Below are 136,327 nucleotides of genomic sequence, written 5' to 3' on the forward strand. Positions count from 1 at the left end.
TATGCAATGGAGTTTGCAAATCAAATCAGTTTAATGTTTATATATGTGCATGAAGGGGGAAAAAAAAGCAACTGAACGAAACACCATTTTTATAACAAAGTCAGCCTTTATATGTGAAAGGAACAGAGGTCTTTTCATTTGTCTTCAGATGAAGTGCTTGAGGCCCAGTGGGTGACAAGCGGAGGCCATAAATCATGGTGTCTCTTTCAGAATGCAGACCTCAAACTTTACATCATGCCAAGGATGTAAAGCACCAAACTAAATGCCTCCATATGTAAGGTTATTTTTTCTGAGAATATTTAAATTGCACCTTCTTAGCTTTATGATTGAAATGATTTCATCTACATACCAGCCTCATCTCTTTCTCTGCCTCACACGGAGCCTCTCTCAATCTGAGACACTTTCACCTCCCAGGAGAGGAGTGAACTGACGACAACACGGCCACTTGGGACAGCCGGTCCCTGAATGCCGCGTGGGTGTGAGAGCAAAGAGAGAAGTGCTGTAAATGTGCGTGTCTTAATGGGAGCCTGTTAAACCTCAAGTGTGTCGACGCATCTGCATGTTAGCAGTGGTCTCGTTCCTGGAGAATATCTTAGGTTCAGAAGAGAAATGATCCTGGCAATTGCTCTTTGATGAAATGCACCTTGGGATTGTAATGAACCAGCAATTTCCTGTTGGTTGAATTATGCTTTTACTGGGAACTATGCATTTACCCGCTCATTTAAGATTGTATCACAGTCAAAATCCACTAACAAGGTTTTTCAGGCCATTAGACAAAGGTAGAAAGGGTGTGATTACTGATTCACAATGAGAGTATTGTAAATGAGGTGTACATTATCAGTGCCGTGGCCATGCTCACTCCTCTTGTCATCCATGTCCCTGGCTTGTCTGTGTGGGTGAGTGTGTCTTCCTGTCCTGCCATCAACCTGGGCCCAATCCACCTACACACCTGCCATCAATCAGCTTATCACTTCTCTCTGCTCTGCACACACCTGTCAGCAATCTACTCATCGACTCTACAGCGTCTCGACCCTGGCTTTCCTCCAGTCCTCCCCAGATCAGCGTCTCTTTCTGCTTTCAGAATTTACATTTATTTGCAGCGCTGGAAGCAGGGCAACAGAGGAAGACAGTAGCTATGCAATGAGATAATAAGCTAATGGAAAACAAATATTTAGAATACAAGTAGTGTATTTATGAAAAATTATTAAATTATAAAATAGCTATAACTTTGTGATTCTGTCTAGGCCAGCAGAGAAGGCTTTGCTGGCCCTGACCACTGTTTAAATCTCAAATTACCTCCACTGAAGGTTTTGGTTATGTTTATTCTATATCTTCCTTTATTGAAAAGCACTTTGTGCTGCAATTCTTGTGTGAAAAGTGCTTTAAAAATAAAGTGTATTATCATTATGATGATGATTATTATTGTTGTTGTTTCAGCTAGCAGTTTATCCTTCTGGCCTCAGTAGTTTTAGTGTTTTCCCCGCATTGCCTGGTGAATTTAACTGTTCTTTTCTCCTGTGTCTCAGAATCATCTGCCCGCTTTCCTGCTTGCACACATGCAGCCTAACCGTCTGCCATCCACAACCAAATAAACCTTCTTATCTAACCTGCCTCTTGTCAGTGTCCTGCATTTGGGTCCTCACTCACTGATCATAACATGTTTTTAATACATAATGTATTTGCAATAACAAAGACAGGAATGGCAGACTTGAGTGTATACAGAATATTTAAATAGAGAGATTAACTGTAGATGTGCATGGAGAAGAAGATGTGTGGTGAATAATTGTTGTAGGGAAGCAGCTGAGTGGACTCAGTCTGGGCATAAAAGTATTTGAGTCATTGATAATATTTGTGGCTGCAGTAGTGATAGAAACAAACAAAAGGACTGTTGATAGAAAGGAAGAAAAGTGTATGAATGAGTAAATAAATACAATTAATTAAATGAGGGGAGGGAAAATGTCAATAAATCATTCCAATAATAATATTCTCTAATTATCTTCTTAGCAGTTTCAGTGTTGTGTGTTTGTGTCTGCAGGTGTGTTTGTACTTGTATGTCTCTTAAATGTGTATATGTGTTTGCAATAGTGTGTTTGTGCATCTGGTCCTATTTGAGTATTGTTTTGTGTATTTTACCTTTCTTATGTAACCAAATATGTTTCACTTGCCAAAATACTGTCTAAGTATCAAAGAAAATAAAGGGACTATCTCTTTTATTGTTACATAATCAGACGGCGGAAAACTAGTATATTTATACACAGTCTGACTGCTTCCTTGATCTTCGTTTGAAACTATATTCTTGGCTCATGTTTTTTGATTTATCCGTTGAAACGGTATTAAAAAACATCACCGTAACCACTTCAGATTGTTTATTGTGATACACACTCACTGCACACTTGAGGCATCTCCGTCACTTCTTGTTAGGCCTTCTCTCTGTCTTTGAATATCTTCGTTCAGAACACCCGGCATGCGAATCTATAACTGTTCTGAGAGCATCTTTCAAGCTGTTTCTGCCCCGTTGCATCTGATCTCAGATTCTTACCTTTGAAATCCCAGACTTTTTTTTGTCTGGTCTTTTTTACAGTTCGAAGTTCCTTCACTCCCTAATTAGTGTCAACACCATGACTCTTGCCGCTTATTCCTCCACTCTTTTAATCTCTCTTCTGCTCGTCACATTGGTGCATCTTTTCTCTTTGAAATCTCACGAAGCAGAAATGAAAGACTGTGCGTCTGTAGAGCTGGTGCATTAAAGAACCAAGTCTACCAACTATCATCCAAACAGGAGGGGCTGTACGTCAACATGACACAGCCCACCCTCAATCACAGATCAGATTGGGTGGTCCTATCAGGGCTAACAGCCCCTCAACAGTTGATTACTGTTAGCAGGGCCAGACTGATGGCTTCACAGGGGTGATGAGGAGATTTCCCCTTTTCTCCTGCTCTGGTCTCTATAAGCATAACCATGGAACAGAAATTACTGATGCAAATTTTCACATCAAATCTCTATCAAAGTAGCCCACAGACCTGATGTCAAAGTAAGCAGTCAAGTACGTCAGGGTTATGAAGAGATTTTTGCTTTAAATGTGCTTTATGAATTGTTGGTTGATGCCTCGTACAAATCTATCACTAGAGTACATCTCGATCTGATCCCATGTAGCTGCCTTTATGTCGATTTCATGCACACACTAAGATACATATTCCAGTAAACTGTAAAACCTAAGCTACATCCACTATATCACGCATGAGAATCTGTTATGAATGTTCAAATCTGGACCACAATGATTGCAGTATGATTCAATTTAAATGTGTGATTACTCTTCATCTGTGCGTGTTAGGACATTGAAAGATTTATAGAATTGCAGTTATTTAATAGGATGCCTGTATCACATAGAAACCTTAAAATGAAACATCTGGTCTGGCCTTGTGTTGAAACTGTTATTGAAACGTTGGTCTGTTGGTCCAGAAATAGTTTAACGATTGGATGGATTGCAATGAAATCCAGAGGATGAATCCTAATGCCTTTGGTAATCCTCTGACGTTTCCTATAGTGCCAACATGAAGTTATTTGTGGTTTAGAGTGAAATATCTCAACATTGTGTGGGATGCCATGACGTTTTGGACATACATTCACATCTCCCTCAGGATGAATTTGAATGACTTTGGGGATTTAATGAGTTTTAATCTAGCGTCAGTATCAGGTCAAAATTGATATTTTCCCATATGACCAAATACATGGATTTACAAATGACATTGCCAACAGCCTCAACTGTACTTTGTATTTCGTGCAAATTAGCAAATGTCGGCGTACTTACACATTAAAACTAACATGGTGTGCATGGTCAACACAACCATTATACATCAACATGTCAACATTGTCATTGTCGGCATGTTGTCATGTTGAAGTTATCACAAAGCAGTGCTTTGCCTAAGTTACAGCCTCTTAGAGCTTTGCTGACTATTTTTGTCCTGTTAACAGTACTAGTAAAATATGGACAAATACATGTTTTTTTTAATTTTGTAAGATGTACTACACATTTCTCCCCTGATATTGATACAATGCTATTTGTTGCTGTACTAATCCACTGATACTCTGATCTACTCATACCTGCAGTCTCGCACAATCTGTACATATGTGTGCATTCAATGACTTTCGCTCTTAAAATCAAATACTTTCCCCACGTGATCTGTCAACGAGTTTAAATTTGTGTTATGGTTTAAATTAAGGTCACATCACATGTGATCTGTCCTCAATTCATGGATTTGTTCGATTCTGCTCAGCTATGCCATCATGTTTCTCTGACCATTGATCAAAATGTTGTGATAGTCATGGTGTGCTGTTTGGGGCTCATGCTCCAGGAACACAGAGATTATCAGTACTTTGCCTTGGATCACCTCCAACAAGCTAAGACTCCCAGTGCCTCGCATGTCTTCTCTTTGACGTGAACCTAAGCACCTTCATAGATCATCAAACTGTATCTGGAGTAGCTGAGGGACAGAGGAGATTGTGTTACAGGCGCACCTTTGTGTTGCGTTTGTGTCAGGCCTGGCTGGTGTGCGTGCCGCCACTGCAGCTGTTCAGACATAAATCAAAGAAGGAAACTTGATGAGGCTCTCTAGTAGAAAGCGTGTGGGCATATTTGACTAATCAGTGACCATGAATGCCCTCAAACGGGATTATGTCAAATCCACCAACTGTGCAAGTTTGTTAATGCAGTCAATGGAGGGTAAGATAGTTTACGTTCTACAAATGTTGTTTTGTGTTAAACTTGTTTTGTGTTACACTGCGTTCTCCTGAAATCCTAGAAGGTGTTTGATCTGCTGTTCTGCATGTGGCCCGGACCATTATATGTCCTTGGCATATCAAATGGTTCAACAATGGCATGCTATCCCTCTGGCCTCGACTGCCATTTGAATATCATCTGTCAGACGGTACAAGAAGAGACCTGCTCCAACTGAAAAACGCCCATAGCATCTGAAATTACACAGCAATTTATATGTCATCTGTAATCGTTCTGCATCCACACCGTATCCCGTGACAACCATTAATTATCAGTACTTTTTGTCTCTCTCCTCCTCTGCTTTAGAAATCTACCTGGATTCTCTGGGTGTTCAATCATTACCAAAGCTTTGATATTGGAGACTATGCTGATAAAGGTGGACTACATGATACTATAGGTGCTGATAAGATTTCAGAACCTCTGATTGAAAAGTGGAAAAGGCAGCTTTCTTACCCGCTTTGAGGTGCTGGGTAATAAGGTATGTGGTTGATATATTAGCTGTAATGTAATATATCTTTAAATGGAGCCTCTGCAAACTGTTAATACAATGGCTCATACAATTTTCACCTTTTTTTTTGGCCTACAGGAAACAGTCAATTTTCTTTTTCTCGGGTAAAATAAAAGATCAACACAGTATTACGTTTCTGTGGCTCTGTGCATCAGGTGCCAAACACAACAATGTAAGGCCAAAGAAGTGTCACCAAATGTGCCATGATTTAAACAAAGAACAGTCTCATTTAACATTTTAAAAACTACAACGCCACGTTGTGACTAAAGGACTTAGTCGTATGTTTAACAGGCTGCTTGCACTTAATGACTTTACGTAAAAAAAAGAGCTTTTTTTTTTTTAACCCTCTCATTCATTTTTTCATGTATGTTTTTTTATTAAAGGTAAATTTGTTTTATTCATAATTTAATAATAAGAACACATTTTCAGTCTTGTTCTAGGTACTCTAATCACCACAAATCTTCAGAGGATGTTACCTGACCTACCAGGTCACATTTTCATTATCGTTTGTCTTTACATTTACTTAACTTTACATATATTTTTCTAAGCTTACTGAGATTTCTGTGCACAAAATAAAACCCCTCCTCTGTGTGTGAGCTAAGCATATAGATGATAAGCGTTGGACAGCCAGTAATGGCAAAATACATGATTATGTAGCCTTCAATTGAATTTGAAACAACAGCTTGCCTTGATGCCCATCAGGCATACATTTATGTGGACATTGACATTTGATGCTCAGCACTGTATTTCATGTTTGCCCCATTGCTTTCACTTCAAAGACGAGTGGAAAGACCTAATGCCTTTTACCCAAGGTAAGGTTGTAAGGTAACTGTCCATCACTGGGATGGAAACAAAAACACATTTCTCAAACTACACTGCTAGTTTCTACTCAGTCTACTTCCTTTCTTCTTTCTTAGTCCCATTGTTAATTATTTTGTGCTTTGTCAGCTGTTTCAACTGTGTCTACTCACTATTTACTCTACCGTGGCTTTACTTATATTTGACAGTTTTCACTGGGAAAATGTTTTCAATGAAAACTGCTCAGTGTGGTTTGCGGTTTATGCAGAGTAACGGGGCATTGTCTCTAGAAAGACACACTGCTGTTGAGTCATTCAAATGGAACTTTTCAGTGGTTTAATCACCATCATTAGGATCCATTCAGCTCTATTACAGTTTTTGGGGATGTCAGCAGAAAACACAGATATGTAGCTGTCACTAGAGTGGAATAAGAAAATGTGTAAATTAGAGGTTCAAATGACTCAACTCTTTATGTTTTGTTCTTAGTTTTTTTTTTTTTTTTTACATTTGCATGTAAAGACACAAATAAAACAAACTGCTACAGTCTCTTTGTCCCACTGCTTTCACTTGAGTCTTATGAGAAATATGTCAACACACAAAAGATAATTGGATAAATCAGGCTGCATTTCTCCATGCAGCACTGGATAATCCTCAAGTCTGTAAAACGTATTTTTGTCATGGGATCCATTTCGCTGACGCAATAGCTTGAGACACATTAGCAGACCGGAATTGTGGGCAATTAAGCATATCTCTGTGTATCTAATCCTGTTCCAGAGACTGTCCATGGAGTTTGATGCTGAGGACTGAGCCTGCAAGAACTCACATGGCCTGGAAGTGAACTTTAAGCATGTCTGACACAACCTGTGACCTGTGGTGAAACAAAAGAAACAAAAGAGACACATGGTTATTTCCTGTAAAGGTTTACTGACGGATAAGAAGCATAACTAATGTCACAGGTTGGTAATGAGGCAAATCAAAAAATTTGCCGAAAAAGTAAAATAACTGAATTCCATATAAATAAGTCATGTATTGTCTGAAACTGTGACCAGAGCTCCAATTCATATTTTTCAAATTATTTTGTTCATATCCTTTATCTTCCTATCAAGTTAAAAAACGAAGCACCCAAATTATATCGCTGTCCCGCTGTGCACTCGCTTAACATTTCTGATTTCTCTGTAGACTGCATGCTTAATCTCCTGCGCACTTCAAATCACCACATCTGTCCAATCTCTGCTCAACATCTGACATCATGCAGCTGTTGCTATGGGGAGCCTGCACTGCCTGCACTGTACCACAGTCACAGTTTACTAATACTACAGTAACATCACAACCAGTCCTCTCTGGTATATACATGAACACACTCAAGCACACTGTCTCTCCGTCATGGCATTACGTGTCAGTGGAAATGGGAACGCAGAAACTGTCAAACACCAAGTGTAACAGTACTTTTATTTGATTTATTACATGAATTAAATGGCTAAACATCGTTATTGGGTTTATGGATCAGTACTGTTGCTTGTGTCTGAGGGGCTGAAAGCTAACATTACCAGCAAATAAACACACAACAATCTAGACATGCTCCACTTACACAAGCCAAATTATTTCTTTCAAATACATCTGTCTAATTGATTAGTCCTAAATAAGCATGAACATTAAAGAGGTACTTTGAAAAATGAAGCTGCCCAGTTAATATGCAGAAATATTGCAGTAATTAATTACAAAAATGGTTCTGACATTGAATCTATGACCCCATGGCCAGCAAACTTTTGAAAAAAGTTGTATCTCATTTGAGTAATTTGCATGCACTGTTTGTTTGTTTTTTGTACCAAAGCAGAAAACAGCATTAATCATCAAATCTCACACTGACAGAGTATGTGCAAACAGAGTAGAGATATTCCATCCAAAGTGCCTGAGAGTGCATTTATATGACAATTTTATGAAAATTCGTGGATTTATTAAAATTACAAAAGGGTTTAGACTGAATACAAAAGGTTCATATGACCCTTTTAAAATAGAATAGGCCAAGTTAATCATGTAGTAGCTTATCATGTTTGGGCACAACCAAATGAAGCACAAGCACTGAATCCATGTCAGAAATCAAACTGAGCAGAACCTATGGCAGTTTGATGGAGTCTACAGCTCCTCTCAGGTCCGTGCATCGGACAGGGGCCTCATCTGGACCACATCTGGACCTCATCAGGCATCCAGCCAGCAGAGGGGGAGGCGTGAAACAGGCCTCACACGGAGCACAAAGGTGCTCTGCAGAGGAAATTAAGGACACAAAAGTGTGACACCTGGGTGAGCCGGCCTCGCCTTAGGTCTCACTTCCTTTTCTATTTAAGTTTGTCCAGATGAGTTCAGACTCATCTCAAAGTCAAAGACGTGGCTTTGAAATAAAAGCAGTGTGGACATTAATATAAAAGGGATCTGGGGTAAATGTGAGTAAGAGCATTGTGTGATGAGACAGGACTTTTATTCAGAGCTGGTCTTCTTTGCATTTAATGGATTTAGACTCCAAAAGACTGATTCAGACCAGCCCCTATCATTTGACATCAATATATATCCATTTTGAAAAATTCCACAGATTCTTTGAGTTAGTTTCAGGTCATATAATACTTCCCGTATTTCAGAGCAAGAGTCTGGTCTCCAGAGAAAGGTAAACCAGTGCAAGATGGAGGGTGGGTATCATGATTACTGTGTATACTTAATACATATCAGCTATTTTCCTCTTTCATGTAGTGATATCGTCCATGCCACATTGCAAATGGTCTTTGGATCCAGTGACCGCTAATCCAAAAATTGCATCGTGAAACCATGATCAGAGAGTGCTGGTACATTACCTTACATAGATGTCCCATAAATACTACCATTCACTCAGTGGTGAAGTTGGGCTACAGTGTCTTATAGCCACTGGTGTACATGTTTGATCCTCATTCTGTTAGTTCACCAGTGGCATGCTATCAGATAAAAGTTTAGCTTGGAACTAAAACATTTTCTTGCAGACAGGAGGCAGTTTTATTTCAAAGACAAGCACGACACTTCCTGTGGTATTTAGCAAACTTTTCCCTGCCCAGCGGGACTCTTGACTGCCACTTGGCTGTGTCCAAGCTGTTCCTGTTTAGCGCGTTGACAGTATATTTGACACAAGTCTTACTCCAACTTCCTCTCAGCCATAACAGACCCGAGGGCAGAGCAGGATGCAACGGTACATTTTGAAGGTTAACTCCGCTAATGAAGGCAGGCTGGCCAGCAGAACCCCTCGAGTTTTTGTGGCAAAGTCATCCACATGCCACTCTGCTGGAGAGCTGGACTAAGAGGGTCCTCATGCTTGTTACCAAGCTCCTGCAGGCAGCACCACAGTCAGCCCCAGAGCAAAACCACTGCTAATGAGAAATGGGCCCACTCAGTTATTACTTCCTTGAGACTGACGGCGATCAAAATACAACAGAGGTAGTTTCAACTAAGTGACTTTTATGCCAAAAGACGATAAACTGCTGAAGAGCTCCAGTTTACACACTGCCAGTAAATGGTTCAAACAGTACAAATTAACCCTTAACTTACAGTTTTCCCTTATTAGGAAGACCCGATAAGGACAAGAATATCTGTCTTACAGACACAGTATTACTCTGTGTATCAAGTGGTGCTGCTATATGATGTTTACACTGAATGAGCTATTCCAACCCCATACTCCATGTTTTTATGGCTGCACCTTTCAGACATTGTAGATGCATTGTGTAAAATTTCCCCAAAATTCAACCCAACACATTTAGTATGTTTCAAAACTTTAATCTCAACTAAGTTAAAATAGAAATCTGTAGGTTTGAGCAACTATTTGGCAGCACAGCTTGTGTCATCCGTGTTCAGTTGCTAATCAAACACACAGAAGAGATTTGAATGTGGCAAAATGTGTTTTGGGAATAAAGAAAAACTGCTATGCTCATCTTAGACTAGATATCAGGGATGCAGATAACCACATCAGATGTGAGAAACACATGCCTCTTCTATCTCAGAGTTGAGCGTTTTATATCACGTTCTGGTCCGTTAGCATGCAAGTGAGAAAATGTGAGGGATGCTTGAACTGGAGTCAAAGGGTCAGAGCAAGAGTGGTTTTACTCCCAAAACTGGCCTCATTGAGCTACGGCTAATGTAGTGTGACTGGAAGTTTATTGTGATGAGGTGTTACGGGACAAGAGTTAATTCTGATTCAGTAACAGGACAAAGAGCTTGTTGATTATTACACCGATTATTCTTATGTACTTCATCATACGGAAATGCTTTGAAACGTGTGTGCATTTTTGGGTATTGCGGACATGTCATTGCTGCTACCATGCGGTCAGATGACTGGTTGCGTGTGCTGATTCTCTGTCATGTATGCTACATGGACAGATGGTAATGAGGTGTCTGAGATGCTGGAACTTTCCATCGGCTGGGATAATGCTCCCGCTTTGGTCCTTTCCTGTTATGATTTCCCTTGGTACAAACATCCATTTTGTTGTGTGCTTGCGTGAGGAGATGGAGAGTGGGGCCGCTCTGAGTGACTGATTTGTGTTCACATCTGGAAGAACACTCTGATGAGGAGCTCATGGCTTATACATGTACAGCTGTCTACTTAAAACACTTCCCTTATGAGAAATGTTCAGTACGTTTTAAGTCCGTCTGCACATCTAGGCAGGTGTTTGCTTGTGTGTGTTTGTTCTCTAATGTTTGCAATGTGCATCTTTAGGCATGTGCATGAACGGGTTTGTTTACCTGTGTATATACAGTGTGGGAGACAGAAAGCGCATTGATGAGAGAAGACAGGAATGTACTGCACTGTACGTAGGTGGTCTGATGAATATTGTTACCAGTTTACATGCACGCAATGAAGGCTTAGCATGAGACTGCATCTTTTCCCTGTTTATCCAACATTTCAGCACAACACTGTGATTCACAATCCATTTCAAACAATTGGATTAGAGTCTGTTTTTGGCCTGACCCGACATAATGTATGCCCTCAAAGCAAACTTTTGTCACATTGCTTTTAAACCCATGACGAAAGATTTAAAAAAAGACTTTCTGAGGATTTTACCCAACCTCATCACTCAGATACAGGAGGTGGGGGTTGGGCTGGGGCTTGAAATGGAAACTTATCCAGTGTGAAATGGGCCTTGAGGCCAATCTGTTGGACCTGTCCAAAACGAAAACACATTACACGCAGAGAAGTCTGATGTCATCAGGATCTGGGGAAGAGAACCTGACATGTTGTTCACTCAAGTGGCTGCTGACAGCACTTCAATTTATTGTCCCCTCATTATTTTTGTTCCATGATGAGGTACCAACAATCTCAATAAGGGAGTCAGAATAACAGCCGCAGCGCTCATAAATAATGCAGCTGCTTGACTGGATACAGGCTGAATGGAGACTACGGGCTACAAACGCAAAGTGAGCTCCCAAAGAGACCTCACAGAATGAGCTTAGGGAGGTTAAAAGGCCTGTCAACAATATAAACAACATCCCGAGAGAAGAAAGAGGGGCCCTCTGGTGTTTTAATCTCTCTCTTTTTCCACTTGTTCTGCTTCTTTGCAGCTTTTGCAGAAATATGTGGTCGTTTTCCATTTCCCAGCTCGCTGAAACAAAAGAGCTGTCTCCTGTTGCTGAATTCTTCTTCTACACCCGGTCCTAATCCCCATCTGAAGTGACTCTCCATAGAGCTTAAGGCATCTTGGAGGTCACAGGCAGGATTGTTCAAGCTGACACTGACACAACAACCAGAGGCCTATGCAGCTTATATCAGTGTGGTTCAAAACTAAAGTTGCTGTTGAACAATTAGAAGAAAACAACGTGAATTGCTATGTCACATCAGATGAGTTCATTTTCAGCCTGTGTACTCACAGGAGTTCTCCAAAACCTTTAATTTCCGCTGCTTTTTTGAATTCCTAAACTACAAATCAATTATTGGTGCAAGCACAGAAAAACATGTCTTCCACATACGTAGACTCTCTTGTTCATTAAATGACTTCTTTGTATGTAGAGACAGGCATTGCTGGTGTGTAGCACATCTGGATTTATTCCAGGATTAGGCCATTTATTGTTCCTCTTTTCCCACTTCATGTTCAATCTCTCCACCACTCAGTCAACCATGTCAGACTGTGCACATCTCTCAGAAGCTGCCAGCTCACCAGGTCTCTGATGTAAGGAGAGTAGAAAACTCTCCTTAAAGATCCCACTCAATAAAATTGAATAATTGATGATTGTAGCACTCATTACTGCATTCAGTGCTCGTGGTACGGCCAACCTTGAGTTGTTTATTGATTAATGGCGATCATGGTTTGTAATGGCTTTGGTTAATGCAGGTGCTTGTTTGCACAAGTGACATATTCATATTTACTATATTTACTATATGTTTGCAAGATTATAAAGATGAACATCCTTCACGGTTTTCGTGAATAACAGTTGTCAATTTACTCTGGTGACATGCTTATCAGCAACTATCAAGGTGCCCAATCACAAAACTCAATCAGTGTACGTTTAATGTTTGGATCAAACCCAAAATAAGCTTTTGTGTAAGCCATAAACCAAATACAAAGAGAACAACATTAGTGCAACTGTATTGAAAAATTCCATAATGCAATGAATGCATGATATCATATGAATGCATAGAAGTAAACAGAGAAATTGGCATTTTATATTAAACATTACCACTAATGTATTGATGAGGTCTAGATTGTGTCAGGCCAACACTTTAAAAGGATACGCTGGTGATTTAGAATTGCACTTCCATAAATTAAGGGATTTGCAAGTCACAGACGCAGCGGATGTGAATATATCCTGACTTGACTAAATATTTTTCGAAATACACATGCAAAATTGGTCACACAGGCTTTTTGTTCAAAAGTAGACACCAAGCCTGAGCTGAGGTAACTGTAATGACATCATCAGTTTTTTTTTTAATTTTTCAGATTTTTATATTTTTCTTTATGAGCATCAGAAAACATTGAATAACTGTTGTCACATGTTGGGTAGTACTCCCCATGACGAGTAAACTGATCTTGTTGTGTAGAATTGATGGAGTGCCCCTTTAAATCTCCATTTCAGAGCAACATTCAGCTTGTGTGATTGTGTGTGGGCCTATCAAGACATCACGTCTCGGTTCACATTTGGAGTGTTTTGGCAGGCAGATGGACGGCTGTCACACATCGGGGACACATTAAAGTGGACGAGGGAGGTTCCCTCAGTAGCTAGAGGGAACTCCCTGCTCGCACAGTGTCCCTTTAGTTGGGGCAGACTGTCCCCTGAGACCCTCATTAGCAGAGCAGTGATGACTGAGATTGAGTGAGAGCAGTGTGGTGGAGGTCCACTGGGGGCCCCAGAAAGGGTGACCATGCCAGTGGGTTGGGCAGTGGGGGTGGGGTGGGGGGGTCAGTGGACTTGAAAGAGCAGGGGACACAGTGGGTGCAGAGAAGCGGCCCTTTTAGTCCAGATCGGGTGTCAACGCCGCATGCCAGAGTTTATATAGCATCGGGCAACAAGTTGTGAGGAAATTTGATCCTCTTATGGGCGGCGAGTTGGCTTTCCTCACACTCAGGCAGCCCTGTGGCAAGCCACCAAGCCACGGTTGCCCTACTACTTGAGGTGTGCATTACCTCTTCAACAGTACAAACCCATCCCTCCCTCACCTCTTGCCCCCCAGTGTGAAGCCTGTCCAGCAACTCTCAGGTTTCACAGACACCGCTGGTAAATCCCTCTGACGACAGCTCTGTCGGCGGTGTATGAAGCAGAAAGAGGATCGTCTGACGTGGGCCGCTCCCTGGACCTGGTGTATGTGGAATGCCCCGGAGAAAGAGAGCAGGACATCGCCACTTCTAAGAGGAGGACACTTCTGTTGCTCATCCCTGCATGTAACACAATCTCTCCTCGTGTGCTATGGCAGTGTAGTAGGTTTCTACTCAGACTGAACTTGTATACCTCCTCTTTCTACCAGCCTTCTGACTCAATCCTGTCAATGTCTCAAAGGTCAGGGCAAGCTTGGTTTATCTCTTCAGATGAATGGGGATGAAACAACATACCTGCATTTGTGGGTGGATAAAAATGGCAGGCGAATACAATAGAAAACACTTGATCATATTGACAATCCCTGAATGATACTTTCACTCTAACTCATTTTTGACCTGTAACCCTCACTGAGGGAGAGTCAAGAAGCGTCATCTTGCAGTGGCACAAGAGGTGTCCTGAAGAGTCTTGGTATAAACAAACAGAAGAACTATCTCCACAGTGGCCTTATACAAAATAAGGTAAATGAAAAATGAAACAGAGAGATTCTTCATGTCAGGGCACATCAATCTTAGAGAAAATAAAGGAGGATTTAACAAGCAATTTATGAGAACCCTCCTCATGGGAATAAATCAGTTGTATTGGTAATGCATGTGTTATGAGTGTGATGACTTGTCTATGAAACTCATTTGTGGACCAAAGATGGAAAAGCTCTGAGTCTGGCAAGACACTCAGCCCAATCTCACACTCTGATCCTGGTTTTGTTTTGAAGTGAAGTGATATGCTTCACAGTGTATGAGCTAATTCTGGATTGCTACGAACTGTTTTGTTTTTGCTCCTCATTGAGGCATGCCCTGATGGATGACCTCTGTTTTCAGGGATGGATAAATATCTTCTCCACTTTGAGACATGACCCTAAAGGTCTCCTCTGGGAAAGTTGAAATAAGTGAAATATGGGCATTCCTTGAACTAGACTACATAAAGTGTAGTCTGACACTTTCTCTTTTAAGTCCTATCCTGTTTTATTAGGGTGCATTATGTTATCAGTTGTACCAGGCACCCAAAGGCCCACTACTTATTCTAACAAGAAGATACAGAAGATGTAATAATGTGGTCTATTAATAGTGTTATCTGAAGACAGATGCCGTATATAGCTCTGAAGAGCCTCCTCTGCTCTTGTAAACAATCTTCTCATGTATGACAGCATCTCTGACAGGAAGCCTAGTCAACACTCTTTAATCCAAAATAAACTATCCTCATTTGGAGATATAGTTCAGATGTTGTAAATATTGCTTTAAGAAGGTTTACACATGGAGGTGAGAGTTATTGGTTTATGCAATGTGAGGCTGGTGATGTGGGCCATCATACCTCACAGTCACTCTCCAGGTGATGTATTATTTAACCAAAATATTTGTTTCTGCCTCATGTGGCGACCTTCTCATTGTGTTTACTTTATATTCACATGGCTGACAGTGGACTGTGCCACCTGACTGGCCAATACAATTAAAGATCATTGTGTAAATACCTCCCTGTGATTTACCGAAGGATTTGTTTTTTCACGACTTAAACAAGCAACATTTAATGTGCTAATTGTGTTAATTAGTGCCAGTAGGTGGATTCTGTTCTCTTTGGACAGCCCTAGGATAGCTGTTTCCCCATGTTTCCAGTTTTTATGTTAAGCTAAGCTAACTGGCTGCTGGCTGTGACTTTTTATTTACTGTACAAACATGAGAGTCATTACGGATATTCTCATCTCATGTAATTCTCAGCAACAAAGTAAATAAGGCTTATTTTCCAAAATGTCAAACTATTCCTCTGAACGCTGAGAACTATGTGCCACTAAAAGAAAATAGAAAGGCAGTTACAATCCAAACAATCAACAGTAAACAAAATGGCTAAACAGATCAAAATGCTTTAGCGTGGAACAGTTTGGAGAGGTAACCATGACGGCAAATGCAAGGGCTGGTGCCAAGGTGGGTCGGATGTGTCTGAGCAGAGATGATAACCTGTAACCATAGCGTGTCGTCTCCTCTCTGGACGCTACGTCTGCGGCTGGATTCCACCCAACTCACTCGGAGATAAGAAGTCGGAGGAGATCAAAACAAAAAGCCAGATCACATCTCCCCCTTCAGTCTGTCAGCTTGGCCAGAATGGCCTCAGATAAGGCTAGTCCATCGTGCCATAAAAAGCAACAACATCACTGAGCTGTCTGTCTGCAGGAGTCTGCTTTCCCAGTTCGCCCTCCAGTAAAGCAAACAGATGAAAAGGCAGACAGCTTGGGAGCTTGAGAAAAAAAAAAACATGAACTACATGAACTACATTCACACGTTTGTTTTGTCACCACATTGCAAGCTTTCTTTAAGAGTATCACACTGAAGTTGATGAGTTTGAGGCTTCCCTCTCTAACATCCACAACAATAATAATAATCAGCATCCCGGTATGAGCAACTCTGTCAGCATGAAAGAGCCTTGCGTGAAATGAAATCTGGGTGCTCCGAATGTTATCCAGGAGATCTAACTCAAATACCCCCATTCCCTCTATGCAACAACAAAGGGATGCTCTGCTGATAATCTGTATTCCGTGCATTGACAGCGAAAGGGAGGGGGAGAAGCTAAAAGTGAGTTGAAAGCAGCAGGAGCATCTTTAGCGGCTGTTAGACAATGTTTTTTTTGTGGGGGAGTGACTTTTGTTTGAAGTGGGAGATAAGAAAGGCAGATCAGAGAGAAAAAGGACGAGAGTCCAGCAATAACCATGAAGCAAATAGCGTGCAAAGCAATGGCAAAACAATAAAATGGCAAAACAGCAATGGCATGGTCAACAGCATGAAGGTTAAATTCAGACATTAAATGAGACAAAGCCATAAGACCTTTTCACAGCAGCCATTTTGAAATGTCATAGCAGATAAAACACAAGTGCAATTGATCAAATGTATTAATATCCCATTCTATTTAGTGTCACAGCCATTCCAGTGAGCCAGGATGCAAAATACCAGGACCCTGGTCAACCTAAATGAAAACGGCCCATAATTAAAGCAATTATTTACAACTGTGTTCACCCTCCATAGACATGTCGAAATGTCTGCTGTGAAAAGGGCCTATTATCTAAGAGTAGCTGGAATAGAGTACTAAACACATTAACAATCTACTTTGTTTACTGTGAGGGAACTTAGGTCATTGATCTAATTTGAGACCATCAGATACACTCAACATTATTTTGTTAACCTCTCTTCTCAGATCCTTTCACTTCCTGCCTCTGTGTTTTACTGTAAGTTTTAAATGTCTGCCCTGCCCCAATTAGTTTCACCTGTCCCTCGTTAGCTCTGCACTCACTAGACCTGCTCACCTTTGCCCCACTTCCCAACTAGCCACTCACTAGTTATACCAGCTCAGTTCCTCTGTTCTTTGTCTCTATCTTTGGATACAGTAGGAGTTTAGTTTACCTGTATCTACCATCTCAATAAAATCAATCATCTTTATATGATAAGGGCAATCGTTCCCATCGCTGCTGTTAAAAGATGCATGACTCCTTCACTTGTGCTTCATTGTTACCGCAGTGGTTGAGTGCTTTTTTCCACTATTAAGACATGACTGCCAGTAAATGGTCTAACATCTCAAATTCAGAGACATGGGAGGTTGAAGTGTAAATTCTTGCTGTGCAGATCTCTCAACATGTTACAACTTTCATCTAATGTCTTGAGCAAAGTGGATGTGCTCCAAGTGACATTATAGTTTTCCACAATATTATCCAGATCCCCATTAAAGCTGAGCAACTGCTGCCAGAGACAAGAAAGAGCTAATGCCAAGATAGAAAAAGAGACTTTCCTAATGTTCTAAAGAGAAGGAAGGAGGACCTCAGAGGGGAAAGAGGAAGAGAGTATTGGATGCAGGGTCGTGGGAAGTTTCTGTCATCAGAGCAGATACTTTGGGACTTGATAGTTGTCATGAAAAATTGTAGCTGTGACATTGTACAGATGCAGAAACAGAAATGTTCAAGGGCTTACAGAGAAATATTATTCATCTATGAAACTTTCCCTATTCCTCTGTTTCCATGAGAAACATTTTGACTTAATTTGGAGGAACTTTTGACATATGGAATCCATATTATTTTACCCATGGCAGGGGTGCATAACTCTGACTCTTTTTTTGGTTCGTTTCCAACTTACAAGACATTTGTAAAGCTCTATATTTTATGCCGTCATTGAACGGTTTTGGTAAAACAGTAAAATCCAGCCCGGGATCCGAGGAATCCATATTGGATCCATATTTGATGATTCTGCACCTCATAATTTACGTTGAATGTTCGAATGCCAACTGAGAATTTCTTGCAGTACATCAGGGTTTTTGTACCCTCACAGACCTAAAATGAATGTGTCTTTTTATTAGCCGTAATCACAATTGTTACAAACATGAACCAGTTGGATAACCTCAACCATAATCTAACTACAGTTCATTTGTTATAACCTTGATCTTTCTCTAACCTTACAATGCATGTGTTTGCCATGCACAGGGAATCTTTAAAACATTGGCATTGGATATAAAAAACATTTATCTGGGGTTTTCCAGTAGGGTCCGATATAATGTTTTGTCTGGCAATAGGGTAGATCAGCCCTAAAATCACATCACAATTGTCACATTTTAGAAGGATATATTGTTCCTAATTCAGTAGTTTCACCATTGTGTAGTCAGCAAAGGATCAAAGAGGGAAAATAAGACAATATTTAGATTCATGGCCTGAAAAAGTTTTCATGAAAAGTACAAAGAGAAACGTTTTTGAAACAGTTTTGAAACTTTTGATACAGTGAACACATATTTATCAGCTGTTCCATCAAGATTCAGGTTTTCTTCTTCCTTCTTAGATGAAGAAGATGTCAAGGCTTACAATACTGTAAAACACAGTGCACAATGACACTAACAGTGGTGATCCCTTCTAACGGTTTGTAAAATGTATTGAAAATGTGGAAATAGCTTATCGATAGTTAGAGAGAGAGGACCCACCATCACTAGAAATAACAGAAGTGTTTCTCCGCGATTACAAATGATGCTCCACGGTTCTAGGACCCCACCCCTGATTCATAAAATCCACGTTGAATGTCCCTGGATGGAAAATTCAATTAGAGGCAGACTGTTTATCTAAATAATTAATGCATGTAATTTCTGTGTAGAGGCCTCGGCTCACTTATTCTGACTGACAGGCACCACTGCAGACAGTGATGGTATAGAGCCAATACAACACACACACACACTCAGAGGATACAAAGGATATTGTAAGGGAAGCATTGTTCATCCTTCATAAACAATAAATCATTGTGGTTGCCTTTGTAAATAGGGCACAAAGTGAAATCTGTGTCATTTTCAATATATATGAGTAATTTTACCTCTCCCTCTATGTATTTAAATAAACAGTAGTGCACAAAATAACGTTTTCTCTGCGGTCATTGTGCTGGTGTTGTTTTGTGCCATTAGGCTCTCATTCAGTTTAACAAATGGGGTCTAATACAATTGTGGCACTCGCTCAGCATTGGCCTAGTTTTGCGGCTGCACAGGCTGTATATAATACCACATGATGTGATGTCAAAACACCCTGCCATAAAATGGCCGACCACCAGTTTAGTCAGTATTGGTTGGACCTGGCCTCCATATAAAAGTGTGTTGAAACACATTTTTGTTTTTAAAAGGACAGAGGCTGGAAAGATGCTGGAGCCAAATTCAAATTTTAATTAAATTGTTAAATTGGAGTTGTTTTCTTTTACAGAAAAAAATTTCATTTTTCAGTGTGAAATGGCATTTGTTCATAATGGCTCACACAAAAGCAGAACCGTGTGTGTGTGTGTGTGTGTGTGTGTGTGTGTGTGTGTGTGTGTGTGTGTGTGTTTCTGGATCATTCTCTCACTTTGTGTCTTTGCATTGCATGCCTGGCACTCCAACTATCTGTCTGCTTTGGCTGTAGCCCGGCTGTTGTTTCTCTCCCAGCTCACGCTCTGGAGATAAGGACAGCAGAGGAATCGAGATAATGCAGAGGCCCAGACAAACCCCCCTTAATCCCCGGAGAGGCAACACTGCGATAGCCTCATTCCAACCCTGATTTAGTGACTCTGACACTACATAATTACCCCGTAAGCACAGATAATCACAATCTGTATCAATGAGCAATTAGTGTAGACATGGGTTGAAGGCTCCCCCGGGGATGCCAAGTCGGAAGCTTGCAGGGAAGTTTGGACGGATGGTGAGGGAGGACTGGTGCTCTACTGGAGCTCTGAAAGACCTTATGACAAATGGTTGAGACACAATAGAGCAACTCTGTTTCCTATAAACCTTGATTCTGATTCTTTCGTTACAGACATCTGGTGTTGGATAACATATTTGTCCCTCACATTAGAATCAGCATCCCATTGGTTTGTCTTTGGATAGCTTTCATCAAAATGTAATCCTATCTCACTGCTTTGCTGCTCAGAGTAATCCAGCTGTGTACGCCAAAACAAAAGGGAATCTGGCAGGTTCTCCAAGGCTCATGAACTGCTGTTGAATGTGCTTCTACAACAAATCCACTCGCTGTGGCGCGGGGCCTGTTTGTTCAGGGGCAGCCACGTCATCTGGAGGAGCATGCGAGTTCAATGGGGAGCAGACCCCACTCGCAAGCCCCTTTAAAAAGAGAAGTAAATACTCATCAACTCACTTGTGCAAAATATCAAACAATCACATGACATTGCTGACTGAACAGTGGCAGATTTGCCAGTGTGAAAATGTTCATTTTGTTTTTGAGTATCCTACTCCTGCCAGTTGGAAACTGTCTATAATACAAGGTCTGTTTAGTGTTTTGATGACTTCAATAGAGGGATCCATCTGTTATTCACCTCAGACGGCTGCATTTTTCTTAGTCAAAAACCCTCTCCCTCCTGCTGTTAGTACTGTCCAGTCACCTAATTCCTCAACCCTCGCCATTTCGTTAGTGGCGTCCTCAGGCTCCAAGATCCCTTTACATGTTGGTGGAACAGACATAACCCAATAAGTCTGTTTATTGCAGCGGTCAAAGGGCAGACATTTTAACAGACAAGTACACACACACACACACACACACACACACACACACAATCGGCTTCTGGAAACTGGAGATAGCTCTGAACTCTGCAAGTGAGCTTGAAGGTCACCGGTGGATCATGTGATTTTCTTGCAGATAAAAGCATTATTTCCTAGAATCGCATCAACAGTGGAGCTGTAGTTTTAAGTTACGAGTCTCTCCAAAGATTTTAAAGATTAAAAAGCTTTCACTTTCATCTTTTTGGACCAAATTTTCTATTATAAATATGTTTCTTTAAATGACAAAGTTGTGTCGTCTTACATCAATTATATCAAAATATCTCATTAACACAAGTGTTATAGAAACTGGAAAAAGGGTAATAATCCCCAAAATAATTAAGAATGTTTTACTCTTTATGGTGAAATTACTTTTAGAAAGCTGAATTCTTAGTAGAAGCCGCCTTGACCTCACCACTGCTTCAGCTTGCAAAAAATGTCAGAGCATGTATGTAATTGAGGGAACACTCAGAATCTGATCCCCGCAGCCTCTCAAGACAGCATAATTGAGTATTAAAAGACTGCACTATGATAACCATTGGCTTTATTGTTGTAATCTAATTTCCCAAATTTTATTTGCCAAGGGCATGCGTCAGGATTTTACCAGGCATTTTCCTTCCACTTACATTCTGCGAAACACTATAGTTTTGCAAAAACAATCTCATGAAGCTCCCTCAAAATTTCAAATTCTGACCCAGAGACAGCTGCAGTACATTAACATGAACACTCTTGTTTTGGTGTCATGCCTTTACAATAAGTGCAATGGTTAGAAAGGGAGCTGCAAAAGTGTTTTTCTCCTGAGGTTTAACATTGCCTCACTTCATCACCTCTTCCCCAGCATGTGTGTCCGAACAGGAAGTGGATGCTTGTTTTAAAATCAAGGGCCTTATGCAATCATACTCCAACAGGGGCAAAACAATCACAACTCAGCACGGCAGAGAGTCAAAGTTCAAGAGAGACATGTTATTCATTTTGAGAGAATACTCCAGGGTCTTCAGAGCAATGTTTTTGGATAGACTTTCTCTCAGGAATGCATGACCGGCCATCACTGATGATCAGTCGCTGTTTTTCCTCCTGCCGCCCCCAGAGAGAGGTTATCACTTCACCCAACCAATCACACATACCTGTAATTTTTGAATAGTTTGGTGACTGCATAGTTCCCAAACTTGTTCATTGTGTTATACACTACCTTCTAAAAGATGATGATATTCTGTATTTTATGTCAACAAATCCCTTTGATCCTAGTACCCTAGTACAAGTACTACCTGTGTATCCAAAGCCTAATAAATATTCCTCTGTTCCGTAGATCTCAATATTTGTCCAATAAGACCAAAATATGATGAACATGGTCACCAAAACCGCAGCTGAATAGCTCCCAATAAACACTCTAATTACTCCTTTTTGAGTAAAGTTTGCTAACGACTACAATGCCGAGCGGTTTTAGGAAATGTTTTAGCGCCATTAACAAATGGGCTTGGGTTGGAGAAAGGCCACAGGCATTGTGGGGAAGTCAGAAAGTACTGATAGATGGACTAACATTTTGTTGGTTTTGGTCTTTTCATGGGTTACAAAAATAAAGAATATTGCTATTTATCCTTTCACTTCATATTCACTAGAGGTAGATAGAGAATAATCATTGTGTTATGGGGATATATGCTGCCACATGGCCAAAAGTATGGCTCGTAATTGGCGAAAAGGTGTTGGTAGGGGTTGAGCTCAGAGCTCTCTGCAGGCCAGTCATCTTCTGTAACTTAACTCCGAAAAACATTTCTCTACGGACCTGGCTTTGTGTATGCAGGGAAGTTGAAATTGTTAAGTTGGAACAGAAAAAGTGTCTGTCCTCAAACGTATCTCAATCTTGGAAGCACAGTATCGTCTAAAATATCGGTGTGTGATATAACAGAAATATTTTCCTTAACTGGAACTAACTAGCCCAAACTATGAAGCCACCAAATTACCCAAATGTATGAATGTGGATACTTTTGGCCATATACTGTATCATGTAATCCTCCTTCAGTGAAACATTGCTCAGTGATTCCTTTGTACAATGTGAATTTGAATATCTGGCATGTCGCTGTAAACATGAACTCAGCTGTATCTGATCTTTGACCTCATGCTGCTGGATGAGCCTCTGATGACGCTGCAGCAGCTGTGGCTGCTATTCTTTCAGCTCACACTGTGTGAATGGAGCATCATGCTTGAAGCCTGAGGAGAAAGCACGGACAGTATGCTGTGGACTCTGTAATTAGAGACCCCCAGTGCGCAGGGGGAGAAGTCAGTAAAGCTGTAAACACTTCCGACGAATATCCCTCTCCTTTAGACTCCTGCCCGTGCAGAAAAAGTGCTACAGTAAACATTGCTTGCCCCTCTGGTTTCCAACATTCTTGCAATAAACTTTCAAATTTAAGTGCACACTTGATGTGTATCGCTGTCTTCGCAGTTTAATCATTTCGAATTCCTGTTTCCTACATTACACAAAAATGGGTCCCATCTACAAGGAGCTCCATCAACACTGAGTTAAAAGGTATTTGTTTGGATTTCATGCATGTGCAGATTTATGTGTGTGTGTGTGCCTGGGTCTGTGTCGCAAAGGTTGATTAATTCTGACACAGGTTGACAGTTCTCTTGCAGTGGTGATATATTTTACCACACATGTGCAGGGGATTGGAGAGCATTTAAACTGGTCACCTTTCCCCTGTGAAAATATCCTTTCAGCTTGATAGCTGTGAAGCAGGTCTGTCTCTCCTAATCTGTCAGAACGGCACTGAAACGGCTGTGATTGTGGTCTAGTCAGGAGCTTGAATAATAACAGCAATCTACGCTGAGAAACCCAGGTGGTTTTCCACTACCACAACAATATGCCTCGTGGTTATCTTAATGTCCCGCGGCTTTTGCAATTGCATAAGAGATACAGCTTTAAATGTAACATTTCAATGTACAATGATTGTGTTTAGTGAGTGGGTGGAGGGTAATAAAAGTTCCTTCTGTTGTGATTTTTATTTTGTTTTATCGTGATACAGATTTTGGTATCATCTCTATCAAGAACAAGTCAATAGAGTCAGAATATATGTATATTTTTTTAACTTTCCAAGCACACAACCTGTTAATAACCGTGTTTCTATTCCAAAGTTTTAATGCACATTTTGAGGCATCGCATTAGAAAAGCTGTCTGGCAACGGCAACATTTGATAAATCATCAGTTTTACACTCGTTTTGAAGTGTCTTTTTGTCGAAAAAGAGTAGATGCACCAAATGGGTTATTGAAACAACTTTGCCGAATAAATTCTTACGTAGCGAACGTTATCTCACATGACTAATCAGTTGTTTCTGTTGTTGGCGTCTTTTCTGATGTTCCTATAAGCCCGACAGCATGAAACATGACCAATAGTATAGCTGACACGAAAGAACAATTAAAACTAAAAAACCCAATTGAAACAAATTCCTGATGGCTTAGGTGGCCAAGGGGACTTTCCAGTTTGCAACCTCTACTTCTACTACTCTGTTTACTGGCGGATTACAGCCATGAGTAGCCTAAAGCATTGTTTATACTCACGCTTGGCACAGCGCTGGTTTATTTTCTCCTAACCAGTTGATGGAAACGGGCCAAATCTGCATTTGGTTTTTGCGTCATTCTAAAAATGTACTTAAAATTTGCTTGACAATTGAATGGAAATACAGTTAATCACACTGATTTTGTGCAGCGATTGGCTTGCAGAAAGGTTGCAGAGAGAGATCATGGAGCCAGCGTTATGCAGCTTGGAGGTGGCTTTGACTGTTGGCTTTTCACCCTGCCTTTAAACATGGCCATGCTTTCAGACGTGGTGAGGTGACATGTTGTATATATGATGTAGTATGATGTTTGTTTCAGGCATATTGAACGCTTTACATTTGAGAAATATTAATGTTTGGCAGGTCATGATTCATAATTTAATTGATGATACTGTATATAACTTAGTACAACTGTAGTCATTCAATCAGCAACTGTGTAAGAGTTTTGATTGATAAACCCAAATTTTGTGGAATTATGAGACACTGACACAAGTTAAATATCCATCCAATGAGGGCATCTGAATATTATACCTAAACATTTAAGTTATGGTTGTTGTTCTTTGAACATTATGAACTGCACTATGGGTCAGAGCTGTAGGCAAAAGTCAAAACTGCTCTGCATTGTAGGAGCGATTCAAAAGGCCAACAGATGTCAACAGCCAGCTAGTTACAAGGTCTAAACCTCCAGGTGCAGTTGGTGTGGACAGGCCATTTTGTTCTCAAAGGCACACAGGGACAAAGTCCCTATAATCCCATTATTCTTTTGTTCTGTGACACCCAGACCAAAGAGAGTAAATAGTGGAACAATGCAGTATGAGGCAGCTCATTAGGCTTTGATTGATGGTGTTACTCTCTTTGGGACCAAGGAAGAGGAGAGTAGCAGATCTACAGTGACAGCGGTTTGAATTAGTCAGAGTACTCGCTGGTAACACAGCAGCCTGAATAAGAGAGAATAGAGAAAGTTAATTATATTTCTGTAAGTCCTTATTTTTGAATGTTTCAAGTCATCATGAAAGAGACAGGTCATGCTTCCAGATATTTCCACAATTTATTAATGTCATTTAGTCACATTTGATGGTTGTGAAGTGACACTGAACATATTTTAGTATTGAATGTACAGTAAATGAACACTGACAAGCCACGGTATGCCAACACCACCTCCCTGCTCCTCTTCCCCTACCAGGCTGTGTGTTGAACGATCCAGGGGGATTATGGGATGCTAGGAGCACCAAATAAAATGCCTTCATGTTGACAGACACGTTAAGCTGTCCACATCTCCTGTGTAGCTGTAGCTAGGCATAAGTAGCACATGTGAGGCAATGATTGGTCCTCGCAGGCTGCTGTGCAGTAAAAAAGGAAAATATATCTACAAACATAAATGAAAGAAATTAAAGAAAGTATATGAAACAACAAACTACGATGACCTGTACAGTAGCTACACTGCTGCAGCTGTTAAAGATGATATAAAGTGTGAACTGTAGAATATAACACATTTATAATGTATGAACATTTCAAACAATATAAGAATTATGGGACCTTTTTTATTATTTTTAAACAGAAATAGTCTAAAGTAGTCTAACAGATGTGGATGAGTTGAGTCTTTTTCCTAAGCTGTTGATTATTCCCCTGGAGGTCTTGTGACCTTTACCTGGAGCTTCTTGTTGCAGCGCCTCAGACATTAATTACAAGCAATGCTAAACATGTCACAGAGCCGGAGTGGATCTGGGAAGGAAGAGAGTGCCGCTTAGGAAGTGGAAATCTCCTCACAGTCATCAGTAGTGAACCGTACAGTACGCACGCACCTCACGAGCTGCCTGGAGGCTGCTCAACACTCTCCAGAGCAGATGGACTTCCTTTAAGGGGCAGAGGGCAGAGAGTTTATTGAGCACGAATCCTTTGGGTATCTGACTGACTGAAAAAGAGGAAGTTCATTCTACACATACGGACACACACACACACACACAAACTATATTGAACCAAAAGGAGTACAGGGGAGATATGGTTTTTAGTTTTGTGGCCATTGCACCTGGGGTCTGTCATCCCAGTCTGGAGGCGGGCCTCCATTTCACAGATGGTGAAATGGGGCCGTGGGCTTCCTGCACAGGGTTTTTGATTACATGACCTGGTTTCAGTGCTTGAGAAAGGTGCGGAATGTGCAAAACAGTCACTGTGACAATGTGCAGCTGATTTAAAAATCAAGAAATCAATTCTATCTGACCAGTTAATTAAAACGTGTGACTGTAGTAACATAGAGCACAATTTGCACCGAGTATTATCATTCAAAATTATTTGAAGAGGTCAATCAATGAAGAGGAAATTAGCCCATTTATTAAGCATATGTTGACTGTGTGTCAGTGAATAATGACATCTTCATTGTTATCTGAAGTAAAGGATTTTTTATGTCAGAGATCCAATGTTTGTTTCTGCAAGGTCAGATCATCTAAACCGACCGCAGGGAGACGTTCAGACTTGATGGTTAACTTTCTCATCGATCCAGCGTTTTTTTTTACTTCGGAGGCCACTAGAATAACATGTGTTGCCTTATTTCATGCACTTCACTAATCCACTCCCATATGTCATTGTCGACACTTCTAGATGACAAATGCATGTCCTTGTCGGAGCATGAATACACACTTGACACAGTGATTTAGCACAAACAATTAACATAATTACTATCATTGTTTAAATGCCGTTATTATAATAAAATACTGCAGGCTAATCCCAACACCTTTACGTTTTTGTATGACATTTGACATTATTTGCATCCTTCTTTGTAGATGTCTCCAGTGACCAATCAAAAGTTTGAGGTGTTTGCTTGTTGACATGGCAGAAAGTCTTCAAGGTCATGGGAGTCCGTGAAAATCCTATTTTAGCAGCCAAACCAGCCATCTGCTTTATCTCCACTGCTAATTGGCTGCAGGTTCCTTCATTTATCCCGCCTCTCTGGACACACAGATGTATGATTCATTAGGTCTGATGTCACAAACGGAGTTCAGAAATAGTATTTACAAATCTCTTTGTGAATGATATATCTTAAAAATTCACCTTTTAGTGAAGTAACTAATGTGTACATGCAATAAAAACATTTTGGTGTATCTTTTCTTTCTCTGCATAATAACCCAAGCTGCTTCCCATCACCTGCCCTTACCTAATGACCCCCCCCCCCCCCCCCCCCCCCCCCTTGCATGTAAACACACACACACACACACACACACACACACACACACACACACACAGTATTTACATACTGAAACACACCCTGCCTCATTAGTGTGCTCGGTCTCCATGGAAACACCTAACAGGTGACAGTATTCCAAAGGGGAAGGTTTGGGGAACTGTATGTATCTTGGAATGTGTGTGTGTGTGTGTGTGTGTGTGTGTGTGTGCTTCCTGTGTTGGCTGTGAAGCGTAGGACTTTGGCTGTGATTGCGCTCAGGCTCAGCTGTGGCAGGACAGTGCGAGGTCACAGAGACAGGACGTGTCAGCTGCCTCATGCTTCAGACTCGTGCTGTAGGTAGCTCAGCTCAGTCCCTTTGCAGGACCATATCAACACACACCTCTGAATAAATTGAACACACAAGACACACAAGAACGTGGGTGCATTACCTATCATCTGGTACAGCTGTTCCCTTGATATCTCCGGAGATGCCAGGGGAGAAAGAGATTATATGGTTTGAACTATGAGCTTTTGATGATAATCCATTCAATCTGCCAGTTCGTCATTATTTTTAAGACAGTTTATTTACAGAGCACATTTAAAAATGGCAAACGTTAAAGTGATTTACAAAGACTCAATCAGATTGAAACGAAATTATGAAAATGCACAAGTAAATTAATAAAAAGCGTAAGAATCAATAATTTCGGATCTAATCATAAAAACACAACTTAGTGATGACTATCAAAAGCCTAATGGTTATGTAGATAGCTTTACTTCTTTATTTTATATGTATTTACATGACTATGTGCACTAAATTAATCAGGATTTAATGCTGTATTTGGGTCAAATTACAATAAGATTATCAAAATATCATGATAAACATGCTGACACGCACCCATGAAGTGGACTGGTGACACTAGCTAATGCCAGTGAGGGAAAGTCAAGGAAGCTAACAGCTAACAGTTGGTTTAATCAGCCAAGACGATACTCTGATGTAAAGAAATGCTTGGATGTGATGGCATGACAGGATGAATCCACAGTGGATAAGCCGACCCCTTTGTTCATAGCCCTGTTACCACAACAGATAGGATTGTTTGTGCACATAAGGAGAAACAACCGGAGGGTGGTCAGCTGGAGTGGGTGCAGGGATAACCCTAATTCAGAGCATGACCAGTTTAATATGTAGGGCAGCCGTACTGTCATGGGTTGGAGATAAAAAGGAATGCTGACGGATTTCATGTGGGGGTGCAGGGTCGGAGTTCATCATGCTGGTTGGGTTAGGAGAGACCTTCATTTGGTGGGAAAATGCTGCAAAGGAGAATGAGATGGTGCTTGAGACGCTGGGCTACCTTATAACTGTCCTGACGGGAAAAAATGACAGAATCAGTTATTTCAACATCTCAAAATTACAAGTTCAAGTGACAAAAACTCTCTAATGGATGGAGGAATTATGACTCTTGTCCATCTGGAGGAGGAAGTAAAGTGATGACAGTCCATAGGGGGAGGAGTTTGGAGTGGACGGATAAATCAACAAATGGAAAATTCCCATTTCCTATCGACAGTCATTTTGGTTTTCTTATATTAACCATGATCAGGATCGTTTTCTTACCTTAATCACATGGTTATTATTATAACCACAGCTTTAAAGATCCCTAAGCCTTAATGAAATAGCAATTTTAACCCAAAACACAATGTTTCCCTAACCTTGACTATTCTTTCTAATCCAAACGTTGTGTTGTGTTTTTGCATAAACCTTATCAAACCTTAACCATAGCCTCGTCACATCATATCATTTATCACATATGTTTGATAAATGACGTGTCGCTTTAAATGGCACCTACAAATGACTTATAATTGTTTAATTTAAAGGACTTCTTGGGTAATTTTTTTCACAGCAGACATTATGACAAGTCACAGTAGGAAAGGCACAGCTGTTAATAACATCAACATCAGGGAGCCATGAGAGCGTGTGAGCCAGCAGCATGCGCAATTTCCAGCTGAAAAGCAGCTCAATGGAATAAGTGATAAAAGCCCATAGGAAATCGTTTCTGCAGAATAATGACAAGAACTGTTTAATGTGAATCCACTTTGGAGACACGCTATCTCGGGATATGTGCAATCCCGCTGTGTCTGCAGACTCGTTGCAAGAGAGGCATCCCAGAGTGTTGTACGGTTTACATCGCCTTGGCAACAGAACTCAGTTGGGACTGGAGGGAGGAGAAAAATAGTCGGGCATGTACGGTGGATTGAGATGCCGCTACAGGTGAACACACATCACCCCACATGGGCTCCTGCTGCTCTGACATGCAGGGGCTTTTAGCTGCTGCACCGAGGGACGACATACATGCAGGGAGGGCGGAGGAGAGACTTAAAGCATCAGTGTGTCAGTAACTCTGTCTCCACGGTGGGCTGTCAGACATGAACGAGGTCTCCCTCCCTTCCTCTCGCACGCACAGTACGCTGCACTGCAGGTGAGTGTCAGGCTTGAATCTGCTGAAGCTTCATGAATAATAAAAAATGTAACCCAACAGCAGGCAGCGAGAACAGCTGTGCCCTGAGTACTGGATGTGAGAGGAAGATCTGCAAAAGACTGTGGGAGCCGGGGACAGCAAAGTGCTGGTGAAGGTGTAGAAAGGATCTTTGTGTGGAGCTATAAAGTGTCAAGACAATTACAGAACAGCTAATGGCTGACTGTTACATCTAGGACATCACTTCTTTTTTTTTTAAATGCCATGCAACAGGAAATACCCATAACTGCAGGTTTTATTGCAAGTAGATAATTCCGCCAGGTCCCTGTGGATATACAGTAAATGAGAGTCCTCCTCTCTTACCTGACTTCCTATGTTAATGAGAAGTGACACTAAAGATGTGGCTGATTTCCTACACGGCCCTGGCAGTCGCTTTGCATTAGCAGGGGTGACAGATGATTAAAAGGGGAGAGGCAGAAAGTGGTATCTCGCTGAGTGACAGTCAAATGAGGGAAATGAGTATAAGGCAACAACCTGTGAGAGGCAGGAGCTTCATTACTTGATCGCTCCCTCCCTGTGGCTGCTGTGAGTATGCAGGCTCCCCAGTCAATTTTAATGAGAAAAAGATGCAGATGCAGATAGTCAGGCCGCTTAACATTTCTATTAGCACTGGGAGGGAGGGGAATTACACATTGAATGAATTTGGCATGTATTATTATCTATGCAGCAAAGAAAGCAACACTTTACACCTCAGAGGAATCAGGAGACCATTTATAGACTTTTCTGCTGTTAGCATTTCAGTACTTGCATTTGACATTAATAAACCATGGCATGTCTTAGAAAAATGAACAATAAACTACAGTAACGCAAACCGCATGATGCCTTTGTGCAGCGTATCATTGTCGTCTAAATTGCTGATGTTGTTAGCTTTTTCCTTGAGGATACCACCACAGCTTAATCTTCCTCATTTTCTTGTATTGAATTCCCACAGTTGCCTTCCTATATATGCAAACCTTTAGATCACAGTATTGACTTAACATATACTCCTAAGTGAATGCAGTGTGAGGTTGGCTAATTTGTTGATTGGCTAGAAGCATCCCACCACCCCCCTAACGTCTTTCAGTCTGATAGTTATTGTTTGGATAATAAGGGGTTTCCTCCCCCACTCCAGAGGGGACTATAGAACTGTAGCAGCGTCTTGGTGCCTCAGTAATAGCTGGATGTGGGATTTTCCCCTACTGTTTTCAGGAAGCGATTAGTCAATTTGTTGTGATTACCACTGCATTGTCTTCAACTTCTCCTCCTCATTTCTTGTTCTACACAAAGCACCAATGTCTGCCATTCCTCAGGCATCTCAGCTCATTTGAATTGAATCCACATTATACTAATAACCTCAACTAATTAATTACCATGTTCTGCACAAATGAATACGCCTCACCCAATCTTCAAGACATTTGAAAGGAAAACGACAAAAGCACGCACGCCGCTTAACATTTCCCAGACGTGTCAGTTTACATAACATTGGTTGGGCAAGTGAGTACTAGAGAGGTGAGGGGTCGTGTCAGAGCCCAGTGACCCAGGTCCGGGCCGTCTCAGGAGGGAAGTCCCAGCATGGCGTTCTGTACTAGCTCATATTGCAAAGATGTCTAAAAGTCACAATCCTTCAGAAAAAGTAGGCTAATATCACATCAACTGCTGCACACCTCTGACCCCCTCAGTCAATTAGCCGAAGACTTCAATGCCTTTATTTTCCCTAGTGACCCAATGATGCATGCAAAAAAAATATCTTCTGTTTTTAATCAAACAAAACAACCCAGCAACCAGCTCTCCATAGTTGTAATTTGAAGAGTCATAAATTCATTGACTTGTTGGTGCTAGTGTCGGGATGTTTGAGTGATATGTTGCTGTGGCACCCGGACCTCTAAATATGTCAAACTTCTGAGTTTTGGGGATTTTTTAGTATGGCTTTGGCACACTAAAAAGATGCGCCGATATTGAGTGGAAGTTAGGCAATCATTGCTTAATTTTCCCTTCATAATGTGTTATAGTTGTATAGTTGTAGTTGTAAATTGTAAAGCTGAAAACATGTTTTACTTTACTTACTATGACAATTGTGTTGATATTATACTGTATTATTTTTCCAGCAAATAATGAAAAATCTTTCAACCATGTCGCATCATGACGCGCAGAAATAAGAAATGACCTGGAGACAATTATTAACTCTTACAGGCACAAACAGAAGTCTTGTCGAACTCCGCATGCTGACAAGCACCGAGACTACTGAATGACTGTGGTACATTAATTAAATCTGACGAGGTTGCGAGCGGTGTCTGGGGTATTCTTCGGCACACGGGCAGCAGTTTGGCATGTATGGGAAGATGGCTATGTAACATAGTCAGGTTGAGTCGAGTATACAAGTTTGTAGTGCTAAACAAGCTCCATCATGAGAACATACAGCAACAGAAGGCTCTGAGGTGTTTGGGGTTGTAATACTTCCATTTCAGTCACTGGCCGTTAGATAAAAACAGACAGGAGTTGACATTTTGACTTTGTGCTCAAAAGTGGTGCTCTCTACAGAAGCCGCTGGCCATGGAGGATGGAGAGGATGTTGTCTCATATCTGTCTTGTTGGCCTTTATAACCACGGATACATCAAGCATGACACATTGCATGCCGATCGGACTCCAGCATGGATTAAATGTGGGATACTTCATATATCTCTGTGAGTTGTCACAAATCAAAATGCCGATGAGGGTTATTAAACACTGACGCATTTTGTAGCACCCATCCTCAGCTCTGTAAATAGCCCGAATTATTTTCATCTTTTGCCAAAACTGCTTTTCAATTTTACCAGCCCCAGATTTAGATGTAATTCAAATGGACCTTGTATTACGTCAGCCAGCGTGTCAGAGATTCCTGGGAATCCTGATCTGCCGTGAGTGAAGCTAGCACAGCCTTGACTAGCATGCTTGTCAATGTGAGCCGTGCATGGCCCCAGTCCTGGGCATCATGCCACAGGTCTATTGCTGGAGACATGAACTCTTGGGAATGCTGGGATAAACAGTAGGTCACTTTATGATTACAGCGCATGTTCTTGTTCCTGTAAGACAAAAAGACAGAAAAGAGGAAGAGACTGATAAAAGGACAAAGGTAGTAGAAGTATACAGTTTGGTAAAAGCATTCAAATAAAGTATATTTCTGTCTTTATTTTTTACGATTAAACTTTTTCCTTTTTCAGCTGGACGGGGTATCAACAGGGGCCGGGGTCAATTGTCATGGTGATAATCTCTACCTATTTTCCAGATAAGGACCCCTGATATTTCTGAAAACATTAGAACTATTATCAACTCTGTGGATATATAGAAATCCTGGCCTCCTCATCTCTCCATTCTTTAAAGCTGATTTTCTCTTTTGACCTCCAATGCCTCAGCACACATATCCTGCTTCCCGTTATGAGGGCTAGTTTCACCCAAGAACACATTTGTAAGAACAGGTACTCTTTGGTATAATAGGGATTCATGTTACAGATGTGATGAGATCTTCGCCAGGTGTCTCTATGATAGCAGAGGGTTTCTAAAAGGTATATCCCCTCCTGTCTGAGTAAGGAAAGCTTTCATCGAAAAGGGCTCCATAGCTCTTTCCATTGCTACCCAAGCAGGAGCACATGTCTCTGATAGATCTGATTTAGATAACTGATTGTGTGTGGAGGCCTAATGATACCAACCTACTGTTGGACATCCCAGACCACCCTCCTCCACTGATGCACATGATTTTTGTCCGCCCATTGATACCACTCTCATCCTTTTATGCTGATATGAAGCCTGGTCGCAGTGACTTGGAGTCTCACTGCTCCTTGCCAAATAGTCCTGCACACAAGCTCCCATAAAACCACAAATTGTTGTTTTAATCATTATAGTATTAATTAGAGATGCAGGGCGAGGCTAGCTTCCAGTCTTTATGCTAATCTAAGCTAACCAGCTATTGGCGCCCACTACATTTAGAGAGCCTCGTGACGTTGAGCGCGGCTCTCCTCTGCTCCACTACCTTCTGCATCTGTTTTACATGTACCTCGGTTGCTAGTGCCAGAAATACAAAATGCATCACTTCCTGTGTGCAGAGGATGATTCACTGAGAAAACCTCCACACTAAACTGTGTGTGAGTTGAGTAAGTTATACTGTATTTTAGTAATAGAGATTACCAAAATATGCACATACGTAGTCATAGCATTTCCTCAATTTAGTGAACCTGTGGGAAGAAAACTTTAGTGTTCTGGAAGTGCGATATATGAATTATTATATCAGGTGTTCACATAAATATAGCAGTACAGGTTCAGAGAGGACTTTGAGACTGATACAGGGAATAAGTGGGAAGGAAAAGCTCTGCTGTCACCTGCCTTTTGACACAGCAGGTGTAGTTTTTCCTTCAGATTTGAGGTGGATGTGCTCGTTTGTTTCTGCGATTGGCAAGGTGAGAGGTTTGATGGAGGCTGCGGGGCACACATACGAGTCTGCTTGGACCCACTTAGTATGCTGCGGGCTCTCAAGGGGCAGAGAGGAAGGACGGGGGGCCGTCTGTCCCTGCTAATCTAGTTGGCAGATGACTGACGTCTCCCTGTCCATCAAAGTGTGACCTGGGGCTCACTTTTAATGAGATCCATTCCACATGACAGGCGCCACCTCTCCCTGGGCTGTCTGTCTGATCGTCTCCTCTGTTCCAATCAGATTGCTGACTACATGTGTTGCTGCTTTACGTACAGAGTGAGAGTGACTGTGTGTCAATGTGTCTGTGTGTGTGTGAGGATAATGTGTGTGTTAGCTGCTCAGCATGTCTGTTAGAATGTCTCAGATAAGGAAGTGATGTTGATACCTCTGACAAAAACTGAATGAACATGTCAAACTCAACGCAACTGAACTGCTAGCCACCAGCCTTTGAGTGAAATATTGTTTTCAGTAACAGCTGATTTAACTCTGAAAACTAGCCAGTCAGCTTTGTATAACAGCACATGCTCATGTCCTTCCAGTCAGTACAAAACTCACACACATACTAGAAATGCTGAGCCGTTTACATTGTGTCTCAGCAGAAAATGTGCCCTACGTTTGTGGAGGCGAGGGTATTTATTCAACAGTCGAATTTGTCAACATCGCTTTAGCGTGCATGTGCTAATGTGGAATCTATGTGCACAGGCCAACATCCATCATATGCCCAGAAGAAGACTGCTGGAGCATCCAAGCCTTGGCTGAACTAACTTGGCCTGTTGGTTTGTATCAGCAACACATCTTGCTGGGAGGTTGTGTAACCTCTGCCACACATCATTTTTTTATTTTATTTATTTATTTATTTTTTATCCTCAGATTTAGAGAGACTGAGACAGAAACAATGAAATACAACACACAGATGAGACACACATGGGATCCTGGCTCCTCCAGTATTGCCCAATTTTTTCAGTAATTATTACCCTACTTGAAAGCTGGTGTCCATGTGGTCTAAGATAATAAAATATCTGCTCTGTGTGAGTTACAAACAACAACGTGAATGAACCTCCATTCCACAAATGCATACAAACTGCACACAAACGCAATCACAGTCCACTTCATTAAAGTGGACAACAGCAGCAGGTCTGGAAACACAGACCAAAGTGTCTTTCTGTCAACTTCACACAGAGTACAAGATGAGGTTAGCTTACTTTGGCTTGCGACTGCTGGCTCAACTGGTACGGCTGGGGGCTCTTCTTCATATTGCAGAATTAGGAGCCAGATGTGCCATTTACTGGCAGCTGTTTAACAGGACACTGTCCTCAGAGATTGACCATTAAACTGTCAACATGACATTGTATTCATTTTTGACATTTTCTTTCTGTTTTGCTTTCTGTTTTTTTACATGAAAACAAAGCCATAATTCAACAACAACAACAATCCTGCAAACAGAATTTTGACAAAATGTGTGAGCTTGATCGGTAACTCGGGTGGTGAGAAGAGGGAGGGCTGATGGGCAATCAGAAGGGGATAAGACGGAGGGACTTTCTTCTGGGATTGACTGGGGAGCCAACCACAGTTGTGGCATCCCCCCTACAATATTTTCACAGTTAATTAAATTGAGAACTAAGCCTCAGAGAAAGACATAGTTTAGAATATGCGCTTGATGTGCCATACTGTCTCCAGACAACTTACTACAGGATCCTTTACAACACAACTGCTGCTGGATGTTCTGGCCACAGATGTCCAGGGAGATTTGCTCTCTCTCTCTCTGCAGAGCTGAGAAAACTTTTATTTTAGGCCATTGTTGGATTTTTCATGTTCCATAGAAAGTATTTCTTCTAACTATTGCAAGTCACTCTATCTGTTTCAACTAAGCCATACACAGTCACAGTCATGAATGCTTTTGTCTTGTGTAAACTGTCCAATTAGTCACTGCTTCCAGCTCTCCATCTGTGTTACTTTAGAGCCAGGCTTTGATTCAAGATGGATTTCATTAACTTTAATTCAATTAAGGTGTGTTCTGGCAGTCTTGGCAGAGAGAGAAATCTGAAATAACTCTGAGAGAGAACTGAAAGAAAAGTGGTAGCAGGCTCTGCAGAAATTATCAGCAAAACAACCAACTTTGTATTTTGTTATTGTTTTTTTGGCCAACCCCTCCCTTTCTCCCTCTCTCTTTCATGAACACACACGGAACATCTTTCTCTGTTTCTCTCTCTCACACGCGCACACACACACACACACACACACACACACACACACACACACACACACACACACACACACACACACACACACACACACACACACACACACACACACACACACACACAACTGTTTGGTCACCATCCCTCCCATGTCATTCTGAATTCTCGAGCCACCTGTTTCATGCATTCCAAACAAGTGATGACAGGAGGATGAGATGGGGAGCAAGGGGAAGGGTGAAGGACAAGGGACTCATAGCATAGTCCAGCTAGAGTTGTTGCAAATGGAAGGTAAATTAATGACAGGCATTTTAAGTTATATTATAAACAGTGTATAGTTGTATGAGCACACACAACCCCGTCTCTGTCAGCCGATTTAAAAAAAAGATTTGTGCAGCCATGCCAGCAGCTCTGTGAGGCTGTACTTGAGCTAAGCGCTAACATCAGCATGCTAACATGCTCACAGTGACAATGTTAACATGCTGATGCAGGTATAATTTTAACCATGTTAATCTTAGTTTATTGTGTTAACATGCTAATGTTTGCTGGTCAGCAATAAACACAATAAAGTAGAGGAAACATTTCGATTTTGATGTGACGATGACACCAGATGAAAAAAGTCAGAGATCACCAAAGTAATTCTAATTCATCGTGAGGGGGACACTCAAAACCACAAACCTCACAGTGGCACTAGAGGAAAAGTCAGGGGATCACCAAAGTTATTCGGATTTATCCTCTGGGAACCAATGTCAATCCATCCAACAGTTGTTGAGATATTTCAGTGATGGACACTGCCAGAGCCGTGCCGCCCGCTAATACCTGGTAGACCGTAGAGGCGATTACGCCAGCTTAATAGCACAAAACTTCATAATTGTTCTTGTCCTTCGTTATATTCAACATGTCTTTCCACACAAATCATAAGAATGAGATGAAGGATAAAGAAAAAAAAGAGCAGAAGAAGAAGGGAAATCTGTGATGCAGTTTTGTTTGGAACAGCAAAAGTGTTGTATTGTAAGCCAAAACTTTTTCTTCTTAGTCTTTCAGTAGCATGAAAACAAACATAATTTGGGAAAATAAGCAAGAAACTACTGAAAAGGTTTTCCCTCTCTTTAAATAATTAAAGAACTAGCCATGGCAAAAACACAAAAGTCCCATGTATTCCCCTATCAGACCACAGACGACTTTAGATTGAGCTCCACTACAAAAGCTGACCACATTTGAGTGTGTAGAACAAAAAGCACAGTCATTTCCTCTTCCTGTCTTCAGTCTCCCCCTCTTGCCAGAGACCTGCGGCTGGATGCCGCTGAAGAATGACACTGACAGACTGGACTCTCAGGAGGCCAGCGCCAACAACGCTGCATGGGAAAACTATTACACAAACCCCCCCCCCCCCCCCCCCCCCCCCCCCCTCAACCAACCCGGGGCACCTTCAACCACAAAGTCATGCTAAATATAAAGCCACTGTTATTGTTTGCAGTACAGTTTACTGTGAGGAGAAAAAAAAGACAAGGGCGAAAAAAGAGCTGGTGTAACGTAATACATGCTCTCCTCTGGTTGATACTGGTGGAGGGAATCCACCAGACATGCAGGGGACAGGATCAGACCCTGTGGAGCCTGTTAGGAAACAGCTTTAATTCATACCAAATCATCCCACCACAGCTGCCCTACTCCCTCCATTTCCCAGGCAGGAGACATGTGAGACACATACAATGAGACAAACTTGTGTCATTTTTAAAAAAAAGGCAGCTGTCCCATTTTTAGCATCGCAGAGCTCCAGCTGAGTCACAGTCAGTTTGTGTGACAAAAGACTGAGAAACAAAAAACAAGCATGAAAATGACAATCAAGCCAAGCACAGGGAGATCTGGATGAGAGAAATATGCACGAAGAAAAGAATGCCATTAATCTTAAGAGTGCAGCTCAAAAGGCATGTATGAGTACTATACTCATATGTAGTATAATGTATGCGCTAAACAGCATATATGATTGGCTGACTGCAGATTCACAAGCAAGCAATGACATTGTCCTCTACATTTATTAGCATAACAGAGTCTATTGTTTTATCTTCACAGTGTCTTCAATATTTTATTGTTAAAGTCAACATTGCCAGCATCATATCAAGCCAACATAAATAGCAAAGCTCTAGTTTGGGGTCACTCACAAACAGTATGTAGTCTGAATGGGATTCTCCAAAGTCTCTGCAGGCATGAATGAACTTGAAGACTAACATTTATTGCTGTATTTGTTGAACAAAAACATAGAATTGTGGCTCTAATGTTACAGCAACAAGACAAAATCTGTGGAACTGCTCCAACAACAAGAGACTGGCCTCAGAGTCAGCATTTCTGTTTGAGTTTTTGCATTTAATTATCTTTTGTAACGTTTAGCTTCTGGGCACATAAAGCAAACTGTCCTATAATTCCCACTAAAAAACTGTAACGTGAAATTTGATGTGGGATTTTATAGGTTTGCGGCGTAAAGATTTAGACTTGCCTTTAAAACAATAGATTTTTTTGTTGAAAAGGCATTGTCTAAAGTTAGATATATGGATGGTTGTGGTATGACGTACAAAAGCAAAGTAAAAAAAGTCGCTAGTAAGAAAATGTCTCATGTATCTAAAAACAACCAAAGTTTTCAGGGCCTGATTCAAGTTTTCTCCTCTGTCTGCCAGATTTGTGTTGGAGGTATGACTCTGCGAAGTGCGGCGTTATCTTTTTTCCATTTAAATGCTAATGAGCGTGCTGCCGTACTAGTCAAAGCGCTGCAGAAACCGTGTGAATTTTTAATATCTTATCACACCAAAAGGTAACAGCTCTCCCGGTTAGGTGGAGGGATGAGTACATGTTCCCTCATTAAATTCTACACAAACTGAGGGCCTTTCTGTGTGTCACGGCATCCTCGGCTCTGTGTGTGTTGCTAGTGTAATGTGTGTGGTCAGTTGTGTGCACTCACATCCGTCTGTGCCATTTAGATGTGTGCGCACAGCAGATGTGCGCAGCAGTGTGCTGGTGCACTTGTTTCTTCACCTCATCATTAATGAACAGCTGTTAATTGCCTCCCCATCATGTGGTGGAGGCAGCAGACAGAGGTTGAGGTTGTCACAGCCTATTCATAATTACTGTAGCTGGTGGAGTCATTGATGACAAAAGGTTAGAGGAAAATTCATTGAATGTAATGAAACTCACATGAGAGAGTGACCTCTGCTCTTATACTGCCTGGATTTGTATTCCCCACTGGCACCTGTTTCCATGAAAACCACCAGTGTCTTCCACAGTGAATGTTAATGTGGTGCATTATTTCCTCATTATAGAGTTACAGTGGATAAAGAAGTGTAAAACGCTCCTTATGAGCAACTCTCAGAGGACTCAGTGAGAGCGATAACAATAATCTATGCAGCGTTGCGTTCAAGTCCTCCAGGAAAATGACAACGCTTTTAATAAATAGATATGTACAACTTGCCGTCAAAGTTGCTTTGTGGAAACTGGCAGGTTTAGTCTGATAAAAGTGAAGCATTAGAAGTGAAGTGATGTAATATCTGAATCAAATATTATACTTCTCGAGAAAAGGAAGAATTAAGTCTCCCACCAGCAGTATTCAAACTCAGATTTACAAACCTGGCATCTCCTATGCAGAATAAAATCGCTTTAATGTCGCTTTTTTTTTTTTGCAGAATTCCTCTAAATGTGTTGCCTCTGCGGTCTGACAATCGATGGTGATCTTTGGTTTCATTGTTATCTTTCACATTGTACTCGTCAGATAGCTGCTAGAGTAAGCAATGCTGGAGGAGAAACTGGAGAGCATGAGGGACTTTCATGAAGGCGGGCTCTCCTCAAAGCCAGAATTCAATAATTGCTTTCCTCTTGTCTCACGCAAGTGACAGATGGTGAGGCCACCAAAGGCCTGAAGATGGGAATAATATTGTTGATTAAAAAGAAATATAGAAAACAACATGCAGCTGTTGGCTACAAGACTGAGACAAAAAAAAGAAAGAGTGAAAAATGGGAATAGAGCAGGGAAACAAAAAGAATATTGGTAATGACACAACTAAACATTTAGATTGGAGATTGTTTGAACTGCTGAAATGTGAAGTTTTGGGAAAGAGATTTTATTGTTTGACTGAATTATTCTTGGTGGGTGCTGAGGGGTTCCAGATATTTATGAAAGTTGTTATTCATTTGGCTCCGTACCGTCTGGTACTCAGACCACCCTTCAAACACAAACGCCCACCTGCACATGTTAAACAGTGAGTGAGAAAAAGAGTCTGATGATTTTTCAAGAACGTCCAAGATTCAGATGGACTAAAGCGAGTCAATATCTTCCACATTGTGTGCGTGAGCTCGTCAGCGTGGGGGTAATTTTTTCCCAGAGCTCTTTGCCGGTATCAGGGGAAATTTAACACTTTTAATGGCAAATGCTGATGCTGAGCTCTCTTCCTTCCTCTGCTATGAGCACCAAAGCCTGGAGTCACGCTGCTCAGCCTCTTTTGCATACAAACTAATGTAACGATTGTCTTTCTAAGACATTGTTCAAAGAACAGAAAACTCAAAGTCTCAGCCAGAGATCCGGTATCTTTTTGTTCCCATTTATCATGAAAGTACATTTTTGTAATGAACCCAATTTATTCAAGACAAAAGGTTAGAAAAAGATAGAAATTATACACATTTTTTTGACAAAGTAAATGACAAAATAAACGTGCGAAGTCCTTCATCATTAAATTATTATTTCAAATGGAGCACACAAGTAAGTTTCAGTGAAATTACCACCCAGTCAGTTTTTTTCAGTGGTGCAGGTTTTATGGTTTCTCGCTGTAACATAATCTTTCCTGTGAACTAACACAAAGGAAACAGTAAATCAGCTCCACCGCCATGATTCAATAAAAGAAAGTCATTGTATCCTCCAAATTCCTATCTGATTCTATATATTTCTGCAACAGCAGCGTCTCCAAGACATGCATGAAGCCTGCGCTACAGTATTTATCATTTATGGAATAATAAGCATGCATACTGGGCGTCAGCTGCGTTGTGCCTTGACTGGATAAGAAGCAAAATAAGCCAGTGTGATCAGGGGAGGGATCGAGTGAGATTAAAAGATTTAAGGCTCCATTTGCCCATGAATATCTGATGCCTATCTGAGGCGAGAGCCAGTGATCCTCCGTCAGGTTGTCGAGGTGTCTGAATAGATCTACCTTATCTCCATCTGGCCACTTTTCAACTGTTTCTTAAGTGAACGTGTCACCACATTCCTGTTGTTCCAAAGAGTCACGCAGAAGCTGCTCGCATCAAATGAAAATGTTTCTTCTCATCTGAAATCTTTGTCGGCTCGGTTATTCTCCTTTTGAGTCAAAATATAGTAAGTAATTCATGTCTCCTTCAAAAAGCAAACACTGTTCCATACTGTGAGACTGCCAATACCAGCAGATACTGAACAATTGTTTGGCTCAGACCTGGCATCTGAACGCTTCTCAGCACAACTCAGTGTTGGCACCAGCCAGCAAATAAAAATCAGTAGCTGGCAGTCACAGGCTGATCAAGTTGTGAAATGACTTCAGTACTATTTTGATAATCCAGCTTCTTCAGGACAATCAAAATAATTGTTAAACCTTATTGTTGCATGCAGCTTGGACATGGCTGTGAATTTGTGTCAGCAAAATATTACTTCTCTGAGGCAAAATAAAGTTTACATCACATTATCACAAGTCCCTATGTGTCCTGTATGACAGCCAGCATGTGTATTTTACATTGTGTATTCTGCAATAAGTCATTATGGAGATGTTTTAATTGAAATTGTTGTTTGAGAGCTCCACAAATATGCATGCCTTTGCTTATTTTATCTTAATGTACCTTTATCTTGATCTTAATACGTCTACCTTTGGTGACAATAGCAAATGCTAATTGTAATGAAAACAAACTGCATCATTCTATTCTACTAAAGGCTTTAGGTTTTATTACAGTAACAAATCACAAACTATAACATACTATCAGCGCAAAAGTAGCCTAAATGCTGTGTTCCCACACTTAATAGGATACAAACTGAATATGAATATGTGAGAGATGTGATATGATAATTACTGATCAGTGGGAAATGTATGACAATGAGAATGCAAGCACAAATATCTGTTGTCAAATGCTTTTAAAGTATAATTAAAACCAGATTTTAAAACTAACTCTTTCATTTTTTAAGGGAAACATATGTTTTGTTTGTAGCATAACGTTTATAATACCTGCCCCTGTGTTGAAGGGAACATCTCCACCAGCTGCCCTATATTACATGTAGGCTATAGTTTGTTCTTCGTCGTTTTAAGTGAGTTTACCTCTTCTGAGGAGTGTAAGAAGATACAGATCTGATTTGCTTTGTGCTAAATTTTGGGGCGGGACGGAGCGCGGGGACGCGAAGGTGGGTTCCCTCCCCCATGGGTGTGTCCACTGGCCGGGAGACCTCAGTGTATCCACCTGCAGAAGCCGCTTTCTTGCACTACACACTTGAGTGCCGCTGCGCGTGTTGGACGCTCCTCTCCGCCACTCTTCTCCAGGAACAACTCTTTGTTTCAAACCTCCTTCAGTGGAAAATACACAATCTGTTGATACCATTTAGAGATCACTTCAAGTTAAGGCGGCTGCGTCAAGTTCATTTGAATCCAAGCTTTGTTCGGCTCTGGGGATAATCGTGCAGGATCTGCGGCGGATACACTGATACTACTCCTGCGTGCGGACAGAGGAGCTCAAAGGATCGGGAGTGGATGGTTTTAAATGTTGACCAGCTTTAACACAATATTCACTGGACGGAACTAGAAGGTGGGTCATAATGCAAGTGATGTTTTTATACAAGTCAGATTCGTTATCTGTATTGAGACAGATGTGCTTATAAAACAGTAGGAAGCAACATTTGGTGGAGTCGAAAGGAATGATGCATGCTTCACGTGTAAGGTTATGGCTCTAATATTTAAAATCTATCTTAAAAGTTCTGTAAAAAAAAAATAGAATATTTTAAGTCAGAAAATTGAGAACAGTTTATTTTAAGCAACAGACTTCAGTTAGCCTATTTCTATGTTTGGCTGATCTTGTCTGGCGCGTGGGAGGTAGTTTTAAATGATCAATTCTACTCGCAAATACCAATTTCAAATACTGCATGAGCAAAGAGCAGTGGTGTGTGTGTGTGTGTGTGTGTGCGTGCGTGGTGCGCGTGTTATGTGGACAACGTGCAGGACGCACTGAAAGTTTTGGCTGCATGTGATGCTGTGTCTTTACAATCTGCTATATTCACAGTGATCGAATATAAGTCTAACTAGCACTCAACGTTACTTACTGTCTAAAACCCTCTTATAAATGGCACGTGGGTCATGTTCATGTCCTCATAATTCAAAGCCCAGTCACGCTTTATTTTGGTTAACGGTCTTTGGAGTTGTGCCTTTAGGGCTCAATGTGGAACTTGATCTTAAACCCTGACTAACAGTTTGACCTCAGACTCAAATCCACGTTTACGAGTAGATGAATGGATGATTACATCAAAACAACCTCACTAAAATAAATTGTTTTCTCCCAACATGGCACGGTCAATTAATTGTACAAGCCTTTTTGTATACAGCTGTGCCACCTCATCCGCACGCTGATAACTTGGAGCGTCTTTAAATCCTTTTATGGGGATATTATTAACTTCAGCTCTCTTTGTGGCTGATATCCGCATGTTCATGGTGAGCACTGCTCGTGCGCGCCGGGCTCAACGAGGCATCTCCGCCGTGAAATTCAGCTCTTTGTGGGTAACAGTGCTGTATTTCTTGACCAGGAATTTGACGGTTTCACAAACACGTTTTGTGTCCGTATGTATGAAAAGTGAGCAGGGAGGTGCACGCAGCTCCTCTTTCTCCAGCTGGAAGGTGTCTCCGGTCATCCACGCTGTTGCTCTTACAGCACACAGAAGCAGACACAGGCAAGAATAACAGCAGGGGCACATTACAATGAGAGATTCATGATAAAACCTGGTAGCAATGATGGAAAATCAATGCTGAACCAGCAGAGTATATTTCCAGACCCCTACAACTGTCAGGTTTTATGGTTGAGGTTAAGTTACTTTCTATTGCACACCCTAATATAATTACCTGAGATTTTAAGCATTTATACTCCCCCATAATATACATTCAAAGCATGGCAGCTATAGCAGGAACAGATCCAGTGTTTAGCTTTGTGTCTCAGTCCCTGCCTGGGGATCTGTGTCGTTGCATGACTTCAGTAAGCTTTATTAAAACTACACAATGTGGCTGAAATTGGTTGCTACAATTGGTTTAAAGTAGAGGCTTATTGACTGATGCTCAACCCTATCTGTCCCTCAGCTCCTGGACTCTACTTCTGCTCTGTTAACAAACAGAGGGACAATGTTGTGGGACAAACTGTGCTGGCTACTGGCCCTGCTGGCCTTATCGTCCGGGGCGCTGCCGGCCTTCATTGAGCCCCTCTCTGCTCCCAGGATCTTCCTGTCCTTCAAAGGTAAGGCACTCGCAATACTTGCAGCGTCTGTGACCCAGTTTGTTTAGTTCTGTGCTTCTCTACACAGCTATGTAGATTTGATCACCAGAGTAATGGTTGTTTCTGTCATCTGTCTTTTATTTCTTAGTCTTGTTGTGGGTAAACTATTGGCACTCGCTGAATTCAGAGCTTGGCAAGCCTGTCATCTATTCCTTTACTGCCTAACAGAGAGTTTGATTGTGTGTCGCGATGAGAGGGATGCGGAGATGTGCTGCTGATTGTCCTGACTATTCAGGACCAGAGAATATGTCTTTATTTAATCGCCTGGCTGCCATTAGTTCCTCAAACAGGCCTTTGTGCGACCTCGGCTCCCTTCTGAAATCAAGTCAGATTTAACACTTGGCTGGGCACACACTCAGGGCGCAGATCCAGCATGTTATGAATGTTTGCCAGTGCCACATGAGGCCCTGTGTGTGTGTGTGTGTGTGTGTGTGTGTGTTGAACTGCCCTGTTAAAATAGGTCTCAGCGGTGCAGTCTCCGGTGCTTTGTCATTCCAGCGCCGGCTCAGCCATCGTGTCCATTGTGTCCTTGTAAAGCTCTTGAGGTTTTATAGTAGGCCTACTTCTGAAGAAGATTTTAATAAGCATCGGTCATGAGATCGCCACACTGAAGATATAAGCTCTGTGTCGAGTTTGAACAGTTAGACACACTGAATGGGAGCTGGAGGTCTCTCTGCTCATCATGGCATTTAAATCATATACAGAAGATTTGTAGAGTTGTGTGAAAATATGTTTTTTTTAATGGCATCTACAATGTGTCATGTGTCTCTAGTCATATCTAGTCAACACTGGAATAGCAGAAATAACTCATTTGCTTGCATTTGTTTGTTGTTACTTCATGTCTTGGTCTCTTGCTGATTAAAACCTCTCTCTTGATCAGATACAATGCTTACCTGTTAGTGTTCTTTCTCACCATCTTTCTCTCTAATCAAGTTGGATTTCACCCTCCACTGGTTTCACATTTATTTGGTAAAAAAAGAGTTAATTTATTTTCTACTTCTTTTAATCGAGTTCCTTTTGGTTTTTAATCAGTTCTGGAGGTTACTTTATGCCTCACAGAGCAACTTCAGATAGCTGGAGAATAGAAATGATCCCTATGCTGTGCATTCCCTAATTGTATTGGTTTTGCACCGTACTGCTGGGAATAGCTCCGTAATGTCCTTTCATTATTTTTTTACGTGTAAGTGTACTTAACTAAATACTTGGCTTTAGGTTTCATGATAACTGTCTAGTGCTGACACACATATTTGCTATTATAAGTGCCTTCTGATAACATAAGCCAAGCTCATTTTTAACAAGCATTTCAATTGTGATGATAAAACAGATCGAGGAGATGAGCTACAAATGTAGTCTGCCAACTGCAGCAGCTAAAAGTGTTTTTTTCTTTAATTGCGTTGTTGGTTTTGCTTCTGTCTGTGACCCAGCCTCACATGTTTATCCACGAAGGTTACACAGTATCACTTTCCACCCATTATTTTCATTTTATAAAGCTCTTAGAGAAGATGTTGCTGCTTTTGGCTGAAATCCAGCTTGTCTTTGCTTTTCAATTATTTGCCCTCTATCAAGAGGGATTATATAAATAATATAGACACACACACATTTCTCGAAAGAAAAATGATAACATCTCCTATGGCAAATACAGTATACGGTATTAGTACTGCATTTCAGTGTGATCATCTGCTATAAACCCTTACCTTGAATTTCCATTCTGCCATTTAATAATCACTACTTTCCATCTGTGTTTATTTCTTACCATTTGTACAGTTTTCCTGGAACTCTTCATAACTGAAAGCCAAAGGATTTTCATGCATACGAGCCTGAACAAATCAGATGACATGTAACATCACAGTGAAACAGGAGGTTAAGTTTAAATCCTGCACTTTGGTATTTGGCTCTGGCTTATTACTTCAACCAGTAGTTATTTTTAATTTTGTATATATTTGTATTAATATGAATTGTTTAATCATTTCCCCTCATTCAATAAATAAGATGGAATATACTATAATATTTTTTGCACTGTAGTATTCATTGTTATTGTATAAGTTCCATGTCTGCAGGAACCCTCAAATGGAAAAAAAACAAACAATAAAAACAGGAACCTAAGCACATTTTCACCACCAGATTACTTAAAATGAAGGTTTACATAGTAAACAACCATAAGTAACCTAAGCAGATCATTTTGTCTTTTGAGGTTCCTAAAGTAGCTACTGAGTGTTTTTGTGCAAGCCGAGTTATTAACTGTGATAAGGACCAAGTTAGCAAACAGAGGCTTCAAAAGAGTTGCGTGCACACACACACACACACAATGCTTCTCTCAAACTAAACAACAGTGTGTTTTCCCCAAAAAATATAATAGCATGCTATATTTAGTATACATTTATTCAAAAGTGAAGTTGGGGTTATGCAAATGACATTTTCAAATAACATAGATATTAGATGTACAGATGGTATTCCTTAAAAGTCACAGTTATGTAGGTGTATTCTTCTTTCTCATAAAAGACTGAACAAGGCTGGCTTAGATCAGCTGCTTTGAGCGCCTATATTTACTTTTAAACAAGGTCTATAATCACGTGCTATTTTAGTGCGTGAGGCTCTGCGAGGTTGTGACCCTTCAAACAGAAGCCAGTCACACCCGAGGTTAACTGCCCTCAAACTGTGGGAGAATGGCACCATATTAACAAGTAATAGCTTGTTGCGCTAATCCCCGGGCCCATTTGAAAGTGTTTAACTTTGTTTTTCTCCGGCCTCTTTAGTCCTCTGTGGAACACCTGGGCGCAAGGTTAGCTCTGGGAAGAAAGACAGACAAAGCCAGGCGGTCCTGTAATTCTCAGGGACAATCTTAAGGTTACTCCAGCCTCTGCACTTTCCCATACGCTCTTTGTGTCCCACGTAATGCGTCAATGATTGTCACGCCGGAACAAAGACTTCACTATCAGCTCATCTCTCCTGACAGTTTTCAGGGTTAAGATCAGAAATGGCGAGATGTCCTCCACCTCTTTTATTTTTTGAATAATTAGGAGCTGCTACTGAGTTTGAACTTGACTGCTTGTTCTCTACAACAATAGACCTCATCTTCCACAGATTATGTTCTATAGGCAGATTTATGTGTATATATAGTACATGAGAGGGCCCCTTTGTCTTCCTAAAGTACTATGAGTGTGACATTCCTCTATGTAGGTGGTCCTGTACTGCTGATGTCCTTTTGACTCCTAAGCTGAAATAGAAAGTATTTTATTCATAATTATCCTTGTCGTGCCCTGAGATATTCCACTTCTCTCCAGATTGCAAGAACTCCTTGCACCTCACCCAGCCTCCTCACTTCTTATAGACGGTATATATTATTGTGGCACTGGAGACAGAGCAAAGTGCAATCAAGTCTCAGCAATCAATGAGCTGCTGAAAGCTTATCCTGCTAGCACATGACAGACAAGGTGCTCGCCTGCAACAATCCCACAGACTTACAAAAATAAAAATAAACGTTTCAATTTAGACACGTATCTGAGCTGCTTTGATTGTCTTGATCTGTCTCCTTCAAACAAAAGTGAACAGGCTGTAAGTAACCAGCTATTGTGATTGGCTAATCATCCGGGCAATTGCTTGTTCTCATAACCCAGAAACCCTCCTGCTGTTCAGCTCCAAAAATTGGGTCATTAATAAGCCATATTATCAGACCACCGTACACATTTCAGTGCGTTATATTACATGCATCATCAGAGATGTTAGACATAATGAGACATGTATTGCATGGTGAGACTTACTTGGCAGATTGTCACAGTGCAATCGTGTATTTATGGGTATTACACAATGATAATAATAAGCATCTACGGTGTGATGTGCTTATGGTATTGCTTTGCCTGATGAACATTCATGTGCGGTATAGACGTGAACACGCAGGTGAACATGCCCAAACGTTGACACATTGACGTGTTCTTTGTAAATGGACATACTGTTGTCAGGAAGACACAATAGCTTCAAACAATGGGGCTATGAAAGAGAAATAGTGTAACAAGTTAAAGCTTTAGGAAATAGAAAAGACCAGCAGGAGCAACGTTTCTTTTAAAATAAATTATAAGTGTGTGTTTATTTTTGAGAAAGAAGCTGAAAAACCAGCAGCAACACAGGTGTGCTAGTGTTTTCCACAAAAGCAAATACGTTTTTTTGCACTGGCTAAAGTCCATTGTGCACATACAGTGTTATCTAATTCAAATCCTCTGTGCCCCTCTCCCTACCAGCTGTGCTTGTTTACTCCTTTCCCAGCAGATAATCATCATCAGTACATGAGTGTAACAAGTTTGTCACAGCCTTTTACTGGCCCTCTCCTACGTGCCTTCAAATTCTTAGAAATTATGGATGACAGAATGCTTTTTATAAATGTATTTTGGTCACGTTGCTGCACATTCGTACATATAGTACTTGGATGCAGTTTGTGCTCTTGGCATGCATCACACATGCAACATTGTACCTGTTGGCAAAGTAGCCCAAAGCTGCCTCCCTTCCCTATTATCTCCATCAGAGGATGTCGGGTCACTGCAAAAATGTTTCCACAGAGTAATGCGTGGTGGCTGTGGCACGCAAGCCTGCAGCGATTATTACAATACTTTTCTACTTTCTCTCCAGAGATGATGCTGCTGATGGAGGAGGGGAGGGGGGGGTAGTGCATCCCAGCAACCTCTGCTCTGCAGGATGCATGCTGTCAAACTATGATTATTCAGGAGAGAAAAACAGAAGGCGACAGCTCCAGTGCTAAATATAGTGTCCTTCCTGTCTGTTTCTTTCTCTTTTTATCTCCCTCTGCCTCGTCGTCCTACTCCTCTCCCTTTACTCTACACTCACACCCTCTCTATTTGCTTGTTGATAAGAGGTTGGCAGTGTGAGGTAATGGGACGAGAGCACCCAGTATGCCGCCCACAGCAGCTGATTTAGTACACTAAAAAGGCGAAAGGGGAGATGGGGGGGTCTCTAAAGTGCCCAGACTTTCCTTGAGAGGAGGGCACATCGGTGAGAGAGCAGGGGGATGTTTAAGGGAGGAGTGGGTGGATATATGCACAGAAGGATGTTGCCTACCAGCTCAGCAAACGTGCAGTGAGTGCAGTGAGTGCAGTGCTAACTTAGATCGCAGGCTTAAAAGGAAATGATGCGTCTCCATTCACTCGTTAGTCATTTTCACTCAATGAATTGCTGGCTCCCCACTCTGTAATGGTGTCACAGAAAGAAATACACGTACAAATCGTTGCTCCCAGTGAAAAGCTCTAAATTGGAATCACTTTTCTGCGATTTGAATACTTCTTCTGAGCACTGTTTGCATTCCCATTATTTATTTATTTGACCCACAATGTTCCTCAACCAGAAGCACAGAAGTCTGGATAATATACCAAAACTAAATTTGATCAAATGACTGTTTAAATAGTTTAAACTTTGTTTCTGAGAAATCATGTTTCTTTCTTTGGTTTGATATGGCAAATGGCTCTAAATACTACAGTACCCATGAGCCATCAGTCAGCACTGCTACAGAGAAGAAGCAGCGTTATTGCAACTGGAGAATTAAGCACTTTGCCATCGTTGCTGATTACATCTGACATTGAGCCTGATCTAAACCTGATCTAAACTGCTGCATGTTTCATCAAGTTTCTACAAAACCATAATCGTTAGCTTTCGCTTGCTGTTGGTGTCGCGTGCACAGATGAGAGTTTAATGCCCATCCAAGCCTTGGAAGGGCTCCAACTGACCACAGTCACCTAATGTTGTATGCAAAAAAGATCAGGACGTTTACTTTTAAAACATTCTTTGTTAATAGTTTTTTTTTTTTGTCAGAGATCTTCTGAGTGTACATGATAGTTTACTTACGGGGGATGCTTTGGCAGGCTCGATAAATAGCCCATCCAGTTCCCTGTCTGCTGTGTAAAGGGGGGCAACGCAGGGTGTGACAGACACTATGATAAGTGTGTGTGTGTGTGTGTGTGTGTGTGTGTGTGTGTGTGTGTGTGTGTGTGTGTGTGTGTGTGTGTGTGTGTGTGTGTGTGTGTGTGTGTGTGTGTGTGTGTGTGTGTGTGTGTGTGTGTGTGTGTGTGTGTGTGTGTGTGTGTGTGTGTGTGTGTGTGTGTGTGAGAGATAGACAGACAGTGTATCCTGGTGTGCGTTTGTGTCTCTCGGTTTCCTGCTGCAGCCATTTTTTAGGATTGAAATGTGTCAAGACAGTATAAAAATAGAAGTAAGCCACAGTGGTGCATCAGACAGATGTCATTTCTTTCTCATGTTGGTGGAACTTGAGTGGCGTGTGCAGTTAAAGTGGTTAGTGCAGTCTGTGCAATTGTTTTCTGTCATCTTATAACAGAGCCCACAACTCTTGAGGTGTGATTTTAATCATTATTAGAGGCAGATTATTATGCATGCTGTGATCAACCTCAGGAGAGAGGGGAGGGGGGGGGGGGGGGGGGGGGGTTGAAGCGGACGACAGTTGTTGTGGTTGGAGACAGAATTAGGGAGCGAGTAATGGCTTTTACAAGAGGTGGTTCTCTGCAGATTTAAAGTGACAGAGAGTCTTTTTAATATTCATGTCAAGTCCTTATGGTTATGTCTGCAAGGTTTGTGTGTATGCGTGTGCTCACATGCTTGCAGAGCTTCTGTAACGCGCCCTATATGACACATGCTTTGCTTTGGTTGCCATGGCAACGTCTACCTGTCACTCCTCACAAACCGAATCGGGTTCAAATGATTCTCTCCACGGAGGAGATGCGGGATGTAATCACAGCATTGTGCTTATTTCCCCTGATGTCTGCCGTCTCTTCTTCTCTCAGGAAATCCTGAAGTAAAGCAGCGTGGAGGCTTCAAGGCTTCGTTAAGACAAACTACAGAATCAATTTACTAAAACAATAGACTGTTATAAAGCTGCGGCACAGCTCCCCAACACTTGTGAAAGTGTTGGGGAGGGTTCGAGAGTTAAATGAGAGAATAAGTGGTTTCTCTGTGTTGAGACTGGACATGCTCTCCAGATGTAGCCAAGGTGTGGGAGTCCTCTGGGGGGGGGGGGGGGGGGGCGGGGGGGGGCTGAAATTAAGGAGACAGCGGGTCAAGGGCACCTCTCCACTTATTTACTCAGACAGCTATCATTCATTATCATTTGTCTGTCAGTGTTGGGATCCTGTTACTGCAGTGCCATTGACCTCGTCATATGGTGGCGATTGTGAACACTTGGGGTGGGAAAACTACACTTAAATATACATAGACGTGTGTGTGTGTGCATCTGTGTGTGCGTGTGTGTGTGATTGTGTGTGTGTCATTTGATACTTTGTCAAATGCAACTTGCAAAGCTAATTCAGCGTTAGCTGGATTCTAATATCTGGTTCAAGGTAAAAAGTAGAATTAATTGTCATTTTTTTTTCCATATACAATATTGGTATACAGAGAATTGAATTGTGTTCCTTCAGTGTTCACAGATCAGGTTTTATTCTACTCTACCCCGATTTTTCAGCCCAGTCGCCATGAAAACATGGTGGCATTGTACGTTTCTGCAAACTATGGATATGTTGAATGTTTAGGTTTTTGCATTCGGTCAACTGTTTGCATTGTACTACATCAAGTGACGTAGTACAAGGAGCAACGCGTGGAGCAAGTGACGTAATATATCGAGTGACTGTCAGTGACTGGAGCTGTAGAATACCAATTACAAAAGACTCAAAAGTTATTGATCAGACAAAAGAAGCTAATTTAGACTTTGAAATATGTTGTACTCTTTTTATTTTATACAATGGTGAAGTCAATGATCCAAAGATGATTCGATGATGAAAGTAATCTTCAGTTGCAGCCTTGCTGGGCAGTGAGTTACTGTTGGAGGAGAGAGCTCACACTGTACAGACCACTGTTCATCAGTGTTAACAGGTGTGTCTGACGTTACATCAGAGCAGACAGGCTGGAGGAGAGTTATCTGTGGAGCTATTGCTGGTATCACCAGGGGATTTTTGGCAATCACATTAATGTTATCTGAATTGGACATGAGTGACTTGTTCTCCTCCCTATGGACATGGACTGACATGTTGAACTCGAGGAGCTCGTCTTGTTCCAACTTAGACATCATACAGGAGGAAAGGAGGAAGGGAAGGAGACAGAGAGACTCAGATAAGCAGTGCAAGAGTCAAAGTGAGGACTGTCTGATAGGGTGAGTGGAAGGAAATGTGAAGGGAGCAATAGAGCAGACTCAGACGGGGCTCTCTGAGAGTGCTAATGGACTACAGGGCATCAGTGTCAGGTTTGCTATCTCAGCCAGAGCGTGGATAGATGGAGGGATTTGAGAATGAGAAGGAGGAGAGGAGTGCGGGTGCACAAAGGCCTACTCAGAACAAATTGTGTGTCTGCTTCCCATTAGCAGTGTATAGTGTCGGTTGAGATGGTTCACCTCAGCTGGTGACTGTTCAGCTCTGTGCCAAAAGCCCCGGCAATAACCTCGCACCGCAAGGTTTGATGTTGGAGTCAATGAAAAGTGCTGACTTTACCCACACTCACATGTTGTCATACAGTTTGTCTTAGAAGAAGTGTTTTTGGCACCTGGGAATATTTGGACTAGCCCAAAGTGCGCTCTGAACCATACATTTATTCATAGACGATACGAAGTTATGTCAAGCTAAAGCACGAATATTTATTTTTGCGGAGTGTTTATACAATCGAAGTGCTGTAGCTCGCTCTGTGCCAGTTTGGCAAAGTTTTATGGGAAGTGCTTCCTTTTCGTAAATGAAAGGTCAAAGTTGTTTTTTTGGCAGAATCTGTGCAACCTCAAACACCCACAACCCCATGAATATTTTCAGGTGTGGGAGACTCGGACTAATAGTCCATCAAGCCTCTCCGTGTGAACAGTATATGTTGGATGAAGACCAAGTAGCTGTCTATGTGATTATGGGAGAAATTAGGCCTGTGGTTGAGCCTGACCATGATCCTGTTGGAGGCTGCAGTAGTGGTGTTTCACTATTTGATTTAAAAAGCCAGAACATTCCTCTTCCTCCTCCTGCTCCTGTCAGAGCTGTATTTCATTTTCAGCGCTCTTCATACATTCGCTCTACAGGATGCATAATTGGTGAAAACTGAGCACTCAGTCAGATGCTAACATCATTACAAAGCCCACCTTCAAGGTTCAAGATGTAAATGCTTGGTAAATAGCTAACCTCCCTTGTCAGATTGATCTCGTTTCAATCGGATTTGTATTCCCCACGTTCCATTAGCTGCTGTGGCTTCAGGCAAGTAATGCCTGAGCTTGAAGGTCAGACCTCTGAGTGAGATCACCCCAGTGTGGGCGGGAACCCCCCCCCCCCCCCCCCTGAACCCATGCCGTCCTGGAAGAACAAGAGAGCCAACAACCAAGCGGAGGAGGAGGAGGAAGGGCAGAATGTGGTGGAACATGAGGTTTCCAGGCCTTGTTTTCTGGGTTCATGCACTGATGGGCTTCCTGATAATGTGCTGATTGTGGAGGGGAGGAGATGGCCTCTCATCCCTGATCATTGTGGCGGTTGCATTGACGTGATGCCAAGATGGGTTTTTTTTCGTGCCCCGTTCACGCCCCTTTGCCTCCACGCTTTGTTAGTCAGCCCTGTTCTCAGGAACCCTCTCTAGGTGTCCCTAATGGTATGTTGGCAGTGTTGTCCATGGTATCTGTACCACATGTGTGTGTCTGTGTGACTGCATACATGTGTATGAATGAGAAATAGGAGCAAGGGCCTCCTATGTTGCTGTTGTTATTGTTGTTGTTGGTGTCGACGCCTCACTCATCCCCGTGAATGGACTGCTTGGTCTCAATAGAAGAGGGGCGTTTGTGTGGGCTGGGTCCATCATTCATTTACTTCATTCATGTCCCTGGGGAAGCGGAGGGGGAGTGGCACATTGGCACGGCATTCGCGCTCAAAGCATCTCTGTACGTCCTCTTCCTCCCTCTGCTTGCTCTCTCTTTATGTCTCTCAACATTCTCGTCTCTCACTTTCTCTCCTCTTGGCACAAGCGCTGAAACAGTCATCACTCAAAGCTTGGCTGTGATCCGGGGCTTTCATGTTCTGTAGGATTTCGTGTTAGATGAATTGATGTGCTCCTCTGGACCATGTGCTCCGCCGCACTACAATGATGGAAGACCACAGACGGCCCCGCAGAGAGCTTATAGGAAGCGGCACCTCCTGGCACAAACACAGAGACGCAAACTTTTTATTCCGCGGCTGACGGATCGAGTTTTAATGTGGTCGACTCGGCTGAGAATCACACAGAGGAAACAAAAAGGGTCTTTTGATATCGGGGAAGATCTCCAACCTAAATGATGCTTTGTTCAAGTGTAATCGCATTTAGAAAGTATAAAACACTTGGAATTCATTAGTCTGTGGCTTTTTATTACACCAATGTCACACGCATAAAGAGCTGGTGCACAGCGTGAAATGTACCTTTTCACCACCGTGGCCAGATTACACTGTCCTATTAAACCATCTATGCATGATTAATTAGTCACAAACCATTGTAATGCGTTTCAAGCAAATTAGACCCCAAGAAGCAGGAACCACACCACACTGTGTTCGTTGGCGTTCAACAGGATTGTTCTGTGTCACCAAAAGTCATATTGTTTCTGTCGTTGCAAAGATATTATATATGAAAGTGTGTGTGCAGTGATGAATGCTCAAGTTCTGCAGATGAATTGTACTCATGTACTCATAAAGAAGCAGCTTTTGAGATAACTTCGGATTCGGGAACACTCATCGGATTGGACCAATGTTTTGCATCATGAGATGGACTGTCCTCGACACACGGTTGGTATTACAGTAGTCCTGTTGCAGTGAGATCCAACTGGCATATTCAGTTCAAATAAAAGCCTTGTCGCCACATTTTTTTTATGTTTTATTGCGCAACGGTCAAAAGATCATTTCTCAGCACTCCCAACTCTTTCTCGTGTGAATGTTGGAAAAGATTCACTAGCTCTTAAGATGATCATAACCAGACTGCTGGAAAAGCTACAACAGAAAATATGGCAAGCTGCAAACAAACAAGCAGAAAAAAAAAAAACTTGTCTTCGGTTCAGATCTGATGAATGAAAAACAGATAGCGAAGATAGAAGAAGGGAGTGTGAGAGAGAGCGGGAGAGGGCACTCATAAAAGAAAAATGTCTCTATCTCTCTATTTCTGGTGTGGATCAGTCGGTGTTTGGTTGCCTTATCAGTGCAGAGCGGATGGCTAAGCACTGATTTATGAGAAGGTATGACAGCGTAAGATAAGAGGCGTTTTAGCCTCCATGTGTCCGTGCAATCACTGGCCTCCTTCAAGACCCGTTGTGAGAACGGATGGAGGGACTGTGACCAAGATTTCCTTCTGTCACGCATGCTGTCTCCTAACTGATTAGGACTCTTGCCTTTCTCACTGTTTTTTTTTTCTGTTTTTTATATCTTGCTATCTCTCTTTCTCCAATCAAAACAGGTACTTCCAGCTAACTTTCTTTTGTCAGAACTGTCTGAGCATCTTTCACCTGGATGTTTAAGAACAGACTTGCAACTTTTAGTAGTGTACTGTGAGCCTGAAGCCAAATAGCTACGAATGGCTGGATCCTACTGTAAAAAGTGGTTACGAGACCGTGTTGCACCATGACTTTTTAACTGTTGGAAAGGTCATTTCAACAATTATCTATCTACATTTGTGTGCATACTAAATCTCCCTGAGCAGAACTGCCAACATTAACATGCCACAGAAATTACCATTTTAGATTCGCTGGTATTTGGGTGCATAGTCACTGAACAGGGCGGTCTTATTTCATGCCTGGTGTGCAGAAATTGCAGTGTAGAATTTACGAGAACCAGAGGCCTTGATGTGATTCGTGTATGTTATCTTGTATTATTTTTTTAGGATTTAATCCATCTTTTATTTTCTTCCTGCCTCTTCTTCAAAGCTTCTCAGTTTTGCAACTTATGCCTCTTTTGTCTGCAAAACATCACCATTCAACCCCACAATTCAAGTTGGGAAACGTATCCTTATTAATGTTAATTTCCTACTAGTTGGAGGCATTCAAATATCCTCTCCCCACGGCCCCGAAGCAGCCACACTCTGCATGGCCCTTATGGTCATGGGTGAGAAGAAGGTCGCAGGGTCACGGGGTAGGATGTCCCACCTGTCCATCAAACATGAAAGCAGCCAAATCAACAGGCGCTGGTGTTTTAAATGGGAGGGGTGAGAGCGTCAGTCAGCGAAGGGAGTAAAAAGGCCGTGGATTACACAGACAGACAGTAATCTATAGGTCTGTCGGCCTGTCAGTCAGCCTGACCTTGGGTAGCTTTGCTTTAATTGCAGGCTGAGATGAGAGAGTGGGGCCCGCCTGTAGCAGACAATTCACATTATCCATTTAAGTTGTAATGGCTGCCAACATGTTTCATCTTGAATGACATTTTTTTGCTTTCAAAGCACATTTTTAACCTATTGGAATGTAAATGGATGCTTTAGCCTGTAATTATTTTCTGTGAAGCCCACTCGTTTTGTAACTAATGCAGGCCGTTCCTGCTGGGAAAGCCCATCACACGCAGCGTTCATCTGGTCACATTCTGAAGTCACTGTTTCCTTTTTGGAGGATACTTGAAAAACAAAAAAAAACATAACTCCAATGCTGATGGTGGTCGAAGCTGACTGCTGCCATGTGAGATTACTCTTCAATTCTGCACCTGTTTGCTGGTTTCTTTAACTGTGTGATGTGAGTCTTCCTTGACGCCTCTGGAAAGCCCAGCTATCACTTTGTCAAATTATCACAGAGACACTTTGACCGAGAAACAAGACAGGTGGCATATGGTGATGAATTGCAAAAGTAAAAACAACCCATGAAATGTTTGTCATCTTGCAAAAGCTTAAAGATCCATCCATCAATGCGAAACTAATTTCATATTATCTTTTTACTGCAGTCAATACAGTTTGAATATGTTCCCAAACCAAACTATTTCCATAACAATGTTCTATAACATTCCTTTCTGCCACCTCGTCCCCCACTTCAGCCCTTTGCTCCAACTCCCTCCAATTCCCTCTAACACCATCTCCCGTCATACAGCCACTCTCCCACTTAGAAAAGATGAATGCCCTTGACTGACAGTCATCATCCCCCACTTTGTCTTCTCCACTCGTCTGCCCCCATTTATGCCAAACAGACAGACAGACAACAAATGGACAAGTTAACATGAACTCATGTGTCTCACAGCACTCAGTCAGCTTATTCTCACCAGTTGGTCTCCCTTCTCTTTTTTTCTTCCCACAGCTTGTTTGATTGAATGTTTGGCTCAAATCTGTGTTTGTCTACATCGGTCCTTTTGTGTGGGTGTATTGGTATGAGGCTGTATTAAATGTCATGCTTGTAAATGTAGCAAAATAGAAAAAAAAAGAGTTACTGTTATAGGAAGCACATACAAAAGATAGTTGTAATGAAAAGAGTGTGATGCGGTCTGGTCAGAGTATCAGTTTGCAGTCAGTTCTTGCACACCATGAAACTCATCATGCCACCAAAGAATCACTAAAGGAACACCCTGGCACATACAGAAAACGCTGCTGCTTGTTCTGTGAAGGGTTCAGGGATAGAGGATACTTAGTATAAGCAGAGCCAGTGCTGGGCCCAAACCCAAAAAGTGAAACACGAGCAAAAACATCTCACATTTGTGGGGCTCAAGCTGCTCTGACCCAGGACATAAGAACAAAGCATAATATTGTCTCTTGGCTGCTCCCAAGTAATAACAGCTCAGACGTTACCTGTAATAACTAGGCAGAGAATATCTGTGTTTTTTTGTTTGAGAATATACTCAAGAATCGTCCGAGTACATTGCTGGTTAATTTATTTTTCTTAGCCAAGCTTGGAATTCAGAGCTTAAGTGACTGAAAAGGCAGAGTTTGTGATCTGAGTGTAATTACCTTCAGAATCATCTGCTGAGGTCAATGCCATATTGATCTGTTGGTTCAGCAGTGCACAGTCGGACCCTAATGGTATGGATTACTGGAAGAATGTTATGTTTGATTTATTTGCAAAGAACTTCTCCTTAGGGAGTGTTTTAAAAAATATTGACCTTCTACGTCCATGTAAGTGCCAATCAACCCAACACTTGTAGTTGCAGACTGAACTAAATATTTACATTTTATCGGATACCTGTGCAGTCCTCGTCAAAGACAGTCAGGAAGTGAGTTTAGCCAGAAATGATGTACTGTATTAAGAATAAGAAAGTCTACTGCCATGCAATCGGCTCTGTGAAGCTAACATCAGCATGCTAACATATCATTATGTTTAGCATGTATAATGTTTACCATGTACAGCAACTTAGGTTACCGGGTTAGTATTCTAACATTTGCCAATTAGCACTGAACCTCAAGTACAGCGGAGGCTGATGTGTCATTCGTTTTGCAGGTTTTAGGTCATAAAGCGAAGCAATGAACATTTTGACATGATGTCCATGCTAGAAGGAGACCAAAGTTATTACAAGTCATCCTGAAAGGAACATGAATGTCTGAATGAATTTTTGTAGCAAACCATTCAATATTTATTTTATTCAATAGGCCCTTTCACTAAAAACCACAAATATAAACCTCATGGTGGCTCTATCCCCCTTTAATCGTTAGTGTATATCCTCTGGGAACCACAAATGTCTGTACAAAATGTTGTGCCAATCCATCTCGTAGATGTTGAGTTATTTCAAAGGGTAAGTGATGCTGATGGTGGTATCAAGAAAAGTCAAGGGATCATCAGTTACTGATGAGGATTCATCCTCTCAGGACAGTGAATGTACATACCGAATTTCATGGGATTCTATCTAATTGTAGTTGAGATATTTCAGTCTTGATAAAAGTGGTGGACCCAACAACAGTGTTATGGTTATGCATGCCTGTCTCAGTCTTTGTGGCAAAACCCCCACTCGTTGTTAACTGAGCACAAAGCCTGTCAGACAAATAAGCAGTTCCTCACTGCAGGCCCGGACTCCCAACACCCCATCTGAGGACCGTGCCACGCTGCTCAACAACCAGCCGCCTGATTGTTGAGCATTATCTGGTTGTCCCCTGCCTGTCATATGGCATTAGTGCACGAGGCTCGACCCAGGATCTGTGCTGACACGTACCTGGTTGGGGGTGACCCTGCCTTTGTCTAGCAGCCTCGTTGGGTCAAGTGGATGTATGCAGCAGAAGAGCATGCAGTATTATTTCGACCGTGCAGAGGCAGATGGGCTTCTGGCGCTCGCCCATTAGCGGCTTTCTAGTATGATAACTCCACAGATGCTCACGACCCCGGTGCTCAACTAGCTGCCCTGGCTGGCCCTTTGGAACCGAGAGAACGTTTATATTCACATCACAAACGTCTAATTGACCATCTCGTTTCACTGCAAATATAGGATAAGGAACATACAAGGCATGTCCTGAGCAATGCTATGCATTTAACAAATAATACCACATTTTCCATTAGCACATTTAATTTGATTGCTCCAGTTGAGCCTATTGAGTGCATTTCTATTCAACAGTTTTAATGCATGTTTGGAAAAAAAGTATTTTTTTTTTTTTTCCTCTTGGCTAAGTTCAGAACATTTTCCCCGTCTCTCCATGTGGCCTGTTAGTTGAAGACACACATTACAAAACGTCCCCAGTTCAGCTCCAGCCAGTGGCCTTTGTTGCTTGTCATCCTGTCACTGTCTCCGGGGTAGCTGACAAAAACGCCACATGGGTGTGTATGTGTGGGAATTATCTGGGAAGCAGCGATGAAATATAATGATGTGTCAGAGTTATTGCTCCTTGGCTGAATATGTCGTTGAGTCACTTCCTTCTCAGTAATTTGCACAACACTAGTTGATGGAACTTCAAGACCACAAGCATTTTATTTCGTCAACTTTTGAGAAATTTGCCTTAAACTGAACATTTGTTGGAACTGTCTCTTAACAACTCTTGTTAACTCTTTCTTCACGTTGGAGTTAAATACTTTTAATGGGTGAATCACAAGCCTGACTTTAATAGAAAAATACATCATCACTGAACACATCATGCATGCATTTCCCCCATCACCCTGCTTCCTCCACCTGTGGCATGCCGGGTGTTAAAGAAGGAGCGCGTTATCTCAATAGGTTGGTATGCAGACAGCAGCTAATGGATGCTGGCAGGATCAGGCAAGCTGAGGAAAAGGAAAGGTCTCAGAGGATGCTAGGTGATGAGCCATTACAAAAGCATAGAGAGGGAGATTCAAGATAGATGGGGATGCTCCCATTTTTCGGAAGAGTTGCATGCATGACATGTGCAACATGTTTTTAAGAATCCGTACAATGTTCTGGATGGTGTGATGGAAGCTGGCGGAAATGCAATAATCGTGAGGAGGTTGATGCAGGACAGAAAAGTGATAAGTGATTGTTCAGATATTTGTTTCCTCATCACTCCTCACGAGGAAGCTGCATTTTGGTTATCTGATTTTGGCCATCGCGTGCTGTGAATTGAAAATCTTCCACATGAATGGTTGATTGAGAAAAGGAAGAAAATGTTTTGGCTTGTATTAATATAAGAAAGCTTTGGTCTTAACTGCAGTCACATCTCACTATCAGATGGTGTTCAGCCTTATCTGGACGAATAGCACTTGGATGATTGAACCCTTGCACATAAAAGCACAGTGGTGTCTCTACTTAATTACAGTTTCCCTGACATCAACTTTACCATGTCGGGACCATAGAGATCATCCTGATCAGCTGCATCGCTGGCTGGACAAAGAAGTGCACTGCCTCAGACCGCTACTCATTCAGAACAATACGTCTTCCAGATTAAAAGAGATCATTTGTCTATACATCGCCTTCAGAATGACACATAAGCGTTTTCTCATTGGGACATCGTTTGTGAGTGCCTTCCAAAATTCTTACAAATTACTGTTGGTGAATAACCAATAGAGCGTTCTGATCTGAGACTGCTATGGTTAAGGTTAAAGTAAGGTTTAGGCACAAAGAAGACTTGCTTAGGGAAACATCTTGGTTACAGTTAGAAAACGTTGACTGTCGACAGGAAACCAGAAGAGAACAGCATTAGTGTCAGAGTCCAACGATTTGTTGACCCATCCATCCACCTCGACTGCCTCCCTCTGTGGACTTTGTGGCTTTATAACATAAACATCTCATAGCACTCTCCTTTACTTAGTCGTAATTCCCATGGCTGGTGTTTGGGGCATTTTCTTAGAAGACATTCTACCCAGGGTGTCTACCATAAATGCTACAAAAGCATTGCACTAGTACAGCTAACACCCCTCCAACACTGCCAATGGACTGTGTTTAAAAGTGTCTAAACCAGCACAACCATCTCAGTTCCTTCCCAAAGGCCATTAGATTCCACAACACTCCCCTTAATTATCATTTGAATTATTTCTTCCCGCCTGCTAGAACACGCCACTCTGCATCTATTGCATTTACAAAAATAAAGCGCCAATAGTGTGCATCTTGTATGTCTTATAGAATAGTGCCTATTTGCTCATTGGCCTGTACATGCACGTGAAAATGTAGCACATAGCTTCATGCAGGTACAGTATGTGCCGTCTGTTTACCATGTGAATTTGTCTGTAGATACGTTACGCGAAAATCTTGCTTCCTCATTATTCTTGCCACCCTGCCAACACCCTGCCACCCTGAAAACTTCTCTCTCCTCTCTTTCCCCTCCTGCCCTCTACCTAAGCTGGCAGCTGAGATCTCAATCAGTGTTTTTGTGTATTTGGGCACACAATCAAGGTGTTTTGTCCTCCAACCCATGATTAGAATACACATTGGAGAGCCTCTCTGTGCCTTTTGTGAGCTGTGTTTTTTGCCCCTTCAGCAGCAGTAGAGGGGATCTCAGCCTCGCTGTGTGTTGGCTGCACAGAGGAGCACTCTCAGAGTTTGACTCAGAGTTTCCATGGCTCTCTCCTGTCTGCTTTGATAAATGGAAGTTCTTCGGGTTGCTGTCAAGCTCCTCATCCCTCGAGACTCCTCCCTCCATTCTCACTCCTCTACCATGCCATTTGCTGTAGTGGGTGAAAAATGACCTCGGGGAATATAGTGGATGGGTTGGATCTCCCAAAGAGGGTAGAGGTGGCTGTTATCCCCAGTGGATCCTGAGTCAACACTTGCTGCTAATGGTCTCTCTAAATTTAACTCCTAATTACCCCCCTCTTATTGCCCCCAGCTAGCAACACTGTGGCCATGACCTTGATACACGAGAAAGCAAGAGGGCATGCTTAAAATGATGCCATGTTCAGTTCTGGTTAAAATCAGCAGAACAAGAACTGATTTATCGACATCTTGGTTCAGAGACTATGCAGATTTAACTCTCCCAATCGAATCGAGGATTAGAAGAAATCCATAAATAAGAATGAACAGACTCCTCAGAAAAAGCATTGTTCATCTGGGGGTGTGTTGGTGCAGCTGACAGAGAGGGAGAGTATTTGTTCTGAGTGCCAGGTCAGAGGTCAGCCAGGGAGGGGAGGGTTTTTTACTCATTCACACCAGTGCTGTCCCATTATTCAGCCCTTTCCATAATCCCCCCCTAACCTTTGTTGTCACTGCTGACCACCGCCGCCACTCTGACCAGCTCGCTGCAAGCGACAGCACAGCTACAACAACAAACACAGCTTCATCATCATTACAGCAGCTTGCAGCGTCTGCACAGGCCCAATGGCACACACACACAAATACTAGTGCATACAACAGCCAGCCTCGGGCCCAAGCAGCACCTTGGGACAGAGCATTGTATAAACAAAGTAAGGAGCCAACCAGTGTTTTTCATGCTCTCCAAAGTCCAGAGATTAGACTAGTGTTGTAAAGGAAAAGTCAGGTCGACCTGCACACTGATTTCCTGAAAGGCACGGCTTTATAGTATTTACAGCTCAGCATGAAATGGATTTCTCTTTTTTTTCTTCTGTGAAATGTGAAGTATGAATTGTATGCCTATTGAATGTATCCAACTATATTTATTTATGTGTAAGCAAGCAGAAAAACCTGATAAACAGCTTGCTTTGTGTGAAGCGTATCTCAATTGAGCAGCAGTTACATCAGTGTGTCTTCCCCCCTCGCAGACATTTGTAAGGAGGGGCGTTTTTCCAATCTCTCCCTGCTCTCCTCAAACCATCCCATCCCCTTATCCCCAGTATCATGACCACCCTGCTCTCTCCTGTCCCAGCTTGGAGCAGGCACCCTGCCTGACCCCTCCAGAGATAATCCTGATTATGCTGAAGTGTGTAGGAGGCCAGGGATGAGCTTTCACCCCAGACCCCTTGTGTCCTTTAACCTTTCACCTGCGGTCCTGCAGCAGGGCTTTTGAGGGCAGCTGTCTGTGTCAGTGTGTGTTGAGGGACAAGCATTGGTAGTATTCATATAAGACACCTCAGGCTTTTAGTAGTCACACTCCATTGGTTTTGGCTGGGTCTTTACTGAATGTATATAAAAAGGACTATGCACAAGATATGAGTTTTTCATATATATATATATATAGATCTATATATATATATATATATATATATATATATATATATATATCTATATATATATATATATATATATATAGATAGATATATATAGATCTATATATATATCAAGAATCTTTGTTTCTTGACTGTTTTCTTGAAAATAAAGAAGATTCATTTATTATAGTCCATCATTTATAGGTGGACATTTTGAAATAACATGCCTTGTGCATCCCGTCTCTGCATGTAATCCTACTGTATCTCTTCTGATGACAACGTATACAGTATAACATGAATTTAATGAAGGTTGGGTTTGCAGACCAGACACAGTGGGATAAAGAAACTAAAATGACCTTTCCTGTCAGTTGAACCAGAGTTCCTCCTCTACTCCCTCGTGCTTTAATTAACCTTTACTGTCATCAGAAAGCGCAGAAGTAGATTTCTTTTATAATCTCTAGTTGCCACTCAGGAAGCGAACTCACTACATAAATCAATCTTTCTCTGCTCTTGATTTGTGCAGTGGGAGACAGGTGTCTCTGATTTGATGCGAGGATCAGAGAGCTCTATTTCTATGTACGCACACACATGTGTATCAGTGGCAGACGAGCGTGAAGAGCATCTGAGTGACAGCATCCGGAAGCTCGGAGATAAAACGTAATCTGCTGCCAATTATTTGTCCTTGACAGGCACAGGTAAGCAGCAATCGGCTCCTGTGACATGTGTTCTGAGTCAACAGTCCTGGCCCCAGTGGGTGGTGAGAGGCTGATTATGAGGTGCTGAGCGGAGGCAAACACAAGGCTTGGGCTGATAAGGCTCCCCAGTGCCGTTCCGCCCCTCTGATATCTGCAATGACCTCTCCCTCCTGTGCGCTTACACTTGCAAAGATACACCGGAGTCAGTCACTCAGTATGCACTTGGGATTTGCACTGAACAAACACACATTCTCTCAATCCTTGATTGTGTGCATTTACAATACAGAAACTAATCCAAATGACCTCATACCTAAACAACCGAGGAAAGGTCTGCTTGGGTTTAGACAACGCTTGGATGCAGCTGGGGGAAGATTGTGATTATGGTTAAAGTAATGCTTTGACATTTTGGGAAATATGCTTATTCACTTTCTTTCTGAGCGTTAGATGAGATACTTAATGTACAGCCATGAGAGGGAAATTGATCTTCTAATCATCCGATAATATAAAAATGGCATTACCAGCACAAACAGTAGGTCATTTTACTTGTTGTAAAAAAATAACCAATGCTGTCTTTATTCTGGTGAAGAAAGTCCTGATGTTTAAGCTATCTGTGTCCCACACTTGATAAAGAAAATCCACATTGGGACACATCCGTGCACGCTTGGCTGGAGACAAGCCGCAGCAAGGTGGGGCCACACCTCTACTTTATGAGAAGGTGAACATGAGTAGATTGGGGAATTCAGACAACATGCCAGGGATGCCTGGGCAGGTATGTGGGTTGTTCTGCTGCCTGCTTACTCAGACCTCCCCTTTCTCTTTCACCCGTAACTAACACACACACACACACACACACACACACTGACGGGAAAGATCTGCGAGGCTGATAACGGCATGAAAAGAAGTGGCAGCGGTATCCGAGTGCTGCGTCTTTCGACATATCTTTACAGATTAAAAACAGAGGTCCCTTATGTCCCTTTGAGGGTGACCCAGGAGAACCACGCCAAGGTGCAACTCTTGGCTGAAGGGCTACATACCTTGGCTGCAGAACAAAGCAAAGAGTGACACAGTTCAGAGGGATCGCATCAACAGTTGGACAGATTACAGGCCCAGTTAACCAGCAGATGTCATTCATATTCTGGGCCAGTCGTAGGAACGGATTGAGTTTTATCCAACAAAAAAGATTGTGAACAAACCAAAGACAATTCACACACACTAAAAAGAGAAACGCAATTTAGATCTGTCTGCCTGTGTGTCTGGCAGTGATTACAAAGACCTCGCTGGGAAACTTGGTGATACACACCAGATCCTGAGACAGACACTTGTACCCTATCATTGCCGAGTTTAGCAGCTGGTTATAAATTCAACCGTTTAAAACACAATGTCAAGGCTGGGTTTTGTTTTGTAACATTTTTCTTGGCTTTAGTGGCATGCTCAATTTTGGCCGAGCTGCAACACACAGGAAGTCTTCTGAGAACATGAATTTGTACTGAAAATAGAGCGTATGAGCGCTTTGAGGTGGACTGTTATCATGCCTTACTCCTTATCTCACCATGCCGCAGGCATTATTTCAAGGGAAATGTGTTTTCGCATGTCTCATCTTGCAAGGCTGTGGCATTTCTCCTGATTGCCACTTCATTTTCACAGATCAAAATGGCATGATGAATAGAGTTTATGTACAGTAGAACTCTAATAGAGTCATTGTCTTTTAGCTGAAGGGACATTTAAATGTACTTTGGAATGAGTCCCATTTACTGTAGATGCAGTCTATATATGATTGTATACTGTATGTCTCATGCATTATGATTTCCTACAATGCAATTTTATGTAGTTGAACTACGGGGCTGCATACAAAAAGGGTGCTGTGATGTTCATAGAGCGCTCATATCACCCACCGACTGATTTTATGCTTTGGCCCAACCATTGCTCTTTTAGTTATCAGGGATTTGCAGACCTCCATGTAAATATTTCTTCCTTTTCATGTAAATTTCAGCAAACATCAAAATGATTAAAAGTTGTCCAAATCACAATTGGGTGTAATTTCCTGCCATTTTTCAGAAAAAAAAGATAATTGTTTTATTTTAAAAGTGTTCAACACAGTTTATTTGAATATCATTTTTTAAATAAAATGATTGTGTTACTGCCAAGAAAGGTATTTATTTTTTTTTTTTTATCAGTAATGTCATAGCTACAAAATATTCTTCCCAAATTGAAAGTACAATATGTTTCTATGCATTCGGTTTTGATAGAGTTGAGTTTGGACCTCACTGGGTTGTTGTTTTTTCATGAAATGTGGATCATTGATGACATTAGGTCCGTTTCAAAAGTAATAGATATTGATCCAGTGATCCTGAATGGAGCTAGACTTGAGGAGAGGGAGGAAGATGAAAGGTTGTGGACACTCAAAGTCAGTAGCTGCTAACTGATAATGTGATTTGATGAATGTTTATTTGTAACATAGTAGGTTATCTGTCTGTCTGCCTGTCTAGTCTGTCTCATCTGTCTGTCTCGCCACTCTCATTGAACTTGTCGGCGACCTAACTGCTGTCGGACTTGTGACAGCCAGTCACCACCAGCAGGCTCCCATTCAGATGTCATTGAGTGTGAATCTGAGTGTAGAGGTGATGAATGTGGGATGTCAGCTGGTGATGTCTGGTGTCCCTGAAGCTCCAGTATCATTGGACGCTGGGCCTGCCAGAATAGCAAGCTGGCTGAGTGTGTGGCGGACAAGCAGTTAAGGATGGAAAATGAGACGGGGCGTTCATGGAGAAAGAATGGAGATGTGCAGTTTTAGGATGTTTTTCTGTGTGTGTGTGCTGTTTTTGCGCAATCATAGATTTGAACATATGACACCCAGGGGCTGTGATTCATCATCATGTTGCTGTCACTGCCTGCACCCGTGTCCTACTTTACTGAGCTCATGCATATGTGCTCTGATCTAGGGCAGGGTGATAGTTCAAATCATAAAAAAATTTATTTTTGTTCTGGTTGATTAGGCAACATCCTTCCTTGCTGGTGGTAAAAACATGGCGGTTTAATACTAAAGCAAAAACTAATTGAGATTGTTGTCTGTGTCCTCTATGACAAATACATTGCATTTCCTGTGAATTCTTCACAATAAAAGCAACCCGGTGTTTCACCGGTTGAATGCTTTTAATGTAAATTAGCTGCAGTAGGAAATATTTTTATTACACCGAAAACACGTCAGGCAGCGGCGAAGTGCGGCTCCGCGCCATAGTTACAGTTTCCTGCGGCATGTTCATAGTTTTCTGGTTGCATGTTGTCGTTATCCTAAACTTTAATTTAAGTGAGTGAGCTGCAAACGATGAGGTTGAGGTTGATGTTAATGCGATACCATTATAAACAGTGTTAGGAGTGGTAGGGGGTTATAGTTCTCCTTTCCCTTAACATTTTGGACTGCTTTTTGTTCAGACATCATAATGATGTGTAGTTAAGCTGTGTGTTGACAATAGGATATCACTGATAGGTGTGCGTGCTTCCACTGGAGTTATCTAGCCAATTACATAATTAGACTCAGCTGTGAGAGCAGCACAACAGGTGAGTGAGTGCTGAGTGGAGTCAGATTCTGAAAGTGCGACTCAGGATATACTACTGCTTCACACCTTTCCATCTCATGACATTTTGTGGAAGCACTGTTGTATTTCGGAGACCCATCTACCAACAACCTAAACTGAGCAGAAGTAATGTTAACAAACCAAGACGGAGCTTGCAGCTCACGGGGTCAGAGACCAGCGCCGTCGAGGTCTTGTCTGATGGACCTGCTAAACTGCTAACCCACTGACCAGCCTGCTAACTCCGTAAACTAACCCACCTAGTCTTAGGAATCAGTCCAATACATGAAATTAAGCCATCTCAAATGGATGAAGAATTAAGTTCCATTCTATTCATTCAGCAACTGGGTAGTTGGCTGACTAACATTAGCTTGTTAATTATGCTTTCATGCTAACCTTATAAAACATAAAAAGTGCCACATGAACTGCTGGGCTTGGATGCTAATTGCTATGCCCACTATTATGATTAGGGTAAGATATGAGTGCAGTGGATGGTCTATTATTGCAAAATATACAAATAACGATTCTGACTTTTGAAATAGTCTGACCAGGCGTTTCCAGTTTTGTTTGTAAGAAGTAGAATTGACAGTAAGGCTCCAGGCTTACTGTTTTTCACCCCCATCCTGAAAAATTATTTAAACCCGAAGTAAATGAAAATCCAAATGTTATCCCTTTACTTTTATTGTCATCTATAGTGGTTACTTACATACAAATGCATAATTCAAAGGGTGAGAAAAATACATAATTGTATTTAAATACTTTTATTTAAAAAATCTTGGCAATAGTCGTTTTAATTATGAATTATAAGCTGCTTAGAGCTAGTGTTAGGAAGTCAAACAGATCATAATTCCCTCTCTAATTCTTTTATATTGCTGTGAAAACGTCCGTATGAATTCAAGTTTCTGGCCAAAAACAAATTTTTACAAGACTACATTTAAACACACGTTAGCGTTGTGATTTACCTTTGCCCAATCCTGCCAAATTTTTACTGAATGCCTTGAACACCACATAATGCAAGTCAATGCAATCTCTGTTACCGTTAGCTGTACGTACAGTTACAAGAAGGAATGTGCGAGGGAGAGACCTTACTGTCTGCAGAGAAGCCTGTCCCTGCAATTACTCTGAGCAGCATGCATGGCAATAAATTACAATATAATAAGTATCTGATTAAGTTGTTTGTTCCTCCGAGACTTATTTTTGACTTGCAGTTGTGACAAATTGCATATGAAGGAGACTTATGTCTCCTTCACTCATACTGAAGAACATCCACACCGCCGACTTGTGTGTGTCTGTGACGGTACTGAGAGCTGAAACGAGTGTTAAAGCTATGTGTGTTTAGAGGCAACTTATGAGAGTTACATGGTTGACAGGCATGTCTACTCCTATTTACTACCTTATCCACCCCACTGCTTGCTGTGATGCTGCAGCGTGACTGCAGCATTTCACAGTTCCTGAAGGAGCTCAGAACGCAAGCAGCTGAGAAGCTTTCTGGCAGAGGATTCATGTCAGTATTTCAAAATGTCCTGTGCAGAGGGAGAACATCATGTTGCCTTTTATTCCCAGGAAATTAACATGACATTCTGCTTCGTCCTGGTCAATAAAGGCTGTTTTAGGGAGTCTCAGACTTTGCCGAGGAGAACAGTAGGAGCGTTTGTCTGGTCCCATTGAAGTAGAACATGAACAGGTCCTCTATCTGGTCCTCTAGTTGTTCCCCCGTAAATAGAACGGCACAAGTGGAGGCTCAACTTTCTCAAGCTTCACTTTCCCAAGCATAGCTGTGAAAGAGAGCAAGAGAAAGAGAGTCCTCCTATCAGATTCTCTTAACAGCTCGGTAGGTAATGAGAGGACCGGGAGAAAAACTGCTTTCCGTACACCAGATCTCCATTTATCTCCCAGCACACCCCGAGTGTAACTTAAACTCACGCTTACCCACCAGGGATCTGCTCAGAGCAGTATGTGAACCATTAGAGAGAAGTTTCATGTCGAAATAGTTTTAACAGTCATATGGAGGAAAAGATGTGGCAATGTGTTGTATATGATATGGTGTGAGACTACGCCTGGGAGTCGTCGGCATCTTCTCTGCTGCAGTTGAAATGGAGAATTTGCAAGAAGGGATAGTGAAAGCTATCCTCTTAACCACAGCGCCATAGAATGAAAAAAAAAAAAAAAAAAGAAGCCATAGTCAGACTGCCAGGTCCTGAACATTATCTATTTGGCTTTTTTAATGAAAGCCATGTTCTGTGATGCAACTCAGGTTACCAATAATTATGAAGCATCCTGTGTGGGGGGAAAAAACAGCACAGGCTAAAATGATTATGGTCATTTTGAGTTTTCTTGACACCTTAATGCTGTCATACATCAGAGAGTGATTTATGGTTCGTCTGTTACCATTCAGCTTTGACTCCTGTGAGATTTACTGTTTGTCTCCTTGCTTTTGTCAAACCTGCCATAACCAAATCAAGCCTGTCCATAACCTCATAATGGCAGGATGTAATTGTACGGGGGAAAAAGGAAAAATAAAAGGACTGCTTCTGTTAATTTAATTTAGGAGAGTCCGAGGGAAGATTTGGCACATCATTAGCATACTATCCTGACGTCAGCGTGTGTGTGTGTGTGTGTGTGTGTGTGTGTGTGTGGTTTAGATTTGTAAATGAAGTGGAGAGAAGATCACCTCTAACTGAAAGAATGAAATAACTTTGGCAAACCAAAGAGCGTCTTTGTGCCAAAGAAAAAAGCCTACTTCTCTTGTGGCCATGTCTGGGGCTTGTGTTTCCCAAATGTATTGTATGTTTTCTGCTACGGTATTATAGGCACAGCTTGAAGGAAAAAAACATTTATTTCTCCATTCTTTCTGTCTCTTTACAGAGTTAAAGTCTACCGGCACAGCTCATCACTTCTCCTTTTTGCTGAACTCGACTGACTATCGGATTCTTCGCATGGATGAGGACCATGACCGCATGTATGTGGGCAGCAAAGATTATATCCTCTCTCTGGACCTGCACGACATCAACAAGGAGCCGCTCATAGTAAGAAATGTCCCACACAAAGAATAATCCTGGCTTAGCTCTGCACAGGTTTATATCTAACCAGCGTGTTGATCTCTCCCTGTCAGATCCACTGGCCTGTTCCTCCCCAAAGGAAGACTGAATGTGTCCTGTCAGGAAAAGACACCAATGTAAGTATTCAAATAGTATGATGAAGTGAAGTGCTGAAACAAGTCAATGCCCCGTTTTTCAGTCCTTATTAAGCAAAAATGGCAAACATTTCCAGGTTCCTGTTTCTAAAATATATAGTTTTAATATTTTCTTGTAAATGTATTATATTTGGGATTTTTAGACTGTTGGTCAGATAAAATTAGCATTTTTTTTTATTTATTATGGATTAAACAATGAATGAACTAGCCCAAAAATAAAATAAAACTCCCATGCAGGTGACCTCCTGAATATTTTGTAGATTTTCATACAAGCCTTTCAAGCATCAACTCTTAAGACTTACAGATCCCCCCAATGTTCCTCCTACTAATAAAAGCACAGCTGTAAACCATTGTCCCTTTTGACCTGCTGCACATTTAACATCATTTTATCTGGTGATACCCTGGTGTTTAAAATCACAAGTGTGTTTTTTCGTGTTAGTGACATGCATGATTTGAATGTGACACTGGGGTCAGTGGAGGACATTTTAAAGCTCCTTTCAATGTGTGATTTGCTGTGAAGCTCTTATTTACTGTCTCTTCATCCCTGATTACTGATTGCCTACAGCTGCAACCAATTAAGCTTTTGGCAGTCTCCTTCGAGAGCTGAAAACATATTACATGCACCTCCCTACATATCTCGTACATGTTATAGACGTTTCTAATTAATGTTTTAACATGATCTAATTTTCTTTTTTGCACAGTGATTATTTTTACCCTGTGTTGTCCAGGCAGGCGGACAAAATTAAGCAGCCCCTGGAAGGTACAGGCCTCTCTGAAGTGTTAATACGATTCAGACGTTCAAACACAGCCACCGCCGGTGCAGCCCCCACATGGAAACTCATCATGGAAATTCATATACAAACCAGATCCTTTTCTTTTGATTTTATTCACACATTATGACCCCCCCCCCCCCCCCCCCCCCGAAACACTCTTCTCACACATGTTAGGCAGGAGCCTAGCTGGCAGGAGCGGCGAGCACCAACAGGGTGATGAGGCTCTGGCTAATAACCCTGCTCTTCCCTGCTGGTAGAGAGCGCAGGCGGCTGTTTATCCAACTGGAATGTCCATTTATGTGTGTTTGGTGACCCGCGCCTCTCACAGCCTCTGGCTACGTAGTATTGGCCCTGTGTGTGTGTGTGTGTGTGTGTGTGTGTGTGTGTGTGTGTGTGTGTGTGTGTGTGTGTGTGTGTGTGTGTGTGTGTGTGTGTGTTAGAGGTGGGTTTGAAATTTCATCACTAAAATAAGAAATACAATTGGCTACTGGGAGACATCGTGGCAATCCTGGCCCACTCTTTAGGGAATGACAGATGATGACAATTCAAAAGCAATTCAGAGGGGATGTCGGTTCAGGCAGGAGGTCAAAGGCAATCATCCCCACTGTGCTCTCTGTGGGGGAGCACAACTGTGCGCTGAATAATACACGCAGGCCCACATGCATAAACCCACACACAAAATAAAACATCCTCTCAAACCTCTGACTTGTGCATCTGTCGTGTTGCTAAGATCTGCCAAAATGGCTCATCCCCCATCCTGCGTAGAATCTTTTTTTTGTGCTTAGTACATCCTTTCTTTTTCGCCAGCTGTCACTAGTGGCTGACATGACGGACAAATCTAAACAGATATCATCGGCCTGTACATTTCTGTTGAGAGTTTTGATTTGGGTGGATTGAGACCAGGAAGGCAGACAGCTGGTTGGACAAATAAAGAGATTAGAAAGCTGCAGACCTCGAAACCACAGAGCTGTTTTCACCAGCAGCACCTCTTTGTCTGCAGCCTAAAAAGAAAAATGATCATCTTCTAAATTCACTTACCACTTAGATATTTAAATATGGAAATAAACCACATCAGTGGTGAGATGTTGAAAAGCTCACAACAGGAAGCGTCTCTCTTCTAAAAAAAAATTTGATTGGATTTTAAAAATCTGTTTTCTAAAAAAATACATTTTTCACACAAAAGTCTTGTTTGGTCTAACCAAAATGTTTTTCAAGTCTGACAAAACATTGAATTGCTTCTACCCTCAGTCCCCATAGCAAAAACACTTCACAGCTGAGATGCGCTGCTTTTCTTGGTGTCTGCCATACTGTTGTATGGAAACAATTTTCCCTCCGACAGTGTGGTCTGATGTGAAGCCTGGGCCAAGCCGACACACAGAGCCAGAGAAAAGAGCTGCCAAACACAAGCCATCCAACAGCGGATAAGGATAGATGTGATGGTTTTAAGCCAGGCAGAGAGGTTATTAACCATCAGTGGGACATTATGTATTATGTAACCCTTTTTTTCCCATTGCATTTTCATGATCAGAGTAATGTTTTTAACCTAAATCTCTAATCCTGTTTTTGCTCTCCAACAGGGAGAATGTGGAAACTTTATCCGTCTGATTGAGCCGTGGAACCGGACCCACCTGTATGTGTGTGGAACTGGCGCGTACAACCCCATCTGCACCTACGTGGACCGAGGACGCAGGTCACAGGTAACCGAAGACGCTGCCCAGCAGCCATGGAGACATTTTGACCTTCACTCTCAGGTTCTATCTGTCAATCAATCTCGGGTCAGAGAATCTCCTTCTGCTCTTGCTCCTCGGTTTCACGGGCTCTGCTTCTCTTCCATCATTTTCTGCTTCTTACTTTTCATCGATTTGTGCTGTTTCACGGTCTAAGAGACTCAAAGAAAGAAGCTCATGGCCAGTCCTATCTAGATCTCTATTATTGCAAAATTGCTGTTGGTGAGATACCTAAGTGCCACAGCTTAGAGATTGTTGAGAAACCAATCTTTTCTTACCGCTGGGAATAGCATGTTGACAGTATATCTGTAGCAAATAGCCTTCCGTGTAGTCCCCTCCTCACCTGTTTTAAACACAACAGAGCCTGTGGCCTGTCTTTCTATCTGGGCTGAGAGCTTCTGAAAGGCCATCATTACTGATGAAGCCTCTCATCCATCATCAGCCTTGTAGCTCACGCCTCCGACCCTCCCTCCATCCCTCCCTCGCTCCAGCACGGCGGCCATGCAGAGCTGCAGCAGCTGCCTGCCCGGCTACAGTCCATACACTTACATTCACCACTCTGCCTGTCTAGTCTCACTGTTCAACTGGTGGGTTCAGATTTCAATGTAAAGGTCAGTCCAGCCTCTTGTCATTCAGCTTCTCCCTTAAGGCCCAAATGCTATGTTACTTCACACTGTAAAGATTTTCTCCAGCAAGTGTAGATGTAAACAGAAACCAATTGTTCCAAAATTATTCCGCTTAGTACACGGAGGGCTTCACACATTTTCTGTCCTCAGTTAACTCAACTTTTCCCCTTAACTGCATCAATCTTCCTGCTTTTTATGGTGTTTAAGAGCTCCTTTTTGCAGGGTTACACATGTTGGGAAAAATCTAAACGAGACTGCTGTGATTCAGCAATGTGTCATATATATATATATATATGAATATATATATCTGTTTTTATTTGTTCTATCCTTCACTTTATATACTGCTAAATGTCATGTATTTTTTTCAGTTGTTTGTCTCAGTTCGGTGCATTTCCTTTTCTTTTTGTCGTTCCTGGCACCGCATGGTTTATGCATGGTGTTTGCAGCTGTGTTTGCTTGACACTGATTCTAATCCAACATGGTTACTAAATGATGATCGTCACCCACCAGGCTTTCGTCGCTCTACTTCGAGCACTTTATTTATTCATTTTTTTTAGTTCTTCGATTCGACTTGTTTTTTCTGGTCCTTCGTTTTTGCACTTTCCTATTTCCGTCTTTTGTTTATGTCCTGGTCATCATCAAGTTAAATACACTTTGTTCTGGGCTGTCGAATGTCGTAATGAGATGGCCCACTGTGCCATGTCTCTGTTTTTAGGGGTCCCACTACCTTCAGGCAGCCCAATCTGGAGGGAGAACAAGTCGGGCAGCAGACTACAGCACTACGTCAGAGCCTTTGGAGGCTAAGGTGGGCTGAAGGGAGTTTTGTAAAGGCTCTTAAGTTTGGTGCCCACCTGGAGTACTTTTTCAGTCTCAGTTGGAGTAGTAGAGATAGCACAGCTATCCAAAAAGTAACTGGTTGTCAGACATATTGACACCCTAAAAACATCATGCTGAATCTCCAAAAACCTTTCAAAATATGAATGTGACTAAATATTTTTTTACAAATATTTTTTTGCAAAAAATTGCTTCCCTCCACCAGTACTCGACACAAGACAATGCTTTGTAAAGTTACTATTCTCGTGCTAATGCAGTTTTTTCCATCAGATTTGTACTATGAGTGATGGGATCCAAGATGAATGCAACATTCTCTCCCCATGTCGGAACTATTTTGTTTTTTGCCATGAAATATGTATTTGTTTTTGTCTGTGCTTTTAGCAACAGTATTAAAATCTTGATGGGTTATAACATAGGGATATTTTTTCCCAAACATTGATTTTTAATGATGCTTGTTTTGCCACAACAATGAATATAACAGAAAACAATTAATATTTGGAGGCTTTAATGCTGCAGATAGTACCTACAATAAAATAACTGTTGTTGGCTGAAACCGTTGATTTGTTTTTTTTCCAAATGATGGTTTTCATCCACACACATTGTTTTTTTCTTTTATTGAAAAAATATGTCCAAGAACGGGTAAAAAAATAACCCAGCTTTGACATTATTCTGCTTTCCCTTACATATTTCCTACCTGTCAGACATCATTACCCAGCTTTAAAGTAGCTGACAAAACTCCATGTAGACACATACCCAGTGTTGACACAGATGTTCAAGATGTCCTCTTGCACTGTGGAATAATTAATTCTTGTTTGAGCCACTAACATCAGACGCATGGTGGATGAGTTTTGGATTACTCTCAGCATTTTCCTCCACCTCCCCATCTCACAGATAACTGGCTTTTTGTTCCCCTCAGCAGATCCAATATTGCAGTGAGAGTTTGTTTAAAACGGCTTTTAACATCCAAGTATACTTCAAAGTGCCTTGTAAATGCTGCATTCAAAGAATAACCTTCCCCCACAAACACACACCAATGATTCCTTAAACACAATACATCTTTTATCAAATAGGAAAGGAAAACAAGAAAATGATTTATTATGTTTTAACTAATTCTTTACTGTCTTATAGGAATATATCTTCCGACTTGAACCTGGTAAAGTGGATTCTGGGAAAGGAAAATGTCCTTATGACCCCAAACTGAACAGCGTTTCTGCTTTGATCAGTAAGTCCCTGCTTGTTTTTTTTCCCTCTCATACAACATGTACAGGCAGCTTTAAATAGTGATCCATGGAAAAAGTTCCTTAATGTGTCTTTTGTTTTAGTCTGTACGCTGTGTAAGTATTTACTTAAAGACAATCTCAGTTGGTTGTGAGCTGCCCATAAGGTAATACACTCTGATTATGGGTGAAGTTTCTGGACCAATGAACAGTTTGGGGCAGCATCTCATTTTATTATCAATTAATCTGCCCATTATTTTCTCCATCAATCATTTAATTGTTGTGTATATGAAAGGAAAATTAATTGTGTAAAAATGTTTTGAAAAAAAGCCCAGTAGTATTTGTGTTAGCCTAAGGCAAGGATTTTTTGTTTTGGCTTTTTGTCCGACCAACTGTCAAAAACCCAAAGACAGTCACTTTACAATCATATGAGAGAGAGAAAATGGGCAAATCCTCACAAAGTTGCAACCAGAGAATTTTTGGCATTTTGTGCCGATCATTTCCGCTCTAGTACAATCATAGTTTCATCAATGTGTTCACGGTCAGGCTGATGTGTGTGACCTCATGGGGGTGGGAGGTCTTTTGTTGTCAGCAGCTTACAGGTGGTCAGACATGGCAGTTTATCTGTGACCTCCTGCCCTGCTTGCGGGTGTGTGAGAGAGTGAAGGATAAAACGAGAGAGACCTCGCTATGTCAGCTTAATTCCAGCTGACCTGAACAAAACTGTAACACCAAGAAAATGAGCTACAGGCTGTCCTGCACAGCTGGCAGGGCAGAAACATACCACACTGAGGACAACAGAGGAAGCTGGAGTTCCCGTGGTTTAGGCATTTTTACACAAACTACTTTTCTTACCACCTATGACTTATCAAGTCTGATGTCACAAACATGATGAAATTGTGTAAATCCAGCTGTCCTTTGGAGTATCACTGATTGGCCCGATGAGTGTCATTGCAATATAATTGAGAGGTCAACATTTTCAATGAGAGGTGGATGACAACATGTTCGTTACTGAAACCTGAACATTTTTCATCCTTTGTGGCTTCACCTCTGCAACAACCTTCCTTCTTCCTCTGTGACTGACAGATGGAGAGCTGTATTCAGGAGTCTACATTGATTTCATGGGAACAGACTCGGCAATCTTCCGTACTCTGGGGAAGCAGACAGCCATGAGGACTGATCAGTACAACTCCAGATGGTTAAACGGTAATGTCTCAACTCGCGGCCTGTTCTGCAGCCAGCATCATTTCTTTCACTCATCTCTTTCCAGACTGTTTCTAATTTATTCCTCAGCTCTTGAAGTACACTGCTGTAATGATTCTCGCAACTTCCTGTATGTAGCTTCAACACTGCCCTACATATCGCCCTGTCCCTAGACCTATGTGGTCTAGGGATGAGATTGTTGTTCTGTTTCAGCCTGCTCCACATGAGCATTTGACTCCAAGCATGAAATGCACTACACTAATTGTTGACTGCATGCCTGCAGAGCTTTGACCACAAGGTCAGTAGTGTAGTAGCAGAGGCAGATTACTGAATGTCAATAATAATTGAGAGTAGCCTCTGCTCTCTGAACGTGATTGTCCCAGCGTTGTAAATGCTGTTAGGGAGCTTTCGGTTGATGTTGCCAAATAAATCACGCCCCCCCCCGGTGTCGCTGGCTTCCAGATTTTCCTCTGACCCTGTTGCCCTGACAACAGTCCCCTGGCAGTGGCACACTGAATCGGGACACCTGAGTCCTGCTAATCAGCCAATGCGGAATCCCTCGGATGTTTCCCCCTCCCCCAATACGCGGTTCCTGGTTATCCCCTCTCCTGGTTTTTGTTTGTCCCCATTTGGGACCCTGGTCAGTCACAGAGAGGAGGGGCACCCAGCGGTGACCCACTAAGCCAGCCAGTGGGAGCGTACTGTGATGCCATATTAAGCATTGTCACTAGGAAGAAATAAAAGGGTGGGTTCAGGACAGTTATAGTGCTATTCTTGCCTCCAGGCTACTATTATTTAGGTTACAGGAGTATTGAGGTCTGGATGAGACCTCTGCCTCATCCAGCTTCTCTGTGACATGTTTACTGTCGTCAAGTTAGTGAGGGTGTTTGGCCCAATGAAACAGGACTTAAAACCTCACTTGTTTTCATGGATATGACTTCAAGTTCTTGGCCAATGTCAACATATGTTTCTTGAGGGTCTACTGCTTTCACAGACTCTTAAAGGATTAGGTTCACATTCTTTTGTCTTTCTTAAAAGAATAGTCAATAAAACCATTTTTGTCTGGCTATAATCATTTCTCCTGTTAATGCTGGCCATCAATTTAAGTAATAGGGACCATAATGCACAGACCTAATTCTGTTTAAATATTTATATCAAAGTTTAAACCAATAAAGCTCAGATTAAGCAGGTAATATCTTACGAATTTTGTTTATTTTTTTGTTAAAAGCTCCCTGTTACAGTCCCCCTACCGTAGCACGGCAAGGAAAAACAAAGAGGGAACTTAAAACTAAACAGACTTGGAGGATGTCAATTTTATTTGTCTCACTCAGACGGCTAAAGCTTCATAATAGCGTCCGCTAAACTTAAGAATGATTTTTTGTCACTGACCAAGATCTCCCATAATTGACACTGGAAGCATGTAGATGGATCTCTTTATCGTGTACTTATGTACATGTTTAACACAGACTTCAAAAATGTGAATCTATGCTTTTTTTTTAAAGGATAAATAAAATAGGACAAAGGTGGAGGTTGATATGCACAACTTTGATTTCTTTAATTGGTTGACACTTCAAATATTGCATTCACACTAAAGCCTCACCTGGGGATCATCACATAATAGCTGGTTATTGTTTTTTTCCTTTTAAAAATTTTTTTATTCTTTCTTTTCTACAGATCCCACATTCGTCCACGCACACCTCATCCCAGACAGCGCTGAGAAGAATGATGACAAGCTGTATTTCTTCTTCCGCGAGAAATCCTCCGAAATGGGCCAGAGTCCAATGACCCAGTCCAGGATAGGGCGGATCTGCCTGGTGAGTTATCGCACCGGTCGGCAAACCTCATGTTGATCATCACAACTGAAAGGTTTATATGTCTCCGTAATGGTCAGTTATAGTCCGATGCCTGCTTCAAAGTCTCTTAGAGGCCCATAAAGACAGTTCCCCACGATCATCTGTAATTGCTGAGCACGAAACGGTAACACAAACAAAATACCAGTTAGACAATCTTTGCCGTTTGCCTCAACAGCTAAGTTTGGAAAGTATTCTTATTTATTTTTTTTCCTCTGCACGAAATGTTTGAGCGGCAGAGTTTACTTTACTCCACATCTGTACACTCATTTACATCCATAGAAAGCTAGAACTGTGTTCACTCAGCGATGTGGTGCTTTCACCCAGAGTGTTGTTTTTCACTGAGGATGGACAAATAATGACACTGTGTCCAAAACTTAGGAAGTATTGGGCAAATGTACATTTTTCACCGGATTATGGTGCCAGCTGAAAGATAAGGGAATTAAGTTTTTTTTTTTTATGATTCGTCCTTTGGGGCCTATGAATATCTGAACCAAAGAACAAAAATGTCAAGCTCATGGCGGCGCTAGAGGGAACTTCAGTGGATCACCAAAGTCAATACGAGACTTAGACTGAGAACCGTGAAAATCTGTACAACATTTGGGACCAATCTGTAAAGGAGATGAGGAGATATTTTACTGACCGAGTGAAAAGCCTGACCGGCTGGTGGCAATTTCATGCCCATCCAACCTGACAGCTGTCAAGGTATTTAACTACATTCCACATATGTCAACCTGCTGGAGGTGCTAGAAGAAAAGTCAGAGGGATCACTGAGTAGGTTTCATCCTCTGGCCACCATGTATGTGCGTACAAAATGTCATGGTAATGTCAAATGTCATGGTCTCTGGAAGATATTAAAACATGTAACCCTTTTACCACAAGAAACTTTAGGAACAGGATTCTTCCCGAACTTGATGTTATAGTAGATAGAAAAAATACACCAAATGTATTTCTTCCAGCTTTGTAAATCCTTTGGACTCCATAAGATGTGTTGAGTCCCAGCCCATCAATTTCCCAAGGCTCTGAATCTCTACCTCAGCAGTAGAAGTTGGCTGACTCCTGTGCAGATGGGCCAAGCTGAAACACAGAGCTGATCTTTATTCATACAGGTCCAATAACAACACACCCAGTGCAGTTAGTGTGGAAGGTTGTTTCAAACGGCTGTTAGTCAGACGTTGGTCAGTCTCTTTCCACCGAGGTGGCTGGATGACTTCTGTCTTTTCCCTACAGAATGATGATGGTGGACACTGCTGTCTGGTCAACAAGTGGAGCACGTTTCTGAAAGCTCGACTCATTTGCTCAGTGCCTGGACCTGACGGCGTTGAGACACACTTTGATGAACTAAGTGAGTTACTATTTTTTGTTTAAGAGTCTCCCTCCACCACTGACCCTTTCAGAGGATCTATGGTGCTTTATTTTATCTCTAGACATTTATACACCCAATCCCCTCAACAGGTGTGTCCTCTGTCCACCACCTGTTGATCATTTAGTCAACGTTTGTGATCTAAATATTAACTTCAAAGCCAAATATCGCAAATATTTTTTTAAAGATCATATTCCACAAATCAGGGAACATATGCATCTGCTTAGAGTTGGTGTGAAGCACGTAATGAATACGTGGCAGATGGAAAGTGGGAATTCTTACGTGACCGTGTAACTACAATTCGAAACGAGGGGGCTCCAGATGGACCTCTCGTTAACAGACTCGGTATCAACAACTTTCTCATTTACAGAGTTCCCTTCACATTTTACCCTCCCTTTGCTTTGCATACTTTCGCCATGATGTTACAGTTTTAAGGCCTTCAGCATTAGCGTCTACTCAGATTTTGCTACAGTGTGTGTGAAGCAACGGCTCACTGTAGTGGAAGGACTCACACCCGGCAAACTAGCGTTAACTGCAGCATGTGTCTGCTTATGTACAGCAATGCTGGGAAGAATCCCATGGAAGCTGCAGCTTTAGATTAACGTATCACTGACTCATACATGTTAAGCTTGACATGTCTATTCCTTTGAACACCGGCATGGCTCCAGTAGGTAACATCCTGAAAGGTAACATACTTACTGTAAGACTGTGATCGCACTGCTTTCGAGCACCATCCACATGTTTTGCAGAGAATTTCTATTTAAAGAAATAAAAAAAACAAAGAGATTGTAAACCAAATACACACACGCATACAGAGTAATCAAAGTAGTAAGCAGCTGGCGTCAGTCCCCCCCCCGGATCATCCCGGCCTGTCCGTCATTCACATGACTGACAGGATTAACGAGGGATTTGTAGTATGATGGTGGTATGAGCAGTAAATCTTTCACTACTTTCCACTGGTTTTTGCTCAGTTTTAGTAGAAAATGTGCTCACTACACAATATTCAATGATGGAAAGAATCATTCATTGTGATTTCAACTGCGAGCTTGAATTTACTTTGCGGCACCTCACTTTTCCTAAATCCTGCTGAAGAGATGGATTCAAGTTAAACTCTAATGGATAATGCTCAATCAAGTTTCAAGTCTTGTAAGGCAGCTTTTTAATGAAATGGCAGAAAAAGTAAGTGTTGTAAGTGCCACTGAATACATCTCATGGCCCGTAATGGCAAAAAATTTATTTGGAATGACTACAATGTAATGCACTTTTCTGAGAAATTTGTCATTAAACATTTTTGTACGAAATAGAATAACGTTTAGTCATGTATTATAATTTTGTGACGCTAAATACTAACCACTGCTACAACGTAGAGCTTGTATCATTAACCACCTTACTTTTTACAAAAAACAAACACAATTTCAAAAACAAAAGCTAAACAGAGGTAACACCTCCCAGAATATTCTTGAAATGGTGGACAAGAATCTTGTGGAATGCGCAGTGTCTTTTAACATGGTCGCGTGGTACGGCCATTCAAATCAAAGGGAAAAGGACAGATGCCACTAAGCAGCAGGCTTGTACTGAATACCAAGAAGAAAGAAAGCTCTGTCCAATCCATCGTACCCACAATTTATAATGCTTCCCTCGGGACGGCGCTTTAAACTGCCTCAAGTCGCCACAAATGTCTTCAAAAAAATCCTTTACCCAAAGCTTATCTAAATTACTATATACATAGTCAATCACACAGCTTTTGACTTAAAAGTGCACAATTTAAAATTCATAATGCACTGCTCACATACGGCAGTTACAGCTGATGACGCGGTCCATCCTGGACAGCATCGTTGCGTAAGCGTAGAGGTCGCCCTCCAGTTCCCACTCAGGTAAAGCGCTGTTAGTGCAGTCATTACTTTTGCAGTTGTTTGCACTAATAGCTGCGAGCGGCCGGCTCAGCATCTAGAGCCGTTTCGAGGCCATAGAAATGCTCCCAATCGCTTACTCAGCCCTTTAAATGTTGCCCTTGAGCACAACATTTAGATCACAGCTGACGGTCAGCAACATACACATACATGTACCCTTTTAAGAATATATTATTTTATTCCTATTTTGCCTATATATTGTGACGGTATTAAATAATTCACCCAGTAACTATGCACCCTGCACAGTTTTGAGTTAAATGTAGAGTAGCATCTCTTATTCCTGCTGGGATGAGGCTTTGCGAGTTGCAAATGTATGTTCTGCATTAAGAGCACTCGGTGTCAGTGACAGAAAAAGAGCTCCTCTGGCAGCGTTGCTGCAGTTATAGTCGTCTATCCACAGCACAGCAGGTCAGTTGTAGTTTTAGTGCAGACGAGCACTCGTGGTGAGGTCATTGTGAGTCCTGAGGTGCAGTGTAACATCCCACAGCTCTGTGGTCAGTCTTCCCACAACCACACAGACAGTCTGGTAGAAATGTATTCTGTCTCCAGTCCTGCTGGTCCTGATGGAGCCCAGCAGAGGCATCAGAGTGGTTGTATGAAGACTCGAGGGAGAGAGTGGAGTAGATTCAGATGGTGAGGCACAGTCAGGGTTAACAGAGGAGAAAGCATTCAGTGTTGTACCGAGGGAGAGGAGGAGTATAAAGACAGGGGAAAAGACACGCAGACGCTAGAGAGATGAAAATATCTGCCAGACAAAAATGAGAATACATGTGTGGGCGATAAAGTTTTATTGCCTTTTCTGAGATATAATTATGAAGGGAAACATTGTTTTTTCACTGAGTTATGTTTCACCGTAGTCCACAAATCCCAAAACCCTTTTATTATCTATATGAAGACATAGGTCCTTCCTGTTTGGGTTTCAGTTTTCTCTGTCATTTTTCTTAGTGGACATTTCACCAACATATTTTAGGAGCACATCCTAAGGGTGGGTGTCAAGGAGGTAATGATACGCTATCTGTAGTGATTTGACAGGGAATATTTACGGGATGGAAGATGAACTGAGTGCGTCATACACTTTCTCTTGTTTCTACTTAAAAAATGCAAACTTTAAAGCAACCGGAGATGTTTCTCTGCTAATGTGATGTTGAGAGCGTCTCAAAGGCTGTTTCTGATCTGACACATCAGCAACTAAAGTTGCAATGACCCAACTTGTTCTAGTTCTCTGCTGATTTATTTCTTTTCTCTTTCAATGTGCTCGTCCTGCAGCCAAGAGGTCTGTGAAACTGGCGTCGGATGGGTTATGAATTTCTTCTTTGTCTGCCAAAAGTACATTTTTGCTTTAGTGTGCAGCCATTACCTTCCATTTGCATACATTGGCATGTAAGGAGGTCTTTTTCTGAAATTATTTCAAACTCATGATCAAAAGAGTTTGATTTTGCAACTTTGCACATTCGGAAATGTTGTTTTAACTCAAGTCTTGTGAATTTAAGCTTGTTTTGTTTTGTGCACACTAGATAAAGCAAAGGCCATAAGGATCAAATCATGTGTTGTCACATTTCACCCTCAATTCTACATGCATAATTGTGGCTTAACATTTTGTTCTTTCACTTCATGCTTCTCATGTTGATTCAGGTGATATTTGAGAGATACATCTGAATGGACGGCTCTACTGACTGTGTTGTGGCAGATGAATGTCTTGCCTCTAGCTTAATGGATAACAATGAAAGAGATCTCAGCTTGTAAAACAGAGGATGGGATTTCATGCCCCTTAACTGTAATTGGTATTTTCTAAATACTTTTGACTGTAGGTTATTGTTGTCCTTCTCTTTTCAAGGCAATTTTAAACCGTTCCACTAGTTTCCAATTGATGCACAGCATTAAGTGGACTCGTGTGTTCAACTGCAGATGAAGTGTTATTCTACTCAACCTGTCTACTTTAAATGTATTCCAGTTTCCTTCTATACTGTTTTTCCTTGCACTTTTCTCTCATTAAGCCATCAAGAGGATACGCAGGGTTCACAACAGCCTCACCCCCGCAGTCGTTGGATGCATATGGCTCCTATTAAAGTCATGTTTCACCAGAGATCTCTATTTCACTTGTATTCCACGCTGAGACTCAAGAAGTGTAGTTTAAGCTTTGGAAGATTTTGGATTCAGGATCTCATTGAGGCTCTCGTAACCGCAATTCATGAGGTCTCCCTTTGCCTCCCACTCCTAGGAAGCAAAAAGTCTCCATATGTTACAATTACAATTATTTTGGGTTGGAACCAAGTGGAATCAAGCCTTGGGATGATTTGACACAAGACACAGACTCTAATATTTACTTAATTAATTTAATAAACTTGTACTTCACTACATTTCAGAGGGACATATTGTGTTTATTACTATTCTTTTGATTTTACAAACAACAACATGTGAAAAGCTTGTTTAGTACAATGCATAGTTAGAAATTAAAGCAGTTGCTCTCTTGGCTGTGGCTCCTGGCAATATGTTTCAGGCTTGTATGAGAGAGTGATTTCCCCTTTAAATGTCAGTTTCATTTGAATAATTGTTTGAGGCCCAAAAAAGGTCAAATTATCCAATATTTCACAAAAACAGCAAAGGGGCCAAAATATGTAGATGTTTTTGTAGCTGAATTTCTTTCTTTTCTTCTTCTTTTTCTCTATATTACCTGTTTTCATCTCACAACCCTTCAGATTTATCTTATGGCCTTTTGGTGGGAGACTGACCTCTGGGTCGGGAACCACTGGACTAAACCACCCCACAGTAAAGTAATTAAATGTAGCTACAAATATCTACCAACAACTGCACTGATTCATCAGTATCCACAATCTAACAATGCCAGGTATAGTAATGTGTGCATCACAGGCACAAAGAGTAGTTTTACTTTTGATACTTCAGTTCCCTTTTGCTAATAATAATTCTGTACTTTTACTTAAAGTTACAATCTTGAAGATCTCTTTGGCAGCACCTATGGCGATAAGTGTTAATTGCAAGATGAGTTTTTAGATGTCAGATCTAAGAGATCCAAACGGTGTCTTGCCGACCACCCACTGCTGGGTGATGGGAAACGCATCACAAACACCGCTTGTCGCCACAGACACCCAGTCCGTAAAATTGCAAATGCAAGGGCTTTCCCCAGTGCGCCATAGGCTCAATCACCATTGTGTTACCTCATTTGTTTATTTAAATGAGAATCTTAAAGATTATTTAAGTACAATTTTGAATGCAGGGCTTTTACTTGTAATTGATTGTTTTCTGATTGTCAATGTACTTTCACTTAAGGATCTGAGTACTTTCACCGCTGCTTTTCATGGTTTGTGACTGTGACTAATTACTATAAATGATGTCTTTATCTTTTAGGGGATGTGTATATCCAGCCAACTCAAGACACCAAAAATCCTGTCATCTATGGCGTCTTCTCAGTTTCAGGGTGAGTGGCTGACGGCTCTCTCAAACTCTCCAACTTTCATGCAGTTTGGAGGGAAAGTGTATTTTGGTTTCCTCCTGCGGTTTTTTGTTCATTTTCCGTCAGCCTGAAGTTGTCAGCGCTCCCTCTGATATTGAAATGCTGTGTTGCGTATGGCCTGTCAGATTCAGGCTACAAAGACAAAGGCTGTGAATCTGGAGCCCAGAGGGAGTCGCGCTCGTCTGAGAGACTGCGTGAGCCTAAAGTTCCTCGTAGGTCAGGCTTGATAGCAAGTTGTCATTCAACACACACAGCATTAAAATTCAAGGAAACCCAACCAGACATAAATTGAGATTCTGTCTGTGCTCAGGCAGGGAGAGGAGCGCACAGTCATAATAAACATGTCTTGATTAATGTATTTGAGAAACAAATACTGTTATTGTTCCATCCTCCCCTCAGGCATCAGGCACGTTTAAACCCAGCTGATAAAAACACATGCAGCGCTAATGATAGATCCCCATGACAGGAGTTACAAACATGGTACACCCACCACACAGCAGCAAGCAGCCTGAGCTCTGGCGATTCACTGCAGTATGTGGGTGTTTGTATGTCAGTGTGTCAGACAGCTTGACTCTAGTTGAATCGGTTTAAGTGTGTTTGTGCGTCATTATGTTTCATTTCGTTTCTGTAAGAGGCCAGAGTACGTGGGAAGGAAGTCGATTCTACCAGCCGCACAGAGCACCCCGTAGTAATTATCTCAGGGAGTGAGTTCATCTGTATCCCTCTAGCCGCTTTCTCTGTGTGTTCATCCTCTTTTCTCCTGCCTTCCTCCAGAGCTGTGTTCAAAGGCTCGGCGGTGTGCGTCTACTCCATGGCTGACATCCGTATGGTCTTCAACGGGCCTTTTGCCCACAAGGAGGGGCCCAACTACCAGTGGGTGGCGTACACTGGGAAGATCCCTTACCCACGACCTGGCACTGTGAGTTATAAACAGTAAACTATCATGAATACACATGCCTCCTCCCATTAAACACTAAATTGTGTGTCGTCCTTTTATAAGAAGTTTTTACTGCATAAGGAATTTGGTAAATTGCAGGGTTCACAGTCCTACTTTTTTTTTTCATCAACAGTGTCCTGGAGGCACTTTCACCCCCAACATGAAATCCACAAAGGATTACCCAGACGAGGTAATCAACTTCATGAGAAACCACCCCACCATGCACAATGCTGTATACCCGGTGCACAAGCGCCCCCTGGTGGTCAGAAACAACGTGGACTATGAGTTCACCACAATTGCAGTGGACCAAGTGACAGCTGCTGATGGGAGCTACGAAGTGCTCTTCCTGGGCACAGGTCGGTGATCTAAGCCCTTAATTGACATTATGTGCTGATTGTCTAGTCATCTAATAGTCAGTTTTAAGTTCAGTAACTCTAACCTTGGCTCTCTCTGGCAGGTTCACACATAAGCAGCACAAACCTGCTTTGCTTTTTAATCATAGATAGGTTCAATTTAGGGAGTTCTCAAACCAGTTTTCTCTTAAACAGACATCTGAGTAGATGGATGAAATGAGTGCAACCTAAGCTAAGGCTCAACACATCAACAGGGTTGCGGTTGAGCTTCTATCATGTTTTACAGATCGGGGGACAATCCAGAAAGTGATTGTCCTGCCCAGAGACGACTTACAGACAGAGGAGTTGGTCTTAGAGGAAGTAGAAGTCTTCAAGGTCAGTCTTCTGAACTTATTCAATTTGCTTCTTCTCTCTCCGTCCTCGGTCTCTGTCCTCTGCCATTGTTTGTTATCTGAGACATAAAAATAAGACACAAAATATTTCTTGTCTGCTCATTTAAAGCTGTCATTAACTGTGTTACTGCAGGTTCCCACGGCAATTACCACCATGAAGATTTCATCAAAACGGGTATGTTGTTTGAAGTGGCTTTGACCAAAATGAAAATTATATAATGTTGGTAAAAAATTGTCATCATTTACAACACAATGTGGTAATGCTTTACTTTACAGTTCTCATAGTTTCAGTGAATTCATAGGAAGGTTCTTGGAAAGGTCTGACATTTGGAGCTTATTATATGGAAAATGGACACAGTGTTAAAATGATTTACAGGTTACCATTTCAATTATGCTTCGGCGTAGAAGTGGCGTTGAGCGGGCGTTTTTAAGTCAGTGCACAGCTGAATGTGCGTAAAATGTGGAATTTATCTTAAGGGAAAAATACTGTACATATAACCCGGAGAGCAATGTTTCCAATGATGCACTACATTTTTCAGGAAAATCAACTACTGCTTATAAATTCAACACAAGTAACTAATGTCCTAAAACTTCTAGTTCCTTGCTTTTCCTTGCTTTTAATTTTTCTAGGAAAGCATTAAGACATTCCAAACCTGTATATTAAAGTAGTATCCAAACAGTTTATATCTGATTTTATTTTATGATCTTTACCTCTTTTTTTTAATTTAATTTTTTTAACAGCAACAACTGTATGTGGGATCGGTCTTGGGGGTGACCCACCTGGCTCTCCATCGCTGTGATGTGTACGGTGAGGTCTGCGCTGACTGCTGTCTGGCCAGAGACCCGTACTGCGCCTGGGATGGCAAATCCTGCTCCAGATACTCTTCCTCACAGAAGAGGTGAGAATTAAGACAGTATACACTGGCATGCATTGGGTACGGTACTTGTTTGTGTCTGTTTAGAAGAATTTGATTCTTACTTTAGCACGTAATGTTTTCAAAATATGTTGAAGTAAAGCTTTTTATTTTTGATTGTTGATCTGACCCCTCTAGACGGAGCCGTCGGCAGGATGTCAAGTATGGCAACCCGATCCGCCAATGCAGAGGTTATAACTCCAACAGTGAGTATTAGGACAACTGTGCATTAAGCCCAGACAGTACACACACAATTTGGGAACAAACATGAAAAATGGAAATAGTCATTTTGTTGAAATTATTATTTTACCTCTGGCTAGTTATTCTAATTCATTTCTTACCATCCATCCATCTATTTCATATAATTTCTCAGTAAATAATGCATCAAATATATTCTACATATTGTTTTATAGCCAATAAGAATACTCTGGAGACAGTTCAGTATGGGGTGGAGGGCAGCACTACGTTCCTGGAGTGCCAGGCCAGGACTCCTCATGTGTCTCTCAAGTGGCACCTGCAAAAGGAAAACAGTGACAGGAGAAGAGAGGTGAGCAAAGCTTTAACTGTAAAGCAGTTACGTTGTTTCAAATGAATGAATACTGTTTAAATTTAACTTTTAACATCTTCAAAATTACAGTTTTTGAATTGTCCTCTTAACTGCCCTTCTTTCCAGATTCGCTCAGAGGGCCGCGTCCTAAAAACAGAACAAGGTCTTTTGATCCGCTCACTACAGTCCTCTGACAGCGGCATCTACCTGTGCACATCCACAGAGAAAAACTTCAAGCACACGCTCGTCAAACTGCAGCTTGTGGTCCTTTCCAGTCGCACGGTCAACAGCGTGTTGGTGGAAACGGGCAATCCGGCCCTCCCTCCACTGCAGTCCAGTGCCTGGACTCCGAGCGCCGGTCAGTATAAAGACCTGCTGACCATCCTAAGCCAGCCGGAGATGGGCCTGATCAACCAGTACTGCCAGGATTACTGGCAGCTTGGAGACGTCAGCCCCGGGGACAACAAAGCCAAAAGCCTGAAGGAGCTGAAAGAACAGAAGAAGCCTCGCAACCGTCGGCATCATGATGAGGAAACAACTCCCGCTGAGACATGAAGAGCTGGACATACACCTCATCACACTCCCCCAGTCTACCTTTCCACACCACCTCCTAACACTGCAACCCTCCATTCAGGGGAATGACTCCAGTTAGAAAGATGAAATTATCTTAATGGACAAGACAGATACTGCAACCAAAAAAAGCAACAGCATCAAACAGTTTTTATGTAACTGTTGGAAAAAAAACACAATATTTATTGTAGGTTGTAAAAAGTAATTCTTTGTACCTACCTAGAAAACATGTTTTTTTGTGAATAGGTAAATTTGTGCAAATATTGTTGTATTATTGTTAGTGTTTATTACAATGTGTTATTATGTTGAGAATATCTTTATGTTTGGTGTTTTTGAGAAACTGCAACAATAACCGAGGACTTTGGGAGTATTCACAGATGGACATGTACTCAGAAAACTGTTACAGGCGACCATGTTGGATCACTTGACTGCTGGCAGTATTCAGTGTCTAAGCTGGAAGTCGAACGCTGGTTCAGAGAAATTCTCGAAATTCCCTAAACTTCCTCACCAGAACTCTCTACTGTATATCGGACAGTTTTGTTTCACTGCAAGATACGAGCTGTTGACAGAATGATCGCGTCATTTCTTGGGACACAGAAGAATAAAAGAAATGCCAACAGACTGCAAGCCGTGACAACATATCACCGTCAAACAGTCGCACGTTTAACGAAAGGCCCTCTGTGGCAGGTAAGACGCCTCTCCTTTAAAGTTTGTGGTCCAGCCTGGCCTCAAGTAATGATGTTACATCAACCACCCAAACTCTTCCAAAATCCGTTGCTGCCAAGTGTTTTGTTTATATGTGAATAACACATCTCAATGTTGTATCCTTAACAAACGTGATCTTTGTAATAAGCTGTGTTTTGGGGGAAAAGGGTCCTTTAACGGCACAAAAGTTGAAAATATAACATTGCCTTCTCTTTTCTCTTTTGAGATGAGAAATTCCAGCAGGCAGCTATATGTGAGTTTGTGACAGTTTGTGATTTAAAAAAAAAAAAAAAAAACATAAGACACAAAGCACCTTCTGTTGCCAAATCGGTAATCTTGATAAAACTGTAGATACTTCACATGTATCTGTGCCATATGCAGTATGTTCATATAAGGCAGAGCATGTAGTTTGTATGCTCAAAGGTTTTTTTGGCTCTCAATGAATCTAAAGGTTGCATTCCTGCCAGTTTCATGCTAAATATTGGTTTCTCTAAGTGAATAGTTATCATTAATCATGTAAATGGTCTACGCTTCTATTAACTTACAGCCACAAATGGTTCTGTATTTTCTATAGCAGCTGGTTAACAACAGTCTGCTACGTTTGTCAATCCAATGCAGTGCTATGCTGCTATCGTATGTGCCACATACGTCGTATAAAAGTTCCATACAGTGAAACAAAAGTCACAACCACGAACACGCTGATCACCACTAAACCTGAAGAGAAACATGTACCAAAATCTTCAGAAGGTGGCTTTTCATTGTGCATGGCATGTACAGTGTAATGTATATGGTATTTGTCTAAAATGCTACGTTACTGTGGATGTCAGTGAATGTCTTTCTCGTTGTGGGAATATGAAAATACTATCCGTGCAAGAAAGATGCTGAAAGTACAGAAAGGTCAGATTGTGCTTTTAGATTTCAATCTCTCTCTTTCTCTCGCTCTCTGTCTGTATGTCTCTTGTTTTCTCTTTTTTCTCAAATTTGCATTTTCAAACATGTGCATCTATTTTACTTTCTCTGTTTGGCAGACTTTGCTCTGGGTCATTGAGGTAAATTAGTGTATGATATAATGCACAGTTGGTGTTATTGTAATGTTAAAAAAAATACCATCTTTTCTTCCTCATCAATGTTGCTGACTAATAAATTAAAGCTCTATATTTTATAATAACAGAGATTCTGTTCTCTTTGCTACATAGTCTGAAGGGTTTGTTATGTAATATGTAACACACTGACTTCAGTGCTGTTTGTGTTACTGATCCACAGTGTTGGAGGAAGCAAACAGACCCTCTACTACAGTAGAAGTAGCATTACCACACTGTAAATACCCCATTACAAGTAAATGTCTTGCATTGCTACTTTATTTAAATAAAAGTATATAATTAATCAGCTAAATGTACTTGATTATCAAAGGTAAAAGTACACAATGCTGGAAAAATGGCTCATTTGAGTGATATACTATCCCATATTAGATCTTTTTTTTTTATATTACAAACTTAGCTGATTAAGATAAAGTTGTTATTAAAACTTATATTCATTGTTCTATAACATTTGATCATGTTTTATAAACTCATCTGTTTTCTATTTGTACAGTAACCTACAGCTGTCATATTGACCTGAGGAAATGTAATGGACTATAAGTATAAAGTGACATGAAATGGAAATATTCAAGAAAAGTGCTCAAGTATTTGAGTAAATGTACTTAGTTACATTCCACCACCTGCTAATGACTCAGGAAGACTAAGGAAGGGAGTGTGGTAAAGTTAAAGTGATATATTCTCAGAGCGTTTACAACAGACTAACGGTAAAGTTGCTGTAAGTGTTAGACAAACGTGCAATGCTAGCATACAGTTACTGCACACACATACATACATAATTGAAAGTGAGTAGATTAGGATCCTTAACCAGCTTCAGATTGAGGTCAATGAGATCTGTCAGGTGAAACTGCAAAGCTCTTTAAGCACTTCAGAGCTCACCCTTCAGTCTGCAGTATCTTATGAGAAATGTCAGTTTGTCTTCCTTAATTTTGGGACTGGCAGGTGAGGTCTTGGTTATTTATCTCAGTGACCCCATTTTGCTGAGTGCATTCTTCTGTTTTAACCACCCTATTTGACCTCTTTGCAAAAGTGGGAATAAGTGTGGTCTTACGTTTACTCCCACTTCTGGTTTAATTTTATTTTGGTGCTGATGTGAGATGAATCTAGTTTGAATAACTGAGTTCCCAGCCACAGGCACACTCAACGCTCAGGACCAAGTTATTTAGCTTCACATGCTTCTCTTTTAAAGGCACCCACGAACAGCATAGAGAGATAAGCACTTGAGCCGATGTTCATCTTCCGCTGAGCGCAGCAAAGTCCCCCTAAATGTTAGATCACGCCTGCACTGATGTATGTCCGCTTCTCCTCACACCTTTGGCTCTGCCCTAAAACAATCCTGTCCTTGTGCTCCATTGGCCCTCCTCAGTCAGGTGGGCAAAGGATGCCCAAAATCCTCTCCTAAGACAGGAAAATACTCAAACATTCTCCAGTGTTTGCTGCGGCGCAGTTGACGGCACCGGTCAGGAAGGAGGGCGATCAGCTAGGACTTACTTCCATTTTTCCTGACACTTGGCTTTTGAGCAGAGGGGCCCAAGCCGGGAAAGAAGTAGGATGGGGGCCGGAGCGAGCGCCGAGGAGAAACACTCCAGAGAGCTGGAGAAGAAGATGAAAGAGGATGCCGACATTGATGCGAGAACCGTCAAGCTACTGCTGCTAGGTAAAGACGGTCAAGTTGGATACAATAACGGGAAACTTGGGTAACCCCCATGGTGGCACATATTTAAGGGCCTCATAAGGCCCCATGGTGAGGCTATACTTGACCTTAAATCCAGTCTATGGGACATAATTGTAGCTGGTGCATTACTTTGTCTCTTGTAAAATATTGGTATACTCTTTATTTCTAAATTATCAACACAGACGGATCTTGTGTGACGTAACTGTGTTATGGATGGACCATTTTAATCTGAACAACCTTTAAAATGTACTTAATTTTATAGTTTAAAACCCCTTAAAAAGTTTGTTTATATTAACCGTGATGAAAACAAAAAGCATGTATGAGTAAAGTAAAGGCTTAATTACCTGTGTCATTGAATTAGACACTTTAATAATCACTCAACTCAATCCCTTGTTAATCCTGAAACAACGGGTCCTCCAACACAAAGGGCTTAACCCTGAAGGACACGGATACGCTACTGCCCAACACAACCAGGGCCTGTGGCTGTAGCATTCAGATACAATAACCTGAATAGATCACAGGCACTATGTAATTAGTCAATAGAGGGGGGAGATTAGTATGTTCTTTTAATAAAAAATAAAAAATGTTTACACCCAAATGTCTTGGTATTTTATAAAATTATCTGTTGGGTTGTTACAGATTGTTTCACACTCAGCTTAATCATCTCCCAATGACAATGTAGGTCAGGGCCAGGGAAAGTTCCACCTGACATCAGCTTTGAACAAGATTAGACCTGAAGTAAGAAGTATTATGACCTGTTGCGATCCTCTATGCCATGTGCCTGCAGTTAATATCATTAATATAACACACAACGTAAATGAAAGCACCAAAACTATAGTCATATTTTTTCGAAATCCATATAAATGTGGACCATTTTGAAATAAAGTTTGGAATAAAAGCATAGATGTATTATTTATTGCAAATAACAAGATTTAATGTTTTTCTACTTGCATATAGGCGCTGGAGAATCAGGCAAAAGCACTATTGTCAAACAGATGAAGTAAGATATTTGACTTTTGCACCAAAGCAGTGTCTCATTTCCTGTCCAACAGACAGTAAATCACATACTAATGCTGTATTTTCCCCAATCAGAATTATCCACAAAGATGGTTACTCACTTGAAGAATGCTTGGAGTTCATTGTCATCATCTACAGCAACACCCTGCAGTCCATGATGGCCATTGTGAAGGCTATGAACACATTCAATATTAACTTTGGCCACGCTGATCAGCAGGTAACAGCTGAGAAAGACTTCAATGTGTTTCGCATAATTTGATTTCAGTTTATGTGAACCTGTCCACTTGCATCTGCCCTGCAGGATGATGCCAGGAAACTCATGCATCTTGCAGACACCATTGAGGAAGGCAGCATGCCTAAAGAGTTGGCGGACATCATTGTGCGCCTGTGGAAGGACTCTGGCATACAAGTGTGCTTTGACAGGGCCTCAGAGTACCAACTCAACGATTCTGCAGGATAGTAAGAAATCACACAAGCTGAGATTCAAAATGGTCCCATTTTTGTTTGTTATTGAATGACTTTTATCTTCCCCTCAGCTACCTGAATGACTTGGAGCGACTGGTCACGCCAGGCTACGTGCCCACTGAGCAGGATGTTCTGCGATCAAGAGTGAAGACCACTGGTATCATCGAGACACAGTTTTCCTTAAAAGATCTCCATTTCAGGTCAATCAGTGCAGTATTTCTCAACAGAATGTTACCAAGTTACCAATAATTCATCATCGGTGCTGCCACTGTGCTGCCTTGCGAGATAAAATGTATGCTTCTGTTTCCGTGCAGAATGTTTGATGTGGGTGGCCAAAGGTCAGAGAGGAAGAAGTGGATCCATTGTTTTGAAGGTGTGACTTGTATCATCTTCATTGCTGCTTTGAGCGCCTACGACATGGTGCTGGTGGAGGATGATGAAGTGGTATGATAACAGTATTCTATACAATCTGTCTCTTTTCTTTTTTTGGACAGTCAATAGCAAAGAAATTGTAAAATCACAAATCCTTTCTTTCAGAATCGAATGCACGAGAGTCTGCACTTGTTCAACAGTATCTGCAACCACCGCTACTTCGCCGCCACCTCCATTGTGCTCTTCCTCAACAAGAAAGATGTGTTCGTTGAGAAGATCAAGAAGGCTCATCTCAGCATGTGCTTCCCTGAATACGATGGTGAGGTTCATCAAAACACATACTGTAATTTGTCCTCACATTTGAGGACTTTAAAAAAACGGTTTAATGTACCTCTTCATCTTGATTTCTTTCGCAAAGGCCCGAATACTTATGAGGACGCTGGTATCTATATCAAAATGCAGTTCTTGGACCTGAACTTGCGCCGAGACATCAAAGAAATCTACTCTCACATGACCTGTGCCACAGACACAGAGAACGTCAAGTTTGTGTTTGACGCCGTAACAGATATCATCATCAAAGAAAACCTGAAAGACTGCGGTCTTTTCTAAGAGCAGTGATGAGAAACCCAACGAAGGTGAGTAAAGTTTGCACTGTATTGTAATGATGATTCAGATTAAAACTTATAAAGTTTATAAAACCAGTTTATGAACCTTTCTTTTTATTTTACAGGGTGATGTTGTAGCCCTGTCACATTCCACAAATCCCCTCTCAATTCAAACTGAGGACCGAAGATGAAAACTATCCCCTCAAACCAACGAACACAAAAAAAAAATTAAAAAAAACTGAGACCAGAAGACACCTCTTCAGTCAGAAAATCCTGTGCAGATTTCAGAGGAGTTGAGTGTTAGTCAAGCTACCTTTTCTCATGAGTCTCTTGAACTCATCTTTTGGAGGGCTATGCAATCTGTAGTTAAGACATCAAACGCTTCAGGTGAGGAGTGATTTCTTCTCACATGGACTAATGTGAATAGATGTCAGGCTAATGCATCTTTGCTCAACTAACTGGTCAGTATACAGCCAAAAAGCAAACGAGAGGACCTCACCACCTGCAGATGCACTTAAACCTGTTAGAGATTTTAAAGAAATTGTCACTAGAAATGGCTTTTATGTACAGAAACTCTGCAGCGCAATTTGAGACACAATTCAAACAGTTAAGAAACGGAATTTTTAAGATTTAGAAAATGTCACTTTTTGCCATAGTTGAAAAGGTCCAGTGTAAATAATTAAACTGTTTTCTATTGGACAGTTCCTGAAGTGTGGCGATACCCTGTGGATCTGTAACACGGTAGAGTGATAGATGAACTTTAACTAAAGGCATTTGAGCCAACTATCCTGTACAGAAACAAATATTTGTAAACCTTGACTAAACATATTAAAGCTTCTGTAGAAAACTGAGTACTTTCCCATTTTTCACCAATAAAAAAAACAACACAGCAATATCTTGTTCATAATCAGTTATTTAATATTTCTGGTTCTTTTTTTAGCATTATAAAACCACTCATGTTTAGAAGTAAACAGCTGTTACCTTAAATTTCTGACAGATTAAAGGCATAATTTGACATTTTGGGAAATACACGTATTTGCTTTCTTGCCCAAAGCCATGTGAGAAGATTGATACTTATTTCATGTGTAAGGTAAATTTTAAGCTACAGCCACCATCTCTTTACAGCTGTAGCTTAGCTTAGCACAAACATTGGAAACAGAGGTAAACAGATAGCCTGGCTCTCTCCACCAAAATCTGCTTGCTATCATCTTAGAAGCTCACTGAATAACACGTTCTTGTTCATTTCCTCTTCATTTTTTTAAGGTAGCCCTTTCCTCGTTTCCCGTTTTTGTGCTAAACTAACCTAGCCAGCTGCTGAGAGTGGATTACCATACAGGGAACCATTTCACCAAATTTGCGATAAGAGATAAATTCCTATCCACTTAGTTTTGATTAGTACAACAAACATTAACACCAAACTGCTGACAATTGCATGAGCAGAGTCTTTATCTGCGTATTTATCTGCAATTTCTTGAACAAACATTTGCGTCCCAAAATGGCTCAAAACTCTTCTAAAGTGAATAAGCGTAATCCCCAAAATGTCACACTATTTCTTTGCGGATAATCTGAGACAAAGCGGTTGGGGTGATCATTCCTGTGGCCTGGAGCAGTTTAGACAAAACTTGAGACTATGAACAGCTGTCTCCCAAAGCCAAAGAAGATGCCGATGCTGTGATGTAATCGAGCCATGCGGCCTGAAGCTCTGCTGAGCTTTATAGACACTCAGGTTGTTTGGTAAAATATGAACCAGCCCAGAGGAGATACGTCAAGTAGAGCTGTACACAAATCAAACATCACAGTTAAAGGAGACATCACACAAGGTTTCTGTCTGTTTGGAACAATAATGAATATTCACAGTACAACTGTACTTCAGTTCAGTGCGGTTATTCTTTGACCTCAAACAACCAAGTTGGAAGATTTGCAATATAAATACCTAAGGCATTGTACGCAACAACATTTCGAGAAAGTATGTTTTATGAAAGCATTCATTGATTTCACTTTTTCCTTTTTAACCCTGAGTTCTAACCACATGGCAATTAATGGGTATGATGGTGTGCAATTATGCGACAGAGAAACAGCAAATGGAAACCTCCATCTACTCTAAACAAGAATAAACTATGCAGGAGAGTCTGTGTACCAGTACATCCGACAGAAAAATGATGGAAAACAAACACGTTTCCGCTCATTAACATTAAAAAAAAAAAAAAAAATACGTTTTATGGCTTGTTTCGTCGTGTCTAAAAAGAAAGGAGCTTAATGTCATAATCAGTGTAAAACAGTACATACACATGGAATGACATCTATTGTGCAATATCGACAATGGCTTCAAAAAATAAAATGTTCTCCAGAAATAATATGCGCCGTTCCGCATCCAGAAAGTTCAAGAAGAATTGAAGGCACTTTAAAACAGCGAGTCGTCCTGAGCCTTTTTCTCACCGTCATTGTTTGTTAATGTGCAGCCCTTATTTAAAAGCACTGATATGGTCAAATGAATCAACTGCGAAGAGGCACTAATCATCATGTTGCGAGAGATATTTTGTTTTTATAGGCTATACATTGTACGTGTGGCTATATGGCACTGTTGCCAGTAACACATTATGATTCACAGCTCACCTGTACAAATATCCACACACACACACACACACACACACACACACACACACACACACACACACACACACACACACACACACACACACACACACACACACACACACACACACACACACACACACACACACACACACACACAGGTAATTCTAAAATCCACTTGCACAATCTCAATTCATCACGAAGCAAACGGTAACGAACTATGACTCCTCATTTTCCAGCACCTTTGTGGACCACATGCTCACCCACCGAAGAGCAAAGCACGCGCACAGACTTAAGTAATACAGCAAGTGATCAAGCTTCTTTCTCAGGTTTCCTTTTGTGTCAGTTTCCTGTCTGGATCCGGAGCAGCGGAACAGATGGGACGAGGATTTTGACCAATAGTGAATCCTTTTTAACCTCACTGCAGCCACACCTGGGGGGGGGGGGGGAAGGCCTTTCCATGCGTCGTCTCACTCAGAAAAGTCCCACCATGTGATCGATCTGCCTCATGTAGACACTCTTCAATGGCAGAGTGTACCGTCGCTCCTCTGGGATCCTGTTGCACTGTTAGAGAGAGAAAAGTAAGACAGAATGCATTTGATGGTGAGAGGTACATAATATGAGATTGGGAGCATTTCGATTGCCTCTCAACATGGCGGCGCCGTAGCCAGCAGCTCATAGCCAACGGTGCTAACATTACAAACTAAGGCAAACGTGCTGACAGCGCTAACAGTGTTTACCTGAGGGGAGGGGGGGGGGGGAGTGGAGAGGGGTACTACGCTTCAGCGACCACACTGTCCATGGGGTTATCAGCTGTAACCGGCATATGACAGCAGCGCAGCAAGGTGGCCGTGAGCTAACCAGTGGGGCACGCTCCCGTGCACTAAAAGCACACGCGGCGGGCCTGGCTATATACATAAAGCAAGGAGAAGCTCTGTTCTGATAGACATTACTCCACTATATCTTTACATTGCAAATCATTTTTTGCTGCTATATTAATGCTCTAAATGTCGTATATTGCTCCTTGAAAATGCACAATATCATAAAATGTATTTTAAGATTATCAGTCTTTATTTAAATCACAACATAAGTTACATATGAGGCTGAAAACGAGGATGGTGGCCTTACATTGGTGATGTTGCTCGGTGGTGGTGGCCGGTTGTTTGGCTCTCGTTCTGCCAGCACTCCCTCTTCACAGGGAAACAAGTCGCTCCACTGCTTCTCCCTGAAGCGCTTGTCGATAGGCACAAGATGGCCCTCTGTAGTGAAGATGTACTTGTTGTCGGATTTGTGAAGTGGGTTGTCCTCATCGAACAGCTGCAATGCAAGAGAGACGTTTGGGACGAGTTGAGCCAAAAAGGGCCTGAACTGTATTCTGACGATGGCCCGGTGTTGCCAGCAAAATCAAATATGATTTTTCATTGATATTTTTGATTCCAGCTCGTCAAATGTGGGGATTTGCTGCTTTTATCTGGTTAATATAATTGTAAATCAAATACATCTAGGTACACAACTGCTTGTTTAAACAGAACAAGGAATTTGAGAATGCTGCCTTGAACTCTGGGAAAAATCTGGTTTCTGACATTTTCGAACAGCCATTCCTTTAAAAAAAACAAATGAAATCATCTATAAATTAATCTAATAATGAATCTATAAATAAATACCCATACATTCATTGCAGAAATATTTTAAATTACAAGAATATAGTGAAATTAGGTTATAATGAACATTTGCTCAGCTAGAACAGTGTAGTTTGTGAAATTGTACCAGGTAATTTACTCCAAACTTTAAATCCAGGAAAAGAAAACATTTTGTCACTTGCAATAGCTTTTTTTACAACATTTCTAGAATCATATATAACAAAGCTCCATCTCTGGCATGCTCAGGCTGTTACTTACCAGGTAAAGGTATTTGCATGTCTCACTGAGGAAGAAGCTCTCCATGCGATCCTCTTTGGATTTGTCCACGACATGGTGGAGAGTGGCGTACCCACATCTGCAAATGAAAAGCTCAGCTCAGCTTACAGCATCAAATCATTGTAAAAATGACCGAAAAAGGGTATATATTCCACATATATTAGTTATAAATATATTCCACACCTGACTTTGGTATTTTTCTCAAGGCTCTGAAGAATATCCATTCCAACATGCAAATAGAAAGGATTTTTTGTCGCCTGTGGGAAGGAAAATAACTCTTTAGTAAAAGATAACAAGCCACCACCACCAGTGCTGAGTTACAACAGGTCAGTACCTGGTACAGCAGGTAGGTCGACTCAGCCAGCTCTGGTCTCAAGGGGTAGAAGAGCACATCGGGAGCCTGCAGCTGCCAGTTGTATCTCTCTGGCAAAGCCCCAAAGCGCTTCCAGATGGCATAGTAGAAGGCGTGCAGGCAAATTGCATTATCGACGTCACCATTCAGCACCTAGTGCACAGAGCGGCAACACATAACTTTAGCTGAACACAACAACACATACGTTACACTTGTTTATACCACCGGCCATGTGTGTGATCTAACCTGCAGCCCAGGAAAGAAGGCCTGAAGGGAGTCGATCCAGGTGTTCATTATCTCACCACTGAACATGTTCACATTAACATAAAGAGGTGGGTCACCCTCTCCTTCATTGCAGGACTCTCTCCTGGAAATACACAGAGGCAGAAGAGGGTTCACATTGGGACACACTACTAAGTTGAGTGTGTTTGCTTTTTTTTTTCCTCTCCCATCAACATCCAAATCTCTTTTCCTTTCTTTCTTTTTTTTTTATATGGAAGCAACCACAGTGCACCTACTTCCTTCTGCTGTTTGCCAATGACCAGCTAAACTAAGATACTGTAGGTTGTGTCCCTTGCTCAAGGGCTTTTCATTAGTGGTCACTAAGGCAGAAGAAAGCGTTACGTTTCTTCAGAATTCAGCTTTCCACATCCATCAGTTAGACAAACAATACTAGACGCCATCGCATGTTTTCCCTTTGTCTGGCCAATCCTTGCCAGAGACTATTTTGCATAGCTGAGATAATGTGAAGCTCATGTGAAGCTCCCAGTCCCACCCACTCTGTGTCACATTCTTTCAGTGTGGGACTCACCCTCTCCTCATGTGGCTCTGAATGCTCCCATAGGCAGCTTGGAACATCCGGTGGTCCTCTATCTCACCAAACAGGATGTACGATTTGAGCAAATACTCATAGAAGGAGTCCATACCAGCTCCCAGACCGCTCTGTTTGCCAACCCACTGGCCTGTTTGGATATTGACTACATTCCCTAAAGATTTACAGAATAAATGCATTAAATTCTATGGTAATTGTAGGCATCAATTGTTCTACATGTTGAAGACTTAACCATGCTGAGTAGTAGCTTTAATAAAAACAACAAAAACTCTTTTTACGCAACTACACAGCTGTACTTGCCCAACAGGCCGGTTTCATTGCTCCTCAGGTTCCACAGAGCTCTGACAGCTCGCCTGGCCACCCACTCAAATGTCGAATCTCCAATCAAGCGGCTCAAAATCCCAAACTCCACCAGCAGGGACCCAGCTCCTGCAGTACACGTCTCATTGATGCTATCAGGAGGAACTCCAGTCTTCAGGTTCACCTGCATTTTAGTTACAAATCAATAAAGATGCCGAGTGACATTTCAATCGTTACAGTAGGGTTTCCAGGAGGTCATGGAACTTCACTCACATGAGAACTACTTTAGGCTGTGCTCTGACTGTTCGAGTACCTTGTGTGTCTCTTAGCAGGCATCTGGTTTAATTTCTAACAGCCTCACTCACCCTGGGGTAAGGAATGCCTGTGCTGGTGTTCTCAAAGGCCGGCAGTAAGCGGACAGCCAAGTCATGAGCCAAGTGAAGCAGCTCATTATCGTAACCATCAAAGCCGACGTTGCCAAATGGATGTTTCGGGTCCGTCAGCAGGATGTGAGATGAGATAAGGCTTCCCAGGATCCTTCAAAAGAAAAAGGGAACATTACACCGGGGTTCTACACGAAAACAGGTTCTGAAAAAAAAGTTTGGAAAGCATTACGAGTTATTTTTCAAGTAATTCAAAAGTCCAATTAAGTTGCTACAGACGCAATCATATCATGATCACAATCAAGATTATGAGCATGTTTTGTATCTACAGCAAGCTGGGACATTTCTTCTTGTGTATGACGCTGAAAATAGTGGCAACATTTTGTACCTGATGTTTGCCTCAAACACCTGCACCGTTGAGTCCTTGTCAAAAGATACAGTATCTATAACCAGCTTGACAGCCTTCTGGAACTCTGTCACGTTGCCGAGCACCTGTAGAGAAAAACCCAGGTTATACTGCATCAACAAGTTTATCTGGTCGCATAACTACCGAATGGCTGCCAGGTATTTTGCTGAAATTCTATTTTTATCAATGTAGATAGCAACTATTGTGGAGAAGCTCCAGTTAAAACTTTGAGCCATTGAGAAGTTACAACTTCATAGAAGAGTCAGTGCATGTTTCTGAAAACTGCAACATGTTTATGCATAGAGATACTGTTGGTGCCTGGAGTATTGGCTCCACCTGACTCCATGTCACTAGACGTTTTGACTGTGGCAGGAAGTGCTAACCACTGCGCCACCGAATGTCGTGCAAAACACTGCTTTTTACAAAACAGGTGATGTTAAGACCATGGGGGGGGACTCACATTTTCTACCTCGTCAAATGGATTAAGCTGCTTTACAACCTGTTATTTAAAGTTAATATACTGCCAAATGCCAATACTAATCAGTCTGTTAAATGTTATAATAAATCCTGCACAGATTCTATTTTTTGTATTTTCCACCTTCGTAGGAGCCATGAGGAAGAAGAGCTCTGCTGACTTTCGGGACATTGTATGACACAAGGACACAGCACAACTTACCAGTAGGGTGTCTAAGGTGTCAATCAGGGTGAGGGAGTAGTTCCCCAAGGCGTCGTTTATGTTGATGTTTGACCTGAAATGAAAGCAGTGAAACAGACTCAGTGGTGTCATCGCAAAAGAGCGAGAAGGAATTAACGGATCACAATAGAGAGAATATTTTAAATCCAACAACAAAGTGTTGGACTTAGACTGTTTAGATGTGAATGCAGAACAACAGAAACATACCAGGTTAACACAAACATGTGGATTTCCTTTTTGAATAGTCTGACATCACACAACAATTTAGAATATTAACACAATCACTAAAGTTGATCTGAAGATAAAGGGCGGTTATTCTCCCTCGCTACATCGTTATTATCAGTACAGGCTCACTGCAACTAATAATTATATCCATTATCAGTTAATCTTACCATTATTTTCTCTATTATTTGATCATTAGATCTATATAAACGTAAAAAAATAAGAAACAACTGTATATCCTAAAGCCCAAAGTTACTTCTTTTGCTTGACCAACTGTCCAAAACCAAAATATATTAAATATTAAGTGGAAAGCAGGAAATCCTTGCAATTGAGAAGCTAGAATTGGGGAATGGAAAACATTTACCTATTTACCTTATCTTAACCTCAGTTGCCTTTTATTTTTTTGTCTTCGACACATTCCATGCAATGAGTGCATTAGTATCACTTTGTATAGAAACCGTTGACCCTGAAAGTGTGAGATAACAATGTGGGGAGTGAAACTTTTGATTTGATATTTTAGTGTAATTCTAGTCGTTCTGTTTCAGTGTGCAGCACAGGGGAATAACATGCACAGGTGTTTCAGGTTTACTGTCACACACTGAAACAACTGTACTCCCCTGAGCACGACATAAGAACTGGGTATTTGGGTATGCAAACACATCTTATGCTTTCTGGATTTCCTTCTGCCCTTTTATGTCATTAGTTGAGTGTGATGCTTTTAAAATTAGTCTAAGATTATTTGGCCAGTAAATTAATTAATTTCTTTAACAAAAAAAAGCCAAATATTTACTATTACCAGCTTGTCAAATCTTAATATTTTGCTGGTTTTCTTAGACTTTTATGATGAACGGTTTATCCTTAGGTGTCAGACTTTTGTTTGTACCAACCAAGCGACTGGAAGAGGTCACCTAGAGGGATCTAATGTGATGGGCAGGTTTCACTTTTTTCTGGCATTTAATAGACCAAACAATGAACTGATAAAATATGCAGCAGATTATTAATAACATAATCGTTAGTAGCAGCCCTTGTGTCTTTTTTCTCTACCTTCATTATATTTCATATTTCCACAAAATCTAATCCTAATCTCAAATGAATGAGGTGATGAAGACATTAAACAGCATGTGACAGAAACCCCCTTAGACCCGCCTCCGCGACCTTTTTAGGGATCCCAGTTTACTGTACTGTCCAATGCAAAGGTGTCTGAATGGTAACCTGTTCACTACTGAGCAGCAGCGGGCAGCACTGAGAGCAGCACCAGGCTAATATGATTATAAAGTACATGCAAATAGTCTGCAGAGGACAGTTAGTCTGTTACATCCTAACTGTCCTGTACGTCGGATGGAACCACCACCACCAACAGCACAGCAATGAATACACGTGTATTAAAGAAAACATGAACCTGCCGGTGCAGATAAAGCAGGACAGCTTTGAATGACTCACGGGTTCAGGACGTCTGGTCCCCTCCCCTCACAGTCAATGGGATTCAGTTCGTCCTCGGGAAAGGCATATTTCATGTAATTATCATACCCGAAATAAAACATTTCTTTGGCCATGCCCTTCATTTTTGCTTTCAGTTTGTCCGGGAAGAAGCTGTACTTCCGGACGTACTCGTCCTGGTTGCCATCGAAGAAGCTCAGGTAGGACCTCTTGGGTGACGCCTCTGCAACCTTTGCACAGGTGGTCGCCGCCTCTTCATGTCTGTGGCCGGGTATCCGTTGAGACCACGAGTTACCCGGATCGGTTCCCTTCTCGTCCCTGAATAACAAGTCTAATTTGTGCAAACTGAAACTAAGAGGGAAGTTGAACCCCAAGCTGACGTTAGGTCCGAGCCCGAACGCTAGCCACAGCACACAGCTGAGAGAGAGTCTCAATACGACCAGACCGACTACTAATGACCTCCATTGCATATTTGCCCCGGCTCGATCTTTAAACGCATAATTTAAGTCCACACAAGTCTGAGGGATGCACGACTGTGAGGTCCTCCGTGTGTCAGGCTGAACTACACGAACAGACAGGCTGCGGTGATTCCACCACCCAGCGCGCTTCCTGTCAACAGACCAGCCCCTCCCAGATCCCGAGCTGTGATTGGCTCTTCCTTTGTGTCGTCACGCAAAAAAACGAAGCGAGCTCGTCCTGCGATTGGCCGCAGAGCTGTCAATCACCTGGTTGCGTTTCGTGGCAGTCCTGACGTGTCGCAATTCAACTTCTGCGCCAATAGAAAACAGCCACAAGAGTGAGACGTTCAGGGGCACAGAGCTTTATAAAACGGAATGCTTAGGTTCATGGTTAGGTTTAGTTTAGATGGATGATAAGTGTCGCCGAGGGATATACATTCATATACCAGTATATCGGTACTAAGCACTTGCACATGCGTAGATAGTCTCATGAGCTCTCAGGGCCATCATATCAAACTCGGCATGGCTCTAACCGACCTCTACCTAAGCAGTGGTGCTCATTTTTAAAATGTGGTGTAGCTACAAATTGTATTTGTATTTGCATTTCCCCCCCCCCCAACACTTGACTGTAAAAAGAATATATTCTCACAATAATTGGATCATACTAGGATTACTGTATTAAGTGTCCATACACCTCTATAGTGATGTTTTAAAGTGTGTGAATGAATAGCAGGACAATGTCTTAATTAAAAAGCATGCCTTTTTATTATTTGAATATACTGAAGTTGTGTTTTTATTTATTTTTTTATTCTTCCCAGGTAGGCACACCTTGCATGCTGCTTTGCTTCAGAGGTGGGAGACATTGCACAAGGCACTTTGAATTCTGCCACTCTCTCAGCTTCGAGGCAGCACAAACATCCTTACAAACAGAGGCCAATATGTACCGCACAACTCCGTACAGCTTTTCTTTTGGTACATTCAGACTTTAAATAGAATCATATATCCATACACGCACATCGCACATCAGTAAAAATCATAGTAGCTTGATATTTGTACAGACTAAATGCACAGTTGTCTAAAACATTTTCACGAAAGAAGAAAACCTGATCAAGCGAAGGGTGACGGTCATCAAAGACTATCACGGAGCAGAGCTCGATAGCCGACTGTGTAAATAACACTTCTCGTCGTGTGAGGCCTGTTTGAAAATATCAACCTTCCTTCAAGACGGCGTTGTTGTACACCTACTTAGCATTATAAAAAACACTGGGTATAATCAACCGGGTAATGCCTAAATGGTAGACCGAAATTATGTTCCGACTCTAAGTTAAAGAACAGCTTTACAGGACGAATAATGCCAACAAGAATTTCTTAAATTTGGTTTCAGATTCACATCTTTAGTAGTGCATTATCAGGGTTTGTGAAAGAAGCACAAGGTGAAAATGGGGGAAAATACATGTGTGCCACGAGCAGAACAGCATGTGAGTTGAAGTGTGAGTTGGGGTGGAGGGGAGGGGTGGAGGGGAGGGGGGGGGGCCATGACAATAACATGAACAACAACTCCATTTTCAGCTCCTCCTAGATTTTGAGTGCTGGATGAGCCACTGAAGTGTGATGTCTGCAATCAAAGAAACATGCTGGGTCAGTCTGAGGATCGGTTTATGATTCAGGCATTTCTAACTCACTAGCAACACAAGAAGTAAACAGCTACACGGAACCCCATTAAATACTATCATTATCTTATTTAGTGCGTGACATAATGATTTCTCTCACTTATACTGCACGAAACACAAGGGTGTAGGTTTACAATGAAACCTGATGTTTTAAAAACATACAAAAGTAAAAGAAACAAATCAATTAATCTAAGAAATTGTTAATTACATGAATTGTGTAAATTGTTGCTTTATTAATGTACTAACCCACTTAATATCATGCTTAGTTTCCTTAACTGAGCCCTTTGAGTCATTAATTGCAACTCACCAATGTTGTCTTTCTCTTTGCAGGAAATGGAGTAGCAGCATATCTCTCTGTCCTGAATAGCTGCCAGATTCCTTTGAAGGGAAAATAAGGTACATGAAGAAACATATAAGAGAAGTATTCAGGCTGATCATCGATCCCACTCATCTGCAGCTTGTGGGCCAGAGTTTATGAGCACAAATGTTTCTAACCCGACAGCAGGGGGAGCCAGTTCCTTTCAGTAAACTACAACTTGACACGGCTCCAGTTATTTAAAAAAAAAAAAAGGAACAAATTGTTCTAATTTTTATTATTTCTATCTTTAGCATAAAGGTGGATTAACTGATATGGGATTAAAAAAGAAAACCAAATATAAGAAGAAAGTTTTGATATGTATAGACAAGACCTAGTTTAAATCTCTAATTATTCCTCCAGTAAACCTTTAAACAAGAATAAATAGGGCCATTTTAATGATATTAAGAGTCTACAGTGCACTGATTTACATTAAAAAAAGAACAGATATGGGAATTCAGCTGAGATTAAATTGAATACGTTACGGTCTTTGCACCATCTTTCATACTTACATTTTCTCAATGAGCTGCTTTTCATCTAGAGCACTGGGAATATCCCTTTTGTTACCGAGCACCAAAACCTAAAAAAAAAAGTTTTTTTTAAATCAATTGAAATCTGCAACAAGTAATCACTAGCAGAACCCACGCACAGTTTTGCATGACTGGTGCAGAAATCACACTTACAGGAATTCCTTGCAACTGAGGTTTGTCTAATAAATTATGAAGCTCGTTTCTAGAAGCCTCCACCTTTTCTTGATCTGCTGCGTCAACCATGTACCTAAGAATGAGCAACAACGAAAGTATTAGTTCGATGTGTTTTACATACATTTACAGTATACGTCCAGTTCAACACAGAGCGCTTATTCGATTTGTTCTCATTCGTTTTTTCAGACAAACCTGAGAATCGAAACTGAGATACTCACACGATTGAATTAACTCCCCGACAGTAGCGCTCCCACATGCTCCTGAACCTCGGCTGCCCTCCTATATCCCAGATCTACATGTACAGAATGAATGAATAATTATCACCTCCTTGTAAAAGCAGTGTGCTGGTTTCATTTCATTAGTAACAGTTAAACTGTGACAACAGCAGAAGGATTTAAATACCTTGATGGTGACGTTTCCTTTAGTGACCTTCCTCATATTGAACCCGACTGTAGGAATCATGTCTTCACTGAAATGCCCGGACTGAAAGGAAATACACAAGTATAAGTCATTTCTTATATAACTGTACGAGTTTAGATTCTCCCTGCAGAGAGCATGTGTGGGGTGGGATAGCATAGATAGAAAACAAGGAAACAGTAGGAGTCGTATGTACAGCTGTGTGTGATTATTTGATCTAATATAATATAATTACGACAAGCTGCTTGGGATCTCTTGCACTTTTACAGTTTCACATACTTTTAGTAGCTTGAAGTCTAATACTGCTCACTATACAGTATTCAAGATTTAAATGGACTACGAAAAAAGTAATATATGCTGCAATATATGACTAAAAACCTAGTTTACTATATCCAATCCTGTGATAAGGCAGAGACTGGTATCTGTGAAAAGCAAAAATGTTCTCTTAAAACTAAGACAACAAACTGATTAGGCCTAAATAATGTTTCACCGAAATGACCAACAAGCCAAACGCTATTTCTCCACATGCTCCAGCTTTTGTGAGTGCTGATTAATGCAAACAGAAGTGAGCAGAAAACTCAACCTCGGCATACAGAATCAGTGGCATTCCCCCTTTAACATCAAAACTCACAAGCTGCGTCTATTCCTTCTCGCTCCCCCCCCCCCCCTCCTTAAACCCGCGATCATGCACATTACAGTTATTTAGCAGACGCTTTTATCCAAAGCGACTTACAATAAGTGTATTCAACATAGGTATTCAAGAGAACTACTAGTCACCAGAAGTCATAAGTGCATCTCCTTGTTTGCACAAGCATCTAAGAGCATGAACCAGAGCAAAAGTACAGTGCAGAAACATACTATTACAATACAATAAGTGCTAAGTGGAAGGCTCTGGGTAGTACTTCTGCACCGTCTGCTGAACGCACTCCTCACATCACATGACCTGCAGGAGTCAGCTGATGAAGCTAAGTGGAAGTGAGTGCAGCAGTCTTATGACTGGGAAGGAGGATCCACCCCCGCAACAAACATTCATGCACTCCTTTGTGTCGCTGGCTGGCAGAGCATTTTGTTTTCCAGCAGTGTGAGAAGGAAGGATAAGGGTTGCATGGAGTTACCCAACTTCCTCCTCAGGCACCAGTCCTGTTACCCGACACCCAGAGTGCACATTTAACAAACTGTGAACTTTTAGAAGACATCATCTTCTCTAAAATATACACTCGGTGGTTTGCTTTCTCCTGAACAACACTTACATCAACGTTCGTAGTAAGAGCTTCTCTGGTAAAAGTGACACCAGTTTCTGAGCAGATTGTACTTTTTATATTTTCATTGGAATTCTGTTTGAAAAAAAAAAAATGGCTGTCAATCTTTTAACGCCCAAAGTGACGTCTTCAAATGGCTTGTTTTGTCCCACCAACAATCCAAAACATAAATATATTCAGTATATAAAGATATGAAACACATTTGTCAACAACATTGTTGCAGTAATTATTTCTCTACCACTTGATTAATCAATTCATCGTTTCATTGCTTCAGCTCCATTTTGAGATATGTATCAAATTCAACCAAAACTTAAAACCCTGTCAATCCAGTTAAAAATACCTTTTACAACTTTGTTTAAGTACTGAAATCGCTTCAAAAAGCTCAACAGATCAGAACAGACCCCGCCATAGTCTCAAGAGAAACTTTACAAAAAAAAACTGCACACATCACAACTGCAAACTGACTAACAACTCCAGACATGAAACTTAAGCTTACTTTTTCACAACATGCTGTTACAAACTCAGTGGCTGTCCAGGGATTAGCTAATGAAACATTGCTCCACTAGAAAACCGCCAGTTTTGAGAAATCTCAAAGTTGCATAAAGTTGCACAAGAGAAATGGCTTTCATTTTTTTTTTAAAACCATTGCTCTTTAGCCTCAATCACAGGAAGTTAACACCAAAAGATACAATCTGTGTGTGTAACTTTATCACAAATTGAAGGAAAGCATCCATTTGTGTTTATATTAAATGCTACATTTAACTGTTTTATGTCACTGGTCACCTGAACTCAGGCATCAACACCAACAATGACCGAGGCACAGATCTTCTTTTGTAAACATGTGACCAAAAATAATTGATGCACAAAATTAAAAAAATAGCTGAGCCGGTCTGTATTCAGTCAGTGAGGCAGCTCCTTTGTAACTGGCTCCTAAAAGCTTGAGAATAATTAGATAATTAGATAATTTTGTTTTGGAGTGTCAGTTTAAACTTGTTCAGGACACCTGTGCTCACGACGAGGCCTACGTGTGATCAGTTGTTGTTGGTCAACATGTTTTTATGTTAACTTCCTGCTGGCTCTCAGCTCTCAGCTCTGTGTATAATGATCCCACAGTTTGGTAGAGATAACTAAGCTAATATGTGCATGCTGCGTTTAGGTTTAGCATGCTAAACAATCACAACACAGTAAGAACTAGCCGACAAGGATCCACCAGTTAGCTCAGCTGACTAGTTGACGCAGGTCCAACAACTGACTGGGTTTCATGTTTGTTTTAATGGACGCTGCTGTCCCAACAGAGTAACGTTACATTGTTTTAGTGTGAAGCAAAGACCTAGTTAGCTTAACTCTTATCCCATTATTAGCGCTAATAGTATTAGCATTGCCCAGAGCAAGGTAGCTAGCAGCTGAAGACTTACAGCGATCACGTTTACAAATGTTGTTTTTCCCGAATACTGGAGACCGACCAGCGTCAACTCCATCTCCTCCTTCCAAAACAGAGCCTTGAACCAGTCCAAAAGCCGGTTAACTAGTGCCAGCATCTTGAGGTCGGGTGTTCACGCTCCCCTGTGGTTGCGTCTGTCTTCTCCCTCCCTGTCAGATGTGGCGTTTTCCCAGCGAGGAAGGGAAGTGGGACGCAGGCAGCAGCTGTCATATGATCAGTCTGCAGAAACGCGTCCGACAGCGCCCCCGCTGGAGCATGTAGGAAGTACATCCAAAAAGTCTTATTAAAATAAGACTTTTTACTCAACAAAAAAAATCTGCTCCCCTGAATATTATACCAGGATCCGCATTCTTCTTTTTTTATTGAAATAACATGTCAAGAGAGAAAAGTACACATACGGTCACACCTTTGTGTACTGCTGTCCCATCATGAATACATATATTAATAACACAACAAACACACTGACACAAGGGGGAGAAATTTACAATACAGTACATACACATAAGTAATTCCTGCCAGTCCGCGGCCACAAACTACAGGGCCACCAATATGTGCTATCCTTTGGTGTATATGTTCCCAAATGTTTGTTGGTTTGTTTGTTTTTCCATCGGTCACTTTTTAAGAAACTAAAATACAATAATGATCTCAAAATAATCAAAAAGTATAACCGTAAACCTTTTGGTTAGTCATTATTTACATCAAATAAGGCAAAACAACAATTCTCATCCAAAACGCTGAATGTAGGACTTAGCACAGACGTGTCAAACTCAATGTGAAAGCGAATACATGTTTGTGCTTCAATGAGAAAAAACGGTCTGTCTTCTGTGCTATGAGGCAGTGTCGGTGATGAAGGAATACAATTTATGTCGCATTTTAACACTAAACACGGAGCTAAATTTAGCCTCCAAGAAAAACATAAAATTGTCCAAGAATTAAAAGGCAGACTGCAATCACAGCAGAATATATTTACAAAAGCTACAGCCCAGTGCATGCTTAGAAGTATGTGAGCAGGTGAGCTCCGACCAGATACAGACTTTTACAAATGTCAGTTTGTGAAGAAACACCATCGCAGACCGAGTTCAGGAACTATCAGACAATCTAACAACACAGCTAGCTAAGAGACGAGCAGGTACTTGTCTTTTTCATTAGCTGTTGATGAAAGCACAGACAACACGGACACAGAGCATCTATCAGTGTTTATAAGAGGCTGAAGGCAGACTTGACCGTCAGTGAGGAGCTCTTGGATGTAGCTGCCATGCACGGGATGATGGCGGGGACATTAGTGATGCAGAGAGGTGACAAAAATAGCTTTGAACAAAGTTAATGTAATAACTTGTGCTTGATGATATTTGTCTTTGTTATTTCCTCAAAAGTTTGATCTTTGATAGAGTAATGTGGGTTTCTTAACCCCAAATTATAATAACAGAAATGTGCTTAAATATAATTTTACATTTATATAACTGCATGTACAATCTTTTTACACTTGAATAAACAATAATCAAATGCAGAGACAGTTATTTAACAATATGTTAGGGAGTAGTTACAGTTATACAGTCTTACAGTTACAACCGGCCCTTTGAGGGAAACATGATGCTGATGTGGCCCGGGGTGAAAATGAGTTTGACACCCCTGACGTAGCACGTCTAAAATTACATGTTTTCAAACTTTCCTCATTAAACCTTCATATGTTGGTCAGACAAATGCTGATCTTTAACTTTCTGCTGGAGATCGAACCAGGGACCTTTCATTCACACGTGTGCATCTCTGCCCTTAACATGTTTCTCTATATTTAAATGTGTGCTGATAGCAAGCGAGATGCTTTGTACCATTATATTAATATCACTATAGTGAACAGACTCATCATGTCATCTTACACTTGTTATCAACAAGTGGTGACTTTTTACGGATGCAGAAAGCCCAAACTGTCGCTCTTCTTTAATTCATCCTGCACGATAAGCTCGAGCCCACTCTCCTCCTTCGACAGGTGAAAGTCACTGGCATTGGTGGAGACTGCTAAGACTGCTAAGATTAGAGAATAAATACAAACAAAATATTTTAAAATCAGTAGCATCATCACATTGCAGTCATGTCATAATATTGTGTGTGTGTGTGTGTGTGTGTGTGTGTGTGAGTGTGTGTGTGTGTGTGTGTGTGTGTGTGTATATTTCCATTAAGGCCCACTTACATGCTTTGTGCTTCCTCAGGATCTTTATACAGGCATAAAATAGAAACACAAGGAGGGTGAGAGAAAGCAAAACAAAGCCGATGCCAAGGATCAGATGAATGGGGTCTCTTCCTTCTCTGTGCGTCTCTGGTGAAACATCAAGTCAAGTTAGTTCAACTCAGCTTCATTGTCATTTTGTATTTGTGTAACAGAACAGCAAAAACATTTATTTTGCTTCCACTTACTGCAGACATTCTCTTTCACATCAAAATATGTGTTATCAGGGCATGAAGGCAGAGGCTCACACGTATATGAATACTTTATCAACCCGACACCCAAGGTACTCTCTGCAAAGACAGACAGACAGACACAAACGTGAGTCCACCACCATTCAATCAAAAAGTGATCTTCTTTATTTGTGCAATATTTTAACAAATTTGATCCAGACTGAACTACTGTCAACAACTTGGATTGCCATGAAGTTTTGTACAGACAATCGAAATGCCTCGAGGATGAAATCTAACGTCTCCTTGATATTTTCTCTATCGCCACCATGAGTTTTGACATTTGCATTTCTTTGGGAAATATTAAAAAACTTATGACATTCCCATCCGCCTCAGCTGTACTTTGTGTTAAGTGCTAGATAGCACGTGTTAGCATGCTAAAATGCTAAACCAAGATGGTGTACATGGTAAACATTATACCGTTTCAGCATCAGCCTGTTAGCATTGTCATTGGGAACATGTTAGCATGCTGACATTATCATTTAACTCAGAGCACTGCTGAGGAGCCTCACAGAGCTGCCAGCATGGCAGACTCTTGTTCAGGTCAAACCACAGCTGGCATGATGGTGTAAGAGTCTTGTGATGTTTCGTAGGCTATGTTCTTGCCTTCCCCTTATCAAAAAGGTCATCTTTGAGTTTGACGTCTGATCAAAGAACGAAAACATATGCCAGTCAGCACTGCTTGCATTTCCTGAGATCTCATGTGGTAAACACTGGCAAACGTCTCAACACTGAGCTTCCCGGGCATTGTTAGTTTGCTCTCCTTTTATTCACTTGAAGTACAAAAGGGGCCACATCAACACTTTGAATGACAGATGTGACAGCAATTTGGGAAAACCTCCCCAATTGTGTGTGTGAACTGAGATATTAAGCTATTTCAAATGATTGCATGAATACTCAAAATACATTCAGTTGTATCAATTATAAATGATGTGGTCTTGAAATTAGCAAGTGAAAAAAGTGGAGTGAGTGCATTCCAACCTACATAATAGTAAATGGCTGTCTTACTCATTTGCACCTTGACAGCCCCTGACATGACACCCACAAAAAAACAATATACAGTAATTGACATCTTCAAACCAGTTTTGTCCCAGCAGCAATTCATTTAATAACCATGACGCATTTACTTGTTAAAAAAAAAAAGTACACTCTCACCTGTCCTCTTCAGTTTCTCCCCCGCGACGCATTTGTTTTCCTCACACTTTGAGCAGATATTGTTAGAGCACAAGAAACCAGAGCGGCACGAGCAGTTTGCATTTGTGGTCGGTGTACATTTCTCAGCATCATCTGTAAACAGACAAGAAATCAAACCACAGGACTTCTAGGTGATGATAACAGTGTTTTGTCTTGATTTAAATGTATTGGCTACATCAACTGGTGTTTCAGAGATCCACCGAGAGCAGGAATATCGTTTTTGTTTTTCTAATTCACAATATTTACCACGAATTACAGTCTTACCTTGTTGGCACGACTGACATTCCTGACATCTGTCAAGCAAGTGATGTTGATCCGAGAAGTAGCCATCTTCACAGGGGATACAGACAGATTGCTGCTTTGAGCAAACACTCATCCGATGCGTACCTTCAAAATAAGAAACAGATTAAAACAGTCACTCTCAAGAATATGTATAACATCCACACACTTACATGAAACAGTTTGGCAGATTTCTATGAAATACAGTCAATCTTATTTAAAAGATGAATTATATGTGTGTCTTACCTGGGGGACACAGGTCACAGCATTGCCCATCTACCAGATACTGTCTATCACCACAGCCTGCAGCTATAGTCCAGATACTCAATACACAAATTACTGCCAGGGAAAGGCTCAGAGGAACCATTATGACCAGTGCTCTGCTCGTGGCTTCAGGGTTTTATCATGGCTGCTTGGTGACGTCAGAGTGGGTTGTGAGTGTGGTTAGTTCGCCAAGAGACTTTCAGGAAGTGAAAGACCACTTGATTTAACAATAGTATGAACTGAATGGAACAATTATTTAGTTTATTCTGCTTTTTAGTTTGTTGTTTTTTTTAACTGAAGATGTCCCTTGGGATTTTATTTAAATGTTTAGTTTTATTTCATATATCCAAGACAGGGCTATTTAGCTTGGCTTTAGGAGGGCAGCCAGGTATTTGTTCCTCAAAAGCAGAGTGCATATGTAGCATAGAGGTGGAACAGATGTATAAAGACAAAACAGAGACATCAGCATGTCTTCACTATTATTGATCTGCCTTCTAGATGATTTCCTATAAAGGATGTGTTGGTGTTGTTTCAGGATTTGTCACATCAAAAACTTCCACAGAAACTGTAGATAAGGCAGTTTAACCACCTTCTACTCGTTTGAGGAAACATTAACAAACTCAGAGAAACATTTACAAACTCTATGATGAGTAGCTGTACATGGCTCGGCTCATATCTCATGTGTTCCCATTGTTAAAGAATGGTTGACATTAAGAAGCCATGACACTCAACCATAAGCAATTGCAATATTCTGAATATGACTTAGTTTGGTTTCTGGAAAACCCGAAGCCTACAGGGTAACAGCAAATGCAACCTGCATAATATAATTTAATGTAAAACGAGTCCCTGCAGTAAATTCTGTCTTTATACCACCTGTTAGCCTACTAAACTCCTCTCCATAAAGGGTTTCCCTGACTTTTCAGCAGCATCCCCAACAACCACAGGATTAAGATAAGGGGTAGAACAAATGATCAAATATTTGTAGTTGAATAACATTTTAGAGAGTCACATGCTGTGAGTATTTCAAAGATGTTAACCCAGTGTGAATCTTTTTTTCAGGCTTATCAAAAGCCCTAGATTACATTTAAAAAAAATGTGAAACATGGTTATGATTGGGGGGTTTTGTTGGTTTGCAGTTCATTGTGCGTTGTTGAGCGCTCCTATATGTGCAGCAGGTAAACATCTGATTTTGCTTGGTGGTTATGTAGCTTCTAAGATGCAGGTGTGGAAATGCATTATGATTTGTAAAGAATTGACTGCTGTCAACCTGTAGTTTGTTTGGGTTTGTTGACATTTGGTGCTGAATGAGGGAGTTTCCTGGCAAATGCAACCCACTGTTGAGTAGTGCTGAAATGACTAGTAAGTCAAATTGACAGAAATTCAATCATCAACAATTTGGAAATTGATTAAATGTTTGTTTCAGTTATAAACTATCAAGCAAACATACCAAACATTTGCTGACCCTGATTTGTCAAAGTTTGGGGATTGGTTGTTGTTTTCTCTGTAATATCATTGTAAATTGATCTTGGTTGATTACACGAAACAAGCAATCTGGAGACATTATCTTGAGCTCCTGTTATGTAAAAAAAAAAAGCAATATACCACATTATTAAACAAGTAATCATAAAATATTTAACACTTATCTATAATGTGACGACCCCTCCCTTCCACCAGGGGTCTGTGTCTGTTTCCTCTCGGGTTGTCTTCCAGGATGTTAATCGGCCACTGATGGGCGACACCTGAGTTGGGTTGGTCCCAGCTATAAAGGCTGCCCCTCTTCTGTGGCTGGTGCCTCTCTGCGCATCTCCTCGCTGTCTCCTGTGCGGAGGACCTGGCTGTTTATTTATTTGTTTATTTATTTATTTGTTTGTTTGTGTAGTTTAGTTTAGGTCTGTTAGTTTGTACTTTAAATGAACGTCTATTTATTACTTTTAACTCGTCTTGTCTCCCTCATGTTACGACTTTTTGAGCCGGGTCGTGACATATGGCACTGCGGTCAAGTCAGCAGACACTCAGATCTCCGTGGTCAACTCAGCAGACACTTAAATTATAGTGCACATATACGCTGAAACTTACGGTAAACGGCACAGATCGGGAGCGAGCGAAGAACTTTGCAAAGTTAGCGGAAAGATTAACGTGAGACAACTTCCGGTTTTCTACAGACGATCATCCGGTTTTCAAAATAAGATGCCAACAAAGTATACATATTTCATAATGAAATGAGATTAAATGAATTATATTCACAGTATAAAACATGCTACCTGCATCTCCTGAGTTAAAGAGAAAATACACCTAAATTGTGCGTAAAGTGTCTTTATTCTTTGATTTGAGGGTTGCTGGAAGTTAATAATACCTGACTGACGGTCAATTAAGATATTTTACAAAGCAAAAACTCTGAACTGAATTTGTATCTTCAAATGGCACATTTTTTAAATGTTTAAGGTGCTATAAAAATGTTTTTCTCAATAATTCCACACAACGACTAATGCATATATGTTCAGGACAAAAATGGGTAATATCACAATATTTAAGGTGCTACAAAAATATTTTTTCTCAATAATTCCAGACAATGACTGACATGTATGTGTTGAGGACATCGTTGACTCCACCCACACTGAAAATTAGACATTTTTACTGTACCAATTAAGAGATATTTCAAATTAAAAGTCATACATTTGAATCGAGAAAATATCTAATAAATGGATATTTGAAGTGTAATAAAAAGTTTTTTCTCAATAAGTCCAGACAATGACTGATATACATGTGTTGAGGACGTCGTTGACTCCACCCACACTGAAAATTAGACATTTTTACTGTCCCAATTAAGAGATATTTCAAAGTAAAACTCATACATTTGAACTGAGAAAATATCTAATAAATGGATATTTGAAGTGTAATAAAAAGTTTTTTCTCAATAAGTCCAGACAATGACTGATATACATGTGTTGAGGACGTCGTTGACTCCACCCATACTGAATATTAGACATTTTTACTGTCCCAATTAGGAAATATTTCAAATTAAAACTCATACATTTGAATCGAGAAAATATCTAATAAATGGATATTTGAAGTGTAATAAAAAGTTTTTTCTCAATAAGTCCAGACAATGACTGATATACATGTGTTGAGGACGTCGTTGACTCCACCCACACTGAAAATTAGACATTTTTACTGTCCCAATTAAGAGATATTTCAAAGTAAAAGTCATACATTTGAACTGAGAAAATATCTAATAAATGGATATTTGAAGTGTAATAAAAAGTGTTTTCTCAATAAGTCCAGACAATGACTGATATACATGTGTTGAGGACGTCGTTGTCTCCACCCATACTGAATATTAGACATTTTTACTGTACCAATTAAGAGATATTTCAAAGTAAAACTCATACATTTGAATCGAGAAAATATCTAATAAATGGATATTTGAAGTGTGATAAAAAGTTTTTTCTCAATAAGTCCAGACAATGACTGATATACATGTGTTGAGGACGTCGTTGACTCCACCCACACTGAAAATTAGACATTTTTACTGTCCCAATTAAGAGATATTTCAAAGTAAAAGTCATACATTTGAACTGAGAAAATATCTAATAAATGGATATTTGAAGTGTAATAAAAAGTTTTTTCTCAATAAGTCCAGACAATGACTGATATACATGTGTTGAGGACGTCGTTGACTCCACCCACACTGAAAATTAGACATTTTTACTGTCCCAATTAAGAGATATTTCAAAGTAAAAGTCATACATTTGAACTGAGAAAATATCTAATAAATGGATATTTGAAGTGTAATAAAAAGTTTTTTCTCAATAAGTCCAGACAATGACTGATATACATGTGTTGAGGACGTCGTTGTCTCCACCCATACTGAATATTAGACATTTTTACTGTACCAATTAAGAGATATTTCAAAGTAAAACTCATACATTTGAACTGAGAAAATATCTAATAAATGGATGTTTGAAGTGTAATAAAAAGTTTTTTCTCAATAAGTCCAGACAATTACTGATATACATGTGTTGAGGACGTCGTTGACTCCACCCATACTGAAAATTAGACATTTTTACTGTCCCAATTAAGAGATATTTCAAAGTAAAACTCATACATTTGAATCGAGAAAATATCTAATAAATGGATATTTGAAGTGTAATAAAAACAGTTTTCTCAATAAGTCCAGACAATGACTGATATGTATGTGTTGAGGACATCGTTGACTCCACTCACACTGAAAATTAGACATTTTTACTGTCCCAATTAAGAGATATTTCAAATTAAAACTCATACATTTGAATTGAGAAAATATACACACAAGGTGATATATTTCAAGTGTTTATTTCTTTTAATGTTGATGATTATGGCTTACAGCTAATAAAAAACCCAAATTCTGTATCTCAGAAAATTTGAATATTACATAAGACCAATTTAAAAAAGGTTTTTTAATACAGAAATGTTGGCCTACTGAAAAGTATGTCTATGTACAGTATAAAGTATGCACTCAATACTTGGTCGGGGCACCTTTTACATGAATTACTGCATCAATGCGGCGTGGCACGGAGGCGATGAGACTGTGGCCCTGCTGAGGTGTTATGGAAGCCCAGGTTGCTTTGATAGCGGCCTTCAGCTCATCTGCATTGTTGGGTCTGATGTCTCTCATCTTCCTCTTGACAATACCCCATAGATTCTTTCTGAGGTTTAGGTCAGGCGAGTTTGCTGGCCAATCAAGCACAGTGATACCGTAGTCATTAAACCATGTATTGGTGCTTTTGGCAGTGTGGGCAGGTGCCAAGTCCTGCTGGAAAATGAAATCAGCTTTCTTTTATTAGCTGTAAGCCATAGCCTAAACACTCGAAATATATTACACTTTCGATGATATTCTAATTCATTGAGATGCACCTGTATACATCAATCATTGTTTGGAATTGTTGAGGGAATACTTTTTATTACACTTCAAATATTCAGTTATTATACGTTTTCTCGGTTCAAATGTATGAGTTTTAATTTGAAATATCTCTTAATTGGGACAGTAAAAATGTCTAATTTTCAGTGTGGGTGGAGTCAACGATGTCCTCAACCCATACATATCAGTCATTGTCTGGACTTATTGAGAAAACTGTTTTTATTACACTTCAAATATCCATTTATTAGATATTTTCTCGATTCAAATGTATGAGTTTTAATTTGAAATATTTCCTAATTGGGACAGTAAAAATGTCTAATATTCAGTGTGAGTGGAGTCAACGATGTCCTCAACACATACATATCAGTCATTGTCTGGACTTATTGAGAAAACTGTTTTTATTACACTTCAAATATCCATTTATTAGATATTTTCTCGATTCAAATGTATGAGTTTTACTTTGAAATATCTCTTAATTGGGACAGTAAAAATGTCTAATTTTCAGTATGGGTGGAGTCAACGACGTCCTCAACACATGTATATCAGTAATTGTCTGGACTTATTGAGAAAAAACTTTTTATTACACTTCAAACATCCATTTATTAGATATTTTCTCAGTTCAAATGTATGAGTTTTACTTTGAAATATCTCTTAATTGGTACAGTAAAAATGTCTAATATTCAGTATGGGTGGAGACAACGACGTCCTCAACACATGTATATCAGTCATTGTCTGGACTTATTGAGAAAAAACTTTTTATTACACTTCAAATATCCATTTATTAGATATTTTCTCGATTCAAATGTATGAGTTTTACTTTGAAATATCTCTTAATTGGTACAGTAAAAATGTCTAATTTTCAGTGTGAGTGGAGTCAACGATGTCCTCAACACATACATATCAGTCATTGTCTGGACTTATTGAGAAAATACTTTTTATTACACTTCAAACATCCATTTATTAGATATTTTCTCGATTCAAATGTATGAGTTTTACTTTGAAATATCTCTTAATTGGTACAGTAAAAATGTCTAATATTCAGTATGGGTGGAGACAACGACGTCCTCAACACATGTATATCAGTCATTGTCTGGACTTATTGAGAAAATACTTTTTATTACACTTCAAATTTTCATTTATTAGATATTTTCTCAATTCAAATGTATGAGTTTTAATTTGAAATATCTCTTAATTGGTACAGTAAAAATGTCTAATTTTCAGTGTGAGTGGAGTCAACGATGTCCTCAACACATACATATCAGTCATTGTCTGGACTTATTGAGAAAACTGTTTTTATTACACTTCAAATATCCATTTATTAGATATTTTCTCGATTCAAATGTATGAGTTTTACTTTGAAATATCTCTTAATTGGGACAGTAAAAATGTCTAATATTCAGTATGGGTGGAGACAACGACGTCCTCAACACATGTATATCAGTCATTGTCTGGAATTATTGAGAAAATACTTTTTATTACACTTCAAATTTTCATTTATTAGATATTTTCTCAATTCAAATGTATGAGTTTTAATTTGAAATATCTCTTAATTGGTACAGTAAAAATGTCTAATTTTCAGTGTGAGTGGAGTCAACGATGTCCTCAACACATACATATCAGTCATTGTCTGGACTTATTGAGAAAACTGTTTTTATTACACTTCAAATATCCATTTATTAGATATTTTCTCGATTCAAATGTATGAGTTTTACTTTGAAATATCTCTTAATTGGGACAGTAAAAATGTCTAATTTTCAGTATGGGTGGAGTCAACGACGTCCTCAACACATGTATATTAGTCATTGTCTGGACTTATTGAGAAAAAACTTTTTATTACACTTCAAATATCCATATATTATATATTTTCTCAATTCAAATGTATGAGTTTTAATTTGAAATATCTCTTAATTGGGACAGTAAAAATGTCTAATTTTCAGTGTGGGTGGAGTCAACGATGTCCTCAACCCATACATATCAGTCATTGTCTGGACTTATTGAGAAAACTGTTTTTATTACACTTCAAATATCCATTTATTAGATATTTTCTCGATTCAAATGTATGAGTTTTACTTTGAAATATCTCTTAATTGGGACAGTAAAAATGTCTAATTTTCAGTATGGGTGGAGTCAACGACGTCCTCAACACATGTATATTAGTCATTGTCTGGATTTATTGAGAAAAAACTTTTTATTACACTTCAAACATCCATTTATTAGATATTTTCTCAGTTCAAATGTATGAGTTTTACTTTGAAATATCTCTTAATTGGTACAGTAAAAATGTCTAATATTCAGTATGGGTGGAGACAACGACGTCCTCAACACATGTATATCAGTCATTGTCTGGACTTATTGAGAAAAAACTTTTTATTACACTTCAAATATCCATTTATTAGATATTTTCTCGATTCAAATGTATGAGTTTTACTTTGAAATATCTCTTAATTGGTACAGTAAAAATGTCTAATTTTCAGTGTGAGTGGAGTCAACGATGTCCTCAACACATACATATCAGTCATTGTCTGGACTTATTGAGAAAATACTTTTTATTACACTTCAAACATCCATTTATTAGATATTTTCTCGATTCAAATGTATGAGTTTTACTTTGAAATATCTCTTAATTGGTACAGTAAAAATGTCTAATTTTCAGTGTGAGTGGAGTCAACGATGTCCTCAACACATACATATCAGTCATTGTCTGGACTTATTGAGAAAATACTTTTTATTACACTTCAAACATCCATTTATTAGATATTTTCTCGATTCAAATGTATGAGTTTTACTTTGAAATATCTCTTAATTGGTACAGTAAAAATGTCTAATATTCAGTATGGGTGGAGACAACGACGTCCTCAACACATACATATCAGTCATTGTCTGGACTTATTGAGAAAACTGTTTTTATTACACTTCAAATATCCATTTATTAGATATTTTCTCGATTCAAATGTATGAGTTTTACTTTGAAATATCTCTTAATTGGGACAGTAAAAATGTCTAATTTTCAGTATGGGTGGAGTCAACGACGTCCTCAACACATGTATATCAGTAATTGTCTGGACTTATTGAGAAAAAACTTTTTATTACACTTCAAACATCCATTTATTAGATATTTTCTCAGTTCAAATGTATGAGTTTTACTTTGAAATATCTCTTAATTGGTACAGTAAAAATGTCTAATATTCAGTATGGGTGGAGACAACGACGTCCTCAACACATGTATATCAGTCATTGTCTGGACTTATTGAGAAAAAACTTTTTATTACACTTCAAATATCCATTTATTAGATATTTTCTCGATTCAAATGTATGAGTTTTACTTTGAAATATCTCTTAATTGGTACAGTAAAAATGTCTAATTTTCAGTGTGAGTGGAGTCAACGATGTCCTCAACACATACATATCAGTCATTGTCTGGACTTATTGAGAAAATACTTTTTATTACACTTCAAACATCCATTTATTAGATATTTTCTCGATTCAAATGTATGAGTTTTACTTTGAAATATCTCTTAATTGGTACAGTAAAAATGTCTAATATTCAGTATGGGTGGAGACAACGACGTCCTCAACACATGTATATCAGTCATTGTCTGGACTTATTGAGAAAATACTTTTTATTACACTTCAAATTTTCATTTATTAGATATTTTCTCAATTCAAATGTATGAGTTTTAATTTGAAATATCTCTTAATTGGTACAGTAAAAATGTCTAATTTTCAGTGTGAGTGGAGTCAACGATGTCCTCAACACATACATATCAGTCATTGTCTGGACTTATTGAGAAAACTGTTTTTATTACACTTCAAATATCCATTTATTAGATATTTTCTCGATTCAAATGTATGAGTTTTACTTTGAAATATCTCTTAATTGGGACAGTAAAAATGTCTAATATTCAGTATGGGTGGAGACAACGACGTCCTCAACACATGTATATCAGTCATTGTCTGGACTTATTGAGAAAATACTTTTTATTACACTTCAAATTTTCATTTATTAGATATTTTCTCAATTCAAATGTATGAGTTTTAATTTGAAATATCTCTTAATTGGTACAGTAAAAATGTCTAATTTTCAGTGTGAGTGGAGTCAACGATGTCCTCAACACATACATATCAGTCATTGTCTGGACTTATTGAGAAAACTGTTTTTATTACACTTCAAATATCCATTTATTAGATATTTTCTCGATTCAAATGTATGAGTTTTACTTTGAAATATCTCTTAATTGGGACAGTAAAAATGTCTAATTTTCAGTATGGGTGGAGTCAACGACGTCCTCAACACATGTATATTAGTCATTGTCTGGATTTATTGAGAAAAAACTTTTTATTACACTTCAAATATCCATATATTATATATTTTCTCAATTCAAATGTATGAGTTTTAATTTGAAATATCTCTTAATTGGGACAGTAAAAATGTCTAATTTTCAGTGTGGGTGGAGTCAACGATGTCCTCAACCCATACATATCAGTCATTGTCTGGACTTATTGAGAAAACTGTTTTTATTACACTTCAAATATCCATTTATTAGATATTTTCTCGATTCAAATGTATGAGTTTTACTTTGAAATATCTCTTAATTGGGACAGTAAAAATGTCTAATTTTCAGTATGGGTGGAGTCAACGACGTCCTCAACACATGTATATTAGTCATTGTCTGGATTTATTGAGAAAAAACTTTTTATTACACTTCAAATATCCATATATTATATATTTTCTCAATTCAAATGTATGAGTTTTAATTTGAAATATCTCTTAATTGGGACAGTAAAAATGTCTAATTTTCAGTATGGGTGGAGTCAACGACGTCCTCAACACATGTATATCAGTAATTGTCTGGACTTATTGAGAAAAAACTTTTTATTACACTTCAAACATCCATTTATTAGATATTTTCTCAGTTCAAATGTATGAGTTTTACTTTGAAATATCTCTTAATTGGTACAGTAAAAATGTCTAATATTCAGTATGGGTGGAGACAACGACGTCCTCAACACATGTATATCAGTCATTGTCTGGACTTATTGAGAAAAAACTTTTTATTACACTTCAAATATCCATTTATTAGATATTTTCTCGATTCAAATGTATGAGTTTTACTTTGAAATATCTCTTAATTGGTACAGTAAAAATGTCTAATTTTCAGTGTGAGTGGAGTCAACGATGTCCTCAACACATACATATCAGTCATTGTCTGGACTTATTGAGAAAATACTTTTTATTACACTTCAAACATCCATTTATTAGATATTTTCTCGATTCAAATGTATGACTTTTACTTTGAAATATCTCTTAATTGGTACAGTAAAAATGTCTAATATTCAGTATGGGTGGAGACAACGACGTCCTCAACACATGTATATCAGTCATTGTCTGGACTTATTGAGAAAACTGTTTTTATTACACTTCAAATATCCATTTATTAGATATTTTCTCGATTCAAATGTATGAGTTTTACTTTGAAATATCTCTTAATTGGGACAGTAAAAATGTCTAATATTCAGTATGGGTGGAGACAACGACGTCCTCAACACATGTATATCAGTCATTGTCTGGACTTATTGAGAAAATACTTTTTATTACACTTCAAATTTTCATTTATTAGATATTTTCTCAATTCAAATGTATGAGTTTTAATTTGAAATATCTCTTAATTGGTACAGTAAAAATGTCTAATTTTCAGTGTGAGTGGAGTCAACGATGTCCTCAACACATACATATCAGTCATTGTCTGGATTTATTGAGAAAAAACTTTTTATTACACTTCAAATATCCATATATTATATATTTTCTCAATTCAAATGTATGAGTTTTAATTTGAAATATCTCTTAATTGGGACAGTAAAAATGTCTAATTTTCAGTGTGGGTGGAGTCAACGATGTCCTCAACCCATACATATCAGTCATTGTCTGGACTTATTGAGAAAACTGTTTTTATTACACTTCAAATATCCATTTATTAGATATTTTCTCGATTCAAATGTATGAGTTTTACTTTGAAATATCTCTTAATTGGGACAGTAAAAATGTCTAATTTTCAGTATGGGTGGAGTCAACGACGTCCTCAACACATGTATATTAGTCATTGTCTGGATTTATTGAGAAAAAACTTTTTATTACACTTCAAATATCCATATATTATATATTTTCTCAATTCAAATGTATGAGTTTTAATTTGAAATATCTCTTAATTGGGACAGTAAAAATGTCTAATTTTCAGTATGGGTGGAGTCAACGACGTCCTCAACACATGTATATCAGTAATTGTCTGGACTTATTGAGAAAAAACTTTTTATTACACTTCAAACATCCATTTATTAGATATTTTCTCAGTTCAAATGTATGAGTTTTACTTTGAAATATCTCTTAATTGGTACAGTAAAAATGTCTAATATTCAGTATGGGTGGAGACAACGACGTCCTCAACACATGTATATCAGTCATTGTCTGGACTTATTGAGAAAAAACTTTTTATTACACTTCAAATATCCATTTATTAGATATTTTCTCGATTCAAATGTATGAGTTTTACTTTGAAATATCTCTTAATTGGTACAGTAAAAATGTCTAATTTTCAGTGTGAGTGGAGTCAACGATGTCCTCAACACATACATATCAGTCATTGTCTGGACTTATTGAGAAAATACTTTTTATTACACTTCAAACATCCATTTATTAGATATTTTCTCGATTCAAATGTATGAGTTTTACTTTGAAATATCTCTTAATTGGTACAGTAAAAATGTCTAATATTCAGTATGGGTGGAGACAACGACGTCCTCAACACATGTATATCAGTCATTGTCTGGACTTATTGAGAAAATACTTTTTATTACACTTCAAATTTTCATTTATTAGATATTTTCTCAATTCAAATGTATGAGTTTTAATTTGAAATATCTCTTAATTGGTACAGTAAAAATGTCTAATTTTCAGTGTGAGTGGAGTCAACGATGTCCTCAACACATACATATCAGTCATTGTCTGGACTTATTGAGAAAACTGTTTTTATTACACTTCAAATATCCATTTATTAGATATTTTCTCGATTCAAATGTATGAGTTTTACTTTGAAATATCTCTTAATTGGGACAGTAAAAATGTCTAATTTTCAGTATGGGTGGAGTCAACGACGTCCTCAACACATGTATATTAGTCATTGTCTGGATTTATTGAGAAAAAACTTTTTATTACACTTCAAATATCCATATATTATATATTTTCTCAATTCAAATGTATGAGTTTTAATTTGAAATATCTCTTAATTGGGACAGTAAAAATGTCTAATTTTCAGTATGGGTGGAGTCAACGACGTCCTCAACACATGTATATCAGTCATTGTCTGGACTTATTGAGAAAAAACTTTTTATTACACTTCAAACATCCATTTATTAGATATTTTCTCAGTTCAAATGTATGAGTTTTACTTTGAAATATCTCTTAATTGGTACAGTAAAAATGTCTAATATTCAGTATGGGTGGAGACAACGACGTCCTCAACACATGTATATCAGTCATTGTCTGGACTTATTGAGAAAAAACTTTTTATTACACTTCAAATATCCATTTATTAGATATTTTCTCGATTCAAATGTATGAGTTTTACTTTGAAATATCTCTTAATTGGTACAGTAAAAATGTCTAATTTTCAGTGTGAGTGGAGTCAACGATGTCCTCAACACATGTATATCAGTCATTGTCTGGACTTATTGAGAAAATACTTTTTATTACACTTCAAACATCCATTTATTAGATATTTTCTCGATTCAAATGTATGACTTTTACTTTGAAATATCTCTTAATTGGTACAGTAAAAATGTCTAATATTCAGTATGGGTGGAGACAACGACGTCCTCAACACATGTATATCAGTCATTGTCTGGACTTATTGAGAAAAAACTTTTTATTACACTTCAAATATCCATTTATTAGATATTTTCTCGATTCAAATGTATGAGTTTTACTTTGAAATATCTCTTAATTGGTACAGTAAAAATGTCTAATTTTCAGTGTGAGTGGAGTCAACGATGTCCTCAACACATACATATCAGTCATTGTCTGGACTTATTGAGAAAAAACTTTTTATTACACTTCAAACATCCATTTATTAGATATTTTCTCAATTCAAATGTATGACTTTTACTTTGAAATATCTCTTAATTGGTACAGTAAAAGTGTCAAATTTTCTCTATGGGTGGCGTCAACGATGCCTTGATTACATATACATCAGTCATTGTATGGAATTATTGAGAAAAATATTTTTGTAGCAGCTCAAATATTGTGATATTAGCCTTTTTTTTGTCCTGAACATATATGCATTGGTCATTGTGGGGAATTATTGAGAAAAACATTTTCATAGCACCTTAAAAACTTCAGAAATTTGCCATTTGAAGATATAAATTCAGTTCAGAGTTTTTGCTTCGTAAAACATCTTAATTGACTGTCAGTCAGGTATTGTTAATTTCCAGCAACCCTCAAATCAAAGAATAAATACACTTTACGCACAATTCAGGTGTATTTTCCCTTTAACTCGCGAGATGATGGTATCATTTTTTATACTTTTTGGAATATAATTCATTTAATCTCATTTCATTATGCAATATGTATACTTTGTTGGCATCTTATTTTGAAAACCGGATGTTCGTCTGTAGAAAACCGGAAGTTTTCACGTTAATCTTTCCGCTAACTTTGCAAAATCTTTCGCTCGCTCCCGTCCTGTGCCGTTTGGTTGCGTTTACCGTAAGTTTCAGCGTATATGTGCACTATAATTTAAGTGTCTGCTGAGTTGACCACGGAGATCTGAGTGTCTGCTGACTTGACCGCAGTCATATGGCGGCTCGTCCACTTCTGATTGACCTGGTGTTTGCAGTAATTCAAATTAGTAGCAGCTGTAGCATTGTAGGCTGTGTGCTATGTGTTGAGTGGTTGCGCAATCTGCTTGTTGGGAGACATGGACGAGTTTAGTGAGTAGGCTGTTTTCCTGTGTTTGGTTATTGTAGCGGCTGTAGTGCTCAGTGTTCCTGAGGAGTGTTTGTGTCACTGAACATGTGCTATGCTGGTGGTTTTTGCGGAACAGAGTTTCGGTGGTCCTGTATACACTGAGTAAGTTGCTGCTGTTCTGTCCCTGTTAGGCTGAAGAGCGGACTCCCTTTGGAGGTTGTTGGGGGGGGTTTCTGTAGTGTGGCGTGAAAGTGGTTAGAGCAGTTTTCTCAGGGGCACGTCCGAGGCTGCAGGTGGGTGGCCAGTTCCTGGCCAGTTCCTGGTTGCTTTACCAGGCCTGCGGGTTTTAGTGCATAAGTACCCACCACAAGTAGCACCTGAAGACTAGGGGGGAGTTTAGTTAGTCTCTGGTTAGGCAGTCAGAGGGACATGGAGGCAGTGATGTTAGCTGTGTATGGGCTGCTCTTGCTGTGGTGTTAAATTCTGTTCCTGGTTTTATTGAGGGAAACTAGTTTCTGGTGTTTCCTGATAACTGCATGTTTTGGTTTCTGGTTTTGTATTCTGGTGATCATGGTCATGTTCTGGACTCTGTAACAAGAGCATTGCACAGCCTGTTGGGTGTCTGGGTATTGGACCCAGTTACCTTGCAGGTGGAGCCTGAAGACTGCTGCTGCACAGTGTGCAGTAGGTATTCATGGTTAATAGGGTAAGCAAGTGGGTAATAAAAGGAGGGATGTGGTGAACAGGTTTTTGTATTTGTGCGGTGACAGGCAAGTTGGTAACTTGGCCTGTTGCCTTCAAGAACATAAGCGCTACAGCTCATGCCTTGGTTGGGTGAGCTGAGTTGTAGTCTGGTTGCCTCTTTGCATGTCTGTCAGGGGAACCTTTAGGCTACTACAGCTTAGCGCTTATGATGGTTCAGTTTGGTGCTTTCTGTTGGCTGGCAATTATGATAATTCCAGTTCTGGTTGTTCACCACTCGTTCATGCAGCTCATTGCATGAACTGGCCCTCGCAGCAAACCCTGCTTCCCCTCATGTGCTTCACCATATCACTGTGTAAGCTCTCTGGCTTTCCTTCCTTATCCACTCTCACTCTTAGATGCTTCTCCACATGTTGGAGTTGCTGGGTTGCAGAGTGGAGATTGGTTGGAGGGCTCGGGGGGGGGGGGGGGGGATGCACTTTTAATCTGGAATATGAAATCTGTGAAATTTAAAATGTGTATGTAGTTTGTTGGTGTTCCTGGTGGGAACACTGTTTTTATGGAGGGGGGTGTGACGACTCCTCCCTTCCACCAGGGGTCTGTTTCCTCTCAGGCTGTCTTCCAGGATGTTAATCGGCCACTGATGGGCGACACCTGAGTTGGGTTGGTCCCAGCTATAAAGGCTGGTGCCTCTCTGCACATATTTGTTTAGTTTAGGTCTGTTAGTTTGTACTTTAAATAAATGTCTATTTATTACTTTTAACTCGTCTTGTCTCCCTCATGTTACGACTTTTTGAGCCGGGTCGTGACAATAATAAAAACAATCATTGGTTGCAGCCCTACTGTTTAGCTTTATCCAGGAGTTGTGGGCTCCAGGGTCACTCTGAAAGCTTGCTTAAGTGAGTGATTAATATTGATGCCTGACTTGTGGTCCTGTACATTTTTGATGGGAGAGTCTGATGTTTGCTGTGGTCTTCATTTGCATAGATTTTGTGTGTTGTGGTTCATTCTGGGTGTGGTCATGTGGATGAGGGTATTTCAATATTTCCAAAAAAAACTCTCCGGCAAACTTAATACTGGTGTGCCATTGGTTAAGCTACTACGTGGCACCATTGGTAAGCCCTGCCTTAGGTGAGGGTACAATGTACAGTATTGTAACACCAAATTGTCATCATGTGATCTGTACCACCACTACATTCATCTCTCCCTCCGTCACTCACACTCACTCACAACCACACGGTCTCATGTCTGAAACCTCCGTCAGGATGTGAGATAACCATAGACATACTTATTTACGTAGTTCTCAGCAGTGTGAATTGCTACTGTGTAGAGACAAAGGGCGACGGAGACGCTGTAGAAAGCTTCACAATGCACTGCATAATCACCCACTCTTGTGGTGAGGGTGGGTGGAAGATGTGCTGTTGACGTCTACTTGTTGCTGAGCGTGGTAATATAAAAACCCACAAAAGGTTATGGTATGGCATTTGATCGTACTGAATACAGAAGTAGGCTCCAGTAGGCATCTCCATTGAAATCTGACATCCACAGAACCAATGGAACTTACTATGGAAAATAGAGTAAAATGTTAATCGCCCCTTAGAAGTTTTCATGTTGTATTGCCTTAAAGGGGAACGGTTTAGGTCTTGTGCAGGAGGCTATACTACGAAATGTGGGGCATGAGTTACAAGGCTTACAACCTTTCATGGCAGAGGGAGCTTCATGAAATCGGGTAGATCAGAACAGAATCTTGGTGTGTAGAGTTAGAAAGAAGTAATCTTACCAGACCTCTGTTGCCCACTTCTTATCTCTCAACAAAGAGGTCAATTACATAAACAATTACAAATAGAAATACAAATATAAAGGAACCCTCTATGAATTGTTTTTATCGTATAAACTGTAAGAAGCAAAGACAAACAACACCTTTAGGTTTACATTCTTGTGATGTTTTCACTTGACAATGATTTGTGATAATGGCTGCCCGGAGGACGTTATCTATTGTCTATTTTCAGTTAGTGGCATTAATTCTTGTTATTCGATGAGTTAAGTTGCAGCTATTTCTGCAAATAGAAAGGGTTTGGTTAGCATGCTGTATATTTCTTCTAAAAACCACAGATTTCCTGGATCACTGACATTTACTGAAAGTGTCTGCAGGGACTGTTTCCAGTGTACGGTATGTGCACACTCTCTGTTACAAATACAAAGACTCAACTGGGTAGTTTAAGGCCAAATATTTATTCACACATTCTCAGGATATTACAGTGCATTTTGAAAACGGAGAACAAAGATCAGAGACAAAATATTTGACAGAAAACGTGCTTTACAATAAGAGTCAGATAGCAACTAGTTTGTTATTTAAACAGTGAAGAAAGTTACTAAGTACATGTATTCAAGTACTGTAAACTTAGTACAAGTCTAAGGTGGGCCTACTTTACTTTAGTATTTCCATTTCATGATACTTTATAGTTCTACTTCACTACATTTCAGAGGGCAACATTGTACTTTTAACTCCACTATCCACTACTTTTATTTGACATCTATAGTTACTTTCCAGATTAAGATTTTGTATCTAAAACAAATATATACTGAATTTATAAAAATACAACACATTGTGTTTAAACCAGTGATTTATTATTATATGGTAATATTGTATATAGTAAAATATTGCAAATTTTTCTGCAGAGTACTTTTCATACTTTTACATCCATATTTTACTCCTAAAACATCTGTACTTTCACATTGTTGTATTGACACATAGAGCCAGCCAGATACACACCAAGCCACCTGTGATTTGAAGGCTTGTTTATGTGATTTCTTAGCGTAACATTAGTAAATAGAAATAATGAGGGTATGCTTTCAGAACTCTTTTGACTGTACTGATCTGGGGAAAGTCTCCAGTGAGGTATGAACAACATGAAAGTCTGTACGTTTACAACATCAATCTTTCCAACGGCTGAAACAAAAACACGAGAGCAAGTATCTCTCAATGGGAAAGAGAGGCACAAGGGGATCTCCCCCCACACACCACTGAAAGCACTGTTCGCTGCTACCGGTGGAACAGAACTGAATCATCAAAACATGACAAAAATAGAGACAGACAGACTGCGTGAAGATAGTAAAATGTGTTTATCTACAATACTGTAAATACTGTAAAAATTTCTCAGACTTGTGTCACTTGCCCCATTTTAGCGAGATATAATATAAAATACCATGTGGTATTTAGTAGCATGATCTCTGCCGTTAAATATCAAGGATACACAGAAAGTAAATTTGAGTTTAATTATCTTACTAAAGAAAACACCTGAAGTAGTAAAAGCTACCTTTTACTATCTAACTGTAAACTACAGTTAGTTTACAAAAGAGTGTGGTGTGATCTCTTTCACATAATTTGTACAATATTCTATTACAACAGAACAAACACAAGTCAAATATTGACCAAACTGCATACACCTGCCACAGTAAGTAATCTTTCTGATGTAAAACCAACAATACAAGGAAAATATAAGTGGTTGGTATGAAATGATTCATATGATGATTATTTGATCCAATAATTCACAGTCTTAGTTGACAGATTCATTTAAGACCTCAGTGCTGCCCTGGGATCAGTTTGAGCGAGGACAAACTGCCCTCGCCGCTTTCCTCAACTGGCCTCCGACACAATGAGTCCTTTTCTGAAAACAAAAATTAAAGCATAATTGATTTAAAACATATACTCTTTATATCCACAATTACATTCCTTGTCTTTTGAAATGTCCTTAGTAAATGGCGCAAAGCCAAGAATGAAGGAGCAAAGGTGGGCAATTTCCTGTGACCCATTAAAAAGAACAAAAATGTCCTACAACAATGAAAAACATTCATATTCATTATAGCAATGAGTTTCTGCCAAGAAATAATGTCTTTCAATTTAACATGCGCAAGGAGTTTAATGGTCAAAGGAATAAATTGACAGGAAATATGCTTGTTCGCTTTCTTGCCGAGAGTTAGATGAGAAGATCAACACCTCTTTCATGTCTGTCTCCGTGGCAAATATAAAACTACAGCCAGCAGCCGCTTAGCTTAGCTTAGCAGAAAGACGGTTAACGGGAGTCCTTGAGTCCCTGCTGGTTCTCTGGCAACCTCATGGGGACTCTTGCATCCTGCATCTTATCCCCCACAACAACAGGATGCGTTGTTTTTACACTTCGATTTTTGTAAGAATTAAACAAACGACAAGTGAATTAGCGAGCCTGAAAGGTGTTAGTACAGCAAGCAGATTGTGTTACCTTGGATAGACCCAGGCTAACTGTTTCCCCTGCTTCCAGTCTTTGTGCTAAGCTAAGCTAACCACCCTGCTGGCTGTAGCTTCATATTCAGCTTAGAAACACGCGAGTGGTATCAGTTTTCTCATAACTCTTAGCAAAAAAACAAAAAACAAATATTTCTCAAAATGTCATATTTTTCCTTTAAGTGCAGAATCCCTTTACTTTAAATCATACGACATACTTGGTGCTGCTGGTTGAGGAGTAATGTGCAGCTTGCAGGTCACAGCGGTCAGTACAAGAAGTCCAATTATTCCAAGTATGAGGAGGGCCATACCTGAGCAAGACAAGCAAGCTACAGGTTACTTAATGAGCTTTATAACTTTATGAGGTTGTGTCATGAAAAGATAGCAGCATATGTTTTACCTGTACCAATGTAGGCTGTGTGTCCTGGAGCAGCCGTGGTGGTGGTTCTAGTATGCATCCTCTGAGTATGGGCCCTCTCATGAGGATGGCGGGATGTTGAGCGTGTGATTAGAGAAACCATTTTGTTTGATGTGGGGGGTGTAGTGACGTAATTGTTACTTGCATCACTACACCCCTCACTACAGATGGTATCTGAGGACTTGGTTCCATTATTTTTCACTCCACATTTACATCTAGAGGGAAGTATAAAGGATACAGCCATAAACAACAGGTAACTACTTTAGACGTGGTTGGGCCCTATATATATATTCAGAGTTTTATAAACATATTAATACAGCAGACTTACTCTTTCCATTTTTGACAGTGCGAGTTGACACGGAAATATCCATCTGTACATTTGCAAGAGGAAGAATCACTTTCCCAGGGAACAAATTCTCCACGGCACTGACATTTTGTGTTTGTCTCTCTCGTGCACTTCTCTTTAACATCACTTCCCGATTCTACAACAACAACAAAAATGAATTCACATGAGATCACATGAGACTTAAAAAGAAGATTTCTTCTTCAGCACAAAGTGAACCAAATTTTTTACAAAACCAGTTTGATGCAAAATTTTGTCTCTAATAACAGATTAATTATGCGTAGCTAGAGTATGTCAAACATCATGTATGTTTCTCAGCTATTGCTCACAGTATTGTTTTTTTTGTGTGTAAATCCATCATTCCAAAGCTTTAACACTTACCGACATCACACTT

At 40.4% G+C, this 136,327-nt stretch overlaps 6 protein-coding genes and 1 long non-coding RNA gene across 8 annotated transcripts in view; 3 read left to right on the forward strand and 4 right to left on the reverse strand.

Moving 5' to 3' along the window:
- The first annotated feature begins 43,233 nt into the window (after positions 1–43,233).
- sema3fa (sema domain, immunoglobulin domain (Ig), short basic domain, secreted, (semaphorin) 3Fa) lies at positions 43,234–92,676 on the forward strand. Of its 2 annotated transcripts, none has more exons than XM_076110462.1 (19): positions 43,234–43,540; positions 45,073–45,226; positions 71,791–71,951; positions 72,038–72,100; positions 74,469–74,588; positions 75,960–76,049; positions 77,207–77,300; positions 78,382–78,501; positions 80,173–80,312; positions 81,579–81,693; positions 86,985–87,054; positions 87,865–88,009; positions 88,161–88,383; positions 88,667–88,755; positions 88,906–88,947; positions 89,514–89,671; positions 89,825–89,892; positions 90,100–90,233; positions 90,360–92,676. In XM_076110462.1, exons 2-19 carry the CDS (start codon positions 45,115–45,117, stop codon positions 90,786–90,788), a joined length of 2,373 nt encoding a protein of 790 aa, XP_075966577.1. In that variant the 5' UTR covers positions 43,234–43,540; positions 45,073–45,114; the 3' UTR covers positions 90,789–92,676. The 2 variants fall into 2 exon arrangements, with proteins under 2 accessions (XP_075966577.1, XP_075966575.1); XM_076110460.1 differs by having other exon boundaries at positions 89,514–89,670; positions 89,809–89,892.
- LOC142970377 (uncharacterized) lies at positions 65,554–67,383 on the forward strand. Its single transcript, XR_012959271.1, has 2 exons — positions 65,554–65,885; positions 65,987–67,383. It is a non-coding gene; the product is annotated as an uncharacterized LOC142970377 (long non-coding RNA).
- Positions 92,677–92,826: 150 nt separating the features above from the next.
- On the forward strand, positions 92,827–97,621 carry gnat1 (guanine nucleotide binding protein (G protein), alpha transducing activity polypeptide 1). Its single transcript, XM_076110464.1, has 9 exons — positions 92,827–94,259; positions 95,235–95,277; positions 95,370–95,511; positions 95,596–95,753; positions 95,831–95,959; positions 96,074–96,203; positions 96,297–96,450; positions 96,550–96,766; positions 96,862–97,621. The coding sequence occupies exons 1-8, from the start codon at positions 94,154–94,156 to the stop codon at positions 96,738–96,740; spliced, it is 1,053 nt and encodes a 350-aa protein (XP_075966579.1). The 5' UTR covers positions 92,827–94,153; the 3' UTR covers positions 96,741–96,766; positions 96,862–97,621.
- Positions 97,622–97,631: 10 nt separating this feature from the next.
- Positions 97,632–106,483, reverse strand: edem1 (ER degradation enhancer, mannosidase alpha-like 1). Its single transcript, XM_076110463.1, has 12 exons — positions 105,874–106,483; positions 104,194–104,266; positions 103,500–103,603; positions 103,094–103,265; positions 102,729–102,912; positions 102,408–102,582; positions 101,843–101,963; positions 101,579–101,749; positions 101,428–101,501; positions 101,227–101,323; positions 100,457–100,645; positions 97,632–99,892 (listed from the first exon to the last, which is right to left on the reverse strand). The coding sequence occupies exons 1-12, from the start codon at positions 106,338–106,340 to the stop codon at positions 99,803–99,805; spliced, it is 1,917 nt and encodes a 638-aa protein (XP_075966578.1). The 5' UTR covers positions 106,341–106,483; the 3' UTR covers positions 97,632–99,802.
- Positions 106,484–107,070: 587 nt separating this feature from the next.
- On the reverse strand, positions 107,071–112,392 carry arl8ba (ADP-ribosylation factor-like 8Ba). Its single transcript, XM_076110797.1, has 7 exons — positions 112,149–112,392; positions 109,460–109,540; positions 109,276–109,349; positions 109,037–109,130; positions 108,866–108,933; positions 108,306–108,376; positions 107,071–107,943 (listed from the first exon to the last, which is right to left on the reverse strand). Exons 1-7 carry the CDS (start codon positions 112,269–112,271, stop codon positions 107,894–107,896), a joined length of 561 nt encoding a protein of 186 aa, XP_075966912.1. The 5' UTR covers positions 112,272–112,392; the 3' UTR covers positions 107,071–107,893.
- Positions 112,393–114,074: 1,682 nt separating this feature from the next.
- On the reverse strand, positions 114,075–116,462 carry tnfrsf18 (tumor necrosis factor receptor superfamily, member 18). The gene is made up of 6 exons (XM_076111165.1): positions 116,342–116,462; positions 116,081–116,203; positions 115,778–115,909; positions 114,584–114,685; positions 114,360–114,485; positions 114,075–114,196 (listed from the first exon to the last, which is right to left on the reverse strand). Exons 1-6 carry the CDS (start codon positions 116,460–116,462, stop codon positions 114,075–114,077), a joined length of 726 nt encoding a protein of 241 aa, XP_075967280.1.
- Positions 116,463–133,124: 16,662 nt separating this feature from the next.
- The window catches only part of LOC142970713 (uncharacterized), a 3,563-nt gene continuing 360 nt past the window's right edge, over positions 133,125–136,327 (reverse strand). Inside the window, exons 2-6 of the mRNA XM_076111133.1 lie at positions 136,315–136,327; positions 135,919–136,072; positions 135,573–135,805; positions 135,391–135,483; positions 133,125–134,579 (exon numbers count right to left, since the gene is read on the reverse strand). The exon at positions 136,315–136,327 is cut by the window's right edge and continues 92 nt beyond it. Of these exons, the coding sequence (XP_075967248.1) occupies positions 134,494–134,579; positions 135,391–135,483; positions 135,573–135,805; positions 135,919–136,072; positions 136,315–136,327 (579 nt within the window). The 3' untranslated portion in view covers positions 133,125–134,493. The remainder of the gene's footprint in view (positions 134,580–135,390; positions 135,484–135,572; positions 135,806–135,918; positions 136,073–136,314) is intronic.

Source organism: Anarhichas minor, unplaced genomic scaffold, assembly GCF_050575085.1.
Source record: "Anarhichas minor isolate MPS153535 unplaced genomic scaffold, ASM5057508v1 ptg000043l, whole genome shotgun sequence".
Taxonomy (NCBI): Eukaryota; Metazoa; Chordata; class Actinopteri; order Perciformes; family Anarhichadidae; genus Anarhichas; species Anarhichas minor.

Excerpts from the sequence above, each read along its gene's own strand:
- sema3fa (XM_076110460.1), top strand. The coding sequence starts at position 45,115 with ATGTTGTGGGACAAACTGTGCTGGCTACTGGCCCTGCTGGCCTTATCG. Across the intron at positions 77,301-78,381 it reads CAGCGTTTCTGCTTTGATCA|ATGGAGAGCTGTATTCAGGA; the intron begins GTAAGTCCCTGC and ends TGTGACTGACAG. Across the intron at positions 78,502-80,172 it reads CAACTCCAGATGGTTAAACG|ATCCCACATTCGTCCACGCA; the intron begins GTAATGTCTCAA and ends TCTTTTCTACAG.
- gnat1 (XM_076110464.1), top strand. The coding sequence starts at position 94,154 with ATGGGGGCCGGAGCGAGCGCCGAGGAGAAACACTCCAGAGAGCTGGAG. Across the intron at positions 94,260-95,234 it reads CGTCAAGCTACTGCTGCTAG|GCGCTGGAGAATCAGGCAAA; the intron begins GTAAAGACGGTC and ends ACTTGCATATAG. Across the intron at positions 95,512-95,595 it reads TTGGCCACGCTGATCAGCAG|GATGATGCCAGGAAACTCAT; the intron begins GTAACAGCTGAG and ends TCTGCCCTGCAG.
- edem1 (XM_076110463.1), bottom strand. The coding sequence starts at position 106,340 with ATGCAATGGAGGTCATTAGTAGTCGGTCTGGTCGTATTGAGACTCTCT. Across the intron at positions 102,583-102,728 it reads CAATGAAACCGGCCTGTTGG|GGAATGTAGTCAATATCCAA; the intron begins GCAAGTACAGCT and ends GTAAATCTTTAG. Across the intron at positions 101,324-101,427 it reads GAGAAAAATACCAAAGTCAG|ATGTGGGTACGCCACTCTCC; the intron begins GTGTGGAATATA and ends TTTCATTTGCAG.
- arl8ba (XM_076110797.1), bottom strand. The coding sequence starts at position 112,271 with ATGCTGGCACTAGTTAACCGGCTTTTGGACTGGTTCAAGGCTCTGTTT. Across the intron at positions 109,131-109,275 it reads CGGGGAGTTAATTCAATCGT|GTACATGGTTGACGCAGCAG; the intron begins GTGAGTATCTCA and ends GCTCATTCTTAG. Across the intron at positions 108,934-109,036 it reads CTCAGTTGCAAGGAATTCCT|GTTTTGGTGCTCGGTAACAA; the intron begins GTAAGTGTGATT and ends TTTTTTTTTTAG.
- tnfrsf18 (XM_076111165.1), bottom strand. The coding sequence starts at position 116,462 with ATGGTTCCTCTGAGCCTTTCCCTGGCAGTAATTTGTGTATTGAGTATC. Across the intron at positions 114,686-115,777 it reads GGAGAAACTGAAGAGGACAG|AGAGTACCTTGGGTGTCGGG; the intron begins GTGAGAGTGTAC and ends CTGTCTTTGCAG. Across the intron at positions 114,197-114,359 it reads CCTGAGGAAGCACAAAGCAT|CAGTCTTAGCAGTCTCCACC; the intron begins GTAAGTGGGCCT and ends CTCTAATCTTAG.